The sequence below is a fragment of the Mobula birostris genome, chromosome 4 (assembly GCF_030028105.1).
Source record: "Mobula birostris isolate sMobBir1 chromosome 4, sMobBir1.hap1, whole genome shotgun sequence".
NCBI classification, from domain to species: domain Eukaryota; kingdom Metazoa; phylum Chordata; class Chondrichthyes; order Myliobatiformes; family Myliobatidae; genus Mobula; species Mobula birostris.
The window spans coordinates 71800676-71944854 of NC_092373.1; the positions used below are offsets into that span (position 1 = coordinate 71800676).

A 144179-nucleotide genomic window follows, 5' to 3' on the forward strand; every position below is an offset into this window, starting at 1 on the left:
GCTCAAAAAAGTCTTGTTTCCCGCTGATGTTGTGGTATCACCCCTTATTTCCAGCACCACCTCAGATTCATAGGGTGGGAAACTTTGCCCCTGACTGCACCATACAGCTGGAACTTCTCAAAATCCCATTTCATGTCTGCTACTCTCCTGATTTGATCAAAAGTGAAATTTACTGAGGATCTGCAAACTTCTGGACAAACTTCATGAGTTGTCCGAATTGACCCAGGACTTCAGCCCACCAGCCCGGTGATTATGTGCATAATCAACCTTGGTCACCTGACTGTACATGCGCCATTTCCGGTCTGCCAACAGTTCTCAGCTCTCTGGGGAGGTTGTCTCACCTCTGCCAGTTGTCAGCAATGTCCTATCACCCATTTAGTTTCCTGTCCGAATGTCTTAACTTCCTTCTTGTTACAACTCGGCTGCTAGCCCTTGCAGGAGGCCCAGGAATAAAAAGACTCACTTAACCGCATAAAATTTGTGTAAATAGATGCATTCAAAGGCAGGTGGGGTGGATTAAAATCGTCCTCCACTCTCACACACGGAATTGGATGGCCAATACTACTGCGTCCAGGACATAATTGAAGGGGTCCCCGCTCCTGAAATCCAAATCAAAACAAATTGGTTTTAAATTCCACCTGAAAGATCTGGCGACAACTGCCTACTGCCCAATGGAGTGACACACATTTTGTGTGGCTGCGATTAATTCTTCCTTTCCCCAGTTTAAACTTTGAATTTTTAATTATTATTTGTCGGATCTTAGAGGGGAATAGTTGTTTTTATGTCACCAGCTTTAAGAAGTAGAAAGCAGCTTCCTGAATCCAGCAATGGAAAGGGGAAAACTTCGAGAGGAAAATCAGAGGATATGCCTGTTTGGGCTGAGCGTTTAGAACATTCACTGATGGCTCTTGACAGGAAAATAGACAACAACATGGTAAAACTTGATGCTACCTCTTCTGAGGTGAAGTCGTTATGAGAGAGTTTTCAATTTGTGCGGGAAAATATTATTTCCTTGAATTCTGATCTTAAAGAGACGAAACGTCAGACAGCGGATATTTCAGCCCACTTGGGAAGGTCTCAACATAAGATTATCGATTTGGAAGCAAGATCTTGTCGGAATAATATTCGAATTGTTGGACTGAAGGAAGGATCAGAGAGTGGGGATTTATTGGACTATTTTGCTTACTTGTTTCAATCTCTGTTTCTGGATATTTTACCTCAACCTCCCAATATTGAAAGAGCGCATAGAATTTTCACTTCGAAATCTCAGGATTTGAATAAACCAAGGTCAGTTTTGGTCTGCTTTCTTCGTTTCAGAGTTAAAGACCAAATCATGAAATATGCAAGTAAACACAGAGTTTTTAAATTCAAGGGTTCCGAGATTCGTTTTTATGAAGATTATCCATGGGAAGTTATGGACCTGTGGTCTAAATTCGCTCCAACCATGAAGTTAGCCTATGATAAGGGATTATTCCCATCACTTCGCTATCTAGCCCAACTAAAATTATTTCCCAAAGATTTGACTCCAGGTGTTTTTCTGGACCCCAAAGCGGCCTTGGACTATGTTAACTCTATTTCGGTTGCAGCTGAGGTTTAAATGGTTTTAGGTCTGCTGAATAATTGTTATTTTGGAAAGAAAACAAGCTTTGAAGATTTTTGATTTGCTTAAGTTGTCCTTTGATCGATGGACCATTTAAGGAACATGTTAACTTGTTGATGTGACTGATGAATGACTTTTCCGATATCTGTTTGATTTACTGAGCGAATTAACACAGCGGACAGATTGTTAACCGGTTTTACTATTTGTTTCTATACTCCTTTTTTTCCATTAATTAATTAAGTGATAGTTTTCATAGTTCATAAGGACTTTTTCTTATATATACATAGTTGGGAGTGCTCAGTCGATAGATATTTAGTTTCTTTTCTAAAAACAGTTTTTCATTGGGCGTGTAAGTTAAATGGAAAATGGCGCTGATTTTTCTTCGTTAGAGATTACATAGGCATTCTTCTCTTTGTTTAATTTTATTGTTTTGACATTTTTGGAGATTGTTTCTGCATTCCCCAGCTTATTTTTGAGGATTAGGTATAAACATTTTTTTTCCTCTGCAGGGCTTTCCTATTTTAGGGCCCTGTGTTTTTTTTTTGTAACTGGGGGGAGGAATTAAGGAAAGCTTTTAAGATCATCATTATAAAATGGGCAGCTCATGGAGTCTCTCTTTTTTACTTCTATGGGGATGCATTTCGGCTTTTTTTGCTGAATTTTGGGTTTTTCGGGGTGGTGGGAAGACTGGGGTTAGTTTTGAGTTATAAGATTAATTGTAGGATTCATTTTAGTTTTCTTTATTGTATTTTTTCCCATTACGGAGTTCTGGAGCATATGTGTTTTGTATATGTTTATACTTATCACCGCCAGTTTTGATTAGCCCGCGCTGGTATGCATGTATTTATGTGTTAAATAAAATGTAAAATTTTTATGGTGGAAAAACAGATAAACGTTATAAGTTGGAATGTACGTGGTTGGAATCATCCTATTAAGCGAAAGAAGACTTTTAAAATCATTAATCGATTCCAACTCGATATAATTTTTGTTCAAGAAACGCGTATCAAAACCTGCAATCAAAATAGATTTTTTTAAATGTGGAAGGACCTTCAATTTCACGCTACTTGTCAAAATAAAACAAAGGGAGTATCTATTTTTATTAAATCTAATATTTTATTTATCCAAGAAGACATTGTGTCAGATATTAATGGTAGATTTTTAATTGTTGTAAGGAACAATTTGTAATAGAAAAATTGTTCTGGTTAATTTATGTGGACCTAATGTAGATGATCCCTTTTAAAAAATATATATTTGCTTTATTGCCGGATTTAAATGAATATACGCTGTTAATGGATGGCGATTTCAACTGTTGTTTAAATCCTTTGATTGACAAGAGTTCAACCAATCAGCGGCTTCTGAGTTGTTCTGCATCACTTATTAACTCTTTTTTAATTGATTATGTCCTGGTTGAAGTTTGGAGACATTTACATCCTAATGACAGAGATTATTCTTTTTTTCACATGTTCACAAAAATATTCGAAAATCGATTATTTTACTGCCGATCTCTGATTTCTGTCCAAAGTCCAGAAATGTGAATATGATGCTATCGTTTTCTCGGATCATGCGCCTTTAAGCTTAGTTTTGAATTGAATGATGTCGGTATTGCAAATTTGCCTTGGTGTTTTCCAGAAAATTTATTACAAAGTTTGGACTTCGCCAAATTTATTGAGACTCAGATAAAAGATTTCTTTTCTTTTTTAATAATACGGGAGATGTGATGAAATTGATTATATGGGATACATTTAAAGCATATTTGCACGGTCAGATAATCTCCTATTTAGCTAAGCTTAAGATACAGACAAAAACAGAGTTAGATAAGATTTCAAAACAAATTAAAGACTTGTATAATATTTATGCAATCTCTCCTAATATTGATTTATTCAAACAAAGGGTTGAACTCCAATCACAATATAATTTATTATTAACTTAACTTATTGAAAGAAATTTGCTTAAATTGAAAAGTCAATTTTATGTGTTTGGAGATAAAAATAATAAGCTATTAGCATCTCAATTAAAGGCAGCTAGAGCCAAAAGACAAATTTTAAAAATTCGTAAAGGAGATGGTAGTTTAGCATGTAATTATGAAGACATTAAGAAAATTTTTCAAGACTTTTACATTGAACTTTATAAATCTCAGTTTCTAGTTCATTCTTCTAAAATGAATGCCGTTTTACAAAAGGTCCATTTTTCTCGAATTTCTGTTGAAGATCAACAAACTCTTGATGCTGCTATTACTGAAAACGAAATTCAGAAAGCTATTTTTTCAATGCAATCCGGTAAAGCTCCTGAACTGAATGGTTATTGTGTAGGATTTTATAAAAAATTTGAAAAATTGCTTTCTCCATTTATGTTGGAAATGCTTAAAGATTCTTTTTTGATAGGAGAGTTACCTCCCACATTTTATGAAGCTTCTACTTCTTTAATTCTTAAGAAAGATAAAGACCTTATTGACTGTGCCTCATATAGACCTATTTCATTATTAAATGTGGGTGCTAAAATTCTTTCAAAAATAATGGCTGATTGGCTGGAGAATATTCTAGCTGAAGTTATCTCTCAGGACCAAACAGATTTAGTAAAAGGCCGTTATTCCTCCTCTAATGTTCGGAGACTGTTAAATGTTATATGTTCATCCTTTTCTAAGGCTCCCCAATGTGTTGTCTCTCTCGATACTGAAAAGGCATTTGACAGAGTTGAATGGAAATACTTATTTAACGTTTTAGAGAAATTCGGCTTTGGTATTAATTTTAATAAATGGATCAGAATGATACATAGAAGCCCTATTGCTACTGTTATTACCAATAATTGCAGATCTCCTTTTTTTGGCTTTCGTGGGGTACAAAACAAGGATGTCCGTTAAGTCCCTTGTTATTTAACTTGGTGCTGGAACCCTCAGCTATTGCACTTCATGAAGCTAAAGATATCCATGGAATTTTCATAAATGGGACTATTCATAAGATCTCCCTTTATGCTGATGATCTCTAAGTTTATATTTCAAATCCTGAAGAATCCATTCCTAGTTTATTGAAACTATTAAACGAATTTCGAAAGTTTTCGGAATATAAACTAAACCTTCATAAAAGTGAATTGTTTCCCCTAAATGATTCTGCTTCTATATATGATGACATTCCTTTTAGAGTTACGGACTCTTTCAAATATTTAGGTATTATCATCACTAAAAATTATGGAGACCTTTATAAAGCTAATTTGGTTCCCTTAGTGGATTTTATGAAGCAATTATTTTGTAGATGGAATCCACTTACACTTTCATTAGCCGGTCGAATTCATGCTGTTAAAATGATGATTTTACCAAAATTTTTATATGTATTTCAAAATATCCCTTTTTTAACTAAGAAGTATTTTGATCAGGTTGACTCTACTATTTCATCTTTTGTTTGGAATAATAAAAGACCAAGAATTGCTAAATATCATTTACAAAAATTAAAAAAGGATGGAGGTCTTGCTCTGCCTAATTTAAGAATGTATTATTGGACTGTTAATATACGTTATATGTGTTTTTGGTTATATTATGCTGATGAAAATGAACGACCACCTTGGGCTGATTCGGATTGAAAGCTGTGAAACAGTTTCACTTAACCTCATTATTAGGAGCTTCTCTACCTGTACAACTGGCCAAAATTGCTAATTTAAATTTATATCCTGTGATTAAGCAGTCATTACAAATTTGGTTTCAGATCCGTAATTTTTTAAATCTCAAAACATTTAAACTTTTTAGTTTAATTTATCAAAATTATTTATTTAAACTTTCATTAAGTGATTGTACCTTTCTTCTTTGGAGGAATAAAGGATTTTATTCCTTCATGGATCTGTTCCAAGATGGCCAATTGATGTCTTTTGAGAAATTAGTAACTAACTACTCTCTGTTGTATTCACATTTCCTGCAACAGCTTCAGGTCAGACACTTCTTACAAGAAGATTTAAGTAATTTTCCATATATATATAGGATTCTGACCTGTTAGATGTTATTTTAAGAATGAACCCTACAGTGAAAGATTTTATTGGGAAAATTTATAATTTATTGTTACAACAGCACAATTACCCTTCACTTAAGATTAAGCAAGATTGGGAGAGAGAGCTTAACATGACCTTGATAACAGAGGATTGGTTGCGGATTTTGAAGTTGATTAACTCTTCTTCGATCTGTGCCAGTCACTCTTTAATTCAATTTAAAATTGTAAATTGATACTATTTGACAAAGGAGAGACTGTCTAAAATGTTTCCTAATGTTGATAGTCAGTGTGATAGATGTAAAACTGAGACAGCTACATTGACACACACGTTTTGGTCGTGTTCCGTATCTAAACGTTTTTGGAAATCTATTTTTTCTGCAATTTCTAAAGTTTTAAAAATTAATTTACAACCTAATAAATTGACAGTTTTGTTTGGTATAATCCCTGAATACATTCATCGTATTTCTCTATCAGACCAACATGTAATTGCATTTGTTACGTTATTGGCCAGAAGGGTTATTTTGTTGAAATGGAAGGATGCTTCTGCTCCTACTTTAATACAATGGTTCTCTCAGGTGATGCTATGTCTTAGTTTGGAGAAAATCAGAAGTCGAACTTTTGATCCTCTAAGTGATTTTGAGAAAAGGTGGGGTTCATTTGCCCACTACTATCATCTGATTTGAGTTAATTAATATGGTTTCCTTCTGATTTTTGTTTAAATGGATTTCAGTTGGTGGACTGATGTTTTTCTTTCATGGAAGCTTGTATGACGTATAGCTCTGGGGTTGTGCTCCCAATGGGTTTTTCCTTTTGTTTTTTTTAGTTAGTAGGGTTTTTTATTTTCTCTCAGTTAGTAGCAGATCTTTTTTTCTTTCTTTTTTTCTTTCAAAAAAATTCTTAACACTTTAAGATGGGTGGAGCTGAGAAACAGGAAAAGTATGGCCACATTAGTGGGATTGTATTACAGACCACCCAATAGTCAACGAGAATTGGAAGAGTAAATCTGCAGAGAGATAGCAGGTAACTGCAGAAAACATAAAGTTGTGGTGGTAGGGGATTTTATTTTTCCATATATTGATTGGGACTCCCATACTGTTAAGGGTCTAGGTGGTTTAGAGTTTGTAAAATGTGTTCAGGAAAGTTTTCTAAATCAATATATAGAGGGACCAACTAGAGGGGATGCAATATTGCATCTTCTGTTAGGAAACGAGTTAGGACAAGTGACGGAAGTCTGTGTAGGGGAGCACTTTGGTTCCAGTGATCATAACACCGTTAGTTTCAACTTGATCATGTACAAGGATAGATCTGGTCCTAGGGTCGAGGTTCTGAACTGGAAGAAGGCCAAATTTGAAGAAATGAGAAAGGATCTAAAAAACCTGGATTGGGACAGGTTGTTCTCTGGCAAAGGTGTGATCGGTAGGTGGGAAGCCTTCAAAGGAGAAATTTTGAGAGTGCAGAGCTTGTATGTTCCTCTCGGGATTAAAGGTAAAGTGAATAGGAATAACGAACCTTGGTTCTCAAGGGATATTGCAACTCTGATAACGAAGATGAGGGAGTTGTATGACATGTATAGGAAACAGGGAGTAAATAAGGTGCTTGAGGAGTATAAGAAGTGCAAGAAAATACTTAAGAAAGAAATCAGGAGGGCTAAAAGAAGACATGAGGTTGCCTTGGCAGTCCAAGTGAAGGATAATCCAAAGAGCTTTTACAGGTATATTAAGAGCAAAAGGATTGTAAGGGATAAAATTGGTCCTCTTGAAGATCAGAGTGGTCGGCTATGTGTGGAACCAAAGGAAATAGGGGAGATCTTAAATAGGTTTTTTGCATCTGTATTTACTAAGGAAACTGGCATGAAGTCTATGGAGTTAAGGGAAACAATTAGTGAGATCATGGAAACTGTACAGATTGAAAAGGAGGAGGTGCTTGCTGTCTTGAGGAAAATTAAAGTGGATAAATCCCCGGGACCTGACAGAGTGTTCCCTCGGACCTTGAAGGAGACTAGTGCTGAAATTGTAGGGGCACTGGCAGAAATATTTAAAATGTTGCTGTCTACAGGTGAGGTGCCGGAGGATTAGAGAGTGGCTCATGTTGTTCCGTTGTTTAAAAAAGGATCGAAAAGTAATCCGGGAAATTATAGGCCAGTAAGTTTAATGTCGGTAGCAGGTAAGTTATTGGAGGGAGTGCTAAGAGACAGACTCTACAAGCATTTGGAAAGACAGGGGCTTACTAAGGAGAGTCAACATGGCTTTGTGCGTGGTAGGTCATGTTTGACCAATCTATTGGAGTTTTTCGAGGAGGTTACCAGGAAAGTGGATGAAGGGAAGGCAGTGGATATTGTCTACATGGACTTCAGTAAATCCTTTGACAAGGTCCCGCATGGGAGGTTAGTTAGGAAAATTCAGTCACTAGGTATACATGGAGAGGTGGTAAATTGGATTAGACATTGGCTCAATGGAAGAAGCCAAAGAGTGGTAGTAGAGAATTGCTTCTCCGAGTGGAGGCCTGTGACTAGTAGTGTGCCACAGGGATCAGTGCTGGGTCCATTGTTATTTGTCATCTATATCAATGATCTGGATGATAATGTGGTAAATTGGATCAGCAAATTTGCTGATGATACAAAGATTGGAGGTGTAGTAGACTGTGAGGAAGGTTTTCAGAGCCTGTAGAGGGACTTGGACCAGCTGGAAAAATGGGCTAAAAAATGGCAGATGGAGTTTAATACTGACAAGTGTGAGGTATTGCACGTTGGAAGAACAAACCAAGGTAGAACATACAGGGTTAATGGTAAGGCACTGAGGAGTGCAGTAGAACAGAGGGATCTGGGAATACAGATACAAAATTCCTTAAAAGTAGCATCACAGGTAGATAGGGTCGTAAAGAGAGCTTTTGGTACATTGGCCTTTATTAATCAAAGTATTGAGTATAAGAGCTGGAATGTTATGATGAGGTTGTATAAGGCATTGGTGAGGCCGAATCTGGAGTATTGTGTTCAGTTTTGGTCACCAAATTACAGGAAGGATATAAATAAGGTTGAAAGAGTGCAGAGAAGGTTTACAAGGATGTTGCCGGGACTTGAGAAACTCAGTTACAGAGAAAGGTTGAATAGGTTAGGACTTTATTCCCTGGAGCGTAGAAGGAGGGGAGATTTGATAGAAGTATATAAAATTATGATGGGTATAGATAGAGTGAATGCAAGCAGACTTTTTCCACTGAGGCAAGAGGAGAAAAAAACCAGAGGACATGGGTTAAGGGTGAGGGGGGGAAAGTTTAAAGGGAACATTAGGGGGGGGCTTCTTCACACAAAGAGTGGTGGGAGTATGGAATGAGCTGCCAGAAGAGGTGGTAAATGCGGGTTCTTTTTTAATATTTAAGAATAAGTTGGACAGATACATGGATGGGAGGTGTATGGAGGGATATGGTCCGTATGCAGGTCAGTGGGACAAGGCAGAAAATGGTTCGGCACAGCCAAGAAGGGCCAAAAGGCCTGTTTCTGTGCTGTTTTTCTATGGTTTCTATGGTTTATTTTTTCTTATTATTATTGATATATTGCTTAGCTTTGTTAATCAGTTATTGTCATGGTCTGGTCCATGAAGACCGCATTCTGGTTCACGGTGCAGTCCGTGGACTCAGGACTCCGGGTCTTCCAGCTGTCCCTTGTTTGATTTAATCACTTGCACCTGATTCCCATCTTTGGGCTTGCAATATAAGTAGCCTTGGGACTGCATGTGGGCTGTTGGTTTGTCTTGTTTGACCAACTTGCTGATGAAGTCATTTGTGATCTCTAGGCCTGGTTGGAGGGCCACTGCTTCATGGAGCCTTGCTGCCACTTGTAGGAGTAGTCTTTGCAGTATGGATTTGGCTGTTTCCCAGGCCAGCTGAGTGGCTGCTAGCCACTCTGAGCTAAGTAGGGATCTGGCTGTTTCTGTAGCCAGCTGAGGTTGCTGGCTGAACTGAGACTTGGAGCTACCCCAGAGCAGAGATGGAACTGTCTGTTGTTCTTTGGTGTTTGTCTCTTCTTATCCTTGCCTCTGTGGGGTAAGTCAGGCTGTTTTGCTGTTGTCCTGTGGGGAGACATGTCTTGTCTTTGCCTCTATTGGGTAAGTCTGGCTGTCCTGCCATTACCCAACAGATGGACCTGCCCCACCTTGGTGTGGAGAAGTTGAGTCCTGGCTTGTCTTTGGATAAGTCCTGGCTCTGTCTATGTTCTGTCCTGTTTCATGTTAGTGTCATGTTAAAGATGAGTCCTGGCTTGTTGAAGGATAAGTCCTGGCTCTATGTTGATGTTTAGTTCCCAGTCTGTCTCTGAGCTGCAAGAGCCCAAGCCTCGAGGATCCTGCGGCCGAGCTGCAAGAGCCCAAGCCATGTCATGTCCTCGCCTGATTCTGGGGTCCAAGCCTGAGGCAAGACCCAGGTTCTGGGTCCTTGTCCAGTCTTGGGCTTGGAGTCCAAGCCTTGTCTTCTAGTCCATGTTTCCTTGTCCTGGCAAACAACAGGAATTCTGCAGATGCTGGAAATTCAAGCAACACACATCAAAATTGCTGGTGAATGCAGCAGGCCAGGCAGCACCTCTTCCTAGAGATGCTGCCTAGCCTGCTGCATTCACCAGCAACTTTGATGTGTGTTGCTTTCCTTGTCCTGGTCCCACTTTCCCTAGCCCAACTCTGTGTTCTTGTCCCTGCTCCTTGCCTGAATCCTGTCGCATCTCTACTCTAGTCAAGTCCTGTTCCTTGTACTTCAGTGTCTGTGTCTCGCATTTGGGTTCTGTTCCCAGCACCTCATTGTGACAGCTATTTGCTAATGTACTTCATTGTACATATTGAAATATTGACTTGATTACATTAATGTATTTTTTTAACTTTAATAATAAAAAAGATTTTATAAATTAAAATCATTAAAGACCCTCACCATCTGGAACATTCAATCTTCTCTTTATCAGCATCATGGAGGTACAGGAGACTGAAGACCCAGGCTTAATGTTTTAGGAACAGCTTCTTCCCCTCCACCATCGATTTATGGATGGTCTATGAACTGTACTTTATGACTCCTCTTTTGCACCATCCATCTACCTGTTTATCTTTATAGAACCAAGAACACAGAGTGGTACAGCCCTGGAGCAGACCTCTTGGTCCATAATTCAGAGCTGAACCAACTAAGTTAATTAGACAAATGGCTAAATAAATTAGTTCCTCCTGCCTGCACAATGTCCATATCCTTCTTTTTTCTCGCATTCATATGCCTTTCTAAATGTCTTTCAGAATTCTCTAATGTTTCTGTCTCTACCACCACACAAGGCAGCACAATTGAGGCACCCACCAGTATCTGTTTTTTTTAATAAAAAAAAATATTGCCCCTCATATCTACTTTGAAATTACCCCCTCTCCCCTTAAATGCATAACCTCTGGTATTAGACATTTCAAACCTGGGACAAAGTTACTGTCTGTCTACTCCATCTATGCCTCCCTCAATCTTGGAGATCTGTCAGATCTCACCTCATCCTCTGCCATGCCAGAGAAAACAACCCAAGTTTGTCCAACCTCTTGTGATAGCACATGCCCTCTAATCCAGGCAACATCCTGGTAAACCTCTTCCGCACTCTCTCCAAAGGCTCGACATCCTTCCTGTATATAAACCTGCCTGCATATCTGTTCCTCAATATCCCAGTGACTATTGTGAGTCTGCAGTACATTCCCATCAGTGTTTTCTATTTTTTTTAATTCTACCCATTCATACGAGCCCTCCAATACGTCTCCTCTGAGTGCAGCTGTGATACTTACCCTGAGTCGTCATTCAACTCCCTCTCCTCTTTATATCCCTATCTTTCCAAAAATATTGAAACCCTGGAATATTAGGCACCCATTCCTGTCCCTCTCTCAACCAAGTGTCTGTAATGGCCACAACACCACAGTTCCATGTACTGATCCATGCTAAAAGTTCATTCCCTTTATCCATAAATTTTAGTCCTAGCATTAAAATAGACACATTTCGCACTATCCATCCCATCTTATCTATTACTATGCTCCTGTCCATTTTCACTTGCCCAGACATCTACCTTCCTCTCCATCCCTCCACTTTCTGACCTGGTGCTCTGCTTCCCACATCCGGCTAAAGTAGTTTCAACCCTCCCAAGTAGCACTAGTGAACCTCCCAGCCAGGATATCGGTTCCCTTCTAGTTTACTTGCAAACTGTCCCTCTTTTACAGGTTACCCTTGCCCCAGAAATGGTTCCAATTATTCAAGAAGCTGAAACCCTGCCCCCTGAACTAGTTCCTCAGCCACTCATTAATCTGTTCCATTCGTCATCCTATTCCTGCCCTAACTAACACGTGGCACCGGCAGGAATCCAGAGATGACTACTTTGGACTACTTCAGCCTCTTCTCTAACTTCCTGTACTCACTGTGCGGGATCTCTTCAGTTATTGTGACTGTAGTGATTGTTTACATCTTGCACTATACTGCTGAAACAAAACAACAAATGCCATAACATATGTCAGTGAACATAAACCTGATTCTGGAGGGAGCAACAGAGGCAGATACAATCACAAAGCTTGAAAAATGATTTGGACAAGCTGCTTGAACAGAAGAGGCATTGAGGAATACAGACCTGAAGTGGACAAATAGAATTAACACGGATAGGCATCACAATCAACATGGATGACATGGGCAAGATGCCTGTAACTGAGCAATATGATTCCAAGAAATCTCATTTATCTGGGCTTCTCATTAAGTTACTTCAACAGCACCTTTTGAGCCAGTGAATTGTACCACCCAGTAGAATAAATACAACTCTTGGCACAAAAAAAGTCTTGTTTCCAGCTAATGTTGTGATATCACCCCTTATTTCCAGCACCACCTCAGATTCATAGGGTGGGAAACTTTGCCCCTGACTCCACCATACAGCTGGACCTTCTCAAAATCTCATTCCATGTCTGGAACTCTCCTGATTTGATCGAGAGTGAAATTTACTGAGCATCTGCAAACTTCTGAACAACCTTAATGAGCTGTCCGAATTGACCCAGGACTTCAGCCCCCCCCCCCCTCCCGGTGTTTATGTGCATAATCAACCTTGGTCGCCTGACTGTACATGCACCATTTGCGGTCTGCTAACAGTTCTCAGCTCTCTGGGGAGGGTGTCTCACCCCTGCCGGTTGTCAGCAATGTCTTATTGGCCAATTAGTTTCCTGTTCGAATGGCTTAACTTCCTTCTCGTTAGAACTCGGCTGCTAGCAATTGCAAGTGGCCCAGGAATAAAAAGACACGCGTAACCGCATAAAATTTGTGTTAATAGATGCATTCAAAGGCGAGTGGGGTGGATTAAGGTCGTCCTCCGCTCTCACACACGGAATTGGATGGCCAATACTACTGGGTCCAGAACATATTCGAAGGGCTCCCCGCTCCTGAAATCCAAATCAAAACAAATTGGTTTAAATCCCGCCTGAAAGATCCGGCGCCAATTGCAGATAAAGCAATATTTCTCTGCACAACATGCTTGTAACGAACGCAAGTGGGCGCCATAGTATACTAAACCTGTAACTGCCTTATTTTTTCCGCTCTGTGGAGACCGCCCCATCGTTCAGAGAAAGTGAACCAGGAAGTGTCATATATATGTAAGATGCTAACAAGTGACAAAAAGACATTAGTAGAGAAGTATATTAGGCGCCAAAATCCTGAATGACTGTTGCAGCTTTCAACTAGTAATTCGTGATGATGTTCTTGGTGATTCTTTGCAGAACTTTGCCGCGACGCCTGCATCCGTTCTACAGATGGATTTCCAGATGGATTTGCAGTTGGATATGCAGTTGGATTTGCAGTTGGATTTGCAGTTGGGTACGCAAATGGATACCTGCCGGGCACTATTTCCGAAAGTCTATCGGCTATCAACGTATGAAGCGTAAATCACCCTTAACCATCTATATGTTACTGTAAAGACAAACTTTCAGTTTTGAATTCTCTGGTTGAATTTAAGCATGATGCGTTGCAGAACAGCTCTATCTCACTTTCTTTTTCTCTCTCTCTGTCTGTCTGTTGTAGGTAGTATTGGTAATGTTTTGCAGACCGCACGAAAATGCTGGGCAACGAACCCGGTTAGCCGATGAAAGCAACGGCCCCGTGCGGAGTTGTGGGGGTGGGGAGAGACGAGGGTGAGAAGTCAATTCGAAGTGGAATGGCACTTCATAACTCAAGGATCAGCGTTCAGTGGTGGATGAAGACTTTAAAAGAACGCGATCAGTAGTTATACCACATTCATATTGTCGGTGTAGGGCGTCATTTTGAAAGTTCTCAAATGATTTCCCTCTGCCCTAGTCTTCCATGGAACATAGAACATAGAATAGTACTGCACAGTACAGGCCCTTCGGCCCACAATGTTGTGCCGACCCTCAAACCCTGCCTCCCATATAAGCCCCCACCTTAAGTTCCTCCATATACCTGTCTAGTAGTCTCTTAAACTTCACTAGTGTATCTGCCTCCACCACTGACTCAGGCAGTGCATTCCACGCACCAACCACTCGCTGAGTAAAAAACCTTCCTCTAATATCCCCCTTGAACTTCCCACCCCTGACCTTAAAGCCATGCTCTCTTATATTGAGCAGTGGTGCCCTGGGGAAGAGGCACTGGCTATCCACTCTATTAATTCCTCTTATTATCTTGTACACCTCTATCATGTCTCCTCTCATCCTCCTTCTCTCCAAAGAGTAAAGCCCTAGCTCCCTTAATCTCTGATCATAATGCAAACTTTCTAAACCAGACAGCATCCCGGTAAATCTCCTCTGTACCCTTTCCAATGCTTCCACATCCTTCCTATAGTGAGGTGACCAGAACTGGACACAGTACTCCAAGTGTGGCCTAACCAGAGTTTTATAGAGCTGCATCATTACATCGTGACTCTTAAACTCTACCTCTCGACTTATGAAAGCTAACACCCCATAAGCTTTCTTAACTACCCTATCCACCTGTGAGGCAACTTTCAGGGCTCTGTAGACATGTACCCCGAGATCCCTCTGCTCCTCCACACTAGCAAGTATCCTGCCATTTACTTTGTACTCTGCCTTGGAGTTTGTCCTTCCAAAGTGTACCACCTCACACTTCTCCGGGTTGAACTCCATCTGCCACTTCTCAGCCCACTCCTGCATCCTATCAATGTGTCTCTGCAATCTTTGACAATCCTCTACACTATCTACAACACCATCAACCTTTGTGTCATCTGCAAACTTGCCAACCCACCCTTCTACCCCCACATCCAGGTCGTTAATAAAAATCACAAGAAGTAGAGGTCCCAGAACAGATCCTTGTGGGACACCACTAGTCACAATCCTCCAATCTGAATGTACTCCCTCCATCACGACCCTCTGCCTTCTGCAGGCAAGCCAATTCTGAATCTACCTGGCCAAACTTCCCTGGATCCCATGCCTTCTAACTTTCTGAATAAGCCTACCGTGTGGAACCTTGTCAAATGCCTTTCTAAAATCCATATAGATCACATCCACTGCACTATCCTCATCTATATGCCTGGTCATCTCCTCAAAGAACTCTTATAAGGCTTGTTAGACACGATCTTCCCTTCACAACGCCATGCTGACTGTCCCCGATCAGACGATGATTCTCTAAATGCCTATAGATCCTATCTGTAAGAATCTTTTCCAACAGCTTTCCCACCACAGACGTAAGGCTCACTGGTCTATAATTATTCCTACTACCTTTTTTGAACAAGGGGACAACATTCGCCTCCCTCCAATCCTCCGGTACCATTCCCATGGACAATGAGGACATAAAGATCCGAACCAGAGGCTCAGCAATCTCTTCTCTTGCCTGTTCATGCTGTTCAAGAGTTTCTGTATTACTGTAACACTGAACCTGGAACTGCTCATTTCGCTGTTTTAACCTAGCAGTCATTTATTCAACCTTTGCACTCTTGGCTCTTGACATTCTCTGAATAATTCTCAAAAATGTTCCACCTTTCTGTTTCCAAACTCCTGTTTAAAATACTTTTCTATGTGTCTGATTCAGTTGCTGGTGGAACATCTCTAATATTCTCACACATCAGTTGGTAGGTTAATTGGTGATGGTAAATTGTCATCTGAATGGGTTAGGGTTAATTTGGGGGTTGCTGGGCTGAGCAGTTTGAAGGGTCGGCAAGGCCTACCCTGGGCTTTATCTCAAGCAATCTACAGTACACATATATATCATCTTCTTTTACCCAATTATACCTTGTCCTTTCACAAACAAGAGAAATAAGACCATAAGACCATAAGACAAAGGAGCAGAAGTTGGCCATTCGGCCTATTGTGTTTGCTTCACCATTTTATCATGAGCTGATCCATTTTCCCATTTAGTCCCATTCCCCCGCCTTCTCACCATAACCTTTGATGCCCTGGCTACTCAGATACCTATCAATCTCTGCCTTAAATACACCCAATAACTTGGCCTCCACTGCTGCCCGTGGCAACAAATTCCATAGATTCACCACCCTCTGACTAAAAAATTTCTTCGCATTTCTGTTCTGAATGGGCGCCCTTCAATCCTTAGGTCATGCCCTCTCGTACTAGACTCGCCCATCATGGGAAACAACTTTGCCACATCCACTCTGTCCATCCCTTTCAACATTCAAAATGTTTCTATGAGGTCTCCCCTCATTCTTCTAAACTCCAAAGAATATAGTCCAAGAGCGGACAAACGTTCCGCAAATGTTAACACTCTCATTCCCGGAATCATTCTAGTGAATCTTCTCTGTACTCTCTCCAGTGTCAGCACATCCTTTCTTAAATAAGGAGACCAAAACTGCCCACAGTACTCCAAGTGAGGTCTCACCAGCACCTTATAGAGCCTCAACATCACATCCCTGCTCCTATACTCTATTCCTCTAGAAGTGAATGCGAACATTGCATTCGCCTTCTTCACTACCAACTCAACCTGGAGGTTAACTTTGAGGGTATCCTGTACAAGGACTCCCAAGTCCCGTTGCATCTCAGAACTTTGAATTCTTTCCCCATTTAAATAATAGTCTGCCCATTTATTTCTTCTGCCAAAGTACATAACCATACACTTTCCAACATTGTATTTCATTTGCCACTTCTTTGCCCATTCTTCCAATCTATCCAAGTCTCTCTGCAGACTCTCCATTTCCTCAGCACTACCGGCCCCTCCACCTATCTTCGTATCATCAGCAAACTTAGCCACAAAGCCATTATTCCATAATCCAAATCGTTGATGTACAATGTAAAAAGAAGCGGCCCCAACACGGACCCCTGTGGAACACCACTGGTAACCGGCAACCAACCAGAATAGGATCCATTTATTCCCACTCTCTGTTTCCTGCCCATCAGCCAACGCTCTATCCTCGTATGTAACTTTCCCGTAATTTCATGGGCTCTTATCTTGTTAAGTAGCCTCATGTGTGCCACCTTGTCAAAGGCCTTCTGAAAATCCAAATATGCAATATCCACTGTATCTTCCTTGTCAAGTCTACTGGTAATTTTCTCAAAAGATTGTAATAGGTTTGTCAGGCAGGATTTTCCTTTAAGTAATCCATGCTGAGTTCTGCCTATCTTGTCATATGCCTCCAGGTACTCTGTAACCTCATCTTTGACAATCGACTCCAACAATGTCCCAACCACCAACGTCAATCTAACTGGTCTATAATTTCCTTTTTGCCTCCTTGCCCCCTTCTTAAATAGCGGAGTGACACTTGCAATCTTCCAGTCCTCCGGAACAATGCCAGAATCTACCGACTTTTGAAAGATCATTGCTAATGCCTCCACAATCTCCACAACTACTTCCTTCAGAACGCGCGGGTGCATTCCATCTGGTCCGGGAGATCTATCTACCTTTAGACTATTCAGCTTCCTGAGTACTTTCTCTGTCGTATTTGTGACTGCGCACACTTCTCTTCCCTGCCACCCTTGAGTGTCCGGTATACTGCTGATGTCTTCCTCAGTGAAGACTGATGCAAAATACTCATTCAGTTCCTCTGCCATCTCCTTATCTCCCATTACAATTTCTCCAGCATCATTTTCTATCAGTCCTATATCTACTCTCACCTGTCTTCTACTCTTTATATACTTGAAAAAGCTTTTAGTATCCTCTTTGATATTATTTTCTAGCTTCCTTTCATAGTTAGTCTTTTCCCTCTTAATGACCTTCTTAGTTTCCTTTTGTAAGGTTTTGCAAACTTCCCAATCCTCTGTCTTCCCACTAACTTTTGCTTCCTTGTATGCCCTCTCCTTTGCTTTAACTTTGGCTTTGACCTCTCTTGCCAACCACGGTTGCATCCTTTTTCCATTCGAAAATTTCTTCTTTTTTGGAATATACTTGTCTTGCACCTTCCTCAATTCTCGCATAAACTCCAGCTACTGCTGCTCTGTCGTCTTTCCCATTAGTATCCCTTTCCAGTCAACTTTGGCCAGTTCCTCTCTCATGCCACTGTAATCTCCTTTACTCCACTGAAATACCGACACATCAGATTTCGGCTTCTCTTTTTCAAATTTCACAGTGAACTCAATCATGTCTGCTAAGGAATCCTTCACCTCAATCTCTCTAATCAACTCCGGTTCATTACACAATACCCAATCCAGTACAGCCGATCCCCTCGTGGGCTCAACAACAAGCTGTTCTAGAAAGCCATCTTGCAGACATTCTACAAATTCTCTCTTGAGATCCAGTGCCGACCTGATTTTCCCAATCCACTCGCATGTTAAAATCCTCCACAATTATCATAACATTGCCCTTCTGTGTTGGAATGTGCAGATGTTGGAAATCTGAGCAATGATTTCGGGCCAAGACCCTTCAGCAGAACTCTTCCATAGATGCTGCCTGTCCTGCTGAGTTCCCCCAGCATTCTGCGTGTGCTGTTTTGAAATTTCCCTGTTTATCATAAAGCTTTTTGCTATACTTTCTTACATTGTGAGGATTGTTATAAGGAACCACCTGAAACTGAATTGATGTTATTTGGATATTAAACAACTTTTCCACTTTTTTCCTGGTTTTGTTACAGGTAAACATTTTGTTGGATTGAAAAATCAGGGAGCCACATGTTATCTGAACACATTACTTCAAACATGGTTCATGACCCAGGAAGTTAAAGAATGCATTACCAAGTAGGATTGTGGATTACGTTATGACTACTCTATTTGTCACATTTTTATATAGAAATACTGTGTATGAAGGTACTTCAGTAAGAGACATTTATAGGGATACTAACTGAACAAAGACAAATGGAACTAGCTTAGATGTAAGTCTTGGTCAACATCGACCAGTTATGCCAATGATGCCATTTCTACACTGGAGTTTTGGGAAAAATAAATATCCAGATTGATAAAAAGTTTAGAACTTAAAAGTTGGTGATGAATGTTTATTTAGAATGGGGAATGCAACCCAGATAACTGTAAGTAAGGGATTACCAGGGGAAGGAATGTAATGGGGATGACCGTGAGTTCAGTACTTTTATTCAAGAGTAAGACAAGTACAGAACATGTTGGAAATATTCAGCAGCTCAGGGTGGTCCTATGGGGGACAAATGGGAGTTCATGGTTTACAGCAGCAGTAGTTTCTATTGCTTATTGATTATATAGTCATGATTCACTAACTCAATTCTAAAAATAATAGGGGGCTTAAGAACGTAACATTTATTCTGTAGGTACAGGGCCATTTCAAAATTAAAATGTGCATCAAATTGATACTTGTGGTGGCCACATCATTGGGAAAAATTTCTGAGTTCAATAATTTTTTGGAAGACACTGGTAAAATCATCATCATGAATTTGTAAAGGGAAAACATTAAACTAATTGCTTATTTTTATCAAAGGGGTAACACATGGTGTGGGTCAAAGTAAATTTATTACCGAAGTACATATATATCACCAAACACAACCATGAGATTCAATTTCTTGCAGGCATACTCAATAAATTCAATAACCATCATACAATTAGGTAAAGACTGCACCCAATAGGGCAGACAACCAGTGTGCAAAAGGCACCAATCTTGTAAATACAAAAGAAAAATGTAAAAGAGAAAAAAGTCAATAAATACGGAGAACACGAGATGCAGAGTCCTTGAAAGTGAGTGCAGAGGTTGTGGGAACAGTTCAGTGATGGGCAAGTGAAGTTGAGTGAAGTTATCCTCTGGTTCAAGAGCTGATGGTGTCATAAGGTGGGGCACTGGGAGCAGACCCAAATGCAAGACACAGACACTGAGGTGTTAGGAACAGAACTTGACTAGAGAGCGGGTACAAGAACACAGACTTGGGCTAGGACATTGGCTAGGCAAGCGGGACTAGGACAAGGAACTGGGAACTAGGAGCCTGGGCTTGGACTCTGAGCTGGAGACTGGGCAAGTACCCAGAACCTGGGTCTTGACTGGGGCTTGGACCCCGGAATTAGGCGAGGACATGACGTGGCTACAGGACTGGACATGGCTTGAGTTCTTCATGGCTTGGGTTCTTCGAGGCGAGGACATGATGAGGCTTGGGTTCTTTGAGGCAAGAACATGATGAGGCTTGGGTTTGGACTCCGAGCCAGAGACTGGACAGGGACCCAGAACCTGGGACTTGATTCGGGCTCGGACTCCGGAATGAGGCGAAGACATGACATGGTCTTGGGAGACAAGACTGGGTGAGGCTACAGGACAGAATGAGAGACTCCTGGGCAGGATGAGGTAACTCCAATACAGGTCGAGAGAACTCCAGCACAGGATGAAGCACATGGACAGGACGAGAACACGAAACCTTGACTTGGTACTCAGGAACAGCCGAGCCTTGGACTTGGGATGACAGGAACCTTGAAACCTTGGACTCGGGACTTCATAATTTATACTTTATTGTCACCAAACAATGAATACTAGGGGGTACAATCATCACAGCGATATTTGATTCTGTGCTTCGCACTCCCTGGAGTACAAATCGATAGTAAATATTAAAAATTTAAATTATAAATTATAAATAAAAAATAGAAAAGGGAAAGTAAGGTAGTGCAAAAAAACCGAGAGACAGGTCTGGATATTTGGAGGGTACGGCCCAGATCCGGGTCAGGATCCATTCAGCAGTCTTATCACAGTTGGAAAGAAGCTGTTCCCAAATCTGGCCGTACGAGTCTTCAAGCTCCTGAGCCTTCTCCTGGAGGGAAGAGGGATGAAAGCTGTGTTGGTTGGGTGGGTCGTGTCCTTGATTATCCTGGCAGCACAGCTCCGACAGCGTGCGGTGTAAAGTGAGTCCAAGGACAGAAGATTGGTTTGTGTGATGTGCTGGGCTGTGTTCACGATCTTCTGCAGCTTCTTTCGGTCTTGGACAGGACAACTTCCATACCAGGTCGTGATGCACCCTAAAAGAATGCTTTCTACGGTGCATCTATAAAAATTAGTGAGGGTTTTAGGGGACAGGCCAAATTTCTTTAGTTTTCTCAGGAAGTAAAGGCGCCGGTGGGCCTGCTTGGTTGGACCAAGTCAGGTCATTTGTGATATTGACCCCAAGGAATTTAAAGCTTTTGACCTGTTCCACTTGCACACCACCGATGTAAATGGGGTCATGTGGTCCGCTACTCCTTCTGAAGTCAACAACCAATTCCTTCGTCTTGCTGACGTTGAGGGATAGGTTATTGTCTTTGCACCATGCCACCAGGTTCTTAATTTCCTCTCTGTACTCAAACTCATCATTACCTGAGATATGGCCTACAATTGTGGTGTCATCAGCAAACTTATATATTGGGGGGGGAGGGGAACATCAACTCACACCATGAGAGGCCTGCGTCGGGCAGATTGGAAGTCTGTGTGGGGCGTCATATTTTGAGTTCGATGGAAATTTGGCTACACAATCATGGGTGTACAGTGAGTACAGCAGGGGGCTGAGTACACAGCCTTGTGGGGCACCAGTGCTCAGAGTGATTGTAGAGGAGAGCTTGTCCCCTATTTTTACAGCCTGGGTCCTGTCTGTGAGGAAGTTGAAGATCCAGCTGCAGATCTGAGTGCTAAGGCCCAGGTTCCGGAGCTTAGGAATCAGTTTATTTGGAATGATGGTATTGAAGGCAGAGCTGTAGTCAATGAAAAGGAGCATTACATATGCGTTTTTATTCTCCAGGTGTTCTAAGGAGGAATGTAGGGCCAGAAAGATGCATCAGCCATTGACCTGTTGCTCTGGTAGGCGAACTGCAAAGCATCGAGGTTGACCGGTAGGCTGTGGTTGATGTGTGCCATAACCAATCGCTCGAAGCACTTCATAGCAGTTGATGTCAAAGCCACAGGTTGATAGTCATTCAGGCATGCCACCTTGCTCTTCTTTGGCACTGGGATTATCGTTGCCTTCCTAAAACACGAGGGGATCTTAGACTGAAGCAAGGAGCGGTTGAAGATGTCCACGAAGATGTCTCCAGCTAGCTCGCTTGCACAGGCCCAGAGAACCCGTCCTGGGACGCCATCTGGGCCCGTCGCCTTCATTGGATTTATCTTCAGGAAGGTCCTTCTAACAGCCTTCTCAGTGAGGATGAACCTCGATGCCACCAGATCCGGTTCATCCGGAGGGAGTGGGACTCTCCTCTTCTGTTCGAATCTTGCGTAGAATACGTTAAGTTCGTCATGAAGAGAAGTGCCACAGCTATTGATATTCCCAGCCTTTTCTTTGCACCCAGTGATCTCATTTAGACCCTGCCACTGCCTACCAGCATCCCTCTGATTAGCCTGGCCTTCCAAATTCACTAAATATTGCCTCTTGGTGCCGTTAATGGCTTTCCAGAGTTCACGCCTGGATTCCATTTAGCGACTGGTATCCCCGGACCTAAAAGCCTCAGCTCTAGCCTTCAAAAGGGATTTGACTTCATAATCATCCAAGGTTTCCGGTTTGGGAATACCCGGATCGTCGTGCAAGACACATGGTCCTCTGTGCATTTCCAGATAAAGTCCGTGACAGCTGAGGCATACTCATCGAGGTTAGCTGCTGAATCCTTGAATACTAACCAGTCCAGTGATTCAAAGGAATCATGGAGGACCTCATCCGTTTCCTCCATCCAATGCGACACTACTTTTGACACTGTGACCTCCTGCTTCAGTTTCTGTTTGTAAGCTGGGAGGAGGAGTACAACCTGATGGTACGATTTTCCGAAGTGAGGTCGTGGGATGGAACGGTAGGCATCCTTGACTGCTGTGTAGCAGTGGTCAAGTATATTCAGGTCTCTAGTGGGGCAGGAGACATGTTGATATTACTTTGGCAGCGCCTTTCTGAGGCTGGCCTGGTTAAAGTCCCTGGCTGTAATGTGCAAAGCCTCCCGATACCTGGTCTCAAGGAACGAACTTCTGGCTCAGGACACAGGTTGCGGGTGAGGCTCCAGACACGGGTTGCGGGCGAGGCTCCAGACACAGGTTGCAGGCGAGACTCCAGACACGGGTTGCAGGCAAGGCTCCAGACACGGGTTGCGGGCGAGGCTCCAGACACGGGTTGCAGGCGAAACTTCAGAAGGAAGGGGAAGGGAAGGGAACAGTCCAGCCTCAGGGTAACTGTGAAGGTAGCCTGGCTTACCCAATGGAGGCAAGGACAGGAAGGGACAGATCGAACTGCAGGGTAGTGGCGAAGACAGCCTGACTTACCCCACAGAGGCAAGGATGGGATACTGATGAGATGAACCAGCACCCACACTCGAACCCAGGGCCACTTATATTCCCAGCCCCAAGATGAGCATCAGGTGCCTATGATTAAGCCCAAATGAAACGAGCGACAGCCGGAAGACCCAGAAACCGGAGTCCATGGACTGGACAGTGAATTGGAACGCAGTCTTCACGGACCGAACCCTGACAGATGGTTGAAGGGTAATAACTGTTCCTGAACCTGGCTGTGTGAGTCCTTGCATTCCTGTATCTTCCTGATGGCAACAGGAGCAGAGAGCATGTCCTGGGTGGTGGGTGTTCCTGATGATGGATGCAGGTTCCCTGCGACAGAACTCCATGTAGATGTGCTCACTGGCAAGGAGGGCTTTACCTGTGATGGACTGGGCTGTATCCACTACTCTGTTATCGGATTCTCAGTGCAATGGCATTGGTGTTTCCGTACCAGACCATGATGCAGCCAGTCAATAAACTCGTCACTACACAGCTACAGAGGTTGGCTGGAGTTTGAGATGTCATCCTCAATCTTCGTGGAGGTGCTGCCGTGCTTTCTTCAGAATTGCTCTGAAATGCTGGGCCCAGGACAGGTCCTCGGAAATGATAGCACTGCGGAGTTTAAAGTTGCTGACCCTCTCAGAGGTTTTAAGCAATGTAAAATTTCACTGTTTCATATTATTGCAGCTGCAAAGAAGAAGATTCATTAATTTGTGAGTTGCGATGTCTGTTTGAACGATTATCAGATGGGAATGAACGGTCCTTGAGCACAGAACAGTTGACCTCCCAATTGAATTTGAATGGTAAGCAATAGACACATCCATGCTTTCATCAGTTAGCAGTATGCCAGTTTACTGATTTAAACAAAGTTTCTCAAATCCATACCATTCTGCTGCTTGATATATTTATGATTGAAATCTTCCATAGTTGGGGTCAGTTTTGTGACTCACAAAAGAAAGGCATTTCGATGAACTAAAAATAGTTTCAAACTCCATACGCTCAACAAATACATGTGTAAATTTGCTTGGAGTTCCCGTTATTTGTCAGGATTGAAATACAGCAATAGGATGGCACAGAGGTTAAGTTACCAGAGATCTCCAGAGAGCTGAGTTCAAATCCCATTGCAAAATTTATTTAAAAATTTAAACTGCGGAATTTCTTATGGTATTTATTGAGATTTGCAACTGTTAGCTGGCAGATTTGGGTATTAAGCAAAAGGTGAGATCAGTATAACATCCCCAGTCTGAGTGACAGAATTACCATTACTCCCGGAAGTTTCCTGCTGGGTTTCAGCAAGACCAGGCAGAAAGTGGTGGAAGGGATGAAGGGAGGAGGTGCATAAAGAGTCTGGCCAGGATGCCCATAAACCAGAAATTTACCAGTGATACGTAATGGAATAATTGTTCTCCAGTGACTCATAAAATAAAATGGGATTTGTGTAAATGGGTGGTTGGTGCAGACTTGATGTACTGAAAGGATTTCTGCAAATGCAAAGCAAAAAAACCAAATTGATGATTTTTCATCAAAATCTGATGGAAGGTTGTCAACCTGAAACATTGGCTCGACTCTTCTCTCTCCAGGGAGGCTGTTTGACCGGCTGAATGCCTCTATCATTTTCAGTTTATTACTTCAAATTCATACGTTTGATATTTATATTATAAAATTAATATTCACAGAACATTAATTGGGAAATGGATGCTAATATAAGCAACTGTATTATTTGAACTTGTATGCTTATTTTAACACTTTTTTAAAACCGTTTTGTGAAGTTTACATACAGAGAGATATAGAGGAATGTTTTCGCAGTCTGGTGAACAAGCTGAGTAGCAAAATGGATCAGGACCATAATATTCTGAAGGTAAAATTGATCTGTTATGATACTGATAATTGATTTGTTTTTAAAATGTGCCTCGGTTTACCTGTAATTTGATCTGTACTTTTCATTTTCATTTTCCTGTTTCCTTCTTTAGCATTATTTCTATACAAGTACCTGTCATTCTTTACAACCTGTTTCCTTGAATGTTCCTTCAACACTTTGCTCAATCTTCAGTTGATCACCCATTCTCCCTTGGTCTAGGACATAGAGTGAATCATTTTTGAATGTTTTTAAAATCCCGGGTAAGATGTGAAGCCAAGTGGTTGAGTCATCTACAGTAACAGCCTTGAAAAGATAGTGGGACAGGTACATGGGAAGGTTGAAAAAGATTTTTGCCAAATACTTGCAACTCGGTTTAGCTTGAATGGACATCTTGGTCAGCATGGATCGATTGGGCCAAAGGGCCTGTTTCTGTGCTTCTGTGCTGTATGACTCTGTGTCCAATGAATGATTTGTACTGTATTCATAAACTGATTTTTATTGATATATTTCTGCCATGGTTACAATTCATTCACTGATCTGGTCTTTCTCTGCCAGAGCCACTGGTTATGACTATTCATGCACTGACCTTCCAGAGAGTGACCCACCCTTACGGCCTCCTCCCCTTCAGTCAGCTCAAATTTCCATCTCAAGCACACACAATGGTCACAGAGTGTCTGACATTCCTCAAGGTTAACCACACCATCTTTGCACAGTGAAATGTCTTGTCACTGGCGAGTGCTGAGAAAGATGGAGGAAGGAAATAGGCAATCGATTGATAAATATCTATCACTATACCTTTATCACCTTTGATTACTTTTGTTGTCTTCCTGATGAAAAATTATACTCCGCTTCACCATATTAATTCAATGTCTTATGCTGTACTCCTGAAAAATACTGATATTGATCCCATCAGACATTTTTATAAGGCAGCTATACAATTCTCACATTAGTCAATGTTTCAAGTCTGTACGTATTGATAGGCCATGAATCCTTTAGAGAATAGGGTGTGACTTGACACAGCTCAATCACCATCTATAAATTCACTGATGACACACCTATTGTTGGCAGAATCTCAGACGGCAATAAGAAGATTATGGGAGTGAGATAGAGCCTAGTATAGGCTGGTTGAGTGGAGTAGCAACGACAATCTTGGACTTAATGTCAGCAAGGCCAGGAAATTTATTGTGGACTTCAGGAAGGGAAGTTAGGAGAACACACTCCAGTCCTCAGCGTCAGAAGTGAAAAGGGTGAGTGGTTTCAAGTTCCTGAACTTCAGCATCTCAGAGGATCTATACCGGGCCCAACACATTGATACAATCATGAAGAAGGCTGCAGAGTTTGAGGATATCTGTTATGTCACCAAAGCCTCTGACAAATTTCTACATATGTACTGGAGAAAGCATTCTGACTGGTTGCATTGCCACCTGGTGTGGAGGCTCCAATGTGCAAGGTGAAAAGGGGCTGCAGAGGGTTGTAAACTCATCCAGCTCCATCACAGGCACAGACCTCCCACCATCGTGGGCATCTTCAAAAGGTGGTGCTTCACGAAGGTGGCATCCATCATTAGGGACCCTCACCATCTGGGATATGGGAAGGAGGTACAAGAGCCTGAAGACTCACCCTCAGAGGTTTAGACACACCTTCTAGACAAACCGATCCTCAAGAGGGATTAGAAGTGGAGAGAGTGAGCAATTTCAAGTTCCTGGGTGTCAGTATCGCTGAGGACATAACCAGGACACAACATATTGATGCAGGTATACAGAAGGCAAGCAGCGGCTATATTTCCTTAGGAGTTTGAGGAGCCTTGGTTTGTCAGCTAAAACAGCGGAAAACTACAAATGCATTCAGGCGGGCTGCATCACCGTCTGTCGGATGGGGGGGTCGCTACTACACAAGATCACAATATGTTGCAGAAAGTTGGAAAATTAGTCAGATCCATCAAGAGTATCAGCCTCCGTAGTGTCCAAGACACCTTCGAGGAGTGGTGCCTTAGGAAGGTGGCATCCATCATTAACAATCCTCTCCACCCAGGACATGCCCTCTTCACTCTGTTACCATCGGAAAGGAGGTATATATATAGATAGATATGTACTGTAATTCAGATTGTTTTCACCATGTTTATTTGTCATGTATTTCATTGTACTGTTGCTGTAAAGTTAACAAAGTTCATGGCATATGCTGGTGATATTAAATCTGATTCTGATTCCCCTCTGCCATCAGATTTCTGAACGACCAGTAAACTTATGATCACAACCTCACAATTCCTCTTTTCTACAGTTCATTTATTTATTGTACATAGCAGGCAGTCGTCGATCCCAGGGGATCATGGGTTTGTGCCTCTGGTGGGCTGTGTCCTCTCCAGGGCGCAAGCCGGGGTGGGAAGATTTGAGGAACTCGCTGTTGTCCATGCAGTGGGCTCCCCCTCTCCACGTCACCGATGTAGACCAAGGGAAGGACAGGTACAGATACAGCTTGGCCACCAGTGTCATCGCAGAGGTTGCCAGAGTGAAGTTATAAACAACATCAAACTACCTTAGGGACCCCGGCTCCAGATTTCTTCCTCGGGGTTTACATCCAAAGCCTTTCCCGTGGGTGGGTATGGCCGCAAGGCAGCAGGGGTTTAAAATCAGAGTTTTCCTCTGCAAGGTGGGCTGCTGTCCAAGCCTGACAAGCCCCAGCTCTCCGAAGCAGGTGCCAGTGGCCTGCCTTGGCCCCTTCTCTTGTCAGTAGAAACAGTTCTGCCGGGTCTACGTGAAGGGCAAGAGTTGGACTTGGTTTTCAGAGGCTGTTGGAGTCGCTCGCCATTTGGAACAGTTTATAGATAGTGGGAACTTGTCCCCACTACCAGCCCTGCCATGACAACCTTAGGAATGTAGTTATTGTACATTATGGTAATTTTTACATCTGTTACTGTACTGCTGTCTAAAACAGCAAATTTCACAACACATATCAGTGATAATTAACCTGATTCTGGTTCAGGAGAGCAATGACTCCAGTGTCACAGGGAGAACAATGGCTGTGTAGTTCCACCTGGAGCTGAACAAGAGCAGCCATACAGTCTTGTTCACAAGGTATCATATTCATGTGGTGTTCATCCCTTAAGGATGTTTATTGTACACCTTAATCAAACAAATGAGGAATCTGTATTTTTGAGAGCAATTTATAAAGTATCAGTTTCCTTGTATAAAGTTCCAACTGATGGATCACAGGCTCAGTTCTCATTGGGTTATGTCTTGTAGGTTTATCAGGTCATCATGGTTAACTCATTGAAGTGTTTAAAATGCACACAATCCATGGATGAAGACACTTTTTTCCTGGATATACCTCTATCTGTTTGCTCAGCTGATGCTGCAGAAAAGTTTGAATCCATGGTAAGTAAAAAAATACGAGGAAAATAAGTCAAACTTTTTTTAAAACTAGAGCAATCGATTACTTTCCTGTGGTGAGTTTGACATCACATTTTATGTTGGTTTCATGAAGATGAGTCTGGACAATTTACAAATTAACTATCCATTGTTTCACAATGATAATTCACATAACTGATGTTTAAAACAGTGACAAATCTGTAGGCTTCTATTTTTGTAAATTCAAGAAGGATGGGATTGTTAACATGAGCAACCTTGGAGCCATGATAGAGTAGCGACTAGTGTGATGCTATTACAACACAGGACGTTCTCGTGTTTGGAGTTTATTTCCAGCGCCGTTCTGTGAGAGTTTATACGTTCTCCCCATGGATTGTGTGGGATTTCTCCTTTAGCTCCCATAGTCTCTAATGTATGGGGTCGTAGGTTACTTGGTCATTGTAAATTGTCCTGTGATTAGGTTGGGGTTAATTGGGGTTGTGGGTTTACTGGGGCAACGTGGCTGGAAGAGCCAGAGGGGCGGACTCCACACTGTATTGCTAATTAACTAACTGACTGACCACATGTATTGTTTCCTACCTCAAAACATTGAACACTTAATCCTAAAGGAAGAGAGTAAATGATCAAAAAATTTAGGGACACCTAATCTCTTTAGACCTCAGAAAGATCTTGCATATTCATTCTTTTTTAATTCAGTTTTGGCAAAGTGTTGAGAAATCAGTTGGGTAGTTTTGTCAACAATTTGGAAAGTTGATGGTATCACCTTGACTGCATTCCAGTATAGAACCTCTCCTGGAGAGTAGTGGCTAGATTGGAGTTTCCCCACCAGTTATGATGGAAAATCTGCTCACTGACCTGCACCAGTTGAGAGTTGGGACAAGCCTAAATAAATCGAGTTACATTTTAGTGAAGACGGACATCTCTGAGAGTTAGTATAAGTATGATTAATTGTCAACTTCAATATTTTTAAACATTTTAACTATTTTAATCACAGAATTAATTTCTAAAATAATTACTTCTCATAATAGAATTCCTTGTTGATTAATATTTTTTAACAGTAACTCTCTGTGAAATTCAAAGTATTTTCACACATTAGCAGCCTGGTACGTTAAGTTTTCAGGTAACAATTGTGCCTCACCTGGGCCTTGTATTGGTCACCTCTAACAAGAGAGACGAACCATCTCGTCTTAATATCCAGTGGTATTGCCATTTACAATTTGCCTATTATTAATATACTAGGTTTTAGCATTGAGTAGAGGGTCTATTTGTGCAGTAACTACCAGTTACAGCATGCATTGAAGCCAATACTACAGCTGACTAAGTGTTTTAGAATTGGGGCACCACGGTAGCGTAACGGTTAGCGCGACCCTACTACAGTTCGGGTGGCAGAATTTGGAGTTCGGTTCTGATTCCATCCGTAAGATATTTGTACATCCTTCCTGTGAGCATGTGGCTTTCCTCCGGGTGCTCCGGTTTCCTTCGCGTTCCAAAGACTTACTGGGTAGTAGGTTAACTGGTCATTGTGAATTGTCCTCTGATCAGGCGAGGGTTAAACAGGAGGGTTGCCTGGTGGGGCAGCTCATTGGGCCTGAAGGGCCTGTTTCACGCTGTATCTCTGAACAAAATAGACATCATCTGGTACCTTTTCACTATCCTGTTCCTTTCTTCTTCAAGGAAAAGGGTCTTGAACAGTTTTTGAAGGAGGAAAAAATGGAAGGTGACAACAAATGTTATTGTAACATCTGTGATATGAAGACTGAAACAACATCAGTAAGTATTCCAATCAGTCATCCTGGTATTTCTGTAATTCTTCATGCTGCAAATCAGAGGAACAGTAGAAGCAGCTGAATGGTAAAAATAATATTTGTTCATGGACAAGTCATCTCCTTGAGTCCTTTAGTACTGCCAGATGTCAGTGCAGTGTCTTCACTGGTAAGATCTGTCAAGTACATACAATGGGGAAGTCCATATGAAATGTATTCACATGAGGATTTACAACACAAAGAGTGGATGGCTGCAACGTTTGAAATGTATAGCAAAGAGATCTGCTAATTTTCAGCTTTGCATTCATGAAACAGGAAAAGTAAAACTCATCTCTACCTTACATTTTTCAGAGATACTATTTTAAGCACTTGCCACAAATTCTTACATTTCAACTGAAACGCTTTGAATTCGATTACAACGACACGGCATTTCAGAAAATTACAGATTGCATTACTTTTCCACCTGTTTTGGAATTTACAAGATCTCAGGTAACATTTTTGTCATTAGTAACAATACTTCAGTTTAAAATAATATTGAATTTTAAATTGTGGTGCATTCCAGAATGTTGTAACTTGCATCATTCATTTTTAGTATGATTAACTCAGGAAACCAAGGAGATTAAAAAGCTTTGTTCTGTCGGGGCTCCAGATTATGGTTGGCAGTTACTATCAGGTAGTTCTTTGTAATACTGTTTTTTTCCCCACATTTTTTCTTTGTTGACAGTAACTCAGCCAGTTGTTGTTGTTTCTTCCACTTAATGGCAGGATACTCTGTAGTGTGGAGGAGCAGAGGGATCTGGGGGTACATGTCCACAGATCCCTGAAAGTTGCCTCACAGGTGGATAGGGTAGTTAAGAAAGCCTATGGGGTGTTAGCTTTCATAAGTCGAGGGATAGAGTTTAAGAGTCACGATGTAATGATGCAGCTCTATAAAACTCAGGTTAGGCCACACTTGGAGTATTGTGTCCAGTTCTGGTCACCTCACTATAAGAAGGATGTGGAAGCATTGGAAAGGGTACAGAGGAGATTTACCAGGATGCTGCCTGGTTTAGAAAGTATGCATTATGATCAGAGATTAAGGGAGCTAGGGCTTTACTCTTTGGAGAGAAGGAGGATGAGAGGAGACATGATAGAGGTGTACAAGATAATAAGAGGAATAGATAGAGTGGATAGCCAGTGCCTCTTCCCCAGGGCACCACTGCTCAATACAAGAGGACATGGCTTTAAGGTAAGGGGTGGGAAGTTCAAGGGGGATATTAGAGGAAGGTTTTTGACTCAGAGAGTGGTTGGTGTGTGGAATGCACTGCCTGAGTCAGTGGTGGAGGCAGATACACTAGTGAAGTTTAAGAAACTACTAGACAGGTATATGGAGGAATTTAAGGTGGGGCTCATATGGGAGGCAGGGTTTGAGGGTTGGCACAACATTGTGGGCTAAAGGTCCTGTACTGTGCTGTACTATTCTATGTTCTATGTTCTATGTTCTTGCTATTTTCATTCTTCATTCTATTTAAAACCATGTGATCTCTATAAGAGGTGAGAAAGGACAGAACTGTGTTACCAATAGATTGTGTGGTTTCGATGTTTGAGCTCGACAGTCTCTCTTATGTTGTCAAGACTGTTACAAAACACATCTAACTGTGATTTCACAGCATTTGCCATGTGAGATCATTGGTTGCACCCGTCTAACCACTGAAGTCAGCAAAACAATACATCTGACACATGATGCTCTCACCTGAGGTTACCTTCAGTGACAAAGTTGCAACTATTCTCTGTTATTTACAATAACATTAATTTTATACCTTAATTGAAGTTTACTTTTATTTACAGGATGTTCGTAATGAATGGTGTCGAAAATTAACAGTGAAGAGGGTAAGACATGCATATAAATGTATTCATGTTATAGGAATCTGTGGCTCACTTGGAGAGTATTTTCTCAGTTAGATGGGGATTACATCCACATCTTCAGTTGCCACAGTGCCACGCGATGGCATAAATCCCTGTGCAAGAATGGGAGGAGAAAGAAGAGGGTAATCTTTTCCAAATAAAAACATCTATTGTTCAATATTTGGAAATGTAGACTCGGTTGTAGCATTCTGGGGGCAGCTATGCTTCAAGTGTTTGATCACAACAAGCTACAATGTGAACCAGTGTTTATACAGGGCTCAGCAAACAGGGATCCTTATAGTAGGTAGTCTTCACCATCACCACTGTCAGCAGCAGTAAGGTATCGTGTTGAAATTATTCATTTCAGCCGATCAGTTCATAGCAGAAACATACTGAGGTAGTTTTCACATTGAATGACAGTACATGACTACTGTCCATTGACCTACCAGCTCTCCCCTAAAAATTAGTCACAGAAAAGTAAAGCACAGAAAGAAGCCCTTTGACTAATCTAGTCCATCCTGAAATCCTTTAAACTGCCTATTGCCATCGACCTGCACCAGGACCATGGCCTTCCTATGCCCCTCCCCTACCCCTACCATCCATGTACCTATCCAAACTTCACTTAAGTGTTGAAATTGAGATCACCTGCACCACTTGTGCTGGCAGCTCATTCCACACGCTCATGGCCCTCTGAGTGAAGAAGGTTCACCTCGTGTTCCCCTTAAACTTTTCACCATTCACCCTAAACCCATGACCTCCAGTTCGAGTCCCACCCAGCCTCAGTGGAAAAAGCCTGCTTGCAGTTATTCTGTCGATACCCCTCATTAGCTTGTATGCCAGTATCAAATCTCCTCTCAGTCTTTGATATTCTAAGAAATAAATTCCTAACCTATTCAATCTTTCCTTATAACTCAGGTTCTCCAGACCAGTTAGCATCCTTGTAAATTTCCTCTGCACTCTGTCTACCTTACTTACTTCTTTCCTGTTGGTAGGTGACCAAAACTGCACAGAATACTCCAAATTAGGACTCACCAACATCTTATACAACTTCAACATGACATCCCATCTCCTGTACTCAATACTTTAACTTATGAAGGCCAATGTGCCGAAAGCTTTCTTTAAAATTGAAATGCCATGGGTGATTACTATTAATACTAATGTCACTGGAAATGAAAAACAGGAGGGATGTTTAAAGGATCAGGCAAAGTTAATGTCATTTACATGATTGCCAAAGTTAATATCATTCCTCACCTCCCACTTTCTGAAACACTTTTGAGTCGCTTCATCAGAAGCATAGATTGATAGATTAGATACTTAATGAGATGTTCTTTCGAATCCCAAAAGTGTTAGCTCTGTTTCAGGAAATAAATAACATTTAAAATGAAGGGAATCCCACATTCCTGATTTGCTGAGTTCCAACTTGATTCTGGGTTAATCTTTATTCACATTTTGATCCCTGTGTTAATATGAAATAAAACTGCTTTACTTAATGGGGTAATTAAGGTATATTTGATCATTAAACATACAAAGCACAGAAAGACTTGCAGGAAATTTTAAGCATGCCCTCACTTTTAGATTGCGACAAGCCAACAGGAAATGAAACAGTGTCGTTGGGCAATTATGGCATGGTTTTTGTGGTTTGGAATCTGCAGAACGTTGATTTGAATTACTGTATGTGTTGGAACTTAGAATGTACAGTATTAGAATGTGGACACAGGCAGATCAAATTACCCAAAATGAGCAGCCGATGCTGTTCAGAAACTCAATGTCCCAGTTGGACAACTGATATTCTGCCCTTTTATAGGAGAATAATGCCCCGAGTAATGACTGTTCAAGGGCTTTGGAAGAAAGACAAAGTTCATTTTCATTCCTGGGAGTACAGAAAGGAACTTCTGTGGATTATGAAGGAAAACATCCTGAGCCAGTCAAAGGTGAGTTGGAACCATCGGGGACAAATCACCTGCTCCGAAGCAGCTATTTGAAGAAACTTGATTGATCTTATGATTATGAGACAGTCAAAAGCTGTTTTGACATGTTTGTTACTCTCTCCTTTAGATCAGCCAGAGGAAGTTTCTAAAGACGAGGAGGTAAGGTAGCAGAAAATATTGAAAGTGGGCTCACGTCCCATCTATCTTTTCTTTCACAAACACTTGTAGTTCTTTCTCCCATTGTACAATACCAGTACAATGAAATCTACCCATGCTGAAATGATTCAATAAACCTTGTGGATTTGTACCCTAGAAGTGATGCTGTCAAGAAATGCTTGGTGGTACCAAACAAAAAGAACCTTCCTTGCCAGCATCTGTCAATCACCGAAGTGGAGAGGGAGTTCTATCAACCCCAGTCCCTTACAATTTGCTGATCTGCTTCTGCCTCCTACTAAATTCCACCACTTCTCTGATTCCAACTCCTCACTTCCCTCTGCCAGACCATATATCTGACATACAGTAACAACCTTTTCACAATTTCCTTCAGATAAACGTTCCTCCAAATTGGGCAATGTGATTTGTCAACTAAATAAATAGCTTTGCCATATTTCAATTCTGACTATACCATTAATATAAGAGTAACAGGATTAAGGCATTGAATGGACATCAGAAATTCAAGAAGCCAGGCTTAAAGTCTTTCAATTATTTATGAATGTTACCTTCTTTCCCAAGAAGTTAAATCACACAACTGCTGCAAGATATTTTGAGATAAATTTCATTAGATGCCATTTTACAACTTTAAAACCTGCCCGAAACTGTTTTGGGGTCAGTCAATGGCTTTTCTAAACTAAACTTCAGTACACTGCATAGTTGTGCTCAATTATGTTAACTGTGTCAATAGGGAGCTGAGAGTGCTGTTCTGTAACACAACACTGCATGTTATGGTGCTTAAGGCAATCGAGGACATAGAAACTCCAAAGAACAATTGACCAAGATTTTCTTCCATTAGAAATCTTGAGATTTTTAGCAGTTTTGTGATTGGATGGAAAATAATTCCTGCTAAAATTTTCTTTCAGGGAGATTTTTGATAAGCTTGGATGTGTCAGTCTTGTTCATGGGTTGGGTGGAGGAAGAGAACTATTTCACCTTCAATCAACTATCAATTTCCTCTATATTTTGTATTTGATGTGATGGTACTTGGGTCATTGTGGGTGCTACACACAGTTGAAGTCAGAAGTTTACATACACCTTAGCCAAATACAGTTAAACTCAGTTTTTCACAATTCCTGACAGTATATCCAAGAAAGCGTTCCCTGTCTTAGGTCAGTTAGGATCACTACTTTATTTTAAGAATGTGAAGTGTCGGAATAATGGTAGAGAGAATGATTTATTTCAGCTTTTATTTCTTTCATCACTTTCCAAGTGGGTCAGAAATTTACATACACTTTGTTAGTATTTGGTAGCATTGCCCTTAAGTTATTTAACATGGGTCAAACGTTTTGGGTAGCCTTCCACAAGCTTCTCAGAGTAAGTTGCTGGAATTTTGTTCCATTCCTCCAGACAGAACTGCTGTAACTGAGTCAGGTTTGTAGGCCTCCTTGCTCACACACACTTTTTCAGTTCTGTGCACAAATTTTATATCATATTGAGGTCAGGGCTTTGCGATGGCCACTCCAATACCTTGACTTTGTTGTCCTTAAGCAACTTTGCCACAACTTTGGAGGTATGCTTGGGGTCATTGTCCATTTGGAAGACCCATTTGCAACCGAGCTTTAACTTCCTGGCTGATGTCTTGAGATGTTGCTTCAATATATCCACATAATTTTCCTTCCTCGTGATGCCATCTATTTTGTGAAGTGCACCAGTCCCTCCTGCAGCAAAGCACCCCAACAACATGATGCTGCCACCCCCCCATGCTTCACGGTTGGAATGGTGTTCTTCGGCTTGCAAGCCTCACCCTTTTTCCTCCAAACATAACGATGGTCATCACGGCCAAACAGTTCAATTTTTGTTTCATCAGACCAGAGGACATTTCTCCAAAAAGTAAGATCTTTGTCCCCACATGCACTTGCAAACTGTATTCTGGCTTTTTCATGGCGGTTTTGGAGCAGTGGCTTCTTCCTTGCTGAGCAGCCTTTCAGGTTATGTCGATATAGGACTCGTTTTACTGTGGACATAGATACCCGTCTACCTGTTTCCTCCAGCACCTTCACAAGGTCCTTTGCTGTTCTTCTGGGAATGATTTGCACTTTTCGCGCCAAAGTACGTTCATCTCTAGGAGAGACTCCTTCCTGAGGGGTATGATGGCTGCGAGGTCCCATGGTGTTTATACTTGTGTACTATTGTTTGTATAGATGAACGTGGTACCTTCAGGCATTTGGAAATTGTTCCCAAAAATAAACCAGACATGACATCATTTTCTGACCTCAATCCGATAGAAAATTTGTGGGCTGAACTGAAAAAGCGTGTGCAAGCACGGAGGCCTACAAACCTGACTCAGTTACACCAGTTCTGTCTGGAGGAATGGAACAAAATTCCAGCAACTTACTGTGAGAAGCTTGTGGAAGGTTATCCAAAACTTTTGACCCAAGTTAAACAATTTAAAGGCAATGCTACCAAATACTAACAAAGTGTATGCAAACTTCTGACACACTGGAAAAGTGATGAAAGAAATAAAAGTTGAAATAAATCATTCTTTCTACTATTATTCTGACATTTCACATTCTTAAAATAAAGTAGTGATCCTAACTGACCTAAGGCATTTGATCTAGGATTAAATGTCAGGAATTGTGAAAAACTGAGTTTAAATGTATTTGGCTAAGGTGTATGTAAACTTCTGACTTCAACTGTACTTAAAAACCTGAGTATGTGATATGTTTTGTTCTCCAGTTAGATTTATACTTAATGTGCAATTAACATTTGAATAGAGTTTGTCGTGAATATTCTGTTTAAATTGCCAGTCCACTTTTCTGTATAAAGACTTGCATATTCTATACCTTGACTGGTATTTCCCAGAAGAAATGAGTTAGCAACAAAATTAATCTTGAAATGCACTCACACGACTATTTTGGTAATAGTGCAAAGTGGTTTGAATGAGTTAACTGGGCTAAACTTGTGGAGTGTAAATTAGGTATTAATGTTTGAAATGGTTTTCATATAGAATGATTATAACTTGATAATCTAAATCAGGTTGCATTCAGCGTTGTCAGTATGTTGAAAAAGTGATGAAAGTTGACACCCATAAAAACACCTGTAGAACCAAAGTTAGTGAATCACTGCTTCACATCTCTTCCACTTTAGTGCACTACATTCATGTCAGCAACAGGGCCCCCTTTATAAAAGTTTAACCAAATGCATAGAAGGTGATCACTTTATTGAGCATCAATGGTCAGGATGTTGAGGCAACTCTTCTGTGTTCCCACTTGATTTTTCCAGCCAAGTTTTGACACTGTCTTTTGATACCTGCTCTGTCTTTTGACACCTTCGCTGCTAAAATGAGGCCTCCTGCAAGGCTGAGGAATAGTTCCTCATCTTCTGTCTTTAATTGTCTCGTTTCTTTTCCTTCAATAAGCATAGACATGTCTGCTGACTATACACATCAGGCCTGGTAATTGGTTTACTAATTCACATGTACTGAGATGTAGTGATACACTTCTGTTTGCATGACATCCAGGCAGATTGAGCTATACATAGCAACACACTCAGTTCATAACTGTCTTACTGTGTCGTTCTCACCAACTGTCAGTGACAAATTCACTGCTTTATGAACACAAGTGCATGCAGCTGATGCTATTTTCAAAACAGTTCACTCGCAGTATGGTGTAGTGTCCAGTGGCCACACAAGTGCACACTTCTGACACTAGTTAGACACCGTTCAGCAACAGTCTCTTGCCCAAATTAAGCAGCATAATGACTCAAATAACCACAGAGGACTCATTGTGTTCACATTTAGGATCTTTAAGCTCTCAGTCTCCTCCATGACAGCATCATTGATGCCAACAGTGGCATGTTCCGAGCCCCACTTCCTGCAGTGAATGTTCACCTCCTTCGTTCCATTGACATTGATGTCTTGACTCAAGGCCACAATGCTCTCTATCTCCTCCCTGGAGAAGAGTAATCTCATTCTTAAAGCCACATTATTTCAGTTGGTTGCAATCTGTGCAAAATATTCTACAAGTTTTCTGCATTCTCCTGCCATATTTTTGCAGTTGGAAATGAATATGTTTGCTCCCTTTTCCAGTGCTGACTAAGGGTATCAGAGAAAAAATGTTAACAGTTAACCTTTCCTCAGGTGCAGCATGTATTATTGACACTTTTCAGTAATGCTGTTGCTACATTAGGCATTTAATTTAGTGATCGTTGAAATTTTGTGCATTTTACATTGGATTTCAACATCAGATTGCAGAAAAATAAGCTTTCCTCATATAAATCAGGATAATGCATTTGTGATCTTTTTCAACTAATTTTTAAGAGTTAGTGTTAATTCACATTTGAACCATAAAGATTCAAGATGGATGATTCTTTAATGTGACTTCCACAACACAAGTGCAATACTCCAGATCTGATACAGCACAAGATAAACACAATAAGGTAAAGAATATAATAAAAGGCACAATAAATATAAATACACAAGCGAGCTGATTTACATAAATTGATTGTATGTCCATCAAGTGACATGAGGCACAGGAGTGTCTGTACGTGAGGTGACTGACAGGAAATGATAAAGTAGTGGTGGTGGGAGGTGTGGAAGCACTGGTCAGTGGGTGGAGGTGTTGACCAGCCTTGCTTCATGGGGAAAGTAAAGGTTTTTGAGTCTGGTCCTGGCACGGATGTTATGTTGCCTTCACCCTGATGGGGAGAGGATGAGCAGTCCATGAGCAGGGTGTGTGGGAACACTTCTACCTCAATAGCTACAACATATTTTTGAGATGATAATGAAAAAATTTCTAGACTGGTAAAACACTAACCAACTAATATAGTAGAATATTGGGTAATTATTGACTTATGTTGAGAAGACCATAAGACATAGGAGCAGAATTAGGCCATCTGGCCCATCAAGTCTGCTCCGCCATTCAATCATGGCTGATGCTTTTTTCTTCTCCTCCTCAATCCCAGTTCCCGGCCTTCTCCCCATAACCTTTGTCCAATGAAAAACCTATCAATCTCTGTCTTAAATAGACCCAACAACCTGGCCTCCACAGCTGCATGCTGGCAACAAATTTCACAAATTCACCACCCTTTGGCTAAAGAAATTTCTCAGCATCTCTGTTTTGAAAGGGTGCCCCTCTATCCTGTGTCCTCTTGTCCTAGACTATCCCACCATGAGAAATATCCTTTCCACATGTAGTCCTTCCAAGCTTTTCAACATTCGAAAGGTTTAAATGAGATCCCCCTTCATCCTTCTGAATTCCAGTGAGTACAGAACCAGGGACATCAAAAGTTCCCCACATGATAACCCTTTCATTCCTGAAATCATCCTTATCAACCTTCTCTGGATTCTCTCCAATGCCAGCACATCTTTTCTAAGATGACGGGCCCAAAACTCTTCACAACACTCAAGGTGAGGCCTCACCAGTGCCTTAAAAAGCCTCAGTATCACATCCTTGCTCTTGTATTCTAGACTTCTTGAAATGAATACTAACATGGCATTTGCCTTCCTCCCCACTGACTCAACCTGAAAGCTAACCTTCAGGATGTTCTGCACAAGGACTCCCACGTCCCTCTGCATCTCAGATCCCTGGATTTTCTCCCCATTTACAAAATAGTCGGCACATCTATATCTACTACCAATGTGCGTGACCATACATTTTCCAATATTGTATTTCATTTGCCACTTTCTTGCCCATTCTCCTAATCTGTCTGAGTCCTTCTGCATCCTACCTGTTTCCTCAACACTGCCTGCCCCTCCACCAATCTTTGTATCATCTGCAAACTTGGCAACAAAGCCATCTATTCCATCACCTAAATCATTTACATACAGCATGAAAAGTAGTGGTCCCAACATCGACCCCTGCGGAACACCACTCGTCACTGGCTGCCAACCAAAAATGGATCCTTTTATTCTCACTCACTGCCTCCTGCCAATCAACCAATGCTCTAACCATGTTAGTAACTTTCTTGTAATATCATGGGCTCTTAACTTGGTAAGCACCCTCATGTGTGGCACCTTGACAAAGGCCTTCTGAAAGTACAAATATACAACATCCACTACAACCCCTTTATCCATCCTACTTGTAATCTCCTCACAGAATACCAAAAGGTTCATCAGGCAGGATTTTCCCTGAAGGAAACCATGTTGACTTTGTACAATCTTGTCCTGTGTCACCAAGTACTCCATCACTTCATCCTTAACAATTGACTCCAACATCTTCCCAATCACTGAGGTCCAGCTAACTGGTCTATAATTTCCTTTCTGCTGCCTTCCTCCTTAAAGTGTGGAGGAACGTTTACAATTTTCCAGTCCCATGGCACCATGCCAGAGTCCAATGATTTCTGAACGATCATTTCTAATGCCATCACAATCTCTAATGCTGCCTCTTTCAGAACCCGAGGATGCAGTTACTCTGGTCCGGGTGACTTCAGCACCTTTAGGTCTTTCAGCTTTTTGAACACCTTTTCCCTTGTAACAGTAACAGTAACTGCACTCACTTCTCTACATTCACACGGTACAACATCAGGCATACTGCTAGTGTCTTCCACAGTGAAGCCTGATATAGAATGCTCATTTAGTTCATCAGCCATCTCCTTGTCCCCCGTTATTATTTCTCCTGCCTCATTTTCTAGCAGTCCTATATCCACTCTCTTTTATTTTTAACACAAACTTTTACGATCCACTTTGATATGATTTGCTAGCTTGCTTTTATATTTCATCTTTTCTTTTCTAGTATTATTTCTAGTTGCTCTCTGTAAGTTTTAAATACTTTCCAAGAGTCTATCTTCCCACTAATTTTTTTCTTTGTTGTATGCCCTTTCATTTACTTTTACAATAGCTTTGATTTACTTTGTCAGCCATGGTTGTACAATTTTACCATTTGAGTATTTCTTCATTTTTGGAGAGCATATGACCTGCGGCTTCCACATTTTTCCAAGAAATGCGCGTCATCAGCTCCTTCCAATTTACTTTGGCCAACTCCTGTCATAGCACTGTAATTTCACTCACTCCACGGAAATACTGCTACGTCAGACTTTACTTTCTCCCTATCAAACTTCAAGTTGAACTCAATTATATTGTGACCACTGGTTCCGATGGGTTCTTTCACCTTAAGCTCTCTAATCGCCTCTGGTTCATTATATAACACAGAATCCGGTATAGCTGATCCCCCAGTAGGGTTAACGACAAATTGCTCTGAAAAGCCATTCCGTAGACATTCAACAGTTTCGCTCTCTTGAGATCCATTACCAACCTGATTTTCCCCAATCGACCTCCATGTTGAAATCTCCCATGACTACCATAACATTGCCCTTTTGACTTGCCCTTTCCTATTTCCTGTTGTAACCTATGGTCCACCTGCCAGCCACTGTAGGATGGTCTGTATATAACTGCTATGAACGTTTTTTCACCATTGACGTTTCTTAACTCAACCCACAAGGCTTCAACATCTTCCAATCCTATGTCACATCTTTCTCCTGATTTTATGCCATTCTTTACCAGTAGAGACACACTGCCCCCTCTGCCTACCTTCCTATCCCTCTGATGTAACGTGTAACTTAGGACATTCAGCTCCCAACTACAACCATCCTTCAGCAATGATCTAGTGATGGCTGCAACATCATACCTGGTTGTTTGTAATAGTGCAATAAGGGCATTCACTTTGTACTATGTGCATTTAGATACAACTCCTTGAGTGCTGTGTTTGCTATCCTTTCTGATTCTGCATCCCTAATGATTTGATGCTCAGCCAGTTGGCTGCAACTAAGTCCCATCTCCTGCCTGCCCTTCCTGATCGTCGGACTGCATGCCACTGGATGTCTACTTCCCTGTAGCGTTGATCAATTTTCTCTTCACTCACCCATACAAGCCGAAGCTTCAAGGAGCTGTAACCGGATGCACTTCACGCAGATATAGTTCCCCGGGAGACTCTGGGTTTCCCAGTTCCCTAACATCCGGCACCAAGAACACACCACAGCATTTAATCGGTACAATAAGAGAGAATAAAAACAGAAAGGAAACTGAACAGACGCTTCACACAGAGCCAAAGCCTATTCAGCGGAAGCCTCTTTTGAGCCAAAGCCAGATGTTTCTACTCTTGCCGCTGGCCTACTCCTGCCAGTGGCCATTCTGCTTATCCCTTCTGTACCTCTCTATATTTCGTAGAGCTCTGTTGATGCCGCTGATAGGCCCCGTACATGTGAGAACCTTGTGTTGGTCAGAGTAAACAATGTACTGAGTGCATTGGAACATAGAATATGTCAGAATCCTGGAGCACTACACACAGGCACATGAACTTCCCTGAGATAAACTGTGAGTGAGCAGGACATCCCTGTTAAGGAACTCTGTCCAATTATTGAAAAATTAATATCCTGCTTTCTTTCTTTCATGCTCTCACACAGGTTAAAAATGTGGATGTTGTAAAAGGCAAAGAAACACTTGTTCAGCCACCAGAAGAGAAGCAGGAAGATCCTGAGGACATTACAGGAGGAAATCCTGAGACCCCTCAAGGTACGTTGTAAGCTGCGGGCACAAAGCATCAGCATGGCTGGTGGCTTCAGCACCTGCTGCAAGATATACGACTGACCACGTGGGAATATTCGTAAACTCTTCTGATGTGCTTAATTCCTTCTCTCCTTTAGATCACTCACAGCAGGTTTCAACAGGACAAAAGGTAAGAAAACAGCAAATATTGGACATGAACAAGTCCTCTTCTACCTTTTATTTAATAAACCGCTCACAGTTCCGGCTACAATTGATCATTTCTCCCATTGTCCCCAAATCACTGCAATCCATCCAGGCTGGATCAATTAAAAAAATTGCACACTTTTACTCTTGATATTGGCCATGCTCTCTTTCACCTTTAATAATTGTGTGAAATGTTTTATTGTTTCTCAGGAACTCCACAACTATTTTACCATTTGAGTATTTCTTCATTTTTGGAGAACATATGACCTGGGCCTTCCACAATTTTCCAAGAAATGCGCGTCAGCAGCTCCTTCCAATTTACTTTGGCCAACTCCTCTCATACCAATGTAATTTCACTCACTCCACGGAAATACTGCTACATCAGACTTTACTTTCTCCCTATCAAATTTCAAGTTGAACTCAATTATATTGTTACCACTGGTTCAGATGGGTTCTTTCACCTTAAGCTCTCTAGTCGCCTCTGGTTCATTACATAACAGAGAATCCAGTATAGCTGATCCCATAGTTGGGTTAACGACAAATTGATCTAAAAAGCCATTTCGTAGGCTTTCAACAGATTCGCTCTTTTGAGGTCCATTGCCATCCTGATTTTTTCCAATCGACCTGCATGTTAAAATCTCCCATGACTACCATAACATTGCCCTTTTGACTCACCTTTTTCTATTTCCTGTTGTAACCTATGGTCCACCTCCCAGACACTGTAGGGAGGCCTGTACAGAACTACTATTAACGTTATTTTACCTTCTGATGTTTCTTAACTCAACCCACAAGGATTCAACATCTTCCGGTCCTATGTCACATCTGTCTACTGATTTTATGCCATTCTTTACCAGTAGAACCGCACCACCCACTCTGCCTACCTTCCTATCCCTCTGATGTAACGTGTAACTTAGGACATTCAGCTCCCAACTACAACCATCCTTCAGCCACGATTCAGTGATGGCTACAACATCATATCTGGTCATCTGTAACAGTACAACAAGGTTATCCACTTTGTACTATGTGCATTGAGATACAACACCTTGAGTACCGTGTCTGCTATCCTCTCTGATTCTGCATCCTTAAAGTTTTGATACTCAGCCTGTTGGCTGCAACAAATCCCATCTCCTGCCTGCCCTTCCTGACAATCGGACTGCATGCTTATCTTTACTTTTTTACCATCTGTCCCTTTCCCCCTGCAAACAGCGCTAACAGCTCTAACAAACCTGCCCACAAGAATATTGGTCCCTTTTGGGTTCAGGTCAGTTTTGAACTGGTCATACCTCCTCCGGAAGAGATCCCAATGATCCAAGAACCAGAAGTCCTGCCCCATGCACCAGCTTCTCAGCCACACATTTCTCTTCCAAATTGTCCTGTTCTGCCCTCACTGGCCTGTGGCAAAGGCAGCAATCCAGAATTTACTACCCAGGAGGTCCTGCTTCTCAGCTTTCTAACTAGCTCTCTAAATTCTCTTTTCAGGACCTCTTTGCTTTTACTTTCTATGTCATTCGTAACAATATGTACCAAGACATTTGGCTCATCCCCAAAATGTTGTGGACTTGATCTGAGACATACCTAACCCTGGCATCTGGGAGGCAACATACTATCCGGGTGTCCCGTTCACGTCTACATATTCTCCTGTCTGTCCCCTTCACCTCTGAGTCCTCTATCACTACCACTCTCTTCTTTTCTTCTGCTGCACTGACCCATGAGCAGTGCCTGTAACCCGGTCGCTGTGGCATTCTCCCAGGAAGTCATCCCCCTAATACGTATCCAATGCGGTCTACATATATCTGAGGGTGATGGCTGCAGGTGTGTTCTGCTCAAACTGCCTATTTCCATTTTTCCTGACAGTCCCCAAGCTACTCGCCTCCTTCGGGATGTCCACTTCCCTGTAACGTTGATCAATTATTTCTTCACTCTCCAGTACAAGCCAAAGGTAATCTAGTTGCTGCTCCAGATCCCTAACACGGTCTTCAAGGAGCTGCAGCCGGATGCACTTCACGCAGATGTAGTTCCCCGGGAGACTCTGGGTCTCCCAGTTCTCTAACACCTTGCACCAAGAACACACCACAGCATTTAATTGGTACAATAAGAGAGAATAAAAACAGAAAGGAAACTGAACAGACGCTTCACACAGAGCCAACGCCTCTTCAGCCGAAGCCGCTTTTGAGCCAAAGCCAGATGTTTCTACTCTTGCCGCTGGCCTACTCCTACCAGTGGCCATTCTGCTTATCCCTTCTGTACTTCTCTATAGTTCGTAGAGCTCTGTTGATGCTGCTGTTAGGCCCCGTACATGTGAGAACCTTGTGTTGGTCAGAGTGAACAATGTACTGAGTGCATTGGAACATGGAATATATCAGAATCCTGGAGCACTGCACACAGGCACATGAACTTCCCTGAGATAAACTGTGAGTGAGCAGGACATTCATGTTAAGGGACTCTGTCCAGTTATTGAAAAATTAATATCCTGCTTTCTTTCTTTCATGCTCTCACACAGGTGAAAAATGTGGATGTTGTAAAAGGCGAAGAAACACCTGCTCAGCCACAAGAAGGGAAGCAGGAAGATTCTGAGGACATTACAGGAGGAAATCCTGAGACCCCTCAAGGTAGGTTGGAAGCTGCGGGCACAAAGCATCAGCATGGCTGGTGGGCTCGAGCACCTGCTGCAAGAAACATGACTGACCACGAGGGAATATTCATTAACTCTTCTGATGTGCTTAATTCCTTCTCTCCTTCAGATCACTCACAGCAAGTTTCAACAGGACAAGAGGTAAGGAAACAGCAAATATTAGACATGAACAAGTCCTCTTCTATCTTTTCTTTAATAAACCGCTCACAGTTCCTGCTACAATTGATCATTTCTCCCATTATCCCCAAGTCACTGCAATCCATCCAGGCTGGATCAATTTAAAAAAATTGCACACTTTTACTCTTGACATTGGCCATGCTCTCTTTCACCTTTAACAACTGTGCGAAATGTTTTATTGTTTCTCAGGAACTCCACAACTATTTTACCATTTGGAGAACACATGACCTGTGCCTTCCACTATTTTCAAAGAAATGCGCGTCAGCAGCTCCTTCCAAGTTACTTTGGCCAACTCCTCTCATACCACTGTAATTTCACTCACTCCACGGAAATACTGCTACGTCAGACTTTACTTTCTCCCTATCAAATTTCAAGTTGAACTCAATTATATTGTGACCACTGGTTCGGATGGGTTCTTTCACCTTAAGCTCTCTAGTTGCCTCTGGTTCATTACATAACAGAGAATCCAGTATAGCTGATCCCATAGTTAGGTTAATGACAAATTGATCTAAAAAGCCATTTTGTAGGCATTCAACAGATTTGCTCTTTTGAGGTCCATTGCCATCCTAATTTTTCCCAATCGACCTGCATGTTAAACTCTCCCATGACTACCATAACATTGCCCTTTTGACTCACCTTTTTCTATTCCCTGTTGTAACCTATGGTCCACCTCCCAGACTCTGTAGGGAGGCCTGTACAGAACTACTATTAAGGTTTTTGACCTTTTGATGTTTCTTAACTCTACCCACAAGGATACTACATCTTCCGATCCTATGTCACATCTGTCTATTGATTTTATGCCATTCTTTACCAGTAGAGCCACACCACCTCCTCTGCCTACCTTCCTATCCCTCTGATGTAACGTGTAACTTAGGACATTCAGCTCCCAACTACAACCATCCTTCAGCCACGATTCAGTGATGGCGACAACGTCATATCTGGTAATCTGTAACAGTAGAACAAGGTCATCCACTTTGTACTATGTGCATTGAGATACAGCACCTTGAGTACCGTGTTTGCTATCCTTTCTGATTCTGCATCCCTAATGTTTTGATACTCATCCTGTTGGCTGCAACTAAATCCCATCTCCTGCCTGCCCTTCCTGACCGTCAGACTGCATGCTTATCTTTACTTTTTTACCATCTGTCCCTTCCCCTCTGCAAAATTATTTTAAATCCTCCCCAACAGTTCAAACAAACCTGCCCACAAGAATATTGGTCTCCCTTTGGTTCAGGTCAGTTTTGAACTGGTCATACCTCCTCCAGAAGAGATGCCAATGGTTCAAGAACCAGAAGTCCTGCCCCATGCACCAGCTTCTCAGCCACACATTTATCTCCCAAATCGTCCTGTTCTACACTCACTGGCCTGTGGCAAAGGCAGCAATCCAGAAATTACTACCCAGGAGGTCCTGCTTCTCAGCTTTCTACCTAGCTCTCTAAATTCTCTTTTCAGGACCTCTTTGCTTTTACTTTCTATGTCATTCGTAACAATATGTACCAAGACATTTGGCTCATCCCCAAAATGTTGTGGACTTGATCTGAGACATAACTAACCCTGGCATCTGGGAGGCAACATACTATCCGGGTGTCCTGTTCACATCTATATAATCTCCTGTCTGTCCTCTTCACCACTGAGTCTATTATAACTACTGCTCTCTTCTTCTCTCTTTTTCCCTTCTGCACCCTAGACCGATGCACAGTGCCTGTAACCCGGTTGCTGTGGCATTCTCCCAGGAAGTCATCCCCCACGTAAGATTCCAAAGTGGTATACTTATATTTGAGGGGAATGGCTGCAGGTGTGCTCTGCTCTAACTGCCTATTTCCACTTTTCCTGACAGTCACCAAGCTACTCGCCTCCTGCAACCTCGGGGTGACTACTTCCCTGCAGCGTTGATCAATTATCTCCTCACTCTCCCGTACAAGCCGAAGGTCATCCATTTGCTGCTCCAGATCCCCAACACGGTCTTCAAGGAGCTGCAGCTGGGTGCACTTCACGTAGATGTAGTTCCCTGGGAGACTCTGGGTCTCCCAGTTCTCTAACATCTGGCACCAAGAGCACACAGCAGCATTTATTTGATACAATAAGAGGGAAAAAAAAACAAAAAGGAAAATTAACAGACGTTTTACACAGAGCCAATGCCTTCTCCGAGCCGAAGCTGCTTTTAAGCCAAAGCCTGATGTTTCTACTCTTGCCACTGGCCTACTCCTGTCTGTGGCCATTCCGCTTATCCCTTCTGTACTTCTCTATAGTTCGTACAGCTCTGTTGATGCTGCTGATACGCCCTGTACATGTGAGGACCATTTGTTGGTCAGAGTAAACAATGTACTGTATGCATTGGAACATGGAATATATCAGAATCCTGGAGCACTGCACACAGGCAAATGAACTTCCCTGAGATAAACTGTGAGTGAGCAGGACATCCCTCTTCAGGGACTCTGTCTCATTATTGAAAAACTAATCTCCTGCTTTCTTTCTTTCATGCTCTTAAAACAGCTGAATAATGTAGATGTTGCGAAACACGAAGAAACACAAGAAGTGAAGCAGGATCATTCTGTGGACATTACAGGAGGAAATCTTGAGACCCCTCAAGGTAGGTTGGAAGCTGTGGACCCAAAGTATTGGCGTGGCTGGTGGGCTTGAGCACAAGCTGGAAGAAACATGACTGACCACATGGGAATATTCATTAACTCTTCTGATATGCTTCTCTCCTTTAGATCACTCACTGCAAGTTTCAACAGGACAAGAGGTAAGGAAACAGCAAATATTGAACATGAACAAGTCCTCTTCTACCTTTTCTTTAATAAACCGCTCACAGTTCCTGCTACAACTGATCATTTCTCCCGCTGTCACCAAGTCACTGCAATCCATCCAGGCTGGATCAATTAAAAAAAATTGCACACTTTTACTCTTGACATTGGCCATGCTCTCTTTCACGTTTAACAACAGTGTGAAATGTTTTATTGTTTCTCACTAACTCCACAACTATTTTACCATTTGAGTATTTCTTCATTTTTGGAGAGCATATGACCTGCATCTCACAATTTTTCCAAGAAATGCGCGTCATCAGCTCCTTCCAATTTACTTTGGCCAACTCCTCGCATACCACTGTAATTTCACGCACTGCATGGAAATACTGCTACATCAGACTTTACTTTCTCCCTATCAAATTTCAAGTTGAACTCAATTATATTGTGACCACTGGTTCGGATGGGTTCTTTCACCTTAAGCTCTCTAATCGCCTCTGGTTCATTACATAACAGAGAATCCAGTATAGCTGATCCCCTAGTTGGGTTAACGACAAATTGCTCTAAAAAGCCATTTTGTAGGCATTCAACAGATTCGCTGTCTTGAGATTCATTGCCATCCTGATTTTTCCCAATCGACCTGCATGTTAAAATCTCCCATGACTACCATAACATTGCCCTTTTGACTCACCTTTTTCTATTTCCTGTTGTAACCTATGGTCCACCTCCCAGACACTGTAGGGAGGCCTGTACAGAACTACTATTAAGGTTTTTTTACCTTTTGATATTTCTTAACTCAACCCACAAGGATTCAACATCTTCCGATCCTATGTCACATCTGTCTATTGATTTTATGCCATTCTTTACCAGTAGAGCCACACCACCCCCTCTGCCTACCTTCCTATCCTTCTGATGTAAAATGTAACTCAGGACATTCAGCTCCCAACTTCAACCATCCTTCAGCCACGATTCAGTGATGGCTACAACATCATATCTGGTAATCTGTAATAGTACAACAAGGTCATCCATTTTGTTCTATGTGCATTGAGATACAACACCTTGAGTACCGTGTTTGCTATCCTTTCTGATTCTGCATCCCTAAAGTTCTGATACTCAGCCTGTTGGCTGCAACAAATCCCATCTCCTGCCTGCCCTTCCTGACAATCGGACTGCATGCTTATCTTTACTTTTTTACCATCCGTCCTTTTCCCCCTGCAACTAACAGCTCTAACAACCTGCCCACAAGAATATTGGTCCCTTTTGGGTTCAGGTCAGTTTTGAACTGGTCATACCTCCTCCGGAAGAGATCCCAATGATTCAAGAACCAGAAGTCCTGCCCCATGCACCAGCTTCTCAGCCACACATTTCTCTTCCAAATTGTCCTGTTCTGCCCTCACTGGCCTGTGGCAAAGGCAGCAATCCAGAATTTACTACCCAGGAGGTCCTGCTTCTCAGCTTTCTAACTAGCTCTATAAATTCTCTTTTCAGGACCCCTTTGCTTTTACTTTCTATGTCATTCGTACCAATATGTACCAAGACATTTGGCTCATCCCCAAAATACTGTGGACTTGATCTGAGACATAACTAACCCTGGCATCTGGGAGGCAACATACTATCTGGGTGTCCCATTCCCGGCTACATATTCTCCTGTCTGTCCTCTTCACCTCTGAGTCCTCTATCACTACCACTCTATTTTTCTCTTCTGCTGCACTGACCCATGAGCAGTGCCTGTAACCCGGTCGCTGTGGCATTCTCCCAGGAAGCCATCCCCCTAATACGTATCCAATGCGGTCTACATATATCTGAGGGTGATGGCCGCAGGTGTGCTCTGCTCAAACTGCCTATTTCCATTTTTCCTGACAGTCCCCAAGCTACTCGCCTCCTTCGGGATGTCCACTTCCCTGTAACGTTGATCAATTATCTCTTCACTCTCCAGTACAAGCCAAAGGTAATCCAGTTGCTGCTCCAGATCCCTAACACGGTCTTCAAGGAGCTGTACCCGGATGCATGTCACGCAGATGTAGTTCCCCTAGAGACTCTGGGTCTCCCAGTTCTCTAACACCTTGCACCAAGAACACACCACAGCATTTAATTGGTGCAATAAGAGAGAATAAAAACAAAAAGGAAACTTAACAGAGGATTTACACAGAGCCAACGCCTCTTCCGAGCCAAAGTCTCTTTTGAGCCGAAGCCTGATGTTTCTACTCATGCCGCTGACCACTCCTACCAGTGGCCATTCCGCTTAACCCTTCTGTACTTCTATGTAGTTTGTAGAGCTCTGTTGACGCCGCTGATAGGCCCCGTACATGTGAGAAGCATGTGTTGGTCAGAGTAAACAATGTACTGAGTGCATTGGAACATGGAATATATCAGAATCTTGGAGCACTGCACACAGGCAAATGAACTTCCCTGAGATAAAATGCCAGTGAGCCCGGACATCCCTGTTAAGTGACTCTGTCCAATTATTGAAAAATTAATATCCTGCTGTCCTTCTTTCATGCTCTCACACAGGTGAATAATGTGGATGCGGTAAAAGATGAAGAAACACCTGCTCAGGCACAAGAAGTGAAGCAAGATAATTCTGAGGACACTACAGGAGGAAATCCTGAGACCCCTCAAGGTACGTTGTAAGCTGCGGGCACAAAGCATCAGCATGGCTGGTGGGCTCGAGCACCTGCTGCAAGAAACATGACTGACCACGTGGGGATATCAAAAACTCTTCTGATGTGGTTAATTCCTTCTCTCCTTTAGACCAATCACAGCAAGTTTCAACAGGACAAGAGGTAAGGAAACAGCAAATATTGAATATGAACAAGTCCTCTTCTACCTTTTCTTTAATAAACTGCTCACAGTTCCTGCTACAGTTGATCATTTCCCCACTGTCACCAAGTCACTGCAATCCATCCAGGCTGGATCAATTTAAAAAAATTGCATAGTTTTACTCGTGATATTGGCCGTACTCTCTTTCACCTTTAACAACAGAGTGAAATGTTTTATTGTTTCTCATTAACTCCACAACCATTTTACCATTTGAGTATTTCTTCAGTTTTGGAGGACATATGACCTGTGCCTTCCACATTTTTCCAAGAAATGCGCGTCTGCAGCTCCTTCCAATTTAATTTGGCCAACTCTTCTCATACAACTGTAATTTCACTCACTCCACGGAAATACTGCTACATCAGACTTTACTTTCTCCCTATCAAATTTCAAGTTGAACTCAATTATATTGTGACCACTGGTTCGGATGGGTTCTTTCACCTTAAGCTCTCTAATCGCCTCTGGTTCATTACATAACAGAGAATCCAGTATAGCTGATCCCCTAGTTGGGTTAACGACAAATTGCTCTAAAAAGCCATTTTGTAGGCATTCAACAGATTCGCTGTCTTGAGATTCATTGCCATCCTGATTTTTCCCAATCGACCTGCATGTTAGAATCTCCCATAACTACCATAACATTGCCCTTTTGACTCACCTTTTTCTATTTCCAGTTGTAACCTATGGTCCACCTCCCAGACACTGTAGGGAGGCCTGTACAGAACTACTATTAAGGTTTTTGACCTTTTGATGTTTCTTAACTCTACCCACAAGGATTCTACATCTTCCGATCCTATGTCACATCTGTCTATTGATTTATGCCATTCTTTACCAGTAGAGCCACACCACCCACTCTGCCTACCTTCCTATCCTTCTGATGTAACGTGTAACTTAGGACATTCAGCTCCCAACTACAACCATCCTTCAGCCACGATTCAGTGATGGCGACAACGTCATATCTGGTAATCTGTAATAGTACAACAAGGTCATCCATTTTGTTCTATGTGCATTGAGATACAACACTTTGAGTACCGTGTTTGCTATCCTTTCTGATTCTGCATCCCTAAGGTGTTGATACTCAGCCTGTTGGCTGCAACAAATCTCATCTCCTGCCTGCCCTTCCTGACCATCGGACCTAATGCTTATCTTTATTTTTTTACCATCCGTTCCTTACCCCCTGCAAAATTAGTTTAAACCCTCCCCAACAGCTCTAACAAACCTGCCCACAAGAATATTGGTCCCTCTTGGATTCAGGTCACTTTTGAACTGGTCATACCTCCTCCAGAAGAGATGCCAATGATCCAAGAACCTGAAGTTCTGCCCCATGCACCAGCTTCTCAGCCACAAATTTATCTCCCAAATCGTCCTGTTCTACACTCACTGGCATGTTGCACAGGCAGCAATCCAGAAATTGCTTCTCAGCTTTCTACCTAGCTTTCTAAATTCTCTTTTCAGGACCTCTTTGCTTTTCCTTTCTATGTCATTGGTACCAATACGTACCAAGATAATTGGCTGATCTCCAAAATGTTATGGACGCGATCTGAGACATCCCTGACCCTGGCATCTGGGAGGCAACATACTATCCGGGTGTCCCGTTCACGTCCACATAATCTCCTGTCTGTCCCCTTCACCACTGAGTCCTCTATCACTACCGCTCTCTTCTTCTCTCTTTTTCTCTTCTGCAGCACAGACCCATGCGCAGTGCCTGTAACCCGGTTGCTGTGGCATTCTCCCAGGAATTCATCCCCCTAATGCATATCCAATGCGGTCTACATATATCTGAGGGTGATGGCTGCAGGTGTGCTCTGCTCAAACTGCCTATTTCCATTTTTCCTGACAGTCCCCAAGCTACTCGCCTCCTTTGGGATGTCCACTTCCCTGTAACGTTGATCAATTATTTCTTCACTCTCCAGTACAAGCCAAAGGTAATCCAGTTGCTGCTCCAGATCCCTAACACGGTCTTCAAGGAGCTGCAGCCGGATGCACTTCACGCAGATGTAGTTCCCCGGGAGACTCTGGGTCTCCCAGTTCTCTAACACCTTGCACCAAGAACACACCACAGCATTTAATTGGTACAATAAGAGAGAATAAAAACAAAAAGGAAGCTTAACAGACGCTTTACACAGAGCCAACGCCTCGTCTGAGCCGAAGCCTCCTTTGAGCCGAAGCCTGATGTTTCTGCTCTTGCCGCTGACCACTCCTACCAGTGGCCATTCCACTTATCACTTCTGTACTTCTATGTGGTTTGTAGAGCTCTGTTGTCGCCGCTGATAGACCCCGTACGTGTGAGAACTATGTGTTGGTCAGAGTAAACAATGTACTGAGTGCATTGGAACATGGAATATATCAGAATCCTGGAGCACTGCACACAGGCAAATGAACTTCCCTGAGATAAACTGTAAGTGAGCAGGACATCCCTGTTAAGGGACTCTGCCCAATTATTGAAAAATTAATATCCTGCTTTCTTTCTTTCATGCTCTCACACAGGTGAAGAATGTGGATGTTGTAAAAGGCGAAGAAACTCTTGCTCAGCCACAAGAAGAGAAGCAGGAAGATTCTGAGGACATTACAGGAGGAAATCCTGAGACCCCTCAAGGTACGTTGGAAGCTGCGGGCCCAAAGCATCAGCATGGCTGGTGGCTTCAGCACCTGCTGCAAGAAATATGACTGACCACGTGGCAATATTCAGAAACTCTTCTGATGTGCTTAATTCCTTCTCTCCTTTAGATCACTCACTGCAAGTTTCAACAGGACAAGAGGTAAGAAAAGAGCCAATATTAGACATGAACAAGTCCTACCTTTTCTTTAATAAACCACTCGCAGTTCCTGCTACAATTGATCATTTCTCCCATTGTTCCCAAGTGACTGCAATCCATCCAGGCTGGATCTATTAAAAAAAATTGCACACTTTTACTCTTGACATTGGCCATGCTCTCTTTCACGTTTAACAACTGTGTGAAATGTTTTATTGTTTCTCACTAACTCCACAACTATTTTACCATTTGAGTATTTCTTCATTTTTGGAGAGCATATGATCTGTATCTTACAAAGTTTTCCGAGAAATGCGCCTCATCAGCTCCTTCCAATTTACTTTGGCCAACTCCTCGATACCACTGTAATTTCACGCACTGCATGGAAATACTGCTACATCAGATTTTACTTTCTCCCTATCAAATTTCAAGTTGAACTCAATTATATTGTGACCACTGGTTCCGATGGGTTCTTTCACCTTAAGCTCTCTAGTCGCCTCTGGTTTATTACATAACATAGAATCCAGTATAGCTGATCCCCTAGTTGGGTTAATGACAAATTGATCTAAAAAGCAAATTCATAGGCTTTCAACAGATTCGCTCTCTTGAGGTCCATTGCCAACCTGATTTTTCCCAATCGACCTGCATGTTAAAATCTCCCATGACTACCATAACATTGCCCATTTGACTCACCTTTTTCTATTTCCTGTTGTAACCTATGGTCCACCTCCCAGACTCTGTAGGGAGGCCTGTACAGAACTACTATTAAGGTTTTTGACCTTTTGATGTTTCTTAACTCTACCCACAAGGTTTCTACATCTTCCGATCCTATGTCACATCTGTCTGTTGATTTTATGCCATTCTTTACCAGTAGAGCCACACCACCCCCTCTGCCTACCTTCCTATCCCTCTGATGTAACATGTAACTTAGGACATTCAGCTCCCAACTACAACCATCCTTCAGCCACGATTCAGTGATGGCTACAACATCATATCTGGTAATCTGTAATAGTAGAACAAGGTCATCCACTTTGTTCTATGTGCATGAGATACAACACCTTGAGTACCGTGTTTGATATCCTTTCTGATTCTGCATCCCTAAAGTTTTGATACTCAGCCAGTTGGCTGCAACAAATCCCATCTCCTGCCTGCCCTTCCTGACAATCGGACTGCATGCTTATCTTTACTTTTATACCACCCGTCCCTTTCCCCCTGCAAACAGCGCTAACAGCTCTAACAAACCTGCCCACAAGAATATTGGTCCCTTTTGGGTTCACGTCAGTTTTGAACTGGTCATCCCTCCTCCGGAAGAGATCCCAATGATCCAAGAACCAGAAGTCCTGCCCCATGCACCAGCTTCTCAGCCACACATTTCTCTTCCAAATTGTCCTGTTCTGCCCTCACTGGCCTGTGGCAAAGGCAGCAATCCAGAATTTACTACCCAGGAGGTCCTGCTTCTCAGCTTTCTAACTAGCTCTATAAATTCTCTTTTCAGGACCTCTTTGCTTTTACTTTCTATGTCATTCGTACCAATATGTACCAAGACATTTGGCTCATCCCCAAAATACTGTGGACTTGATCTGAGACATAACTAACCCTGGCATCTGGGAGGCAACATACTATCTGGGTGTCCCATTCCCGGCTACATATTCTCCTGTCTGTCCTCTTCACCTCTGAGTCCTCTATCACTACCACTCTATTTTTCTCTTCTGCTGCACTGACCCATGAGCAGTGCCTGTAACCCGGTCGCTGTGGCATTCTCCCAGGAAGTCATCCCCCTAATACGTATCCAATGCGGTCTACATATATCTGAGGGTGATGGCTGCAGGTGTGCTCTGCTCAAACTGCCTATTTCCATTTTTCCTGACAGTCCCCAAGCTACTCGCCTCCTTTGGGATGTCCACTTCCCTGTAACGTTGATCAATTATCTCTTCACTCTCCAGTACCAGCCAAAGGTAATCTAGTTGCTGCTCCAGATCCCTAACACGGTCTTCAAGGAGCTGCAGCCGGATGCACTTCATGCAGATGTAGTTCCCCGGCAGACTCTGGGTCTCCCAGTTCTCTAACACCTTGCACCAAGAACACACCACAGCATTTAATTGGTACAATAAGAGAGAATAAGAACAAAAAGGAAGCTTAACAGACGCTTTACACAGAGCCAACGCCTCGTCTGAGCCGAAGCCTCTTTTGAGCTGAAGCCTGATGTTTCTGCTCTTGCCGCTGACCACTCCTACCAGTGGCCATTCCACTTATCACTTCTGTACTTCTATGTGGTTTGTAGAGCTCTGTTGTCGCCGCTGATAGACCCCGTACATGTGAGAACTATGTGTTGGTCAGAGTAAACAATGTACTGAGTGCATTGGAACATGGAATATATCAGAATCCTGGAGCACTGCACACAGGCAAATGAACTTCCCTGAGATAAACTGTGAGTGAGCAGGACATCGCTGTTAAGTGACTCTGTCCAATTATTGAAAAATTAATATCCTGCTTTCTTTCTTTCATGCTCTCACACAGGTGAAGAATGTGGATGTTGTAAAAGGCGAAGAGACTCTTGCTCAGCCACAAGAAGAGAAGCAGGAAGATTCTGTGGACATTACAGGAGGAAATCCTGAGACCCCTCAAGGTACGTTGGAATCTGCGGGCACAAAGCATCAGCATGGCTGGTGGCTTCAGCACCTGCTGCAAGAAACATGACTGACCACGTGGGAATATTCATAAACTCTTCTGATGTGCTTAATTCCTTCTCTCCTTTAGATCACTCACTGCAAGTTTCAATAAGACAAGAGGTAAGAAAAGAGCCAATATTAGACATGAACAAGTCCTCTTCTACCTTTTCTTTAATAAACCACTCGCAGTTCCTGCTACAATTGATCATTTCTCCCATTGTCCCCAAATCACTGCAATCCATCCAGGCTGGATCAATTAAAAAAAATTGCACACTTTTACTCTTGACATTGGCCATGCTCTCTTTCACGTTTAACAACAGTGTGAAATGTTTTATTGTTTCTCACTAACTCCACAACTATTTTACCATTTGAGTATTTCTTCATTTTTGGAGAGCATATGATCTGTATCTTACAAAGTTTTCCGAGAAATGCGCGTCATCAGCTCCTTCCAATTTACTTTGGCCAACTCCTCGCATACCACTGTAATTTCACGCACTGCATGGAAATACGCTACATCAGACTTTACTTTCTCCCTGTCAAATTTCAAGTTGAACTCAATTATATTGTGACCACTGGTCCGGATGGGTTCTTTCACCTTAAGCTCTCTAGTCGCCTCTGGTTCATTACATAACATAGAATCCAGTATAGCTGATCCCCTAGTTGGGTTAATGACAAATTGCTCTACAAAGCCATTTCATAGGCTTTCAACAGATTCGCTCTATTGAGGTCCATTGCCAACCTGATTTTTCCCAATCGACCTGAATGTTAAACTCTCCCATGACTACCATAACATTACCCTTTTGACTCACCTTTTTCTATTTCCTGTTGTAACCTATGGTCCACCTCCCAGACACTGTAGGGAGGCCTGTACAGAACTACTATTAAGGTTTTTGACCTTTTGATGTTTCTTAACTCTACCCACAAGGATACTACATCTTCCGATCCTATGTCACATCTGTCTATTGATTTTATGCCATTCTTTACCAGTAGAGCCACACCACCCCCTCTGCCTACCTTCCTATCCTTCTGATGTAAAATGTAACTCAGGACATTCAGCTCCCAACTACAACCATCCTTCAGCCACGATTCAGTGATGGCTACAACATCATATCTGGTAATCTGTAACAGTACAACAAGGTCATCCACTTTGTACTATGTGCATGAGAGACAACACCTTGAGTACCGTGTTTGCTATCCTTTCTGATTCTGCATCCTTAAAGTTTTGATACTCAGCCTGTTGGCTGCAACAAATCCCATCTCCTGCCTGCCCTTCCTGACAATCGGACTGCATGCTTATCTTTACTTTTTTACCATCTGTCCCTTTCCCCCTGCAAACAGCGCTAACAGCTCTAACAAACCTGCCCACAAGAATATTGGTCCCTTTTGGGTTCAGGTCAGTTTTGAACTGGTCATCCCTCCTCCGGAAGAGACCCCAATGATCCAAGAACCAGAAGTCCTGCCCCATGCACCAGCTTCTCAGCCACACATTTATCTTCCAAATTGTCCTGTTCTGCCCTCACTGGCCTGTGGCAAAGGCAGCAATCCAGAATTTACTACCCAGGAAGTCCTGCTTCTCAGCTTTCTAACTAGCTCTCTAAATTCTCTTTTCAGGACCTCTTTGCTTTTACTTTCTATGTCATTCGTAACAATATGTACCAAGACATTTGGCTCATCCCCAAAATGTTGTGGACTTGATCTGAGACATACCTAACCCTGGCATTTGGGAGGCAACATACTATCCGGGTGTCCCGTTCACGTCTACATATTCTCCTGTCTGTCCCCTTCACCTCTGAGTCCTCTATCACTACCACTCTCTTCTTTTCTTCTGCTGCACTGACCCATGAGCAGTGCCTGTAACCCGGTCGCTGTGGCATTCTCCCAGGAAGTCATCCCCCTAATACGTATCCAATGCGGTCTACATATATCTGAGGGTGATGGCTGCAGGTGTGTTCTGCTCAAACTGCCTATTTCCATTTTTCCTGACAGTCCCCAAGCTACTCGCCTCCTTCGGGATGTCCACTTCCCTGTAACGTTGATCAATTATTTCTTCACTCTCCAGTACAAGCCAAAGGTAATCCAGTTGCTGCTCCAGATCCCTAACACGGTCTTCAAGGAGCTGCAGCCGGATGCACTTCACGCAGATGTAGTTCCCCGGGAGACTCTGGGTCTCCCAGTTCTCTAACATCTGGCACCAAGAACACACCACAGCATTTAATTGGTACAATAAGAGAGAATAAAAACAGAAAGGAAACTGAACAGACGCTTCACACAGAGCCAACGCCTCTTCAGCCGAAGCCGCTTTTGAGCCAAAGCCAGATGTTTCTACTCTTGCCGCTGGCCTACTCCTACCAGTGGCCATTCTGCTTATCCCTTCTGTACTTCTCTATAGTTCGTAGAGCTCTGTTGATGCAGCTGTTAGGCCCCGTACATGTGAGAACCTTGTGTTGGTCAGAGTGAACAATGTACTGAGTGCATTGGAACATGGAATATATCAGAATCCTGGAGCACTGCACACAGGCACATGAACTTCCCTGAGATAAACTGTGAGTGAGCAGGACATTCATGTTAAGGGACTCTGTCCAGTTATTGAAAAATTAATATCCTGCTTTCTTTCTTTCATGCTCTCACACAGGTGAAAAATGTGGATGTTGTAAAAGGCGAAGAAACACCTGCTCAGCCACAAGAAGGGAAGCAGGAAGATTCTGAGGACATTACAGGAGGAAATCCTGAGACCCCTCAAGGTAGGTTGGAAGCTGCGGGCACAAAGCATCAGCATGGCTGGTGGGCTCGAGCACCTGCTGCAAGAAACATGACTGACCACGAGGGAATATTCATAAACTCTTCTGATGTGCTTAATTCCTTCTCTCCTTCAGATCACTCACAGCAAGTTTCAACAGGACAAGAGGTAAGGAAACAGCAAATATTAGACATGAACAAGTCCTCTTCTATCTTTTCTTTAATAAACCGCTCACAGTTCCTGCTACAATTGATCATTTCTCCCATTATCCCCAAGTCACTGCAATCCATCCAGGCTGGATCAATTTAAAAAAATTGCACACTTTTACTCTTGACATTGGCCATGCTCTCTTTCACCTTTAACAACTGTGCGAAATGTTTTATTGTTTCTCAGGAACTCCACAACTATTTTACCATTTGGAGAACACATGACCTGTGCCTTCCACAATTTTCAAAGAAATGCGCGTCAGCAGCTCCTTCCAAGTTACTTTGGCCAACTCCTCTCATACCACTGTAATTTCACTCACTCCACGGAAATACTGCTACGTCAGACTTTACTTTCTCCCTATCAAATTTCAAGTTGAACTCAATTATATTGTGACCACTGGTTCAGATGGGTTCTTTCACCTTAAGCTCTCTAGTTGCCTCTGGTTCATTACATAACAGAGAATCCAGTATAGCTGATCCCATAGTTAGGTTAATGACAAATTGATCTAAAAAGCCATTTTGTAGGCATTCAACAGATTTGCTCTTTTGAGGTCCATTGCCATCCTAATTTTTCCCAATCGACCTGCATGTTAAACTCTCCCATGACTACCATAACATTGCCCTTTTGACTCACCTTTTTCTATTCCCTGTTGTAACCTATGGTCCACCTCCCAGACTCTGTAGGGAGGCCTGTACAGAACTACTATTAAGGTTTTTGACCTTTTGATGTTTCTTAACTCTACCCACAAGGATACTACATCTTCCGATCCTATGTCACATCTGTCTATTGATTTTATGCCATTCTTTACCAGTAGAGCCACACCACCCCCTCTGCCTACCTTCCTATCCTTCTGATGTAAAATGTAACTCAGGACATTCAGCTCCCAACTACAACCATCCTTCAGCCACGATTCAGTGATGGCGACAACGTCATATCTGGTAATCTGTAACAGTAGAACAAGGTCATCCACTTTGTACTATGTGCATTGAGATACAGCACCTTGAGTACCGTGTTTGCTATCCTTTCTGATTCTGCATCCCTAATGTTTTGATACTCATCCTGTTGGCTGCAACTAAATCCCATCTCCTGCCTGCCCTTCCTGACCGTCAGACTGCATGCTTATCTTTACTTTTTTACCATCTGTCCCTTCCCCTCTGCAAAATTATTTTAAATCCTCCCCAACAGTTCAAACAAACCTGCCCACAAGAATATTGGTCTCCCTTTGGTTCAGGTCAGTTTTGAACTGGTCATACCTCCTCCAGAAGAGATGCCAATGGTTCAAGAACCAGAAGTCCTGCCCCATGCACCAGCTTCTCAGCCACACATTTATCTCCCAAATCGTCCTGTTCTACACTCACTGGCCTGTGGCAAAGGCAGCAATCCAGAAATTACTACCCAGGAGGTCCTGCTTCTCAGCTTTCTACCTAGCTCTCTAAATTCTCTTTTCAGGACCTCTTTGCTTTTACTTTCTATGTCATTCGTAACAATATGTACCAAGACATTTGGCTCATCCCCAAAATGTTGTGGACTTGATCTGAGACATAACTAACCCTGGCATCTGGGAGGCAACATACTATCCGGGTGTCCTGTTCACATCTATATAATCTCCTGTCTGTCCTCTTCACCACTGAGTCTATTATAACTACTGCTCTCTTCTTCTCTCTTTTTCCCTTCTGCACCCTAGACCGATGCACAGTGCCTGTAACCCGGTTGCTGTGGCATTCTCCCAGGAAGTCATCCCCCACGTAAGATTCCAAAGTGGTATACTTATATTTGAGGGGAATGGCTGCAGGTGTGCTCTGCTCTAACTGCCTATTTCCACTTTTCCTGACAGTCACCAAGCTACTCGCCTCCTGCAACCTCGGGGTGACTACTTCCCTGCAGCGTTGATCAATTATCTCCTCACTCTCCCGTACAAGCCGAAGGTCATCCATTTGCTGCTCCAGATCCCCAACACGGTCTTCAAGGAGCTGCAGCTGGGTGCACTTCACGTAGATGTAGTTCCCTGGGAGACTCTGGGTCTCCCAGTTCTCTAACATCTGGCACCAAGAGCACACAGCAGCATTTATTTGATACAATAAGAGGGAAAAAAAAACAAAAAGGAAAATTAACAGACGTTTTACACAGAGCCAATGCCTTCTCCGAGCCGAAGCTGCTTTTAAGCCAAAGCCTGATGTTTCTACTCTTGCCACTGGCCTACTCCTGTCTGTGGCCATTCCGCTTATCCCTTCTGTACTTCTCTATAGTTCGTACAGCTCTGTTGATGCTGCTGATACGCCCTGTACATGTGAGAACCATTTGTTGGTCAGAGTAAACAATGTACTGTATGCATTGGAACATGGAATATATCAGAATCCTGGAGCACTGCACACAGGCAAATGAACTTCCCTGAGATAAACTGTGAGTGAGCAGGACATCCCTCTTCAGGGACTCTGTCTCATTATTGAAAAACTAATCTCCTGCTTTCTTTCTTTCATGCTCTTAAAACAGCTGAATAATGTAGATGTTGCGAAACACGAAGAAACACAAGAAGTGAAGCAGGATCATTCTGTGGACATTACAGGAGGAAATCTTGAGACCCCTCAAGGTAGGTTGGAAGCTGTGGACCCAAAGTATTGGCGTGGCTGGTGGGCTTGAGCACAAGCTGGAAGAAACATGACTGACCACATGGGAATATTCATTAACTCTTCTGATATGCTTCTCTCCTTTAGATCACTCACTGCAAGTTTCAACAGGACAAGAGGTAAGGAAACAGCAAATATTGAACATGAACAAGTCCTCTTCTACCTTTTCTTTAATAAACCGCTCACAGTTCCTGCTACAACTGATCATTTCTCCCGCTGTCACCAAGTCACTGCAATCCATCCAGGCTGGATCAATTAAAAAAAATTGCACACTTTTACTCTTGACATTGGCCATGCTCTCTTTCACGTTTAACAACAGTGTGAAATGTTTTATTGTTTCTCACTAACTCCACAACTATTTTACCATTTGAGTATTTCTTCATTTTTGGAGAGCATATGACCTGCATCTCACAATTTTTCCAAGAAATGCGCGTCATCAGCTCCTTCCAATTTACTTTGGCCAACTCCTCGCATACCACTGTAATTTCACGCACTGCATGGAAATACTGCTACATCAGACTTTACTTTCTCCCTATCAAATTTCAAGTTGAACTCAATTATATTGTGACCACTGGTTCGGATGGGTTCTTTCACCTTAAGCTCTCTAATCGCCTCTGGTTCATTACATAACAGAGAATCCAGTATAGCTGATCCCCTAGTTGGGTTAACGACAAATTGCTCTAAAAAGCCATTTTGTAGGCATTCAACAGATTCGCTGTCTTGAGATTCATTGCCATCCTGATTTTTCCCAATCGACCTGCATGTTAAAATCTCCCATGACTACCATAACATTGCCCTTTTGACTCACCTTTTTCTATTTCCTGTTGTAACCTATGGTCCACCTCCCAGACACTGTAGGGAGGCCTGTACAGAACTACTATTAAGGTTTTTTTACCTTTTGATATTTCTTAACTCAACCCACAAGGATTCAACATCTTCCGATCCTATGTCACATCTGTCTATTGATTTTATGCCATTCTTTACCAGTAGAGCCACACCACCCCCTCTGCCTACCTTCCTATCCTTCTGATGTAAAATGTAACTCAGGACATTCAGCTCCCAACTTCAACCATCCTTCAGCCACGATTCAGTGATGGCTACAACATCATATCTGGTAATCTGTAATAGTACAACAAGGTCATCCATTTTTTTCTATGTGCATTGAGATACAACACCTTGAGTACCGTGTTTGCTATCCTTTCTGATTCTGCATCCCTAAAGTTCTGATACTCAGCCTGTAGGCTGCAACAAATCCCATCTCCTGCCTGCCCTTCCTGACAATCGGACTGCATGCTTATCTTTACTTTTTTACCATCCGTCCTTTTCCCCCTGCAACTAACAGCTCTAACAACCTGCCCACAAGAATATTGGTCCCTTTTGGGTTCAGGTCAGTTTTGAACTGGTCATACCTCCTCCGGAAGAGATCCCAATGATTCAAGAACCAGAAGTCCTGCCCCATGCACCAGCTTCTCAGCCACACATTTCTCTTCCAAATTGTCCTGTTCTGCCCTCACTGGCCTGTGGCAAAGGCAGCAATCCAGAATTTACTACCCAGGAGGTCCTGCTTCTCAGCTTTCTAACTAGCTCTATAAATTCTCTTTTCAGGACCCCTTTGCTTTTACTTTCTATGTCATTCGTACCAATATGTACCAAGACATTTGGCTCATCCCCAAAATACTGTGGACTTGATCTGAGACATAACTAACCCTGGCATCTGGGAGGCAACATACTATCTGGGTGTCCCATTCCCGGCTACATATTCTCCTGTCTGTCCTCTTCACCTCTGAGTCCTCTATCACTACCACTCTATTTTTCTCTTCTGCTGCACTGACCCATGAGCAGTGCCTGTAACCCGGTCGCTGTGGCATTCTCCCAGGAAGCCATCCCCCTAATACGTATCCAATGCGGTCTACATATATCTGAGGGTGATGGCCGCAGGTGTGCTCTGCTCAAACTGCCTATTTCCATTTTTCCTGACAGTCCCCAAGCTACTCGCCTCCTTCGGGATGTCCACTTCCCTGTAACGTTGATCAATTATCTCTTCACTCTCCAGTACAAGCCAAAGGTAATCCAGTTGCTGCTCCAGATCCCTAACACGGTCTTCAAGGAGCTGTACCCGGATGCATGTCACGCAGATGTAGTTCCCCTAGAGACTCTGGGTCTCCCAGTTCTCTAACACCTTGCACCAAGAACACACCACAGCATTTAATTGGTGCAATAAGAGAGAATAAAAACAAAAAGGAAACTTAACAGAGGATTTACACAGAGCCAACGCCTCTTCCGAGCCAAAGTCTCTTTTGAGCCGAAGCCTGATGTTTCTACTCATGCCGCTGACCACTCCTACCAGTGGCCATTCCGCTTAACCCTTCTGTACTTCTATGTAGTTTGTAGAGCTCTGTTGACGCCGCTGATAGGCCCCGTACATGTGAGAAGCATGTGTTGGTCAGAGTAAACAATGTACTGAGTGCATTGGAACATGGAATATATCAGAATCTTGGAGCACTGCACACAGGCAAATGAACTTCCCTGAGATAAAATGCCAGTGAGCCCGGACATCCCTGTTAAGTGACTCTGTCCAATTATTGAAAAATTAATATCCTGCTGTCCTTCTTTCATGCTCTCACACAGGTGAATAATGTGGATGCGGTAAAAGATGAAGAAACACCTGCTCAGGCACAAGAAGTGAAGCAAGATAATTCTGAGGACACTACAGGAGGAAATCCTGAGACCCCTCAAGGTACGTTGTAAGCTGCGGGCACAAAGCATCAGCATGGCTGGTGGGCTCGAGCACCTGCTGCAAGAAACATGACTGACCACGTGGGGATATCAAAAACTCTTCTGATGTGGTTAATTCCTTCTCTCCTTTAGACCAATCACAGCAAGTTTCAACAGGACAAGAGGTAAGGAAACAGCAAATATTGAATATGAACAAGTCCTCTTCTACCTTTTCTTTAATAAACTGCTCACAGTTCCTGCTACAGTTGATCATTTCCCCACTGTCACCAAGTCACTGCAATCCATCCAGGCTGGATCAATTTAAAAAAATTGCATAGTTTTACTCGTGATATTGGCCGTACTCTCTTTCACCTTTAACAACAGAGTGAAATGTTTTATTGTTTCTCATTAACTCCACAACCATTTTACCATTTGAGTATTTCTTCAGTTTTGGAGGACATATGACCTGTGCCTTCCACATTTTTCCAAGAAATGCGCGTCTGCAGCTCCTTCCAATTTAATTTGGCCAACTCTTCTCATACAACTGTAATTTCACTCACTCCACGGAAATACTGCTACATCAGACTTTACTTTCTCCCTATCAAATTTCAAGTTGAACTCAATTATATTGTGACCACTGGTTCGGATGGGTTCTTTCACCTTAAGCTCTCTAATCGCCTCTGGTTCATTACATAACAGAGAATCCAGTATAGCTGATCCCCTAGTTGGGTTAACGACAAATTGCTCTAAAAAGCCATTTTGTAGGCATTCAACAGATTCGCTGTCTTGAGATTCATTGCCATCCTGATTTTTCCCAATCGACCTGCATGTTAGAATCTCCCATAACTACCATAACATTGCCCTTTTGACTCACCTTTTTCTATTTCCAGTTGTAACCTATGGTCCACCTCCCAGACACTGTAGGGAGGCCTGTACAGAACTACTATTAAGGTTTTTGACCTTTTGATGTTTCTTAACTCTACCCACAAGGATTCTACATCTTCCGATCCTATGTCACATCTGTCTATTGATTTATGCCATTCTTTACCAGTAGAGCCACACCACCCACTCTGACTACCTTCCTATCCCTCTGATGTAACGTGTAACTTAGGACATTCAGCTCCCACTACAACCATCCTTCAGCCACGATTCAGTGATGGCTACAACATCATATCTGGTAATCTGTAATAGTACAACAAGGTCATCCATTTTGTTCTATGTGCATTGAGATACAACACCTTGAGTACCGTGTTTGCTATCCTCTCTGATTCTGCATCCCTAAAGTTCTGATACTCAGCCTGTTGGCTGCAACAAATCTCATCTCCTGCCTGCCCTTCCTGACCATCGGACCTAATGCTTATCTTTATTTTTTTACCATCCGTTCCTTACCCCCTGCAAAATTAGTTTAAACCCTCCCCAACAGCTCTAACAAACCTGCCCACAAGAATATTGGTCCCTCTTGGATTCAGGTCACTTTTGAACTGGTCATACCTCCTCCAGAAGAGATGCCAATGATCCAAGAACCTGAAGTTCTGCCCCATGCACCAGCTTCTCAGCCACACATTTATCTCCCAAATCGTCCTGTTCTACACTCACTGGCATGTTGCACAGGCAGCAATCCAGAAATTGCTTCTCAGCTTTCTACCTAGCTTTCTAAATTCTCTTTTCAGGACCTCTTTGCTTTTCCTTTCTATGTCATTGGTACCAATACGTACCAAGATAATTGGCTGATCTCCAAAATGTTATGGACGCGATCTGAGACATCCCTGACCCTGGCATCTGGGAGGCAACATACTATCCGGGTGTCCCGTTCACGTCCACATAATCTCCTGTCTGTCCCCTTCACCACTGAGTCCTCTATCACTACTGCTCTCTTCTTCTCTCTTTTTCTCTTCTGCAGCACAGACCCATGCGCAGTGCCTGTAACCCGGTTGCTGTGGCATTCTCCCAGGAATTCATCCCCCTAATGCATATCCAATGCGGTCTACATATATCTGAGGGTGATGGCTGCAGGTGTGCTCTGCTCAAACTGCCTATTTCCATTTTTCCTGACAGTCCCCAAGCTACTCGCCTCCTTTGGGATGTCCACTTCCCTGTAACGTTGATCAATTATTTCTTCACTCTCCAGTACAAGCCAAAGGTAATCCAGTTGCTGCTCCAGATCCCTAACACGGTCTTCAAGGAGCTGCAGCCGGATGCACTTCACGCAGATGTAGTTCCCCGGGAGACTCTGGGTCTCCCAGTTCTCTAACACCTTGCACCAAGAACACACCACAGCATTTAATTGGTACAATAAGAGAGAATAAAAACAAAAAGGAAGCTTAACAGACGCTTTACACAGAGCCAACGCCTCGTCTGAGCAGAAGCCTCCTTTGAGCCGAAGCCTGATGTTTCTGCTCTTGCCGCTGACCACTCCTACCAGTGGCCATTCCACTTATCACTTCTGTACTTCTATGTGGTTTGTAGAGCTCTGTTGTCGCCGCTGATAGACCCCGTACGTGTGAGAACTATGTGTTGGTCAGAGTAAACAATGTACTGAGTGCATTGGAACATGGAATATATCAGAATCCTGGAGCACTGCACACAGGCAAATGAACTTCCCTGAGATAAACTGTAAGTGAGCAGGACATCCCTGTTAAGGGACTCTGCCCAATTATTGAAAAATTAATATCCTGCTTTCTTTCTTTCATGCTCTCACACAGGTGAAGAATGTGGATGTTGTAAAAGGCGAAGAAACTCTTGCTCAGCCACAAGAAGAGAAGCAGGAAGATTCTGCGGACATTACAGGAGGAAATCCTGAGACCCCTCAAGGTATGTTGGAATCTGCGGGCACAAAGCATCAGCATGGCTGGTGGCTTCAGCACCTGCTGCAAGAAACATGACTGACCACGTGGGAATATTCATAAACTCGACTGATGTACTTAATTCCTTCTCTCCTTTAGATCACTCACTGCAAGTTTCAATAGGACAAGAGGTAAGAAAAGAGCCAATATTAGACATGAACAAGTCCTCTTCTACCTTTTCTTTAATAAACCACTCGCAGTTCCTGCTACAATTGATCATTTCTCCCATTGTCCCCAAGTGACTACAATCCATCCAGGCAGGATGAATTAAAAAAAATTGCACACTTTTACTCTTGACATTGGCCATGCTCTCTTTCACGTTTAACAACAGTGTGAAATGTTTTATTGTTTCTCACTAACTCCACAACTATTTTACCATTTGAGTATTTCTTCATCTTTGGAGAGCATATGATCTGCATCTTACAAAGTTTTCCAAGAAATGCGCGTCATCAGCTCCTTCCAATTTACTTTGGCCAACTCCTCGCATACCACTGTAATTTCACGCACTGCATGGAAATACTGCTACATCAGACTTTACTTTCTCCCTATCAAATTTCAAGTTGAACTCAATTATATTGTGACCACTGGTTCGGATGGGTTCTTTCACCTTAAGCTCTCTAATCGCCTCTGGTTCATTACATAACAGAGAATCCAGTATAGCTGATCCCCTAGTTGGGTTAACGACAAATTGCTCTAAAAAGCCATTTTGTAGGCATTCAACAGATTCGCTGTCTTGAGATTCATTGCCATCCTGATTTTTCCCAATCGACCTGCATGTTAAACTCTCCCATAACTACCATAACATTGCCCTTTTGACTCACCTTTTTCTATTTCCTGTTGTAACCTATGGTCCACCTCCCAGACACTGTAGGGAGGCCTGTACAGAACTACTATTAAGGTTTTTGACCTTTTGATGTTTCTTAACTCTACCCACAAGGATTCAACATCTTCCGATCCTATGTCACATCTGTCTATAGATTTATGTCATTCTTTACCAGTAGAAACACACCACCCACTCTGCCTCCCTTCCTATCCCTCTGATGTAACATGTAACTTAGGACATTCAGCTCCCACTACAATCATCCTTCAGCCACGATTCAGTGATGGCTACAACATCATATCTGGTAATCTGTAATAGTACAACAAGGTCATCCATTTTGTTCTATGTGCATTGAGATACAACACCTTGAGTACCGTGTTTGCTATCCTTTCTGATTCTGCATCCCTAAGGTGTTGATACTCAGCCTGTTGGCTGCAACAAATCTCATCTCCTGCCTGCCCTTCCTGACCATCGGACCTAATGCTTATCTTTATTTTTTTACCATCCGTTCCTTACCCCCTGCAAAATTAGTTTAAACACTCCCCAACAGCTCTAACAAACCAGCTCACAAGAATATTGGTCCCTCTTGGATTCAGGTCACTTTTGAACTGGTCATACCTCCTCCAGAAGAGATGCCAATGATCCAAGAACCTGAAGTTCTGCCCCATGCACCAGCTTCTCAGCCACACATTTATCTCCCAAATCGTCCTGTTCTACACTCACTGGCCTGTGGCACAGGCAGCAATCCAGAAATTGCTTCTCAGCTTTCTACCTAGCTTTCTAAATTCTCTTTTCAGGACCTCTTTGCTTTTCCTTTCTATGTCATTGGTACCAATACGTACCAAGATAATTGGCTGATCTCCAAAATGTTGTGGACGCGATCTGAGACATCCCTGACCCTGGCATCTGGGAGGCAACATACTATCCGGGTGTTCTGTTCACGTCCACATAATCTCCTGTCTGTTCCCTTCACCACTGAGTCCTCTATCACTACCGCTCTCTTCTTCTCTCTTTTTCTCTTCTGCAGCACAGACCCATGCGCAGTGCCTGTAACCCGGTCGCTGTGGATTTCTCCCAGGAAGTCATCCCCCTAATACGTATCCAATGCGGTCTACATATATCTGAGGGTGATGGCTGCAGGTGTGCTCTGCTCAAACTGCCTATTTCCATTTTTTCTGACAGTCCCCAAGCTACTCGCCTCCTTTGGGATGTCCACTTCCCTGTAACGTTGATCAATTATCTCTTCACTCTCCAGTACCAGCCAAAGGTAATCTAGTTGCTGCTCCAGATCCCTAACACGGTCTTCAAGGAGCTGCAGCCGGATGCACTTCACGCAGATGTAGTTCCCCGGGAGACTCTGGGTCTCCCAGTTCTCTAACACCTTGCACCAAGAACACACCACAGCATTTAATTGGTACAATAAGAGAGAATAAAAACAAAAAGGAAGCTTAACAGACGCTTTACACAGAGCCAATGCCTCGTCTGAGCCGAAGCCTCTTTTGAGCCGAAGCCTGATGTTTCTGCTCTTGCCGCTGACCACTCCTACCAGTGGCCATGCCACTTATCACTTCTGTACTTCTATGTGGTTTGTAGAGCTCTGTTGTCGCCGCTGATAGACCCCGTACATGTGAGAACTATGTGTTGGTCAGAGTAAACAATGTACTGAGTGCATTGGAACATGGAATATATCAGAATCCTGGAGCACTGCACACAGGCAAATGAACTTCCCTGAGATAAACTGTGAGTGAGCAGGACATTCATGTTAAGTGCCTCTGTCCAATTATTGAAAAATTAATATCCTGTTTTCTTTCTTTCATGCTCTCACACAGGTGAAGAATGTGGATGTTGTAAAAGGCGAAGAAACTCTTGCTCAGCCACAAGAAGAGAAGCAGGAAGATTCTGCGGACATTACAGGAGGAAATCCTGAGACCCCTCAAGGTAGGTTGGAAGCTGCGGGCCCAAAGCATCAGCATGGCTGGTGGGCTCGAGCACCTGCTGCAAGAAACATGACTGACCACGTGGGAATATTCAGAAACTCTTCTGATGTGCTTAATTCCTTCTCTCCTTTAGATCACTCACTGCAAGTTTCAACAGGACAAGAGGTAAGAAAACAGCCAATATTAGACATGAACAAGTCCTCTTCTACCTTTTCTTTAATAAACCACTCGCAGTTCCTGCTACAATTGATCATTTCTCCCATTGTTCCCAAATCACTGCAATCCATCCAGGCTGGATCTATTAAAAAAAATTGCACACTTTTACTCTTGACATTGGCCATGCTCTCTTTCACGTTTAACAACTGTGTGAAATGTTTTATTGTTTCTCACTAACTCCACAACTATTTTACCATTTGAGTATTTCTTCATTTTTGGAGAGCATATGATCTGTATCTTACAAAGTTTTCCGAGAAATGCGCCTCATCAGCTCCTTCCAATTTACTTTGGCCAACTCCTCGATACCACTGTAATTTCACGCACTGCATGGAAATACTGCTACATCAGATTTTACTTTCTACCTATCAAATTTCAAGTTGAACTCAATTATATTGTGACCACTGGTTCCGATGGGTTCTTTCACCTTAAGCTCTCTAGTCGCCTCTGGTTTATTACATAACATAGAATCCAGTATAACCTAGTTGGGTTAATGACAAATTGATCTAAAAAGCAATTTCATAGGCTTTCAACAGATTCGCTCTCTTGAGGTCCATTGCCAACCTGATTTTTCCCAATCGACCTGCATGTTAAAATCTCCCATGACTACCATAACATTGCCCATTTGACTCACCTTTTTCTATTTCCTGTTGTAACCTATGGTCCACCTCCCAGACTCAGTAGGGAGGCCTGTACAGAACTACTATTAAGGTTTTTGACCTTTTGATGTTTCTTAACTCTACCCACAAGGTTTCTACATCTTCCGATCCTATGTCACATCTGTCTATTGATTTTATGCCATTCTTTACCAGTAGAACCACACCACCCACTCTGCCTACCTTCCTATCCCTCTGATATAACATGTAACTTAGGACATTCAGCTCCCAACTACAACCATCCTTCAGCCACGATTCAGTGATGGCTACAACATCATACGTGGTAATCTGTAATAGTACAACAAGGTCATCCACTTTGTACTATGTGCATGAGATACAACACCTTGAGTACCGTGTTTGCTATCCTTTCTGATTCTGCATCCCTAAAGTTTTGATACTCAGCCAGTTGGCTGCAACAAATCCCATCTCCTGCCTGCCCTTCCTGACAATCGGACTGCATGCTTATCTTTACTTTTTTACCATCCGTCCCTTTCCCCCTGCAACTAACAGCTCTAACAACCTGCCCACAAGAATATTGGTCCCTTTTGGGTTCAGGTCAGTTTTGAACTTGTCATACCTCCTCCGGAAGAGATCCCAATGATCCAAGAACCAGAAGTCCTGCCCCATGCACCAGCTTCTCAGCCACACATTTCTCTTCCAAATTGTCCTGTTCTGCCCTCACTGGCCTGTGGCAAAGGCAGCAATCCAGAATTTACTACCCAGGAGGTCCTGCTTCTCAGCTTTCTAACTAGCTCTATAAATTCTCTTTTCAGGACCTCTTTGCTTTTACTTTCTATGTCATTCGTACCAATATGTACCAAGACATTTGGGTCATCCCCAAAATACTGTGGACTTGATCTGAGACATAACTAACCCTGGCATCTGGGAGGCAACATACTATCTGGGTGTCCCATTCCCGCCTACATATTCTCCTGTCTGTCCTCTTCACCTCTGAGTCCTCTATCACTACCACTCTATTTTTCTCTTCTGCTGCACTGACCCATGAGCAGTGCCTGTAACCCGGTCGCTGTGGCATTCTCCCAGGAAGTCATCCCCCTAATACGTATCCAATGCGGTCTACATATATCTGAGGGTGATGGCTGCAGGTGTGCTCTGCTCAAACTGCCTATTTCCATTTTTCCTGACAGTCCCCAAGCTACTCGCCTCCTTTGGGATGTCCACTTCCCTGTAACGTTGATCAATTATCTCTTCACTCTCCAGTACCAGCCAAAGGTAATCAAGTTGCTGCTCCAGATCCCTAACACGGTCTTCAAGGAGCTGCAGCCGGATGCACTTCACGCAGATGTAGTTCCCCGGGAGACTCTGGGTCTCCCAGTTCTCTAACACCTTGCACCAAGAACACACCACAGCATTTAATTGGTACAATAAGAGAGAATAAAAACAAAAAGGAAGCTTAACAGACGCTTTACACAGAGCCAACGCCTCGTCTGAGCCGAAGCCTCTTTTGAGCCGAAGCCTGATGTTTCTGCTCTTGCCGCTGACCACTCCTACCAGTGGCCATTCCACTTATCACTTCTGTACTTCTATGTGGTTTGTAGAGCTCTGTTGTCGCCGCTGATAGACCCCGTACATGTGAGAACTATGTGTTGGTCAGAGTAAACAATGTACTGAGTGCATTGGAGCATGGAATATATCAGAATCCTGGAGCACTGCACACAGGCAAATGAACTTCCCTGAGATAAACTGTGAGTGAGCAGGACATCGCTGTTAAGTGACTCTGTCCAATTATTGAAAAATTAATATCCTGCTTTCTTTCTTTCATGCTCTCACACAGGTGAAGAATGTGGATGTTGTAAAAGGCGAAGAAACTCTTGCTCAGCCACAAGAAGAGAAGCAGGAAGATTCTGTGGACATTACAGGAGGAAATCCTGAGACCCCTCAAGGTACGTTGGAAGCTGCGGGCCCAAAGCATCAGCATGGCTGGTGGCTTCAGCACCTGCTGCAAGAAATATGACTGACCACGTGGGAATATTCAGAAACTCTTCTGATGTGCTTAATTCCTTCTCTCCTTTAGATCACTCACTGCAAGTTTCAACAGGACAAGAGGTAAGAAAAGAGCCAATATTAGACATGAACAAGTCCTCTTCTACCTTTTCTTTAATAAACCACTCGCAGTTCCTGCTACAATTGATCATTTCTCCCATTGTTCCCAAGTGACTGCAATCCATCCAGGCTGGATCTATTAAAAAAAATTGCACACTTTTACTCTTGACATTGGCCATGCTCTCTTTCACGTTTAACAACTATGTGAAATGTTTTATTGTTTCTCACTAACTCCACAACTATTTTACCATTTGAGTATTTCTTCATTTTTGGAGAGCATATGATCTGTATCTTACAAAGTTTTCTGAGAAATGCGCCTCATCAGCTCCTTCCAATTTACTTTGGCCAACTCCTCGATACCACTGTAATTTCACGCACTGCATGGAAATACTGCTACATCAGATTTTACTTTCTCCCTATCAAATTTCAAGTTGAACTCAATTATATTGTGACCACTGGTTCCGATGGGTTCTTTCACCTTAAGCTCTCTAGTCGCCTCTGGTTTATTACATAACATAGAATCCAGTATAGCTGATCCCCTAGTTGGGTTAATGACAAATTGATCTAAAAAGCAATTTCATAGGCTTTCAACAGATTCGCTCTCTTGAGGTCCATTGCCAACCTGATTTTTCCCAATCGACCTGCATGTTAAAATCTCCCATGACTACCATAACATTGCCCATTTGACTCACCTTTTTCTATTTCCTGTTGTAACCTATGGTCCACCTCCCAGACTCTGTAGGGAGGCCTGTACAGAACTACTATTAAGGTTTTTGACCTTTTGATGTTTCTTAACTCTACCCACAAGGTTTCTACATCTTCCGATCCTATGTCACATCTGTCTATTGATTTTATGCCATTCTTTACCAGTAGAACCACACCACCCACTCTGCCTACCTTCCTATCCCTCTGATGTAACATGTAACTTAGGACATTCAGCTCCCAACTACAACCATCCTTCAGCCACGATTCAGTGATGGCTAAAACATCATACGTGGTAATCTGTAATAGTACAACAAGGTCATCCACTTTGTACTATGTGCATGAGATACAACACCTTGAGTACCGTGTTTGCTATCCTTTCTGATTCTGCATCCCTAAAGTTTTGATACTCAGCCAGTTGGCTGCAACAAATCCCATCTCCTGCCTGCCCTTCCTGACAATCGGACTGCATGCTTATCTTTACTTTTTTACCATCCGTCCCTTTCCCCCTGCAACTAACAGCTCTAACAACCTGCCCACAAGAATATTGGTCCCTTTTGGGTTCAGGTCAGTTTTGAACTGGTCATACCTCCTCCGGAAGAGTTCCCAATGATCCAAGAACCAGAAGTCCTGCCCCATGCACCAGCTTCTCAGCCACACATTTATCTTCCAAATTGTCCTGTTCTGCCCTCACTGGCCTGTGGCAAAGGCAGCAATCCAGAATTTACTACCCAGGAGGTCCTGCTTCTCAGCTTTCTAACTAGCTCTATAAATTCTCTTTTCAGGACCTCTTTGCTTTTACTTTCTATGTCATTCGTACCAATATGTACCAAGACATTTGGCTCATCCCCAAAATACTGTGGACTTGATCTGAGACATAACTAACCCTGGCATCTGGGAGGCAACATACTATCTGGGTGTCCCATTCCCGCCTACATATTCTCCTGTCTGTCCTCTTCACCTCTGAGTCCTCTATCACTACCACTCTATTTTTCTCTTCTGCTGCACTGACCCATGAGCAGTGCCTGTAACCCGGTCGCTGTGGCATTCTCCCAGGAAGTCATCCCCCTAATACGTATCCAATGCGGTCTACATATATCTGAGGGTGATGGCTGCAGGTGTGCTCTGCTCAAACTGCCTATTTCCATTTTTCCTGACAGTCCCCAAGCTACTCGCCTCCTTTGGGATGTCCACTTCCCTGTAACGTTGATCAATTATCTCTTCACTCTCCAGTACCAGCCAAAGGTAATCTAGTTGCTGCTCCAGATCCCTAACACGGTCTTCAAGGAGCTGCAGCCGGATGCACTTCACGCAGATGTAGTTCCCCGGGAGACTCTGGGTCTCCCAGTTCTCTAACACCTTGCACCAAGAACACACCACAGCATTTAATTGGTACAATAAGAGAGAATAAAAACAAAAAGGAAGCTTAACAGACGCTTTACACAGAGCCAACGCCTCGTCTGAGCCGAAGCCTCTTTTGAGCTGAAGCCTGATGTTTCTGCTCTTGCCGCTGACCACTCCTACCAGTGGCCATTCCACTTATCACTTCTGTACTTCTATGTGGTTTGTAGAGCTCTGTTGTCGCCGCTGATAGACCCCGTACATGTGAGAACTATGTGTTGGTCAGAGTAAACAACGTACTGAGTGCATTGGAACATGGAATATATCAGAATCCTGGAGCACTGCACACAGGCAAATGAACTTCCCTGAGATAAACTGTGAGTGAGCAGGACATCCCTGTTAAGTGACTCTGTCCAATTATTGAAAAATTAATATCCTGCTTTCTTTCTTTCATGCTCTCACACAGGTGAAGAATGTGGATGTTGTAAAAGGCGAAGAAACTCTTGCTCAGCCACAAGAAGAGAAGCAGGAAGATTCTGAGGACATTACAGGAGGAAATCCTGAGACCCCTCAAGGTACGTTGGAAGCTGCGGGCCCAAAGCATCAGCATGGCTGGTGGCTTCAGCACCTGCTGCAAGAAATATGACTGACCACGTGGGAATATTCAGAAACTCTTCTGATGTGCTTAATTCCTTCTCTCCTTTAGATCACTCACTGCAAGTTTCAACAGGACAAGAGGTAAGAAAACAGCCAATATTAGACATGAACAAGTCCTCTTCTACCTTTTCTTTAATAAACCACTCGCAGTTCCTGCTACAATTGATCATTTCTCCCATTGTTCCCAAGTGACTGCAATCCATCCAGGCTGGATCTATTAAAAAAAATTGCACACTTTTACTCTTGACATTGGCCATGCTCTCTTTCACGTTTAACAACTATGTGAAATGTTTTATTGTTTCTCACTAACTCCACAACTATTTTACCATTTGAGTATTTCTTCATTTTTGGAGAGCATATGATCTGTATCTTACAAAGTTTTCTGAGAAATGCGCCTCATCAGCTCCTTCCAATTTACTTTGGCCAACTCCTCGATACCACTGTAATTTCACGCACTGCATGGAAATACTGCTACATCAGATTTTACTTTCTCCCTATCAAATTTCAAGTTGAACTCAATTATATTGTGACCACTGGTTCCGATGGGTTCTTTCACCTTAAGCTCTCTAGTCGCCTCTGGTTTATTACATAACATAGAATCCAGTATAGCTGATCCCCTAGTTGGGTTAATGACAAATTGATCTAAAAAGCAATTTCATAGGCTTTCAACAGATTCGCTCTCTTGAGGTCCATTGCCAACCTGATTTTTCCCAATCGACCTGCATGTTAAAATCTCCCATGACTACCATAACATTGCCCATTTGACTCACCTTTTTCTATTTCCTGTTGTAACCTATGGTCCACCTCCCAGACTCTGTAGGGAGGCCTGTACAGAACTACTATTAAGGTTTTTGACCTTTTGATGCTTCTTAACTCTACCCACAAGGTTTCTACATCTTCCGATCCTATGTCACATCTGTCTATTGATTTTATGCCATTCTTTACCAGTAGAACCACACCACCCACTCTGCCTACCTTCCTATCCCTCTGATGTAACATGTAACTTAGGACATTCAGCTCCCAACTACAACCATCCTTCAGCCACGATTCAGTGATGGCTAAAACATCATACGTGGTAATCTGTAATAGTACAACAAGGTCATCCACTTTGTACTATGTGCATGAGATACAACACCTTGAGTACCGTGTTTGCTATCCTTTCTGATTCTGCATCCCTAAAGTTTTGATACTCAGCCAGTTGGCTGCAACAAATCCCATCTCCTGCCTGCCCTTCCTGACAATCGGACTGCATGCTTATCTTTACTTTTTTACCATCCGTCCCTTTCCCCCTGCAACTAACAGCTCTAACAACCTGCCCACAAGAATATTGGTCCCTTTTGGGTTCAGGTCAGTTTTGAACTGGTCATACCTCCTCCGGAAGAGTTCCCAATGATCCAAGAACCAGAAGTCCTGCCCCATGCACCAGCTTCTCAGCCACACATTTCTCTTCCAAATTGTCCTGTTCTGCCCTCACTGGCCTGTGGCAAAGGCAGCAATCCAGAATTTACTACCCAGGAGGTCCTGCTTCTCAGCTTTCTAACTAGCTCTATAAATTCTCTTTTCAGGACCTCTTTGCTTTTACTTTCTATGTCATTCGTACCAATATGTACCAAGACATTTGGCTCATCCCCAAAATACTGTGGACTTGATCTGAGACATAACTAACCCTGGCATCTGGGAGGCAACATACTATCTGGGTGTCCCATTCCCGCCTACATATTCTCCTGTCTGTCCTCTTCACCTCTGAGTCCTCTATCACTACCACTCTATTTTTCTCTTCTGCTGCACTGACCCATGAGCAGTGCCTGTAACCCGGTCGCTGTGGCATTCTCCCAGGAAGTCATCCCCCTAATACGTATCCAATGCGGTCTACATATATCTGAGGGTGATGGCTGCAGGTGTGCTCTGCTCAAACTGCCTATTTCCATTTTTCCTGACAGTCCCCAAGCTACTCGCCTCCTTTGGGATGTCCACTTCCCTGTAACGTTGATCAATTATCTCTTCACTCTCCAGTACCAGCCAAAGGTAATCTAGTTGCTGCTCCAGATCCCTAACACGGTCTTCAAGGAGCTGCAGCCGGATGCACTTCACGCAGATGTAGTTCCCCGGGAGACTCTGGGTCTCCCAGTTCTCTAACACCTTGCACCAAGAACACACCACAGCATTTAATTGGTACAATAAGAGAGAATAAAAACAAAAAGGAAGCTTAACAGACGCTTTACACAGAGCCAACGCCTCGTCTGAGCCGAAGCCTCTTTTGAGCTGAAGCCTGATGTTTCTGCTCTTGCCACTGACCACTCCTACCAGTGGCCATTCCACTTATCACTTCTGTACTTCTATGTGGTTTGTAGAGCTCTGTTGTCGCCGCTGATAGACCCCGTACATGTGAGAACTATGTGTTGGTCAGAGTAAACAACGTACTGAGTGCATTGGAACATGGAATATATCAGAATCCTGGAGCACTGCACACAGGCAAATGAACTTCCCTGAGATAAACTGTGAGTGAGCAGGACATCCCTGTTAAGTGACTCTGTCCAATTATTGAAAAATTAATATCCTGCTTTCTTTCTTTCATGCTCTCACACAGGTGAAGAATGTGGATGTTGTAAAAGGCGAAGAAACTCTTGCTCAGCCACAAGAAGAGAAGCAGGAAGATTCTGAGGACATTACAGGAGGAAATCCTGAGACCCCTCAAGGTACGTTGGAAGCTGCGGGCCCAAAGCATCAGCATGGCTGGTGGCTTCAGCACCTGCTGCAAGAAATATGACTGACCACGTGGGAATATTCAGAAACTCTTCTGATGTGCTTAATTCCTTCTCTCCTTTAGATCACTCACTGCAAGTTTCAACAGGACAAGAGGTAAGAAAACAGCCAATATTAGACATGAACAAGTCCTCTTCTACCTTTTCTTTAATAAACCACTCGCAGTTCCTGCTACAATTGATCATTTCTCCCATTGTTCCCAAGTGACTGCAATCCATCCAGGCTGGATCTATTAAAAAAAATTGCACACTTTTACTCTTGACATTGGCCATGCTCTCTTTCACGTTTAACAACTGTGTGAAATGTTTTATTGTTTCTCACTAACTCCACAACTATTTTACCATTTGAGTATTTCTTCATTTTTGGAGAGCATATGATCTGTATCTTACAAAGTTTTCCGAGAAATGCGCCTCATCAGCTCCTTCCAATTTACTTTGGCCAACTCCTCGATACCACTGTAATTTCACGCACTGCATGGAAATACTGCTACATCAGATTTTACTTTCTCCCTATCAAATTTCAAGTTGAACTCAATTATATTGTGACCACTGGTTCCGATGGGTTCTTTCACCTTAAGCTCTCTAGTCGCCTCTGGTTTATTACATAACATAGAATCCAGTATAGCTGATCCCCTAGTTGGGTTAATGACAAATTGATCTAAAAAGCAAATTCATAGGCTTTCAACAGATTCGCTCTCTTGAGGTCCATTGCCAACCTGATTTTTCCCAATCGACCTGCATGTTAAAATCTCCCATGACTACCATAACATTGCCCATTTGACTCACCTTTTTCTATTTCCTGTTGTAACCTATGGTCCACCTCCCAGACTCTGTAGGGAGGCCTGTACAGAACTACTATTAAGGTTTTTGACCTTTTGATGTTTCTTAACTCTACCCACAAGGTTTCTACATCTTCCGATCCTATGTCACATCTGTCTATTGATTTTATGCCATTCTTTACCAGTAGAGCCACACCACCCCCTCTGCCTACCTTCCTATCCCTCTGATGTAACATGTAACTTAGGACATTCAGCTCCCAACTACAACCATCCTTCAGCCACGATTCAGTGATGGCTACAACATCATATCTGGTAATCTGTAATAGTAGAACAAGGTCATCCACTTTGTTCTATGTGCATGAGATACAACACCTTGAGCACCGTGTTTGCTATCCTTTCTGATTCTGCATCCCTAAAGTTTTGATACTCAGCCAGTTGGCTGCAACAAATCCCATCTCCTGCCTGCCCTTCCTGACAATCGGACTGCATGCTTATCTTTACTTTTATACCACCCGTCCCTTTCCCCCTGCAAACAGCGCTAACAGCTCTAACAAACCTGCCCACAAGAATATTGGTCCCTTTTGGGTTCACGTCAGTTTTGAACTGGTCATACCTCCTCCGGAAGAGATCCCAATGATCCAAGAACCAGAAGTCCTGCCCCATGCACCAGCTTCTCAGCCACACATTTCTCTTCCAAATTGTCCTGTTCTGCCCTCACTGGCCTGTGGCAAAGGCAGCAATCCAGAATTTACTACCCAGGAGGTCCTGCTTCTCAGCTTTCTAACTAGCTCTATAAATTCTCTTTTCAGGACCTCTTTGCTTTTACTTTCTATGTCATTCGTACCAATATGTACCAAGACATTTGGCTCATCCCCAAAATACTGTGGACTTGATCTGAGACATAACTAACCCTGGCATCTGGGAGGCAACATACTATCTGGGTGTCCCATTCCCGGCTACATATTCTCCTGTCTGTCCTCTTCACCTCTGAGTCCTCTATCACTACCACTCTATTTTTCTCTTCTGCTGCACTGACCCATGAGCAGTGCCTGTAACCCGGTCGCTGTGGCATTCTCCCAGGAAGTCATCCCCCTAATACATATCCAATGCGGTCTACATATATCTGAGGGTGATGGCTGCAGGTGTGCTCTGCTCAAACTGCCTATTTCCATTTTTCCTGACAGTCCCCAAGCTACTCGCCTCCTTTGGGATGTCCACTTCCCTGTAACGTTGATCAATTATCTCTTCACTCTCCAGTACCAGCCAAAGGTAATCTAGTTGCTGCTCCAGATCCCTAACACGGTCTTCAAGGAGCTGCAGCCGGATGCACTTCATGCAGATGTAGTTCCCCGGCAGACTCTGGGTCTCCCAGTTCTCTAACACCTTGCACCAAGAACACACCACAGCATTTAATTGGTACAATAAGAGAGAATAAGAACAAAAAGGAAGCTTAACAGACGCTTTACACAGAGCCAACGCCTCGTCTGAGCCGAAGCCTCTTTTGAGCCGAAGCCTGATGTTTCTGCTCTTGCCGCTGACCACTCCTACCAGTGGCCATTCCACTTATCACTTCTGTACTTCTATGTGGTTTGTAGAGCTCTGTTGTCGCCGCTGATAGACCCCGTACATGTGAGAACTATGTGTTGGTCAGAGTAAACAATGTACTGAGTGCATTGGAACATGGAATATATCAGAATCCTGGAGCACTGCACACAGGCAAATGAACTTCCCTGAGATAAACTGTGAGTGAGCAGGACATCGCTGTTAAGTGACTCTGTCCAATTATTGAAAAATTAATATCCTGCTTTCTTTCTTTCATGCTCTCACACAGGTGAAGAATGTGGATGTTGTAAAAGGCGAAGAAACTCTTGCTCAGCCACAAGAAGAGAAGCAGGAAGATTCTGTGGACATTACAGGAGGAAATCCTGAGACCCCTCAAGGTATGTTGGAATCTGCGGGCACAAAGCATCAGCATGGCTGGTGGCTTCAGCACCTGCTGCAAGAAACATGACTGACCACGTGGGAATATTCATAAACTCTTCTGATGTGCTTAATTCCTTCTCTCCTTTAGATCACTCACTGCAAGTTTCAATAAGACAAGAGGTAAGAAAAGAGCCAATATTAGACATGAACAAGTCCTCTTCTACCTTTTCTTTAATAAACCACTCGCAGTTCCTGCTACAATTGATCATTTCTCCCATTGTCCCCAAATCACTGCAATCCATCCAGGCTGGATCAATTAAAAAAAAATGCACACTTTTACTCTTGACATTGGCCATGCTCTCTTTCACGTTTAACAACAGTGTGAAATGTTTTATTGTTTCTCACTAACTCCACAACTATTTTACCATTTGAGTATTTCTTCATTTTTGGAGAGCATATGATCTGTATCTTACAAAGTTTTCCGAGAAATGCGCGTCATCAGCTCCTTCCAATTTACTTTGGCCAACTCCTCGCATACCACTGTAATTTCACGCACTGCATGGAAATACGCTACATCAGACTTTACTTTCTCCCTGTCAAATTTCAAGTTGAACTCAATTATATTGTGACCACTGGTCCGGATGGGTTCTTTCACCTTAAGCTCTCTAGTCGCCTCTGGTTCATTACATAACATAGAATCCAGTATAGCTGATCCCCTAGTTGGGTTAATGACAAATTGCTCTACAAAGCCATTTCATTGGCTTTCAACAGATTCGCTCTATTGAGGTCCATTGCCAACCTGATTTTTCCCAATCGACCTGAATGTTAAACTCTCCCATGACTACCATAACATTACCCTCTTGACTCACCTTTTTCTATTTCCTGTTGTAACCTATGGTCCACCTCCCAGACACTGTAGGGAGGCCTGTACAGAACTACTATTAAGGTTTTTGACCTTTTGATGTTTCTTAACTCTACCCACAAGGATACTACATCTTCCGATCCTATGTCACATCTGTCTATTGATTTTATGCCATTCTTTACCAGTAGAGCCACACCACCCCCTCTGCCTACCTTCCTATCCTTCTGATGTAAAATGTAACTCAGGACATTCAGCTCCCAACTACAACCATCCTTCAGCCACGATTCAGTGATGGCTACAACATCATATCTGGTCATCTGTAACAGTACAACAAGGTCATCCACTTTGTACTATGTGCATGAGAGACAACACCTTGAGTACCGTGTTTGCTATCCTTTCTGATTCTGCATCCTTAAAGTTTTGCTACTCAGCCTGTTGGCTGCAACAAATCCCATCTCCTGCCTGCCCTTCCTGACAATCGGACTACATGCTTATCTTTACTTTTTTACCATCTGTCCCTTTCCCCCTGCAAACAGCGCTAACAGCTCTAACAAACCTGCCCACAAGAATATTGGTCCCTTTTGGGTTCAGGTCAGTTTTGAACTGGTCATCCCTCCTCCGGAAGAGACCCCAATGATCCAAGAACCAGAAGTCCTGCCCCATGCACCAGCTTCTCAGCCACACATTTATCTTCCAAATTGTCCTGTTCTACCCTCACTGGCCTGTGGCAAAGGCAACAATCCAGAATTTACTACCCAGGAAGTCCTGCTTCTCAGCTTTCTAACTAGCTCTCTAAATTCTCTTTTCAGGACCTCTTTGCTTTTACTTTCTATGTCATTCGTAACAATATGTACCAAGACATTTGGCTCATCCCCAAAATGTTGTGGACTTGATCTGAGACATACCTAACCCTGGCATTTGGGAGGCAACATACTATCCGGGTGTCCCGTTCACGTCTACATATTCTCCTGTCTGTCCCCTTCACCTCTGAGTCCTCTATCACTACCACTCTCTTCTTTTCTTCTGCTGCACTGACCCATGAGCAGTGCCTGTAACCCGGTCGCTGTGGCATTCTCCCAGGAAGTCATCCCCCTAATACGTATCCAATGCGGTCTACATATATCTGAGGGTGATGGCTGCAGGTGTGTTCTGCTCAAACTGCCTATTTCCATTTTTCCTGACAGTCCCCAAGCTACTCGCCTCCTTCGGGATGTCCACTTCCCTGTAACGTTGATCAATTATTTCTTCACTCTCCAGTACAAGCCAAAGGTAATCCAGTTGCTGCTCTAGATCCCTAACACGGTCTTCAAGGAGCTGCAGCCGGATGCACTTCACGCAGATGTAGTTCCCCGGGAGACTCTGGGTCTCCCAGTTCTCTAACATCTGGCACCAAGAACACACCACAGCATTTAATTGGTACAATAAGAGAGAATAAAAACAGAAAGGAAACTGAACAGACGCTTCACACAGAGCCAACGCCTCTTCAGCCGAAGCCGCTTTTGAGCCAAAGCCAGATGTTTCTACTCTTGCCGCTGGCCTACTCCTACCAGTGGCCATTCTGCTTATCCCTTCTGTACTTCTCTATAGTTCGTAGAGCTCTGTTGATGCAGCTGTTAGGCCCCGTACATGTGAGAACCTTGTGTTGGTCAGAGTGAACAATGTACTGAGTGCATTGGAACATGGAATATATCAGAATCCTGGAGCACTACACACAGGAAAATGAACTTCGCTGAGATAAACTGTGAGTGAGCAGGACATTCATGTTAAGGGACTCTGTCCAGTTATTGAAAAATTAATATCCTGCTTTCTTTCTTTCATGCTCTCACACAGGTGAAAAATGTGGATGTTGTAAAAGGCGAAGAAACACCTGCTCAGCCACAAGAAGGGAAGCAGGAAGATTCTGAGGACATTACAGGAGGAAATCCTGAGACCCCTCAAGGTAGGTTGGAAGCTGCGGGCACAAAGCATCAGCATGGCTGGTGGGCTCGAGCACCTGCTGCAAGAAACATGACTGACCACGAGGGAATATTCATAAACTCTTCTGATGTGCTTAATTCCTTCTCTCCTTCAGATCACTCACAGCAAGTTTCAACAGGACAAGAGGTAAGGAAACAGCAAATATTAGACATGAACAAGTCCTCTTCTATCTTTTCTTTAATAAACCGCTCACAGTTCCTGCTACAATTGATCATTTCTCCCATTATCCCCAAGTCACTGCAATCCATCCAGGCTGGATCAATTTAAAAAAATTGCACACTTTTACTCTTGACATTGGCCATGCTCTCTTTCACCTTTAACAACTGTGCGAAATGTTTTATTGTTTCTCAGGAACTCCACAACTATTTTACCATTTGGAGAACACATGACCTGTGCCTTCCACAATTTTCAAAGAAATGCGCGTCAGCAGCTCCTTCCAAGTTACTTTGGCCAACTCCTCTCATACCACTGTAATTTCACTCACTCCACGGAAATACTGCTACGTCAGACTTTACTTTCTCCCTATCAAATTTCAAGTTGAACTCAATTATATTGTGACCACTGGTTTGGATGGATTCTTTCACCTTAAGCTCTCTAGTCGCCTCTGGTTCATTACATAACACAGAATCCAGTATAACTGATCCCCTAGTAGGGTTAATGACAAATTGCTCTAAAAAGCCATTTCATAGGCATTCAACAGATTCGCTCTCTTGTGATCCATTACCAACCTGATTTTTCCCAATCGACCTGCATGTTAAAATCTCCCATCACTACCAGAACATTTTTTTACCTTTTAACGTTTCTTAACTCAACCCACAGGGATTCAACATCTTCCAATCCTATGTCACATCTGTCTACTGATTTTATGCCATTCTTTACCAGTAGAGCCACACCACCCCCTCTGCCTACCTTCCTATCCCTCTGATGTAACGTGTAACTTAGGACATTCAGCTCCCAACTACAACCATCCTTCAGCCACGATTCAGTGATGGCGACAACGTCATATCTGGTAATCTGTAACAGTAGAACAAGGTCATCCACTTTGTACTATGTGCATTGAGATACAACAAATTGAGTACCGTGTTTGCTATCCTTTCTGATTCTGCATCCCTAAAGTTTTGATACTCATCCTGTTGGCTGCAACTAAATCCCATCTCCTGCCTGCCCTTCCTGACCGTCAGACTGCATGCTTATCTTTACTTTTTTACCATCTGTCCCTTCCCCTCTGCAAAATTATTTTAAATCCTCCCCAACAGTTCAAACAAACCTGCGCACAAGAATATTGGTCTCCCTTGGGTTCAGGTCACTTTTGAACTGGTCATACCTCCTCCAGAAGAGATCCCAATGATCCAAGAACCAGAAGTCCTGCCCCATGCACCAGCTTCTCAGCCACACATTTATCTCCCAAATCGTCCTGTTCTACCCTCGCTTGCATGTGGCAAAGGCAGCAGTCCAGAAATTACTACCCAGGAGGTCCTGCTTCTCAGCTTTCTATCTAGCTCTCTAAATTCTCTTTTCAGGACCTCTTTGCTTTTACTTTCTATGTCATTCGTAACAATATGTACCAAGACATTTGGCTCATCCCCAAAATGTTGTGGACTTGATCTGAGACATACCTAACCCTGGCATCTGGGAGGCAACATACTATCCGGGTGTCCTGTTCACATCTATATAATCTCCTGTCTGTCCTCTTCACCACTGAGTCTATTATAACTACTGCTCTCTTCTTCTCTCTTTTTCCCTTCTGCACCCTAGACCGATGCACAGTGCCTGTAACCCGGTTGCTGTGGCATTCTCCCAGGAAGTCATCCCCCACGTAAGATTCCAAAGTGGTATACTTATATTTGAGGGGAATGGCTGCAGGTGTGCTCTGCTCTAACTGCCTATTTCCACTTTTCCTGACAGTCACCAAGCTACTCGCCTCCTGCAACCTCAGGGTGACTACTTCCCTGCAGCGTTGATCAATTATCTCCTCACTCTCCCGTACAAGCCGAAGGTCATCCATTTGCTGCTCCAGATCCCCAACACGGTCTTCAAGGAGCTGCAGCTGGGTGCACTTCACGTAGATGTAGTTCCCTGGGAGACTCTGGGTCTCCCAGTTCTCTAACATCTGGCACCAAGAGCACACAGCAGCATTTATTTGATACAATAAGAGGGAAAAAAAAACAAAAAGGAAAATTAACAGACGTTTTACACAGAGCCAATGCCTTCTCCGAGCCGAAGCTGCTTTTAAGCCAAAGCCTGATGTTTCTACTCTTGCCACTGGCCTACTCCTGTCTGTGGCCATTCCGCTTATCCCTTCTGTACTTCTCTATAGTTCGTACAGCTCTGTTGATGCTGCTGATACGCCCTGTACATGTGAGAACCATTTGTTGGTCAGAGTAAACAATGTACTGTATGCATTGGAACATGGAATATATCAGAATCCTGGAGCACTGCACACAGGCAAATGAACTTCCCTGAGATAAACTGTGAGTGAGCAGGACATCCCTCTTCAGGGACTCTGTCTCATTATTGAAAAACTAATCTCCTGCTTTCTTTCTTTCATGCTCTTAAAACAGCTGAATAATGTAGATGTTGCGAAACACGAAGAAACACAAGAAGTGAAGCAGGATCATTCTGTGGACATTACAGGAGGAAATCTTGAGACCCCGCAAGGTAGGTTGGAAGCTGTGGACCCAAAGTATTGGCGTGGCTGGTGGGCTTGAGCACCAGCTGGAAGAAACATGACTGACCACATGGGAATATTCATTAACTCTTCTGATATGCTTCTCTCCTTTAGATCACTCACTGCAAGTTTCAACAGGACAAGAGGTAAGGAAACAGCAAATATTGAACATGAACAAGTCCTCTTCTACCTTTTCTTTAATAAACCGCTCACAGTTCCTGCTACAACTGATCATTTCTCCCGCTGTCACCAAGTCACTGCAATCCATCCAGGCTGGATCAATTAAAAAAAATTGCACACTTTTACTCTTGACATTGGCCATGCTCTCTTTCACGTTTAACAACAGTGTGAAATGTTTTATTGTTTCTCACTAACTCCACAACTATTTTACCATTTGAGTATTTCTTCATTTTTGGAGAGCATATGACCTGCATCTCACAATTTTTCCAAGAAGTGCGCGTCATCAGCTCCTTCCAATTTACTTTGGCCAACTCCTCGCATACCACTGTAATTTCACGCACTGCATGGAAATACTGCTACATCAGACTTTACTTTCTCCCTATCAAATTTCAAGTTGAACTCAATTATATTTTGACCACTGGTTCCGATGGGTTCTTTCACCTTAAGCTCTCTAATTGCCTCTGGTTCATTACATAACAGAGAATCCAGTATAGCTGATCCCCTAGTTGGGTTAACGACAAATTGCTCTAAAAAGCCATTTTGTAGGCATTCAACAGATTCGCTGTCTTGAGATTCATTGCCATCCTGATTTTTCCCAATCGACCTGCATGTTAAAATCTCCCATGACTACCATAACATTGCCCTTTTGACTCACCTTTTTCTATTTTCTGTTGTAACCTATGGTCCACCTCCCAGACACTGTAGGGAGGCCTGTACAGAACTACTATTAAGGTTTTTTTACCTTTTGATATTTCTTAACTCAACCCACAAGGATTCAACATCTTCCGATCCTATGTCACATCTGTCTATTGATTTTATGCCATTCTTTACCAGTAGAGCCACACCACCCCCTCTGCCTACCTTCCTATCCTTCTGATGTAAAATGTAACTCAGGACATTCAGCTCCCAACTTCAACCATCCTTCAGCCACGATTCAGTGATGGCTACAACATCATATCTGGTAATCTGTAATAGTACAACAAGGTCATCCATTTTGTTCTATGTGCATTGAGATACAACACCTTGAGTACCGTGTTTGCTATCCTTTCTGATTCTGCATCCCTAAAGTTCTGATACTCAGCCTGTTGGCTGCAACAAATCCCATCTCCTGCCTGCCCTTCCTGACAATCGGACTGCATGCTTATCTTTACTTTTATACCACCCGTCCCTTTCCCCCTGCAAACAGCGCTAACAGCTCTAACAAACCTGCCCACAAGAATATTGGTCCCTTTTGGGTTCAGGTCAGTTTTGAACTGGTCATACCTCCTCCGGAAGAGATCCCAATGATCCAAGAACCAGAAGTCCTGCCCCATGCACCAGCTTCTCAGCCACACATTTATCTTCCAAATTGTCCTGTTCTGCCCTCACTGGCCTGTGGCAAAGGCAGCAATCCAGAATTTACTACCCAGGAGGTCCTGCTTCTCAGCTTTCTAACTAGCTCTATAAATTCTCTTTTCAGGACCTCTTTGCTTTTACTTTCTATGTCATTCGTACCAATAGGTACCAAGACATTTGGGTCATCCCCAAAATACTGTGGACTTGATCTGAGACATAACTAACCCTGGCATCTGGGAGGCAACATACTATCTGGGTGTCCCATTCCCGCCTACATATTCTCCTGTCTGTCCTCTTCACCTCTGAGTCCTCTATCACTACCACTCTATTTTTCTCTTCTGCTGCACTGACCCATGAGCAGTGCCTGTAACCCGGTCGCTGTGGCATTCTCCCAGGAAGTCATCCCCCTAATATGTATCCAATGCGGTCTACATATATCTGAGGGTGATGGCTGCAGGTGTGCTCTGCTCAAACTGCCTATTTCCATTTTTCCTGACAGTCCCCAAGCTACTCGCCTCCTTTGGGATGTCCACTTCCCTGTAACGTTGATCAATTATCTCTTCACTCTCCAGTACCAGCCAAAGGTAATCTAGTTGCTGCTCCAGATCTCTAACACGGTCTTCAAGGAGCTGCAGCCGGATGCACTTCACGCAGATGTAGTTCCCCGGGAGACTCTGGGTCTCCCAGTTCTCTAACACCTTGCACCAAGAACACACCACAGCATTTAATTGGTACAATAAGAGAGAATAAAAACAAAAAGGAAGCTTAACAGACGCTTTACACAGAGCCAACGCCTCGTCTGAGCCGAAGCCTCTTTTGAGCTGAAGCCTGATGTTTCTGCTCTTGCCGCTGACCACTCCTACCAGTGGCCATTCCACTTATCACTTCTGTACTTCTATGTGGTTTGTAGAGCTCTGTTGTCGCCGCTGATAGACCCCGTACATGTGAGAACTATGTGTTGGTCAGAGTAAACAATGTACTGAGTGCATTGGAACATGGAATATATCAGAATCCTGGAGCACTGCACACAGGCAAATGAACTTCCCTGAGATAAACTGTGAGTGAGCAGGACATCGCTGTTAAGTGACTCTGTCCAATTATTGAAAAATTAATATCCTGCTTTCTTTCTTTCATGCTCTCACACAGGTGAAGAATGTGGATGTTGTAAAAGGCGAAGAAACTCTTGCTCAGCCACAAGAAGAGAAGCAGGAAGATTCTGTGGACATTACAGGAGGAAATCCTGAGACCCCTCAAGGTATGTTGGAATCTGCGGGCACAAAGCATCAGCATGGCTGGTGGCTTCAGCACCTGCTGCAAGAAACATGACTGACCACGTGGGAATATTCATAAACTCTTCTGATGTGCTTAATACCGTCTCTCCTTTAGATCACTCACTGCAAGTTTCAACAGGACAAGAGGTAAGAAAACAGCCAATATTAGACATGAACAAGTCCTCTTCTACCTTTTCTTTAATAAACCGCTCACAGTTCCTGCTACAGTTGATCATTTCTCCCATTGTTCCCAAGTCACTGCAATCCATCCAGGCTGGATCTATTAAAAAAAATTGAATAGTTTTACTCTTGATATTGGCTATGCTCTCTTTCACGTTTAACAACAGTGTGAAATGTTTTATTGTTTCTCACTAACTCCACAACTATTTTACCACTTGAGTATTTCTTCATTTTTGGAGAGCATATGTCCTGCATCTTACAAATCTTTCCAAGAAATGCGCCTCATCAGCTCCTTCCAATTTACTTTGGCCAACTCCTCAATACCACTGTAATTTCACGCACTGCATGGAAATACTGCTACATCAGATTTTACTTTCTCCCTATCAAATTTCAAGTTGAACTCAATTATATTGTGACCACTGGTTCGGATGGGTTCTTTCACCTTAAGCTCTCTAGTTGCCTCTGGTTCATTACATAACAGAGAATCCAGTATAGCTGATCCCATAGTTAGGTTAATGACAAATTGATCTAAAAAGCCATTTTGTAGGCATTCAACAGATTTGCTCTTTTGAGGTCCATTGCCATCCTAATTTTTCCCAATCGACCTGCATGTTAAACTCTCCCATGACTACCATAACATTGCCCTTTTGACTCACCTTTTTCTATTTCCTGTTGTAACCTATGGTCCACCTCCGAGACACTGTAGGGAGGCCTGTACAGAACTACTATTAAGGTTTTTGACCTTTTGATGTTTCTTAACTCAACCCACAAGGATTCAACATCTTCCGATCCTATGTCACATCTGTCTATTGATTTTATGCCATTCTTAACCAGTAGAACCACACCACCCACTCTGCCTACCTTCCTATCCCTCTGATGTAACATGTAACTGAGGACATTCAGCTCCCAACTACAACCATCCTTCAGCCACGATTCAGTGATGGCTACAACATCATATCTGGTAATCTGTAATAGTACAACAAGGTCATCCATTTTGTTCTACGTGCATTGAGATACAACACTTTGAGTACCGTGTTTGCTATCCTTTCTGATTCTGCATCCCTAAAGTTTTGATACTCAGCCTGTTGGCTGCAACAAACCTCATCTCCTGCCTGCCCTTCCTGACCATCGGACCTAATGCTTATCTTTACTTTTTTACCATCCGTTCCTTACCCCCTGCAAAATTAGTTTAAACCCTCCCCAACAGCTCTAACAAACCTGCCCACAAGAATATTGGTCCCTCTTGGGTTTAGGTCAGTTTTGAACTGGTCATACCTCCTCCAGAAGAGATGCCAATGATCCAAGAACCAGAAGTACTGCCCCATGCACCAGCTTCTCAGCCACAAATTTATCTGCCAAATCGTCCTGTTCTACACTCACTGGCATGTTGCACAGGCAGCAATCCAGAAATTGCTTCTCAGCTTTCTACCTAGCTTTCTAAATTTTCTTTTCAGGACCTCTTTGCTTATCCTTTCTATGTCATTCGTACCAACATGTACCAAGACATTTGGCTGAACTCCAAAATGTTGTGGACGCGATCTGAGACATCCCTGACCCTGGCATCTGGGAGGCAACATACTATCCGGGTGTCCTGTTCACATCTATATAATCTCCTGTCTGTCCCCTTCACCTCTGAGTCCTCTATCACTACCACTCTCTTTTTCTCTTCTGCAGCAGGGAGCCATGTGCAGTGCCTGTAACCTGGTCGCTGTGGCATTCTCCCAGAAGTAGTCATACCCCAATTACTTATCCAATGCAGTCTATATATATAAGAAGATAAGACAAAGGAGCAGAAGTAAGCCATTTGGCCCATCGAGTCTGCTCCGCCATTTTATCATGAGCTGATCCATTTTATCCTATTTAGTCCCACTGCCCCGCCTTCTCACCATAACCTTTGATGCCCTGGCTACTCAGACACCTATCAATCTCTGCCTTAAATACACCCAATGACTTGGCCTCCACTGCTGCCCGTGGCAACAAATTCTATAGATTCACCACCCTCTGACTAAAAAAATTTTTTTGCATTTCTGTTCTGAAAGGGCGCCCTTCAATCCTGAAGTCATGCCCTCTCGTACTAGACTCCCCCATCATGGGAAACAACTTTGCCACATCCACTCTGTCCATGCCTTTTAACATTCGAAATGTTTCTATGAGGTCTCCCCTCATTCTTCTAAACTCCAAGGAATACAGTCCAAGAGCGGACAAACATTCCTCATATGTTAACCCTCTCATTCCCGGAATCATTCTAGTGAATCTTCTCTGTACCCTCTCCAACGTCAGCACATCCTTTCTTAAATAAAGAGACCAAAACTGCCTACAGTACTCCAAGTGAGGTCTCACCAGCGCCTTATACAGCCTCAACATCACATCCCTGCTCCTATACTCTATTCCTCTAGAAATGAATGCCAACATTGCATTCACCTTCTTCACCACCGACTCAGCCTGGAGGTTAACCTTAAGGGTATCCTGTACGAGGACTCCCAAGTCCCGTTGCATCTCAGAACTTTGAATTCTTTCCCAATTTAAATAATAGTCTGCCCGTTTATTTTTTCTGCCAAAGTGCATAACCATACACTTTCCAACATTGTACTTCATTTGCCACTTCTCTGCCCATTCTTCCAATCTATCCAAGTCTCTCTGCAGACTCTCCGTTTCCTCAGCACTGCCGGCCCCTCCACCTATCTTCGTATGGTCAGCAAACTTAGCCACAAAGCCATCTATTCCATAATCCAAATCGTTGATGTACAATGTAAAAAGAAGTGGCCCCAACACTGATCCCTGTGGAACACCACTGGTAACCGGCAGCCAACCAGAATAGGATCCCTTTATTCCCACTCTCTGTTTCCTGCCAATCAGCCAACACTCTATCCACGTATGTAACTTTCCTGCAATTCCATGGGCTCTTATCTTGTTAAGCAGCCTCATGTGTGGCACCTTGTCAAAGGCCTTCTGAAAATCCAAATATACAACATCCACTGCATCTCCCTTGTCTAGCCTACTGGTAATTTCCTCAAAAAATTGTAATAGGTTTGTCAGGCAGGATTTTCCTTTAAGGAATCCATGCTGAGTCTTGCCTATCTTGTCATATGCCTCCAGGTACTCTGTAACCTCATCCTTGACGATCGACTCCAACAACTTCCCAACCATCGACGTCAAGCTAACAGGTGTATAATTTCCTTTTTGCTTCCTTGCCCCCTTCTTAAATAGCGGAGTGACATTTGCAATCTTCCAGTCTTCCGGATCCATGCCAGAATCTATCAACTTTTGAAAGATCATCGCTAATGCCTCCGCAATCTCCACAGCTACTTCCTTCAGAACACGAGGGTGCATTCCATCTGGTCCAGGAGATTTATCTACCTTTAGCCTATTCAGCTTCCTGAGTACTTTCTCTGTCGTAATTGTGACTGCGCACACTTCTCTTCCCTGCCACCCTTGAGTGTCCAGTACCCTGCTGTCTTCCTCAGTGAAGACTGATGCAAAATACTTGTTCAGTTCCTCTGCCATCTCATCTCCCATTACAATTTCTCCAGTATCATTTTCTATCGTTCCTATATCTACTCTCATCTGTCTTTTACTCTTTATATACTTGAAAAAGCTTTTAGTATCCTCTTTGATATTATTTGCTAGTTTCCTTTCATGGTTAATCTTTTCTCTCCTAATGACCTTCTTGGTTTCCTTTTGTAAGGTTTTAAAGACTTCCCAATCCTCTGTCTTCCCACTAATTTTTGCTTCCTTGTATGCCCTCTCCTTAGCTTTAACTTTGGCTTTGACTTCTCTTGTCAACCACGGTTGCATCCTTTTTCCACTCGAAAATTTCTTCTTGTTTGGAATATACCTGTCTTACACATTCCTCATTTCTCGCATAAACTCCAGTCACTGCTGCTTTGCCGTCTTTCCCACCAGTGTCTCTTTCCAGTCAACTTTGGCCAGTTCCTCTCTCATGCCACTGTAGTTTCCTTTACTCCACTGAAACACCAACACATCAGGTTTCGGCTTCTCTTTTTCTAATTTCACAGTGAACTCAATCATGTTATGATCACTGCTTCCTAAGGGTTCCTTCACCTCAATCTCTCCAATCACCTCCGGTTCATTACACAATACCCAATCCAGTACTGCTGATCCCCTAGTGGGCTCAACAACAAGCTGTTCTAAAAAGCCATCTCGCAGACTTTCTACAAATTCTCTCTTGAGATCCAGAGCCGACCTGATTTTTCCAATCTACTCGCATGTTAAAATCCCCCACAATTATCATAACACTGCCTTTCTGACAAGCCTTTTCTACTTCCAGTTGTAATTTGTAGTCCACAACCCTGCAGCTGTTTGGAGGCCTATAAATAACTGCCATCAGGGTCCTTTTACCCCTGCTATTCCTAGGCTCAACCCATAAAGATTCTGCACCTTCCGATCCTGTATCACCTCTTTCTAATGATTTAATATCATTTCTTACCAATAAAGCCACACCTCCCCCTCTGCCTACCTTCCTATCCTTCCGGTACACCGTGTATCCTTGGACGTTCAGCTCCCAGAGACATGCATCCTTTAGCCACGTCTCAGTGATGGCCACAATATCATACCTGCCAATCTGTAGCTGTACAACAAGATCATCCACCTTATTCCTTATGCTGCGTGCATTTAAGTACAACACCTTAAGACCAGTATTTGATACTTTTTCCTTTGATTTCACTGCAACTTTATTGCACTGCAACTCATCCCAATGGCTACACATTTGCCCCATCACCTGCCTGTATTTCCTGACATCTTTACTGCTCACTATCTTAGATTTATTTCTGTTTTCCCCTTCCTCTGCTCTATCATTCCGGTTCCCATCCCCCTGCCAAATTAGTTTAAACCCTCCCTAACAACTCTATTAAACTTTCCCGCCAGGATATTGGTCCCCTTCGGGTTCAGGTGTAACCTGTCCTTTTTGAACAGGTCATACTTCCCCCAGAAGAGATCCCAATGATCCAAGAATCTGAAGCCCTGCCCCCTACACCAGTCTCTCAGCCAGGCATTCATCTGCCTGATCCGACTACTCTTGCCCTCGCTAGCACGTGACACAGGTAGCAATCCCGAGATTACTACCCTGGAGGTCCTGCTTCTCAGCTTCCTTCCTAACTCCTGGAAATCTCTCTTCAGGACCTCCTCCTTTGTCCTATCTATGTCATTGGTACCAACATGTACCAAGACAACTGGCTGCTCACCCTCCCCCTTCAGAATATTCAGGACCCGATCTGAGCCATTATCTGAGGGTGATGGCTGCAGGTGTGCTCTGCTCGAACTGCCTATTTCCATTTTTCCTGACAGTCCTCAAGCTACTCGCCTCCTTTGGGATTTCTACTTGCCTGTAACGTTGATCAATTATCTCTTCACTCTCCAGTACAAGCCAAAGGTAATCCAGTTGCTGCTCCAGATCCCTAACACAGTCTTCAAGGAGCTGCAGCCGGATGCTCTTCACGCAGATGTAGTTCCCCGGGAGACTCTGGGTCTCCCAGTTCTCTAACACCTTGCACCAAGAACACACCACAGCATTTAATTGGTACAATAAGAGAGAATAAAAACAAAAAGGAAGCTTAATAGACGCTTTACACAGAGCCAACGCCTCTTCCGAGCCAAAGCCTCTTTTGAGCCGAAGCCTGATGTTTCTGCTCTTGCCACAGGCCTACTCCTGCCAGTGGCCATTCCACTTATCCCTTCTGTACTTCTATGTAGTTCATAGAGTTCTGTTGATGCTTCTGATAGGCCCCGTACATGTGAGAACCATGTGTTGGTCACAGTAAACAATGTACTGAGTGCGTTGGAACATGGAATATATCAGAATCCTGGAGCACTGCACACAGGCAAATGAACTTCCCTGAGATAAACTGTGAGTGAGCAGGACATCCCTGTTAAGGGACTCTGTCTAAATTTTGAAAAATTAATATCCTGCTTTCTTTCTTTCATGCTCTCACACAGGTGAAGAATGTGGATGTTGTAAAAGATGAAGAAACACCTGCTCAGCCACAAGAAGTGAAGCTGGATCATTCTGTGGACATTACAGGAGGAAATCCTGAGACCCCTCAAGGTAGGTTGGAAGCTGCGGGCCCAAAGCATCAGCATGGCTGGTGGGCTCGAGCACCTGCTGCAAGATATACGACTGACTGGGAATATTCATAAACTCTTCTGATGTGCTTAATTCATTTTCTCCTTTAGATCACTCACAGCAAGTTTCAACAGGACAAGAGGTAAGGAAACAGCAAATATTGAACATGAACAAATCCTAATCTACTTTTTCTTTAATAAACCGCTCACAGTTCCTGCTGCAACTGATCATTTCTCCCGCTGTCACCAAGTCAATGCAATCCATCCAGGCTGGATCAATAAAAAAAATTGCATAGTTTTACTCTTGATATTGGCCATGCTCTCTTTCACCTTTAACAATTGTGTGAAATGTTTTATTGTTTCTCACTGACTCCACAACTATTTTACCATTTGAGTATTTCTTCATTTTTGGAGAACATATGACCTGCATCTTACACATTTTTCCAAGAAATGCGTGTCAGCAGCTCCTTCCAATTTATTTTGATCCGTGGGGAGGGACATGTGGACCAGGGATCACATCTTTCCCTCTAACAGGTCCCTACCACTAAGCACATCTTTCCCTCTCCACCCCTCTCCGCTTTCCGCTGTGATCGGTCCCTCCGTGACTCCCTGGTCCACACGTCCCTCCCCTCGGATCTCCCACCCGGCACTTATCCCTGTAAGCGCAAGTGCTACACCTGTCCTCCCTACACCTCCTCTCTTGCCACTATTCAGGGCCCCAAACAGTCCTTCCAAGAGAGACAACACTTCACTTGTGAGTCTGTTGGGGTTATCTATCACATCCGGTGCTCCCGGTGCGGCCTCCTCTACATTGGTGAAACCCGACGCAGATTGGGGGACTGCTTCGTCGAGCACCTCCGCTCCATCCGCCACAACGGACAAGATCTCTCTGTAGCCACTCACCTCAACTCTGCTTCCCACTCCCATTCAGGTATGTCCATACATGGCCTCCTCTACTGCCATGATGAGGCTAAACTCAGGTTGGAGGAGCAACACCTCATATACCGTCTAGGTAATCTCCAGCCCCTTGGTATGAACATAGAATTCTCCAACTTCCGGTAATTCCCTCCCCATCCCTTCCGCTATCCCTATGTCACTCTGCCCCCTCCCCCAGCTGCCTACCACCTCCCTCATGGTTCCGCCTCCTTCTACTACCCATTGTGTTTCCTATTCCTTCTCACCTTTCCTGCCTATCACCTCCCTGCTTCCCCTCCCCCACTCCTTTATCTTTCCCCTCACTGGTTTTTCACCTGGAACCTACCAGCCTTCTCCTTCCCACCCTCCCCCCACCTTCTTTATAGGGCCTCTGCCCCTTCCCCCTACAGTCCTGACGAAGGGTTCCCGCCCGAAACGTCGACTCATCGTTTCCACGGATGCTGCCTGACCCGCTGATTTCCTCCTGTGTGTTGAGAGTGCACCAGGCTACTCGCCTCCTGCAACTTCGGGATGACTGCTTCCCTGTAGCATTGATCAATTATTTCTTCACTCTCCCGTACAAGCCGAAGGTCATCCATTTGCTGCTCCAGATCCCTAACACGGTCTTCAAGGAGCTGCAGCCGGATGCTCTTCACGCAGATGTAGTTCCCCGGGAGACTCTGGGTCTCCCAGTTCTCTAACATCTGGCACCAAGAACACACCACAGCATTTAATTGGTACAATAAGAGAGAATAAAAACAAAAAGGAAACTTAACAGACGCTTTACACAGAGCCAACGCCTCTTCCGAGCTGAAGCCTGACGTTTTCACTCTTGCCATTGGCCTACTCCTGCCAGTGGCCATTCTGCTTATCCATTCTGTACTTCTATATATTTCATTGAGCTCTGTTGACGCCGCTGATAGGCCCCGTACATGTGAGAACCAAGTGTTGGTCAGAGTAAACAATGTACTGAGTGCATTGGAACATGGAATATATCAGAATCCTGGAGCACTGCACACAGGCAAATGAACTTCCCTGAGATAAACTGTGAGTGAGCAGGACATCGCTGTTAAAGGACTCTGTCTAAATATTGAAAAATTAATATCCTGCTTTCCTTCTTTCATGCTCTGACACAGGTGAATAATGTGGATGTTGTAAAAGTCGAAGAAACACCTGCTCAGCCACAAGAAGTGAAGCAGGATCATTCTGAGGACATTACAGATGGAAATCCTGAGACCTCTCAAGGTACGTTGGAAGCTGCGGGCCCAAAGCATCAGCATGGCTGGTGGGCTCGAGCACCTGCAGCAAGAAATATGACTGACCACGTGGGAATATTCAGAAACTCTTCTGATGTGCTTAATTCCTTCTCTCCTTTAGATCACTCACTGCAAGTTTCAACAGGACAAGAGGTAAGGGAACAGCAAATATTGAACATGAACAAGTCCTCTTCTACCTTTTCTTTAATAAATTGCTCACAGTTCCTGCTACAGTTGATCATTTCTCCCACTGTCACCAAGTCAACGGAATCTATCCAGGCTGGATCAATTTTAAAAATTTGCATAATTTTACTCTTGATATTGGCCATGGACTCTTTCACCTTCAACAACTGTGTGAAATGTTTTATTCTTTCTGACTAAGTCCACAACTCGGAGAAATATTACCTGCTCCCTTCATTGCTTCTTAAAAATTTTTAGTGTGTTTTCTCAGAGAAAGGCGCTGTTAGTCGAGAAAATCTGCAGATGTTGGAAATCCACGCAACACAAATTCTGGAGGGACTCATCAGGCCAGGCCGCATCCATGGAAAAATAGTCCAGTCCTGCTGAAGGGTCTCAGCCCGAAATTTTGAATGTGCTTTGTCCTGACAGAGGGTGCCAGAGCACAAATGTTAACAGTGAACCTTTCCTCAGATATGGCATGTATTGTTGACTCTTTTCAGCAGTGCGGTTGCTACATTAAGCATTTAATTTAGAGAGCATTCAAACTTTGTGCATTTTACATTGCTTTTCAAGATGAGAGTGCACCTTCCTATTTTAGACCGTGGCATTGCAATTGTGTTAAGTGTTCTTTTCCAAATATATTTTGGAGTTAGTGTTAATCACATTTGAGCCATAAAGATTCAGTATTGTTTAGTATTATTTCCAATGAAAAGGTGTAAAGCAGAACAAATAATTGTTACTGTGGATCCGATACGACACAAAATAAACAGATTGAGATAAAGGATATAATAATAAAAAGCACAATAAATATAAATACCCAAGACAGCTTATATAGATTGATTGTTTGTCCATAAAGTGATCCTAGGCACAGGAGTGTCTGTACATAAGGGGTCCTGACAGGAAACGATAACGTAGGGTGGTGGGAGGTGTGGAAGCATTGGTTCGTGGGTGGAGGTGTTGATCAGCCTTGCTGCTCGGGGAAAGTAAATGTTTTTTGAGTCTGGTGGTTCTGGAGTGGATGATAAGTCGCCTCATCCTGATGGGAATAGAACAAGCAATCCATGAGGAGGGTCAGTGGGATCCCATTCCACACCTTTCTCTATATATATATCCTTGATCCGTTGTAGAGCCTTCCTATCTGCCTTGTAGTAGCTTGCTTACCGTGCAGTGTTGCAACATGTTAGGAAGCAATCTTCTGTGGATCTGTAGAATGAAGTGAGTGTAGATGTACATAGTCCAGCTGTCTACCACATCCTCAGAAAGTTAAGGCATTGGTGAGCTTTCATAATTGTGTAGGGTGTGTTATGGGACTATGAGAGTTTGTGCAAGATCTGAACTCCCAGGAGTTTAAAACTGCTCACAGTTCCACTGCTATGCTGTCACTGTAAAGAGGGGTGTGAGTTCTCCTGAAGTAAATAACTATCTCCTTTGTCTTGTTGACATCGAAGATTCTACCTCTTGTCTTTAGGCCGTCTTATTGTTGTTGGTGATGAGCCCCACCACTGTCATGTCATCAGTGAACGTGACTATGTGATGACATAGGGGTCTGGCTTTGTAGTCATGTGTGAAATCCAGAAACAGTATTCTGACATCAGTGTCCTTGTTTTCTAGAAGTATCTCCCACAACCACAAATTCGACCCCACAGTAGATACGCCAACTGTGCTTGTGAATATGAATGTGTCAGCTAATTATTATTTCATTGTGATAGTATTTAACTCTATTCATTCTGTCATAGTATTTATTGAGACTTGGACACAGCACAGCAACACTTTGCCGCCTGCTTGCATTCAGCCTTGCCTGAGAAATTGGACTGTCGAGTCAACTGACTCTGAAAACTGGCGGTTTTCGTTCTATATTTAGTTGTTCTTTTCAGCAGCAGTGTAGGCTTTGTTTTCCATTTGAGAGTTTCAGTTAACTGCTCTGTTTGGCCTCGTGTTTATTGTTTTCTCTTCCCTTTAATGCTGTTTGCATTAAAGTCTGTGAAATATCGACCTGCTTCAGTGTTTCTCACTCCGCTCTTGGGTCATATCTGAACCTGGTGGACAAATGAGCGGCTCAAGCAAGCTTCAACAAATCCTCATTCTATTCAATAGTGTAAATTCTGGAACAGCCCTACTCCAAAAGCTGAATCCTGGCGGGAGTGTGTGAATACACAAGTAAAGTAACCCTATCAAGGGTATTTTTAACCTCTTGATGAAAGTCATGGTACAGACCAGGAAAGTTGAACTTTCATGTAACAAATTAAACAGATCTACAGAGAACCAGCCAGCTTAGTGATGAAAGAAACCTGACTATGATGTCTTGATCTGTAAAACTGAGAGTATATCCTAATTGCCTCTGGAAAAAAGTGTTAACTGTAAAATAGTGAGCAAGATTTGAAAAGGTTCCTTCTCTAGGTTTCAAGTTTCATGTTTTCAAAGTTTCCCAAGGACTTTTCTCTATGTTCCCAAGGTTTTTATATTTCCACTTGTTTCCAGGGCTTATTCAACATGTTTAGGGCTTTTGAATGTCCTCCCCATCTTGGACTCCCAAGCCTCCCTCTGGGTCCCACCCGAGTTTTCTTGATCTCAGTCTGTTGGATTTCCCAGGTCTCTTTGGATCTCCAGTCTCTCAGTTTGTTGGTGTTCCCAGGCCTCTCTGGATCCCCGGTCTCTCAGCCTGTTGGGGTTCCCAGGTCTCTCTGGATACCCGGTCTCTCAGTCTGTTGGGGTTCCCAGGTCTCTCTGGATCTCTGTTCTCTCAGCCTGTTGGGGTTTCCAGGTCTCTCTGGGTCTCCGGTCTCTCAGTCTATTAGTGTTCTCAGGTCTCTCTGGATCTCCGGTCTCTCAGTCTATTGGGGTTCCCAGGTCTCTCTGGATCTTCGGTTTCACAGTCTGTTGGGGTTCCCCAGGCCTCCCTCTTAAATTCCCCATTTCTCTTGAGTCAACCCTGAATCTCGAGTTTTCAGGTCTTCCTGGGCCATCAAGTGCCAGCTATGGGGAGGGTGGTCCTGTAGTGCCTTCTTCAGGCCTGCGCAGAGCATCAGACAGCATTGGTCTCTGAGGTGTTTAGAGCACCTGAATTAGTTAATTGGTGCTTAACAACAGTTATTAATGGTTGAAGAATTCCGTGTTTTTCTCAAGCGACTCGCTCTTTGTAATGTGGTTTCCTGGTGCCTTCTATTTAAGTTTATTTTGATAGGCTCACTGGATTCTGTGTTAGTTTATTGTTGAAACAGGTGCCCGATAAGCTCCAATTGGAGGGTCCTCATTGAGAATGATCCGTCTTCCAGTGTCACTTGGTTGAGCTACCTCTGTATAAGCTCTTGTTTCTGTCTCTACATGGAAGTCTTTGGCTCCAGTATTTGCAGTTCACATCATGGCACTTATCTACCAGCATCACTGAAGGACATCTTGGACAAGTCCCTCATCCGGGACTTCCAGCGGACACAGGTCTGTGGCGCCTCAGGGTCTGTGCCTCGAGAGGAGTGCCCTGTCACAACCACGGATTCGGCAGATCAGTAGATACGGCAATTATGCTTGTGAATATGCATGTGTCAGCTAATTATTATTTCATTGTGATTGTATTTAACTGCATTCATTCCGTCATGGTATTTCTTGAGACTTGGACACAGCACTGCAACACTTCGCTGCCTGCTTGCATTCAGCCTTGCCTGAGAACTTGGACTATTAAGTCAACTGACTCTGAAGACTAGCATTTATTGTTTTCTCCTCCCTTTAACACTGAACTAATATGAGGGGTGATTGATAAGTTTGTGGCCTAAGGTAGAAGGAATCAATTTTAGAAAACCTAGCATATTTATTTTTCAACATAGTCCCCTCCTACATTTACACACTTAGTCCAGCAGTCGTGGAGCATACAGATCTTGGACCTCCAGAAAGTGCCCACTTTCACTTAAGAAAAAATATTTTCAGGCTAAGACAATTACTTGGTCTTGTACTTGGATAAAGCCAAAGATACATAAAATTCATGTTGAACTCTGAGTCAAGAGTTGTGGAAATCTTGTGTAAATGACATCACCTGTAAAGAAAACTTTACATTCTTTCAAATATTCTTCAGCAAAAATCCTAAAACAAAGTAGCACAAATCCGAAATAAATATTGAAAAAACTGAAAATATTGAACAGGTTAGGAAACAGCTATGGTAAGAGAAACAGGGTTAGCATTTCAGGTCAATGAAATACCTTGATCTGAAACATAGAAAACCTACAGCACAATACAGGCCCTTCAGCCCACAATGCTGTGCCGAACATGTACTTACTTTAGAAATTACCTAGGGTTACACATAGCCCTCTATTTTTCTAAGCTCCACGTACCTATCCAGGAGTCTCTTAAAAGGCCCTATCGTATCTGCCTCCACCACCATTGCTGGCAGCCCATTCTAATACATCACCACACTCTGCGTAAAAAAAAGCTTGCACCCGACATCTCCTCTGTACCTACTTCCAAGCACCTTAAAATTGTGCCCTCTCAGGGCACAGACTCTGAGACATTCACTCTTTCTCTTTCTTCAGATACTGCCTGACCTGCTGAGTATTCACAACATTTTCTGTATTCAGTTTCATCTTTCAGCAGAATTTTGGCCAGTACTTCGAAGAAAACTAGCCCATTTTCCAAAATGCTTACAGATATTGGTCATCCTTGTATCGTGGTAAAGAAGTCACGTTCTTGACAGGAAAATGTTGAATATGTCTTGTCTGCTTGATTGCATCAATATTAACTCAGTTTGATCAATTTATCAGTGGTGTAAATGCAAAAGTGTGACCAGTGCAAAGAAAAGTGATATTAATGATACCTTTCTTTTGCATTTCTTTGCTTTAGGAGAAAAGGTATGAATTGTTTGCAATATGGCACCACAGTGGAAGCTGTGGAAGTGGCCACTACTATGCTGAAATCAAATCAGACTCTGGTGACTGGTACAATTTTAATGATGAAGATGTTAAAAAGGTAAAAATTAAGAACAGAATGAAAAGTTTTCTAAAGCAGCATTATACCTCACACAAAAGAATCTGATTATGTTGTTGGAGGTTAATCATCCCATTCATACAGTACAAGATCACTGTAGGAGCTGAATCTGAAATTAGCTTTTGATAACTCCATGCCAGCTTGTTTTGGAGATGAAGTGTAAACATTTATAATATGACAGGATTAACACTAAACACATCAGACTGATCATGTGAGCTACCAGACAGTGGCTTTATCTTTATTCATTTGTAGAATGGTATTGTCATTGTCCCCGAGAGAGTGCTGAGTCACCTGTTTCATCTCTGCACTCTAAGTGTTCCTGGTCCTACAATGCTGTGAGGTGGAGGGTTCCCAGAATTAGACCCAGAAATAATGTCAAAATGATTATATATCTTGACTGAGAGAGTGTGCAATTTTGGAGGGAGAAATATAAAAAATTGGCAATTTTAGTGTCTTTCCCTCTAATAAAGAGTGTATAGGATTGAGAAAAGCTGACAAATAAGCTTCCTCAGAACTGAGGTCGGCCATTATTTCACTGAATTTATTGTTAATTATTTCTGAATAATCATCACATTTATTGTGTTAGTGCTTTTAGTTTTGAACTCGTGTCATACAATTTCCTGACAGTAACATTTTGATGTTTTCTTTGCATGTTACCAATGAATATTTATTCATCACGACATTTCATTAAGGAAATGAGTTTCTGTCTAAGGTAATGATCAAATTTATTCAATGCATAATCTATTGTGCAAGAAATTTTAATGCTAACAAGCATTATTACATTATTTTTGTAAGACACTACACTTGAAAGTCATCACCCAAAGGACTTGCAGTATAGTATTCTGCATTAGATATATTCATTAGGTGATCACGTGTTTGGTGAAGTAGAAATCTTAAAATGTATTTAAATTGATCTACAAACCAGATAGAAGGGTCCAAAACTGGGAAATAAAAGAAGTTGGCAGGAACAATGTACATATTGATCCATATTGGTAAAGACATTATGTATGCTCTCATCTCTTTTAAAACCTAAATTATTTAATATTTTCCAGTTCCAAAACTGCTTACGTGCTTATGTACAGACTGATCGATACAAACTACAAAGCAGGTATGATGATTTGTAGAATTCACTGGTAATTATTTTATCATTGAGTTACATAATAACATGCAATGGGTTGATAAACTTTGTTAATTATAGTATTGTAACATCAATTTTTTTCTTGCTTTTTCAGGTATTTTGATGAACCATGAGTCTTCCACCTTAAGATAAACCTAAAAAATGCTAACTTTTTATTTCTTAATTGGATAGAACAGTATACATAATACTGGAGGACCTCAGCAGGTCAGGCAGCATCTATGGAGGGGAATGACCAGTCAACAATTTGGGCCAAGACTGTTTCTTCCCCTCCATGGATTGTGTCTAACCGGCTGAATTCCACCAACATTTTGTGTGTTGCTCTGGTTTTCCAGCATCCGCAGAATCTCTCATGTTAATGAGACAATGTTTGTTTCCCTGGTTCTCTTTTACTGCTTATGTGGACACAGAATAAGGTAATGTTGTCCTTACTTTGTACAGTAATGCTACTTTCCATTCTATTAATGTATCGTATTGGTGATGCTGCTGACAAATGGCTTTTAGCGTTGTCAAATATCAAGATAATAGAATTTTCTTAGTTCATGCTACTTGTGATGCATAATACAGAATATTAAATAAATTTTGGGCATCTTGATGTTTTCAAGCACTGAGGTGCTGATTTTCCCCAGGTACTTTGATGCTAATGAATTCCACAGATTCACCACTCTCTGGCTAAAGAAATTCCCACTCATCTCCGTTCTAAAAGGATGCCCCTCTATTCTGAGGCTGTGTCCTCTGGACTTAGACTCTCCCACCAGAGGAAATATCCTCTCCACATCTACTCTACCAAGGCCTTTCACCATTATATAAGTTTCAATTAGGTCATCCCTCATTTTTCTGAATTCCAGAGAATACAGGCCCAAAGCCATCAAGCGCTCTTCATATAACAAGCCATTCAGTCCTGTAATTATTTTGGTGAACCTCCTTTCAACCCTCTCCAGTTTAGCACATCCTTTCTAAGATAAGTGGCCCAAACCTGCTCATAATACTCCAAGTGATGCCTCACCAGTGCTTTATAAATTCTCATCATTACATCTTTGCTTTCATATTTTAGTCCACTTGAAATGAATGCTAACATTGCATTTGCCTTTCTCACCGCAGACTCAACCTGCAAATTAACCTTTAGGGAATCCTGCACAAGGACTCTAAAGTCCTTTGCACCTCAGGTTTTTTGTGTTTATTCTCCGTTTACAAAATAGTCAACCCTTTCATTTCTTCTACCAAATTTGGAGGAGGAGAAGATGGCGGTGTGACACCAAGCGCACAGCCTCTCCAGTGATGAATATCTGTAATCTGTCAAGTAGGAGGCCGTGCACAATTCTGATTTGATGGAGGCAGATGTGAGAGCACGGAGGAACATCTGGTGAAACTTCTGAAATGCCTTCTTCACTGCTGTTGCTACTGTGTGATCCAAAATCTCCAGAGGGGAAGGCCCCAAATCCTCGGCTTTGCCTGTTGCTTGGCAGCCGGGGCCGGGGTCAAAGCGCTCTGCAGGGATGGTGCTCGGTGCTCGGTTTCGGAGAGCTGGTCGGAGGCTCGAAGTTTTCGGACGGACTTACTGTCGGACTATGGTTGGGTGTTTCCAGAATGCTGCATCGGCAAGTTTGCGGTGCTGGAAGTTCATGGCAGGGAGAGTTTTCTTCCTTCTACCGTCTGCGTGAGATGATGGGCTATCGGGACTTTGAGGAAACCATGCTGACTACAGCCTATTTTATCATGCATGAGAATTAACCTGGGAACTCATCCTTATTAATTGACTCCAACATCTTCCCAACTACTGATGCCAGACTAACTATTCTATAGTTTCCTTTCTTCTGCCTGTCTCCGTTCTTGGACAGTGATATTTGCAATTTTCCAGTTTTCCAGAACCATTCCAGAATCTAGTGATTCTTGAAAGATCATTACTAATGCCCCATGATCTCTTCAGCCATCTCTTTCAGTACACTGAGGTGTCCAAAATCTGGTCCAGGTGACTTATCAATCTTCAGACCTTTCAGTTTCCCCAGAACCTTATGTCTAGATATGGTAACTTTACACACGTCATGCCCCCTGACACCTGGAACCTCTACAATACTACTCGTGTCTTCACAGTGCAGACCGATATACGTCCACCATTTTGTTGTCCCCCATCTATTATATGCCATCTCTTTAGCTTTTCTATTGGCTTTGACTTGTTAGCCATGATTGTGTCATCCTTGCATTAGAATACTTATTCTTCTTTGGGATATATTTATATATAGAAACATAGAAACATAGAAAATAGGTGCAGGAGTAGGCCATTCGGCCCTTCGAGCCTGCACCGCCATTTATTATGATCATGGCTGATCATCCAACTCAGAACACCGCCCCAGCCTTCCCTCCATACCCCCTGACCCCCGTAGCCACAAGGGCCATATCTAACTCCCTCTTAAATATAGCCAATGAACTGGCCTCAACTGTTTCCTGTGGCAGAGAATTCCACAGATTCACCACTCTCTGTGTGAAGAAGTTTTTCCTAATCTCGGTCCTAAAAGGCTTCCCCTCTATCCTCAAACTGTGACCCCTCGTTCTGGACTTCCCCAACATCGGGAACAATCTTCCTGCATCTAGCCTGTCCAATCCCTTTAGGATCTTATACGTTTCAATCAGATCCCCCCTCAATCTTCTAAATTCCAACGAGTACAAGCCCAGTTCATCCAGTCTTTCTTCATATGAAAGTCCTGCCATCCCAGGAATCAATCTGGTGAACCTTCTCTGTACTCCCTTTATGGCAAGGATGTCTTTCCTCAGATTAGGGGACCAAAACTGCACACAATACTCCAGGTGTGGTCTCACCAAGGCCTTGTACAACTGCAGTAGTACCTCCCTGCTCCTGTACTCAAATCCTCTCGCTATAAATGCCAGCATACCATTCGCCTTTTTCACCGCCTGCTGTACCTGCATGCCCACTTTCAATGACTGGTGTATAATGACACTCAGGTCTCGTTGCACCTCCCCTTTTCCTAATCGGCCACCACTCAGATAATAATCTGTTTTCCTATTTTTGCCACCAAAGTGGATAACTTCACATTTATCCACATTAAATTGCATCTGCCATGAATTTGCCCACTCACCCAACCTATCCAAGTCACCCTGCATCCTCTTAGCATCCTCCTCACAGCTAACACTGCCACCCAGCTTCGTGTCATCCGCAAACTTGGAGATGCTGCATTTAATTCCCTCATCCAAGTCATTAATATATGTCATGTGATCGGCAACAATCAATATTTTGAGTCAGGATTTATAAACAAACAAACATTTATTAAACCCTGATAAACAATGGAAAAAAAATGAAAACCCTAACCAGAAGTAAACAGCTATGCGGCCATTCCGTAAACTGTTACTCAGTACTAGTTCTTAAAGCGATAATGCGAAACCAGTTCTTAAAGCGATAAATTCAAACACAGTTCTCCGAGTGGTAAATTTTAAAGTCCATGAGATTTATATAGTCAATTAGGACAGACTTTCATGAAGTAACGAATTCCTTGAAGACACGATGTCACTGCCACTCCGAGTCGGATGCTGCCTCGTCCACAGGATTCACGACGATGGAAATAAAACAGTTTTACAGGCACTGACATTCCTCCTCCGTAGAATAGATCCTGCACAGCCTTTCTGACACTTTTAGCAGAGGCTATCTCATGCAGATCACTCTTTCTTGAACAAATTCAATAATGGTCGATCCTTTCCAAACATGCCGAATGTCTCCTTCAGCGTCCCATCTTCACTCTCCAGAAAAGATACATTAACAAACCAGGCAGCGATTGGTCAAGCTGCTGGGTCAGACTTCTGTACCTTACAATAGAACATAAAACTCCGTTTAAAATCAAGCCTGCATCATAATGCAAATAAGCAGCGGAGTGGAGTATCTCATTGACGTTCTAACTGGAAAGCTAACTGCATCACCAGGGGTCTTCCCTTTTATACCTGTGGTGAACATGACATCACGTGACCTTACATCTGTGGGAAAATTTCATCAGGTGACCTCCAAAAGACCATTACATCATTCTGACAAGAAAGTCACAAGATCTCCTTGAGGTACGTAACATATATATCCTGTGCTTTCTGAATTGCTTCCTGAAATTCCAGCTATTCCTGCTCTAATATCATCCCTGCCAGTGCTCTCTTCCAATCAATTCTGGTCAACTCGTCTCTCTTGCCTCTGAAATTTCTTTTACTCCACTGCATTACTGACACATCTGACTTTAGCTTCTCATTTTCAAATTTCAGGTTGAATTTGATCATATTATGATCACTTGCCCCAAGGGTTTTTCACCTTAAGCTCTCTAATCAATTCTGGTTCATTGCAGAAACCACAACTCAGCATAGCTGATTCTCTAATGGGCACAACTACAAGCTGATCTAAAAAGCCATCTTGCAGGCCCTCTAGAAATTCTCCCTCTTATAATCCAGCACCAACCTGATTTTCCCAATCTACCTGCATATTGAAGTTCCCCATGAACATGGTAAACATAGAAACCATAGAAACTACAGCACAGAAACAGGCCTTTTGGCCCTTCTTGGCTGTGCCGAACCATTTTCTGCCCAGTCCCACTGACCTGCACACGGACCATATCCCTCCATACACCTCCCATCCATGTATCTGTCCAATTTATTCTTAAATGTTAAAAAAGAACCCGCATTTACCACCTCGTCTGGCAGCTCATTCCGTACTCCCACCACTCTTTGTGTGAAGAAGCCCCCACTAATGTTCCCTTTAAACTTTTCCCCCCTCACCCTTAACCCATGTCCTCTGGTTTTTTTCTCCCCTTGCCTCAGTGGAAAAAGCCTGCTTGCATTCACTCTATCTATATCCATCATAATTTTATATACCTCTATCAAATCTCCCCTCATTCTTCTACGCTCCAGGGAATAAAGTCCTAACCTATTCAACCTTTCTCTGTAACTGAGTTTCTCAAGTCCCGGCAACATCCTTGTAAACCTTCTCTGCACTCTTTCAACCTTATTTATATCCTTCCTGTAATTTGGTGACCAAAACTGAACACAATACTCCAGATTTGGCCTCACCAATGCCTTATACAACCTCATCATAACATTCCAGCTCTTATACTCAATACTTCGATTAATAAAGGCCAATGTACCAAAAGCTCTCTTTACGACACTATCTACCTGTGACGACATTTTTAGGGAATTTTGTATCTGTATTCCCAGATCCCTCTGTTCCACTGCACTCCTCAGTGCCTTACCATTAACCCTGTATGTTCTATGTTGGTTTGTCCTTCCAACGTGCAATACCTCACACTTGTCAGTATTAAACTCCATCTGCCATTTTTCAGCCCATTTTTCCAGCTGGTCCAAGTCCCTCTGCAGGCTCTGAAAACCTTCCTCACTGTCTACTACACCTCCAATCTTTGTATCATCAGCAAACTTGCTGATCCAATTTACCACATTATCATCCAGATCATTGATATAGATGACAAATAACAATGGACCCAGCACTGATCCCTGTGGCACACCACTAGTCACAGGCCTCCACTCAGAGAAGCAATTCTCTACCACCACTCTCTGGCTTCTTCCATCGAGCCAATGTCTAATCCAATTTACCACCTCTCCATGTATACCTAGCGACTGAATTTTCCTAACTAACCTCCCATGCGGGACCTTGTCAAAGGCCTTACTGAAGTCCATGTAGACAATATCCACTGCCTTCCCTTCATCCACTTTCCTGGTAACCTCCTCAAAAAACTCCAAAAGATTGGTCAAACATGACCTACCACGCACAAAGCCATGTTGACTCTCCCTAATAAGCCCCTGTCTATCCAAATGCTTGTAGATTCTGTCTCTTAGTACTCCCTCCAATAACTTACCTACTACTGATGTTAAAGTCACCGGCCTATAATTTCCCGGATTACTTTTCGATCCTTTTTTAAACAACGGAACAACATGAGCCACTCTCCAATCCTCCAGCACTTCACCCGTAGAAAGCGACATTTTAAATATTTCTGCCAGGGTCCCCACAATTTTAACACTAGTCTCCTTCAAGGTCCGAGGGAACACTCTGTCAGGTCCCAGGGATTTATCCACTTTAATTTTCCTCAAGGCAGCAAGCACCTCCTCCTTTTTAATCTGTACAGTTTCCATGGTCTCACTACTTGATTCCCTCAATTCCATAGGTTTCATGCCAGCTTCCTTAGTCAATACAGACGCAAAAAATCTATTTAAGATCTCCCCCATTTCCTTTGGTTCCGCACAAAGCCGACCACTCTGATCTTCAAGAGGACCAATTTTATCCCTTACAATCCTTTTGCTCTTAATATACTTGTAAAAGCTCTTTGGATTATCCTTCACTTTGACTGCCAAGGCAACCTCATGTCTTCTTTTAGCCCTCCTGATTTCTTTCTTAAGTATTTTCTTGCACTTCTTATACTCCTCAGGCACCTGATTTACCCCATTTCCTATACATTTCATACAACTCCCTCTTCTTCTTTATCAGAGTTGCAATATCCCTTGAGAACCAAGGTTCCTTATTCCTATTCAATTTGCCTTTAATCCTGACAGGAACATACAAACTCTGCACTCTCAAAATTTCCCCTTTGAAGGCTTCCCACCTACCAATCACATCTTTGCCAGAGAACAACCTGTCCCAATCCACGCTTTTTAGATCCTTTCTCATTTCTTCAAATTTGGCCTTCTTCCAGTTCAGAACCTCAACCCTAGGACCAGATCTATCCTTGTCCATGATCAAATTGAAACCAAAGTGCTCCCCTACACAGACTTCTGTCACTTGCCCTAATTCGTTACCTAACAGGAGATCCAATATTGCATCCCCTCTAGTTGGTTCCTCTATATATTGATTTAGAAAACTTTCCTGAGCACATTTTACAAACTCTAAACCATCTAGACCCCTAACAGTATGGGAGTCCCAATCAATGTATGGAAAATTAAAATCCCCTACCATTACAACTTCATGTTTCCTGCAGTTGCCTGCTATCTCTCTGCAGATTTACTCTTCCAAGTCTCGTTGACTCTTGGGTGGTCTGTAATACAATCCCACTAATGTGGCCATACCTTTCCTGTTTCTCAGCTCCACCCATAAGGACTCAGTAGACAAGCCCTCTAATCTGTCCTGCCTGAGCACTGCTGTAATATTTTCCCTAACAAGCAATGCTACTCCCCCACCTTTCATTCCTCTGCCTCGATCACATCTGAAACATCGGAACCCTGGAATATTAAGCTGCCAGTCCTGCCCCTCCTGTAGCCAAGTTTCACTAATTGCTACAACATCATAATTCCACGTGTCAATCCACGCCCTCAACTCATCCGCCTTCCCCGCAATACTCCTAGCATTGAAATATATACACCTCAGAAGATTTTTACCACCACTCACAACTTTCTATCAGCGGATTTGCTTCAACCTTCAACATCATTTATTTTCACCCCAGCCACACTGTCAGCTCTGGGACGCTGGTTCCCATCCCCCTGCAAATCTAGTTTAAAGCCTCCCTAATAGCACTAACAAACCTCCCTGAAAGGATATTGGTCCCCCTGTGGTTCAAGTGTAACCCGTCTCTCTTGTACAGGTCCCACCTGCCCCAGAAGAGGTCCCAATGATCCTGAAATCTGAAACCCTGCCCCCTACACCAGTTCCTCAGCCACTTGTTCCTCCTCCAGAGCATCCTATTCCTACCCTCACTGGCACCTAGCACAGGTAGCAATCCTGAGATTACTACCCTTGAGGTCCTGCTTTTCAACTTCCTACCAAGCTCTCTATACTCACTGTCCAGGACCTCTTTACTCTTCCTTGCTATGTCATTGGTACCGATGTGCACCACGACATCTGGCTGGTCACCCTCCCACTTCAGAATGTCATGCAATCGATCAGAGACGTCCTTGACCCTGGCACCTGGGAGGCAACAAACCATCCTGGATTCTCTGTCACGACCACAGAACCTCCTATCCGCACCTCTAACTATCGAGTCCCCTATCACTACCGCTGTCCTTTTTTCCCCCCTCCCTTCTGCACTGCAGAGCCAGACTCAGTGCCAGAGATCCGGCTACTGCAGCTAGTCCCAGGTAAGTCATCCCCCCCAACAGTATCCAATGCGGTATACTTGTTGCTGAGGGGAATGGCCACAGGGGAACCCTGCTCTGCCTGCCCTTTCCCCTTCCCTCGCCTGACAGTGACCCAATGTCCTGTCCTCTGCTCCTTTGGAGTAACTACCACCCTGTAGCTACGATCTATAATCTCCTCATTCTCCCGAATGATCCGCAGGTCCTCCAGCTCCTGCTCCAGTTCCCTAACGTGGTTTGTTAGGAGCTGCAGCTGGATGCACTTCCTGCAGGTGTTGTTGTCAGGGACACCGGAGGGCTCCCTGACTTCCCACATCCTGCAAGAGGAGCATTCCAACATCCTGCCTGGCATTCTCTCTATGCTAGACAATCTGAACAAAAAACTTACCAGAACCTACCCTGGCCTCGCCGAAGCCTGTCTGAGCCAAAACCGCCCCACTCTGACTCAGTCCACTCCGACGATGGCCGCTACAATGATGGCCGCTGTATATGGTGGTCTGCTTTTTAAACCTTGGCGCGCTACGTCACGTGCCTGCACAGTGCAGACCCTTCTCCCCGAGCAGTGTTTAAAAAAAAAACATTGCCCTTTTGGCATGCATTTTCTATCTCCCATTGTAATTTGTAGGCCACATCGTTACAGTTGTTTTGGTTTTCTCTACAACTCACATTTGGGACTTTTTACACTCACAGTTCCTTATGAACCCCCTTTTCACTGGGCATCTCTAGAGACACGACTTGTTCGCCCCTTGCTGACAACCACTGGACTCAGTGGTGAGAAAACCACCTTTTTTTTTCAAACTCCGTGCATCTAGGGTCAATATGACTTGGGTCCCACCAAAACTGGGAATGTGGGATGTCTCAACCACCCGAACCCCGATCTGTGTGAATACTGTGTAAATACTGTCCCATGCAATTAGCAGTTGGCAGGAAATTACAGATCACACACTGCATACAAATATAAAGAAAGTATATTTACAAATTTCAGCATTATCAAACAGTTAATAGGAAAAAGGGAAAAAAAGAAAAGGCCCATTACAGTTAACCCAGTCCAGACGTGCACATATGTTGGAGCACATCTTGAAGTTGTCTTTAACTCACACCCCAGACCCACGGTCCGCATGAAAGTACACACCACCTTCTGAATGTCACTTGAAATCCACCTTGAACAGACGGGCTCCCCGACGGGAGTCTTGGTCCTTCCTGCTTGAAGCCATTCATCTGCACAAAGCAACTTGTACAACAGGGACAGCATCCTCAGACATCTTCTCTCTTGTCTTCCCCCAGCTTCCGCCAAAAACACCTTGACCCGTACCTGTGTCAATCAAGGAACTTCTCTACCCAGTTTTCTCTAGAACCTTCTCCCATTTTCACTATCCAGATTGGCTGACACAACATTCCTAAGTTCAACTCAAACCTAAACATGCTAAAAGCTGAACAGACTGCTCCTACAGAACTGCTAAAATGAAATACATTTGTTCTGGCACTCTGGTTCCCATCCCCCTGCAACTCTAGTTTAAACTACACCTTGCAGCATTAACAAACCTTCGCACTAGGATATCAGTCCCCTCCATTTCAGGGGCAAGCCGTTCCTTCTGTACAGGTCCCATCTTCCTTGGAACAGAGCCCATTGATCCAAAAAGCTTATGCCCTCCCTCCTACACCAACTCCTTAGCCACATACTAAACTGAATAATCTTGCTAGTTCTAACCTCACTAGCATGAGACACAGGTAGCAATCCTGAGATCACAACCCTGGAGGTCCTGCCCTTTAAGGTTAGCACCTAACTCCCTGAACTCCCTTTGCAGAATCTCATCACTCATCCAACCCATGTTATTGGTACCTAATTGACCACGATTTCTGGCTGTTCACCCTCTCACTTTAGAAAGCTGAGGACTCTCCCATCAGTGCTGCCCTCCAGTGTTCGACCAGCGGAATGACAGACTGGATTGCCGGGAGCTGTACCATCAATCTGAATGTCGCTCAGGGACTTGGAGTATACATGCGTTTCCTTGTGTAACGATGTGTGTGTTTTTTTTCTCTCTCTCGTTATTTTGAATGTATGTTATGCACTTGCGTCCCAGAGGAAAGCTGTCTCATTCAACTGTATCTATGTGTGGTCTGAATGATAATTAAACTTGATCTGATTTGAAATGCACCTTCTGTTCACCGGAAAGGGCTGTTTTGGCTCTGGGGCGTTGGTGAGGGAGGAGAAGGTAAAGGGAGATGTTACACCTCTGCCAGATAAAGGGAAACGTGCCAGTGGACTCAGAAGACTGAGTGGGATGTGATGGGATAGGTAGATGAGGGAGTCATAAAGAGCAGGAGCTTGTGATCCCTTTCAATAACCACATAGGTGAAAGTGTAGCAAGTGAGCTCACAGGAACACATGCAAACATTTTGGCCCCTGCGGTGGGGGAGGGGGAAATCATTGCCTTGCTGTTGCTTGTGCGTGGGAGGGGGAAGCTGGGGGCAGTTTGAGGTTCTAACTTTTAACTGTCATTCATTCTTTGGGGCTCTTTCTGTTTTCATGTGTGTTTGCGAAGAAATAGAATTGCAGGATGAATATTGTATACATTTCTCTGACATTAAATGTACCTATTGAACCCTGTATGTTAAGACAAGTGTTTATTGCTCCAAACGGCAAGTGGAAAGATTAAAATAATGTGCAAGGCCCTTTAAAAGTGTAGCAGATGAAGGCACAATGTGTAGTAGATGGGCACAATGTGGAGTGATTATAATCACTGGTGAAGATTAGCAGAGGGACATGTTTATTGAGATCAGTGTATCTCACACTTCATGATTTCTTAAAAAGGCAATGATTTATGACAAGTGTTACTGCTTTCTCTGACACTCATCTTATTTTGATCTTGTGCAGAAGCCCACCATTTCCCCACCCCCATATCAGATGGTGATGCAGCCAGTCAGAATGCTCTGCATGGTACATTTGTGGAAGTTTGAGTATTTTAGTTGACAAACCAAATCTCCTCAAACTCCGAAGGGAATAGAGCCGCTGGCTATATAGCTGTATCAATATGTTGTGTCCTGGTTAGGTCCTCAGAGATACTGACACCCAGAAACTTGAAACTGCTCACTTTCTCTACTTCTGATCCTTCCATGAGGATTGTCTAGAAGGTGCATCTAAAACTCTGAGTGTGGTCTTCAGGCTCTTGTACCTCCTCCCCGATGGTAGCAATGAGAAGAGGGGAAGCCCTAGATGGTGAAGGTCCCTAATGATGGATGCCGCCTTCGTGAAGCACCACCTTTTGAAGATGCCTACGATGGTGGGAGGCCTGTGCCTGTGATGGAGCTGGATGAGTTTACAACCCTCTGCAGCCCCTTTTCACCCTGCACATTGGCGCCTCCACACCAGGTGGCAATGCAACCAGTCAGAATGCTTTCTCCAGTACATATGTAGAAATTTGCCAGAGGCTTTGGTGACATAACAGATATCCTCAAACTCTGCAGCCTTCTTCATGATTGTATCAATGTGTAGATCCTCTGAGATGCTGAAGTTCAGGAACTGGAAGCTGCTCACCCTTTTCACTTCTGACACTGAAGACTGATAAGAAACATAGAAAACCTATCGCACAATACAGGCCCTTCAGTCCACAAAGTTGTGCCAAACATGTCCCTACCTGAGAAATTACTTGAGTTACCTGTAGCCCTCTATTTTCCTAAGCTCCATGTATCTATCCAAAAGTCTCTTAAACGTCCCTATCGTGTCCGCCTCCACCACCATTGCTGGCAGCCCATTCTATGCACTCACCACTCTCTGCATAAAAAACTTACCCTTGACATTTCCTCTGTACCAACTCCTCAGCACCTTAAACCTGTGTCCCCTTAGGGCAACCATTTCAGCCCTGGGAAAAACCCTCTGACTATCCACACAAACAATGCCTCTCATCATCTTATACACCTCTATCAGGTCACCTCTCATCCTCCGACACTCCAAAGAGAAAAGACCGAGTTCACTCAACCTGTTTTCATAAGACATGCTCCCCAATCCGGCAGCATCCTTGTAAATTTCCTCTGCACTCTTTCTATGGTTTCCATATCCTTCCTGTAGTGAGGCAACTGGAACTGAGCACAGTACTCCAAGTGGGGTCTCACCAGGGTCCTAAAGAGCTGCAACATTACCTCTCGGCTCCTAAATTCAATTCCACAATTGATGAAGGCCAATACACCGTATGCCTTCTGTCATGGTCCGGTCCGTGAAGTCCACATTCCGGTTCATGGACCAGTCCATCGATCCTTATTCCAGGTTTTCCGGTTTTCCCTTGATCTGTTGGTGCGTTAATTGAGACACATGATTCTCATTTTGGGCTGGCTACATATACAGCTCCTGGATTCAGCTTCAGTTGCTGGAGTGTTCCCTTCCCCATCCCCCTTCCCCCTGTAGCCCTTGGCTGGGCTACTTTTTGCCTAAAACCTGGCCTGCGACCTTGGCTATTCTTGCCGTCAAGTTCTACCGCCAGAGCAAGACCGGAGCATTGCTGTGTCTAGATAAGGAACTGTCTTTAGTTGTTTGAAACTGTCCCTTGTGTCCACGCCTTCGCTTGGTAGGTCCAGCTGTTTGCCACTACCTTGTGTTATGAACCGATTCCGTGTCCATGCCTTCGCTAGGTAGGTCTGGCTGTTTGCCACTACCTAGTGTTGGAAACCGTCTGTGTCCACGCCTTCGCTAGGTAGGTCCGCCCGTTTGCCACTACCTTGTGTTAGGAACCGTCTCTTCATGTTCAGCATTCTGTGTATGAGTCCCAGCCCTACGTCCTGTTCCCAAGGAGGGGTCCCGGCTCTGTGTTCTGCATTCCTGTCTCCCAAGATTCCCAAGGTTCTGTGTTCTGCGTTCCTGTTTCTCAAGATTACCGAGGCTCTGTGTTCTGCGTTCCTCTCTCCCAAGATTACCAAGGCTCTTTGTTCTGCGTTCCTCTCTCCCAAGATTACCAAGGCTCTTTGTTCTGCGTTCCTCTCTCCCAAGATTACCAAGGCTCTGTGTTCAGCATTCCTGTCTACCAAGTCCAAATCTTAGCTTCGTGTCCTCATCCAGTTCTGGTCCCGCGTCCTGCCACCACATCCAGTTCTGTAGCCTTGCCATATCTTGTCCTCGCCTAGATCAGCAGTCTGAGCCCGGGTCAACACCCAGGTTCTGGGTTCCTGTCCAGTCGCTGGCTCAGAGTCCTTGTCCAGGTTCCAAGTTCTCTGTTCCTCGTCCAGGTCCTGCATTCGTAGTCTAGTCCTAGACCAGGCCCTGTATCCTAGTCTCGTCCAGGGCCTGTGTCTTGTCCAGCGTCATTTCTTCCCCACTTCCCTTGCTTTCTTGACAAAACTAGTCCTGTTCCTAGTACTTCAGTGTCTGTGTCTTACATTTGGGTCCGCTTCCAGCGCCCCCCACCCCCATGACACTTCTTAGTCACGGCGTCAACCTGCGCAGCTGCTTTGAGCGTCCTATGGACTCGGACCCTCAGATCCCTCTGATCCTCCACACTGCCAAGAGTCTTACCATTAATCCTATATTCTGCCTTCAAATTTGACCTAACAAAATGAACCACTTCACACTTATCTGAGTTGAACTCCATCTGCCACTTCTCAGCCCAGTTTTGCATCCTGTCAATGTCCTGCTGTAACTTCTGACAGCCCTCCACACTACCCACAACACCACCAACCTTTGTGTCATCAGCAAACTTACTAACCCATCACTCCAGTTCTTCATTCAGGTCATTGATAAAAATCACACAGAGTAAGGGTCCCAGAACAGCTCCTTGAGGCATACAGCTGGTCACTGACCTCCATGCAGAATATGACCCGTCTACAACCACACTTTGCCTTCTGTGGGCAATTAAGTTCTAGATCCACAAAACAATGTCCCCTTGGGTCTCATGCCTCCTTACTTTCTCAATAAGCCTTGCATGGGGTACCTTATCAAATGCCTTGCTGAAATCTATATACACTACATCTACTGCTCTTCCTTCATCAATGCGTTTAGTCACATTCTCAAAAAATTCAATGAGGCTCATAAGGCATGACCTCCCCTTGACAAAGCCATGCTGACTATTCCTAATCATATTATACCTTTCCAAATGTTCATAAATCCTGCCTCTCCGGATCTTCTCCTTCAACTTAACAAACACTGAAGTAAGACTCACTGGTCTATAATTTCCTGGGCTCTCTACTCCTTTTCTTGAATAATGGAGCAACATCCACAACCCTCCAATCCTCCAGAACCTCTCCCGTCCCCATTGATGATGCAAAGATCATCACCAGAGGCTCAGCAATCTCCTCCCTCGCCTCCCACAGTAGCCTGGGATACATCTCATCTGGTCCCAGCGACTTATCCAACTTGATGCTTTCCAAAAGTTCCAGCACATCCTCTTTCTTAATATCTACATGCTCAAGCTTTTCAGTCCATTGCAAGTCATCACTACAATCACCAAGATCTTTTCCATCGTAAATACTGAAGTAAAGTAGTCATTAAGTACCTCTGCTATTTCCTCTGGTTCCATATACACTTTCCCACTGTCACACTTGATAGGTCCTATTCTTTCACATCTTATCCTCTTGCTCTTCACATACTTGTAGAATACCTTGGGGTTTTTCTTAATCCTGCCTGTCAAGACCTACTCATGGGCACGACTGGTCTCCTAATTTCTTTCTTAAGCTCCTTCCCGTTAGCCTTATAATCTTCTAGATCTCTAACATTACCTAGCTCCCTGATCCTTTTATAAGCTTTTCTTTTCTTCTTGACTAGATTTATTACAGCCTTTATACACCATGGTTCCTGTACCCTAACATAATTTCCCTGTCTCATTGGATTGTACCTATGCAGAACTCTACTCAAATATCTCCTGAACATTTGCCACATTTCTTCCGTACTTTTCCCTGAGAACATCTGTTCCCAATTTAAGCTTCCAATTTCCTGCCTGATAGCCTCATAAATCCCCTTCCTCCAATTAAACGCTTTTCTAACTTGTCTGTTCCTATCTCTCTCCAATGCTATTGTAAACGGGATAGAATTATGATCACTATCTCCAAAATGCTCTCCGACTGAGAGATCTGACACCTGAGCAAGTTCATTTCCCAATACCAAATCAAGCAGTCTCTCCTCTTGACGGCTTATCTACATATTGTGTCAAGAAACCTTCCTGAGCACACCTAACAAACTCCACCCCATCTGAACCCTTTGTTCTAGGGAGATGCCAATCGATAATTGGGAAATTAAAATCTCCCATCAGGACAACTCTGTTATTATTACACCTTTCCAGGATCTGTTCCCCTATCTGCTTTTTGATATACCTGTTACTATTGGGCGGCCTATAAAAAGCACCAGTAAAGCTATTGAACCCTTCCTGTTCGTAATGTGTGTTCTCCTAACTTCCCCTACCTGAAGTCCACAATAAATGTCCTGGTCTTTAACACAGAAACATAGAAATATAGACAATCTACAGCACCATACAGTATCTTTGACCCACAGTGCTGTGCTGAACATGTACTTACTTTGGAAATTACCTAGAGTTACCCATAGCCCTCTATTTTACTGAGCTTCATGTACTTATCCAGGGGTCTCTTAAAAGACCCTATTGTATCCACCTCCACCACAATTGCCAGCAACCTATTCCACACACTCACACTCTCTGCATAAAAATCTTACCCCTGATATGCCCATCCAAGCACCTCAAATCTGTGCCCTCTCATGTTAGCCATTTCAGCTGGGGAAAAAGCCTCTGACTATCAATACCTCTCATCATTTTATGCATCTGGATAAAAGCAGTGGTCCCAACATCGTCCCCTGTAGAACTCCGTTGGTAACCGGCAGCTAGCCAGAATATAATCCTTTTATTCCCACTCTCTGTTTTCTGCCTGCCAGCCAATGGTCTACCCACTCTAATAACTTCCCTGTAATTCCATGGGCTGTTATCTTAGTAAGCAGCCTCATGCGTGGTACCTTGTAAAAGGCCTTCTGAAAATCCAAGTTGACCACGTCTCTTTTGTCTACTCTGCTTGTAATTTCCTCAAAAAAAGGCAGGATTTTCCTTTCAGGAAACCATGCTGGCTTTGACCTATCTTGTCATGTGCCTTCAGGTACTCCATAATCTCATCCCTAACAATCGATTTCAACAACTTCCCAACCACTGATGTTAGGCTAATAGATCTATAGTTTCCTTTCTGCTGCCTCCCACCTTTCTTAAATAGCAGAGTAACATTTGTAATTTTCCATTCATCCAGTACAATGCCAGAATCTATTGATTCTTGAAAGATCATTATTAATGCCTCTGCAATCTCTCCAGCTACTTCCTTCAGAATCTCAGGGTGCATTCCATCAGGTCCAGGAGATTTATCCACCCTCAGACCATTAAGCTTCTGGAGCACTTTCTCAGTTTATTTTCACTGCCCATACTTCATTTCCCTAACACTCTTGAATGTCCAGCATACTGCAGATGTCTTCCACTGTGACTGATGCAAAATACGCATTCAGTTCCTCTGCCATCTCTGCATCTCTCATTGCAGTATCTCCAGCATCATTTTGTATTGGCCCTATATCTACTGGCGACTCTCTTTTACCTTTTAAATACTTAAAAGTTTTTTAGTATCTTCTTTGATATTAGTCGCCAGCTTCCTCTCATAATTCATCTTTTCCTTCCGAATTACCTTCTTAGTTTCCTTCTACAAGATTTTAAAAGCTCCCCGATTCTGTATCTTCCCACTAGCTCTAGCTTCCTTGTATGTTCTCTCTTTTGCTTTTACTTTGGCTTTGACTTCACTTATCAGCCATGGTAGTGTCCTTCTTCCCTTTGGAAACTTCGTCTTATTTGGAATATATCTGTCTTGTACTTCTGTCATTTTTTGCAGAAACTCCAGGCATTGCTGCTCTGCTGTCTTTCCTCCAAATGCCCCTTCCTAGTCAACTTTGGCCAGTTCCCCCCTCATCCCATTGTAATTTCCTTTATTCCACTGAAATACTGACACATTAGATTTTATTTTTTCCCTCTCAAATTTCAATGTGAAGTTGTTCATATTTCCCAAGGGTTCCTTAACCTTCATCTTTAGCTCTTTTATCATCTCCAGATCATTGCACAACACCCAATCCAGCACAGCCGATCCCCTAGTGGGCTCAACAACAAGCTCATCTAAAAGGCCATCCCTTAGTCATTCTACAAATTCTCTTTCGAGGTCCAGTACAGACCTGGTTTTTCCCAATCCACTTTCATGTTAAAATCCCCAACGATTATCATGACATTGCCTTTCTGACATGCCTGTTTTATCTCTAGCTGTAATTTGTAATCCACACCCTGGCTGCTGTTTGGAGGCCTGTATACAACTGCCATTAGGGTCCTTTTACCCTTGTCATTTCTTAACTCAACCCAGAGAGACTCTACACCTTCCAATCCTATGTCCTCTCTTTCTAATGATTTAATGTTATTTATTATACACTGAGCCAAACCACCCCCACTGCCTTCTAACCTATCTTTCCAATACACCGTCTATCCTTGGATGTTCAGCTCCCAATGGCAGCCATCCTTTAGCCAAGTTTCGGGGATGGTCACAACGTCATATTTGCCAATTTGTAGCTGAATGTCAAGATCGTACATTTTATTCCTTTTGTTGCATGCATTCAAATACAGCACTCTCAGTCCAGTATCTGTTGCTTTCTGTTTTAACTGCACTATGCCTCTATTGCCCTGTATCTCATACCACTGGCTTTGATTAAGCCTCATCTCCTGCCTGTTCTTTCTATAATCACTTTTGCACTTTATTTTTGTTTTCCCCTTCCTTAGCCCTATCGCTCCGGTTCCCATCCCCCTGTCAAATTAGTTTAAACCCTCCCTAACAGCACTAGTAAATATGCCCGCTAGGATATTGGACCCCTTTGGGGCCGTACCTCCCCCAGAAGTGGCCCCAGTTATCTAGGAACCTGAATCCCTGACTCCTCACCAGTCTCTCAGCCACACATTAATATGTCTGATCATGCTACTTCTGCACTCGCTAGCACGTGGCACAGGCAGCAATCCTGAGATTACTACCCTAGAGGTCCTGCCTTTCAGCTTCCAACCTAACTCCCTGGACTGTCCCTTCAGGATTGGGCGCCAGTCTTGTTGGATTTTTCTCAACCATTCACATCTGAAAAGTGCTGGCTCTCCACTTTTCAATACATAAGTTTCTAACTGCTGTGTTTGGCCTCCATATGTCACATTCATCTTCAGCTTGCCTTTGGAAGATAAATGTGAGGTCAGTGTAGAACAGGCTGATATGCCAGTATATATTAACATTAAAATAGAGGATGTTCTGGAATTTTTGAACAACATTGGTTTACATTTTGGTTATATTACATTAATCGTGAGGATTGCGTGATGTGGGTTTCTTTAGATTATTTATTATTTCTCTTCTTGGATCCTCACTTCTTTTATCCCTGAGTAAGTTAACTGACAATTTGGTAGTTAAACATACTATGAGAATTTGGGTACAATCCCAAAATACTTTGGCTTATTGAAATTTTCTCTTTCAAGTCCCATTTTTTCTAACTGTTTTTTTAAAATCTTCTATGATATATGTGGCTTTTAAGAAATGGGATAGATTAGGTATTAAATGCTTCCAGGATTTGTTTGTGGAGAGAAGTCTCCTTTCGTTTGAGCAATTGTCAGCTAAGTATAGCTTACCAAAAACTCACTTTTTTCGATACCTACAAATAAGAGACTTTTTACGGTCTCAAATATGTACACTTCCTAAAAGTCCTGATAAGAATCTACTACATGTAATTTTTAATTTGAAATCTTTTTATAATGGATCTATATCTAATATTTATAATATGTTGCTGGGAATAAGAAGTGAAATTTTTAAATTGGTTAACAATTCATCGTTATGCACTCACCACTCTCTCCTACAATTAAAGTGGTCCATAGGGCCCACATGACCAAGGGTAAGTTGTTTCACTTTTATTTGGATGTATCTCCTTATTGTGATAGATGTCATAATGGAGCAGCTTCACTCATTCATATGTTTTGGACCTTCCCGAGTCTTGGAAAATATTGGAAAGAAGTATTTCAAATCTTCTTGGTACTTTTAAAAATAAATTTTAAGCCTAATCCTTTGACTGCTCTATTTGGTATTGTTTGAGGAAAGGATATTATTTTGGAGAAATCTGATTGGCACATTTTGGCTTTTATTTCTCTTATGGCTAGGAGGGCACTCTTGCTTAGATGGAAAGATGTGGTTCCGCCCACTCACGTTCAATGGCTGCGGGCTGTGATGTCATGTTTAAATTTAGTGAAGATTCGGTGTTCAATTTGTGAATCTAATCAAGACTTTCAAACATTGTAGTTTTTTTGAACTATTTTCAAAACCTTTGATTTGCCATTGAAGCACAGATGGTGGCTAATAATATACTTTTTTCCTCTTTTTCTTCTTTACTAATCAGCTTCAGTCTTGGTAGTGGGTTAGTTTTTTTTTCCACAGAACAAATTTACTATATTTCAATATTATTAATTAATCAATTTGTATGAATATAGAGTAAGGAGTTTGTATGTGCGATTCAGTATAATGCATTTGATATATTTCTTTCTTCTTGAACTCTGTATTTTCCTATGTAGAAAATTAATAAAAATATTGAAAAAGGAAAGAACAACATTGGGATAGATGTCCCTATGGCTGGATGGGATAAATCACACATTACTACAGGAAGTGAGGAAAGAGATTGCTGCGTCTTGGTGATTTTTGCATCTTCATTGGTAACAGGAAGATTACCAAAAGACTGGAGGATAGCAAATGCTATTCCTTTGTCATCACCCTGGGAATTATACGTAGACCAGTGTGAGCTACATCTTCAGTGGGCAAAGTATCGGAAAGAATTCTTAGAGACAGAATTTACAAGCATTTGGAGAAGCATCATCTGGTTAGGGATGGTTAGCATGGCTTTGATGGACAGGTCACACCTCATAAAACTGATTGAATTCATTGAGGAAGTGCAAAGCAAACTGACAAAGGAACATCAGTCGATGTGGTGTATATGGATTCTCTACCCTCACTGTAGACGTCCTCCTGTTTTTCACATACATTTGAAATGCTTTGGCATTTTTCTTAAACCTACTCATCAAGGCCTTCTCTCGTTCTCTTCAAGCTCTTCTAAAGTCCATTCCTGAGCTCCTTCCTGACAATATTCAAAAATTGTTTCCCTGATAACAAAGTCAAGAATAAAAAAGTCTCTCTGCACTTAACAGAGAATAGGGTAGCACTTTCAGTGGTTGAGTCTTGGCACCGAGATCTCAAAGGTGCTGACAACTTTAGATCCTAGAATTGACAATAATTTACCAGGACTGGACTGTCACTGCAGCAGATGAAACATAATCAACAGTAGGCAATATTTGACCATTACATAATTCTAGACAAGAAGCATTTCACAACCCAAACTTTGGGAAGAAATCAATTATTTACCCTTTCCAGCTAATGAGGGCACTTTTGAACTTTTTAGGCACAATTACACAAATAACACAATTACAAGATTCAGGTCATATGAAGGAAATTGATCACTCAATTAAAGTCTTCCAATGTCATTCCATTTGTGGGTTGTTGTTTGTTCCAAATACACAAAATCTGTAAGCTATAATTTCTTCTTCTTTAAAACAGTCCAGAGTTGGCTGTAATTTGGAGAAAAATCAAATCTAGACAGAGACTTTTTTTTACCTCAGTGGCCACTTTATTAGGTACTATCTGTAAACCACCCCATCTAGCATCGACAAGCATTCCACTGTCAAAGTAACGGATCATATTTCTTCCCATTCTGATGTTTAGTCTGAACAACAACTGCTCCCCTTGGCCAGATCTGCCTGCTTTTATACATTGAGCTGCTGCCATGCATTAACGAGCAGGCACACAGGTGTACCTATTAAACTGGCCACTGAGTGTGTGATAAAATCATTTACATGTTTTGTAATTCCAATATGTCAAAGCATGCAACTTTACTTGTTAATAAAATATGATTAAAAATTGAAAGGTATTTACAATTTTTTGCTCTAGAAATTGCTCAATGTTGTGATGGCATAAACCCTCCTAAACTGAAAGTGAAACTTAATTACATTTGTTTCAAGAAGCTCGGAGGATTACGGAGAACTAAAACTTGAAACATTCTTGCAAGAGCAAAATGGGGAAAATCTATCAGATATTTGTGAAGGGGCTCAAAGGAGAAACGACCACCATTGATATTTCACATTCAGAAAAAGAATTCAATGAGATGAAGGTTCTGATGTTCAAACAGAAACTGCTGGAAAAATTGCCACCCAGAAAAGGTATGTAAGCAGGAAGTTAGATATTTATTCACACTCTTTAAAAGAAGTATTAAAAATCAGCTAATCTTGGATTAGAACAATTTTGTGCTATTTTCTGCATGTCAGCACCAGTATCTTCATTCCTTAGCAGGTTTGTAACATGATTTTTCTTGTAAAATTCCTGATCATGTGAACAATAATACTAGATACGAAGTCCGCTGCAGAAAGTTCAGCATTGTAAAAACATGACAGATTCTATTTGTCACTGAAGTAACCGGGTTTCCCTGAAACCATACTCTATAAATTGCTGGCTCTCTCACTGCATTCTTTGTTCTCATTTACTCGTATGGTTTACTCCAGTCACAAAAACAACCTCAAATGCTCTGTTATTGTATTGTACTCTCTTCAGAAACATTCCAAAAATGGTACTGCTGCAGCGAGCAACAGAATCTTGGGTGAATTGAAGGGAATACAGAAAGAATATCATGGATGAGGGTAGGGTGAGTGTAAAAATAGGTGTTGGATATGTAGTACAGACTCAGTGAGTCAAGCAACCTGCTATACTGTGCTGTATCTCAATTGCTCCTGAATTTTTCTTGCGGTTTCCAGTTTGCTGGTGAGGGAAGGTTGTTTGTCAATCTTCGTTATTTATAGTTTTTTTTTCTATAAATTCTATTGTATATCTTTTTTTTCTGGTAAATACTTGAAAGAAAATATATCTCAAGATAGTACATGGTGACATATCTGTACTTTGAGAATATATTTACTTTGAACTTTGAACACTCAAACTCCAATCTCAAGAACAGAAGGCTTTATCAGCTCTACCTACAACATCTAATTGCAGACACAGGGTCATAGAGCTACTTTCTTTGTATGTTAGTGGTGAGCACAGTTAAACAAAGAAATGCTGAGAGAGATAATTGTCCTTTCAGATACCTAAGGAGATAGTGTAACAAGACCAAAGCATGAACTTTTGAAAATAATAGGATGAAAATAGGTTAGACTACATTGACTGAAATTTGCACTCTGGTTTCCCCTAGATGTCATAAATCAGCGCTTGAGTGTATTACATCAGAACTGGATCAGAGTGTTACTGAACACTTTAGACTTTGTTTAACTTTGGGAATTCAGCATTCTAGAAATGAACTATTTAATTTTAAAATAAAAAAATGCTGGATGATTGTATTTAAGATGGATGGAGTTGTGGAGGAACTCAATGAGCCAAGCAGCATCCATGGAGAGAAATAGATAGTTGACATTTTGGGATGAAATTCCAACATCTGCAGTCTCTTGTATCTTCCTGAATGGAGTTATGTTTGTTTTCCTCTTTTCTTTTTTGTTTAGTTCAAGTGGATGACCTCCGTCTTCTCTTTGCAAATGATCAACTGGAGGATAATAAAACGTTCTCTGATTACAAGCTGAAGGATAAATCCACAATAATGATGGTGCTGCGTCTGCCTGGAGGAGAGAGATAATGCCAAGAATGCGTAGAATGCTGAAGCCATCACCAGATCTGCCGTCCCTCAATCAATGGGAATATTTACCTCGATGCTATGATGACAGAATGAAAATCCAGTAATAGGCTGCATATCCTTACCAGCTTTGTCTTTTAAAAATACTTTAAATTGACTCTGTTTGTACTTTATGTTCAGGTTAATTACAAGGTTTGCATTATCCATCAATTTTATTTAGTTTCCTTATTTGAAAACTGTACAAGAACTGGCTCTTTCAGTCTACGGTCTATTGGTGCAACATAGTACTGTAGTGGTTAGCGCAATGCTTTACAGTACAAGACACACAGGTTCAATTCCTGCTGCTGCCTCTAAGAATTTTGTTTTGCATTCTCCTCATGATCGCATGGGTTTCCTCCCACCTATCAAAGATGTACGTGTTGGTAGGTTGGTCATTGTAAATTGACCTGTGATTAAACTCAGAATAAATCTGGGAATTGCTGGGCACTGTGGCTTGAAGGGACTATTCTGCGCTGTAGCTCAATAAATAAATAAATAAATGAATGAATGAATGAATGATATTTGCTTTCTTGGGAAAGTCTACAGAAAGTAGTAAACACAAATTTATGTTATTGCAAGAAAATTCCTGATGATGTTCCAACAGTTGTTTCTTTGGTTTCAAAATAAATGTATCTTTATAACGCTTTCCATTATTGAAAATGATAACTTAAAGTTTACATAATGTGCCTTTGCAAATTGATGCCATGTTTTTATCTCATTGCTAATAAATATGCCTAATACTCTCACACGTACATGTAGCACATGTAAATTGCTTCTCAATATATCCTTCCATAATTATTATAGATAATATTTAATTGGACAGCAGCTAGTGAAATTAATGGATTTAGGTGTTGAATAATATGATAGAAATCATTAAAGATTTCTTTCAGGTTCAAAATACATTAATCAACATAAGACAGTGGCAACATAAAACACAATCATTTTACCTTCTAAAAGTGCAGATCATTTCACCATGACATTCAGGAAATGAATTTGATCAAATCTAATAGACAGACAGATAACTTCAGTAATAGATAAATAATTCACTATAGAACTATAAAAGGGCTCCATCAGAGGAAAGTGTATATGCAAAAAAACACACACACACACACACACAGGCAATCCAGGCAAAATATAATATTTGATTTAAGTGTGCAATTCCCATGGAGTTCAGCAATCCTTGATGTAATGTTCCAGTCAAGTTGAGTGGCATTTAAAAGACAGTGCTGGGCTCAGTGGTGTACAGGAAACACTATAAAACTGATCTCTGTATGTGTTGATGGCATGGGATTTACATGCATCTTCCCCAATCTATTCAGCTCTGAGGGTTGAATCCGTGATTGAAATTTATCAGGTTTGAGCCACTGTAGCGAATGGAGTGATGATTTCTGGTATTTGCTTGCCATTTGCAGCATGTACATCCAGGGTCAAGGCCTCAGAAAATCCACCCTGTAGTGCAGCAGTTAGTATAATGCTATTACAGTGCGGGTGACCCAGGTTCAGTTTCCGCTGTGGTCTGTAAGGAATTTATATGTTCTCCCCGTGACCACGTGGGTTTACTTCGGGTGCTCACACATCCCAAAGATGTACGGGTTAGTAGGTTAATTGGTCACATTGGTTTAATTGGTCAGCACTGGCTCGATGGGTTAGAATGGCCTGCCACCATGCCATATCTCAAAATAAAAAAAAATAAAAATAATTCCCCACAGGAAGGATGCAAAAGTAATAATTTTGGATGCCTTTTGTACCTGTGGTGAGCAAACTGATTTCCGTTGCATATTTTCCACTGTCACTGATCTGAATGTTATCTAATGTCAGTGAACTGTTAACATAGAACGTAGAACATAGACATCTACAGGTCATTACAGGTCCTCCAGCCCACCATGTTGTGCCGACCATGTAACCTACTCCAGAAACAGCCTAGAATTTCCCTACTGCATAGCCCTCTATTTTTCTAAGCTCCATGTACCTATCTAAGAGTCTGTTAAAAGACCCAATTGATCTGCCTCTGCCACCATCACCGGCAGTGCATTCCACACACCCACCACTCTCTGTGTGAAAAATCTACCCCTGACATCTCCTCTGTAACTACTTACAAGCAGCTTAAAACTATGCCCCCTCATGTTCGCCATTTCAGCCCTGTGAAAAAGCCTCTGACTATCCACACGTTCTATGCCCTTCATCATCTTATGCACCTCTATCAGGTCACCTCTGATCTCCTGTCACTCCAACGGAAAAGGCCAAGTTCACTCAACCTATTTTCATAAGGCATGCTCTCCAATCCAGACAACATCCTTGAAAATCTCTTCTGCACTCTTTCTACAGTACCTACATCCTTCCTGTAGTGATGTGACCAGAATTGAACACGATACTCCAAGTGGGGTCTGACCAAGGTCTTATATAACTGTAACATTACGTCATGGCTGCTGAACTCAATACCATGGTTGATGAATGACAACACATCAGACATCTTCTTAACAACACTGTCAACCTGTGCAGTAGCTATGGACACAGACCCCAGGATCTTTCTGATACCCCACACTACCAAGAGTCTTACCATTATTATTATATTCTGCCTTCAAATTTGACCTTCCAAAATGAAAATCTTCACACTTATCTGGGTTGAATTCCATCTGCCACTTCTCAGCCCAGTTCTGCATGCTATTGAAGTCCCGTTGTAATCACTAACACCCCCCCCCAGACTATTCACAACAGCCCTAACTCTTGTGTCATCTGCAAACTTACTAACCCACCCTTCTACTTCTTCATCCAGGTCATTTATAAAAATCACAAAGAGAAGGGGTCCCAGAACAGATCCCTGTGGAACACCACTGATCACCGACCTCCATGCAGAATACGGATCATCTACAACCACCCTTTGCCTTCTGTGGGCAAGCTGAGTCTGGATCCACAAAGGAAGGTCTCCTTTGATCCCTACCTCCTGACTTTCTGAATGAGCTTTGCATGGGGAGCCTTATCAAATGGCTTATTGAAATCAGATACACTACATCCACTGCTCCATCTTCCTCAATGTGTTTTGTCATATCCTCAAAGAATTCCATCAGGCTCATAAGGCATGACCTTCTCTTGACAAAATCATGCTGACTTTCCCTAATCAGATTATATCACTCCAAATGTTCATAAATCCTGCCTCCCTGGATCTTCTCCAACAACTTGCCCACAACTGAAGTAGGACTCACTGGTCTATAACTTACTGGGTTAGCCTTACTCCCTTTCTTGAACAAGGGAGCAACATGTGCAACCCTCCCATCCTCTGGTACTTCTCCCACCCTTATCGATGATGCAAAGATCATCGCCAGAGGCTCAGCAACTGTTTTTGTTCCATTGCACTCTGTCTTCATACACATAGGGTGTGTATTCTCTGGAACCACTGAATTGTTGCTTGTCTATCCTACAGTAAAAAAATGCAAAGAGTTCAGTTGCATTGTTATCTTTGTTACGGGCATTTATATAGAACAGGTTCTGCCATCCCACTGCAAATTAAACTGTATTGGATGAGGCCAGTGATACTGCTCCACAAGCATTAAACAGCTGGATTACTGAAAAAAGGAACAAAATATCCCAGCGTTGAATTGTTCCTCAAAATCTGGTAATTAAATTATGAATTTTCATGATCTTGTGATCTTGAAGAATGATCTTGTTGTTTGCGTGGTATCAGAATCAGGTTTACTATCACTGACATATATTATGAAATTTTGTTAACTTAGCGGCTACCATACAATGCAATACATGATAATATAGAAAAAAATAAATAAATCAATTACAGTAAGTATATATGTATATTAAATAGTTAAATTAGAAATAGTCTTGTTTAAATTTAGAAAAAATATCAGAGGTGTCACTTTTGATCCTTCGATTATATTTGAAGAGACTTAGAGGGCATTTATTCAACACTTTCATATGAGGTATCTTGATCTTTTCCGAATCCTTTTTATTAAACTAAAATATATGGACAGAGGAGCGGAGTTAATGACATTAAAGATTGTATTCGGTGTAATATAATAGGCCGGCTTTGTTTCGTTTTGTTTAGTTTTTGCCCAGTTTAGTTTAGTTTTTTTTCTAATTGGGATTTCTTTTCTTGATAACTTTTCATGTTTTTTCTTATCATGTTTAATTATATTAAGAGTTTGGGAGCCTTAATATACCCGCATTATCTGCAGTTTTTATTCACATACGTTAAATACCAATAATATAATCCCAATCTCTTTGTACTAGTATTGTTGCTCTGTTTATGCATTTCAAAATTAATAAAAGGATTAAAAAAGAAAGAAAGAAAAATAGTGCAAAAACAGAAATAGTAGAATACTGAGGTAGTGTTCATGGGTACTGGTATATGTTTCTTTATGTGTTTCAGGTAACTGATTTGCACTTTTGGTGCTTAAAAATGTGTCTGTCTTTTTGTAATAATAAAAACAAATTCTCAGTGTCACAGAAATATAAACTTCAGCCAAGCATTCTGAATTCCTGAACTGGTTGGAAATTTGACATAGCAGATTCAATTTGAAAAGGGCCAATTTATGGTCTATCCCTTCCGTAATCTGTATCTGGTTTAATTGTTAGGTATAAAAGAAAACAACAAATGAATAAAAATCAAGAAGTTCCTGTCGATGATTTTTAATTTAGACCTACTCGGTTAGGTGTGTTGGGTTCTGAAAAATATTTACTGGTTGTTAGAATCTGAAACAGACTTCTGTCAGAACTCACTGTTGTCCTAAATATCTGTTTGCGGTGTAAGTGGATTAGGGAACAGATCTGACAAAAATGCCTTTACTTTGCCAATTTCCAAAGCCACTGATTTATTGTTTATATACAGTAAAGAGAATTAATGCATATGCTCCCTGTAAGATACCTAAAGGACTTTGCAAACACTTGAATTTAATCCTAACATTATAAGGTGGACACCAATTGTCAAGAATTACAGTGTAAATACTATGCAGAGTTATAGCAAGTTTCCTTGTTCTACTGTGTCTAAGATAACATAATGAGAACTAAGATCAAGATAATAAATTACTGTACGTTGTATTAATGATACCCAGGCTGCCTTTAAGTTTTACATTTTGTTTGCATGAACTATAACTTAAACACTTATAAAACTTGATCCTATGTATTGAAGAACAGTGGAGCATGTATCAAGCTTCAAATTCCTTGGTGTCCACATTTCCGATTATCTCACCTGGTCCCTGAAATCCTCCATCCTGATCAAAAGGGCACAACAGGGCCTTTATTTCCTGTAGAGCATCAAGAAAGCTCACCTTTGTCCTAGGATAATGACAGACTTTTACTGCTGTACCATTGAGAGCATACTCACCGACTGCATCTCAGTGTGGTATGGCAATTGTCCTGTATCAGTCTGCAAAGCAACCTAGCGGGTGGTGAAAACTGCCCAGCGGATTATCAGCACTCAATTGTCCACCATTGAGAACATCTACCATAAATGCTGCCTGGGCAGGGTGAAAAGCATTATCAAGGATGCATCTCACCCCAACCACGGACTTTTTACTCTGCTTCCATCTGGTAGGCGCTACAGGAGCCTCTGCTCCCACCCCAGCAGGCTCAGGAAGAGCTTCTTCCCTGAGGCTGTGACACTGCTGAACTTCTCATCACAATCCTAAGCAATATTGCACCCATATTGTACTGTCTCAGTACTTTTATATTTGTATGCTGCAGCACTTACTTTTTATTCGCCGTTATTTTGTAAATAACATTATTCTTTTGAACTTCTGGTTAGATACTAATTACATTTCATTGGCTTTGTATCTGTACTCGGCCCAATGACAATAAAGTTGAATCTAATGTAATCTAATTTATCCTGTGCTACAGAAAAATAAATGTAATAGTGACACCGTGTCAGTAAATGCAAACCAGAAAGGCGGTTTTATTTTGACCCATTTCTTGACCATTTCACCATTGATGACTGATGTGTATTGTTTTTCAATCTACTTTTGCTCCGAGTTCATTGGTAGCATTTTGTTTTTTTTTTCATATTGTGTCATTACTTACAACTCTGCTAAACAGATTTAATAAAAACATCACTGCTCGTACCATATTTTAATGTAGTAGTGTGTTTTATCAATCGATTTATGTCAAACATTATTCTGATGTCTAAGCATATCTGTTTTTAGGCTGAATAATCATTTAAAGATAACAAAGTTTCTTGTAAATAAAACATCTGATGGTGAATGGAAATTGATTATCAACGCAGAAAGTTTGTCTTTTGGTAAGAGTTCATGACTTTCAGTGTCCAGAACAGTTAAAAATATCAACTGACAGTTATAGTCCTAGATTTTTCTGTATTTTGCCATGTTGAAATATGATAAACTAAAAGCTAATGCTTACTTAGTTGTGTATAATCTTGTCTAACTTTCAAAGGGTAAATTATTGCTGCTTTGAGCTTTAAACAAATGCAAAAGGACTCTGTATTTACCACTGTGTCAATATTAAAATCAGGTTCATTATCAATGTCTATTATGATGTGTAATTTATTGTTTTGCACAGCAGTGCAGTGTAAAAACATGGAATTACTATAAATTACAAAATAAGTAGAAAGTGCAAAAAATGAATAAAATATAACGTTCATAGACTGTTCAGAAATATGATGGTGGAGAGGAAGATTCTGAATCGTGAGAGCTAAGTGAGTTGCAAGTTAATGAGAGTTCAAAATTTAATGATGCTTGTGGTAAGAGCTTCACATAATATCAACTTATATCAGATATACAACCCCCATTGCATGGATAATGTCTACACTTCTCACAGACAATATGTGTCAGTACCTCCAGTAGAACTTTCTCTTTTGATGTGTTTTTCCCCTAGCCGTCAGTCTGTGGTTTTGTATTGCCATGTGCTCTTGTTTGTTTTCATGCCCCATGCGCTCCCGTCCAAGCTCCTGCTCTACTCCAGCCCTGTATTACTGAATACTCCGCCTCTCACCTGTTTCTCATTATTACCTGTTTAGCTGCCACTTCTGTCTCTTCTTCTTCTTCATTGGGTTTTTACGGCAGTTGGCAACCATGCGGTTGTATTACTGCCATCTTCAGGATTTATTGTCCTTCATTGTCCATTCACTTTAAAGCCGTCTTTCCAGTCCCATCGCCCTTAAATAACTAAACAACCATTTCCTCCCCTGATCACTCTCCTCACATTCCAATAAACCTTTAACACTGTTCTCTACCAGTCCTATTTTGTGTAATTGTTGTAACCTTTGTTGCCTTTCCTGTGCAAATTTCCGGCATGAAATAAGGATATGCTCTACTCTTTCAGTCTTCTGACACAGACCACAAAAACCTGTTGGATGCTTATTTATGATGGCCAGAGTGCCATTAAGGTTGCTGTGCCCAATTCTCAGTCTACTTATAATTACTTACTCCTTCCGCTTTACTCCCCTACTTCTTCCCATATCTACTCTGTTCTGAATTGAATGTAAATGTCTTCCTTTTATTGTTCTATCCCAATGCTGCTGCCTCTGTTGATTTATCCTTCTCCACACTATGCTCTTCCCCTCTGATTTTGATAGTTTAATATTGACCTCTATAGATCCTTTTCTGACTGCTGCTTTTGCCCGCCTATCTGCTATCTCATTTCCCATAATACCCGAATGTGCTGGAACCCACATGAATGCGATATTTTTGCCTTGTGTAGCCAGTCTTGAATTTGCAAACAGGATTTCATAAAGCAGATCCTGGTGACCTCTAGCTGTTTCCGCCTCAATGCTTGCAAGGGCCGATACAGAATCGCTACATATCACAATACTATTACAATCGACCTGCTCACTCCATTCTAGTGCTAACAATATGGCAAACATTACAACTGCTTATACACTCAAGCAATCAGGTGTTCTCTTGCTAATCTCCACTTGATAACTTGGTACAGCAATTGCAGACCCTGTTGCACCTATTTCTGGATCCTTTGATCCATCAGTAAAAATCTGTATGCCTTTAAATTTACATTCCCTATAACTATGATATTCACCGAGTATATCAGCCGTCTTATTACTGTGCTTAATCTTAAGCAATTCCAAATCTACAGAGGGATTTTCTAATACCCAGAAAGGTCTGACAGGCCACACCACACTTGGACAAAACTCTTTATCATATACACCCGTATCTTTTGTTGTTTGCTCTCCTGTCCAGACAAACTTTCTTTTTGTGACCTCTCCTTCTCCCAGCATGTCTGCAACACCCTTTTTGTAGGATGGCTATCACCATGCCCCCTTGAATTAATCCAGTAACTGGCCTCCAGCTGTTTACGTCGCAGCCCCAATGGCACTTCATTTGCTTCAACTTGGAGTGCACACACTGGGGAAGTTCTAACCGCTCCCAAGCACACCCTTAGAGCCCGAGCTTGCACGATATCCAGTTCTGCCAGCACAGATTTTGCTGCTGACCCGTATACAATACTTCCATAGTCTAATCTTGATCTTATTAATGCTACATAAATATACTTCAGTGATGCAAAATCAGCACCCCATTCCAATCCAGCAAGACACCTCATGACATTTATCACATTTACTAACTACATATCTAACATGTTCTCTCCATGTTAATCTCAAGTCAAAGTGCACTCCCAAAAACCAAAAACTTTCAACTCTCTCCAGGTTACTCCCATACAGATTCAAATTAAGTCCCCTGAACTTTTTCCTTGTAAAGAACATGGCTTTTGTCTTCTCCACTGAAAATTTAACACCCCACTTTGTCCCCCACTCTTCAACTTGATTAATTCCATCTTGCATTTTTGTGACTACATGTTCAATATTTCTCCCTCTTTTCCACAAAGCCCCGTATTCTGCAAACAATGACCTTCCCACTTCCGTTGGAATATTTACGAATATATCATTTATCAAAATGGAGAATAAAGTTGGACTCACTACACTCCCCTGAGGCGTCTCATTTTCTACAACATACTGGCTTGATAGCTCTGATCCTACCTTCACCTGAATAGTTCTCCCGTTTAAAAAGTCCTTAACCTAATTGAACATCGCCCTCCCCCAATTCCCATTAAATGTAGCTTGATTAGGAGCCCCTCTTTCCATAACATATCATAAGCTTTCTCAACATCAAAAAAAACTGCAACCACTGTCTCTTTATTTACTTGAGCTTTTCTTATTTCATCCTCTAGACACAACACCGGATCCATAGTATTCCTTCCTTTCCTGAACCCGCTTTGATACGTAGCCACCATACCTCTACTTTCCAAGAAGTACACTAACGTCTCATTTATCATACGTTCCATAAGTTTACATACATGTGACTTCAAGGCAATTGGCCTGTAGTTTTCTGGCCTGCTGGCATCTTTCCCAGGTTTCCTTATTGGAATAATTATTGCCTCTTTCCAGCTCCCTGGTATTCTCCCTTCATCCCAGACTTTGTTATACAGAAGCATTAGTTTCTCCAGACTTCCTTCACTCAAGTGTTTTATCATACTGTAACATATTTCATCTTTACCTGGCGCAGTCTTTCCTGTTTTATCTAGTGCCTTTCTTAATTCTCCCATGCTGAAAGGGACATCTTGCACACCGTCAAGGTTAGTTTTCCTACATAAAGCCTCCATATTTTCAGCTTTTGTTCTCCCTCTACCTCTTCTTCCCTTCTCAGATAAATTATCGGAACTATGTACCATAACAAGTGTGTTTGCCAACAACTCTGCCTTTTCCTTACTTGTTACTGCAGTCACATTTCCATCAACCAGAACTGGGTACCACCACTCTCTCCTGTCCCCTCCCATCCTTTTCATCATCCCCCACACCTCTCCTACCTGAGTTGTGTTTCCGATTGAATCACAATACTTTCTCCAGTGCATTCTTTTAGCATGTCTTATTGTCTGCCTTACTACTGCCTGAGCTTGTTTGTACTGAATCATTTGTTGGAAGTTATGAGTTCTTTTAACCAGTTTAAATGCCTTATTTCTATTTCTCACTGCTTCCTTACAATTATCATCCCACCATGGTATTATTCTCTTCTTTACTCTTCCTTTACTTTTAGAAATGGATTCTAATGCAGCTGATATTATACCTTGTTTTAATATGCTGCCAAGTGTTTCTACGTCCATTCCATCACTGACCTGACTTAGATATCTATCACGTTTTTTCCAGAAATTTCTCCCAATTGGCTTTCTCAAGGATCCATTTCCCACCTGTATTCTCTGTGACCAATGAAGCAGAAATATTTACCTTGCACCAGATTGGGTGATGATCACTCCCTACAGTTCCTTCTTGGTACACTAACCAATCACGCACTGATGCAATGGAGTTTGATACTAATGTAAGATCAAACACAGATTCTTTACCTGTATTAACATCAATTCTAGTACTACCATTACCCGACCATTGATGTCTGTTCTGTCACTCCCCCATAATACATTATGTCCATTGAAATCACCACACCAAACAACGTTACTACTAATCTGCCCTTCTATCTCCTCAAGCTTGTTTAACTCTAGTCTTTTGCTTGGATTATAATAATTCACAATCATCAACTCTTCCCTTTCAGCCCATACTTTTACTACCACATACTCTTGTTCACTTCCTACACCTAGTATTCTATAAGAAATACCTTGCTTTACATAAGTTGCACATCCTCCTCCTCCACCCTCTCTCCTGTCTCGCCTTACTGCCTCATAACCATATAAAACAAAATCTAAATTAGGTTTTAACCAGGTTTCCTGGATACACACAACATCTGGCTTTTCTCTCCTACTTGCTATAAACTGCTTGAAATCTTGTCCATTAGCAATCAGGCTTCTTGCATTCCATTGAAGAAATAGCATTATCAGTAATATCAACCCACACATACTGTCTCTTGACTTGACTGTACCCTGAGTTCATCATTTACTTCTTCCCATTTTAATCCTATCATACCCAAATAGTGCTCTGCAGCTTTCACAATAATCTGAATCCTTTCAGTTTTAGATTTGATCTCATACGTTGCGTTTACCACTCCTGCTATAAGGATCACCAACTTCTTTTTCTCTATCCATGCATTCTTCTTATCTTGCCTTCCTTTAGCTGCCGCTTGTTCTTTGCTACACCCTCCCTCATTCATTTTCTTCTGTCCTGCCAACTTGACTGCCTCAGCATATGAGACTTTTTCCTTCACCCTTATCTGCTGCACCTCCACCTCTTTTTTCAACACTTCACATCCCCAGTACGCTACTCTATGGTTACCTCCACAATTACAGCACTTTGGTCTCACTCCCTCTCCACATTTTCCGTATTCATGTTCCCCACCACACTTTGCACATTTTCTCTTTCCTTTGCACACTTTGGCCACATGCCCAAACTCCTGGCAATTGAAACACCTCATAGGTTTTGATATATATTCGCTTACATTGTATCTTAGAAATCCAAAATATAACTCCTTTGGAAGCAACTTATCCTCAAATTCTACCAGAACGGTTTCAGTCTCCCTTTTCTCTGCTCCCCTTGTCATTCTTTTCACTCTCTTCACTGAACTATTCCTCACCCTCAAGTTCTCCACTAGCTCCTTCATATTAACACTGAGGGGATTCCCAGATATCACCCCCTTGCAACCATTGACCATTTGTGCTCCAACTCTTACAACCCTGGACACTTTGACTTTCCCAACATTAGTCACCTTCATTGCCTTCTCCATCTGCTCTTCAGTTTTACATCCTATCAGCAGGTTTCCATCTCCTAAAATTCTCGCATGGTTCACTTCCCCTACTTGTCCTCTAATGATTTTTTTAGCTTAAGTGGATCGATTTACTTTACTCCCCCTTCCCCCTCAAATCTTACAACTACATTTAGCAATTTTACCCTCAGGCCCTTCTCCTCAACTTCTCTTCCCTCACTTTCTGATCCACCTACACTAGACCCACCTCCATTTTTTCTCTTCCTACCCATCATCTTCCTGTTCTTAGTCCCTCTCCCTACCTCTTCCCACTCATACTCCGTGCTATTGCTGTCACCATCAGTCTCCCTCCCTGCCATCCTATCAGAGTTTGCAAGGGACCATGAACGAATATCGGTCCGGACCTATACAGGCCGTCGGTCAATATTCCCACAGAATGTCCCCCACAATACCCCACAGCCAGCAGCTAACTCGTAACTCTGGCCCAGCAGTTGGAGCTTCAGCAGTCGCAATATCAGCCACAAACTCCAGCCAGCCCCGCTTCACTTCTGTCTCATTGTGCTCCACCTATCATCTGCCTCTCTGTTTATTGCTCAGTGTGTTTTAGTCCTGTGTTTTCACCTGTTTTTTGCCAAGTTGTAGCAGTGAATCTTCCTGAGCCTTTCCAGCATTCGTATCTGTACTCTGTCTGTCTGGATATTGACTCTGCCTGTTTCCCGATTCTGGTTTTTGGATTTCTCTGGACGTTTTGATCTCTGCCTGAACTTTGACGATGACATTGTTTGTACCTCAGGATTTGTTACTCAACTAATATCACTGTGTGCACAGTACTGGGTCTGTGATTGGATCCCTGCTTCAGCACCCTGACAGTTTGATTGTAAACTAGGAAACACCCATTCAACTGAGATGTCTGCATGTGCATGACTGCAGCTAGAGAGACAGAGTTCTCAGGGGAATTAACATTCATTTTGGGTGTATGGAGTGTTGGTGTGAAGTTCCAGGTGTTTGAAGTTTACATGTATTTCAAAGGAAACACTGTAGATACATTGTAACTATAGAATGGTCCTGCTCTTCTCTTTAGCATATAAAAATGTCATGTAATATTAGACCACAAGACCATACGACAAAGAAGCAGAAGTAGGCCATTCGGCCCATCGAGTCTGCTCCGCCATTTTATCATGAGCTGATTCATTCTCCCATTTAGTCCCACTCCCCTGCCTTCTCACCATAACCATTGATGCCCTGGCTACTCAGATACCTATCAATCTCTGCCTTAAATACACCCAATGACTTGGCCTCCATTGCTGCCTGTGCAACAAATTCCATAGATTCACCACCCTCTGACTAAAAAAATTTCTTCGCATTTCTGTTCTGAAAGGGCGCCCTTCAATCCTTAAGTCATGCCCTCTCGTACTAGACTCCCCTATCATGGGAAACAACTTTGCCACATCCACTCTGTCCATGCATTTTAACATTCGAAATGTTTCTATGAGGTCTCCCCTCATTCTTCTAAACTCCAAGGAATACAGTCCAAGAGCGGACAAACGTTCCTCATATGTTAACCCTCTCATTCCCAGAATCATTCTAGTGAATCTTCTCTGTACCCTCTCCAAATTCAGCACATCCTTTCTTAAATAAAGAAACCAAAACTTCCCACAGTACTCCAAGTGAGGTCTCACCAGCGCCTTATACAGCCTCAACATCACATCCCTGCTCCTATACTCTATTCCTCTGAAATGAATGCCAACATTGCATTCGCTTTCTTCACTACTGACCCAACCTGGAGGTTAACTTTAAGGGTATCCTGTACGAGGACTCTCAAGTCCCGTTGCATCTCAGAACTTTGAATTCTTTCCCCATTTAAATAATAGTCTGCCCATTTATTTTTTCTGCCAAAGTGCATAACCATACACTTTCCAACATTGTACTTCATTTGCCACTTCTCTGCCCATTCTTCCAATCTATCCAAGTCTCTCTGCAGACTCTCCATTTCCTCAGCACTACCGGCCCCTCCACCTATCTTGGTATTGTCAGCAAACTTAGCCACAAAGCCATCTGTTCCATAATCTAAATCGTTGATGTACAATGTAAAAAGAAGCGGCCCCAACACTGATCCCTGCGGAAAACCACTGGTAACCGGCAGCCAACCAGAATAGATTCCCTTTATTCCCACTCTCTGTTTCCTGCCAATCAGCCAACGCTCTATCCACGTATGTAACTTTCCCATAATTCCATGGGCTCTTATCTTGTTAAGTAGCCTCATGTGTGGCACCTTGTCAAAGGCCTTCTGAAAATCCAAATATACAACATCCACTGCATCTCCTTCGTCTAGCCTACTGGTAATTTCCTCAGGAAATTGTAATAGGTTTGTCAGGCAGGATTTTCCTTTAAGGAATCCATGCTGAGTTCTGCCTATCTTGTCATATGCCTCCAGGTACTCTGTAACCTCATCCTTGACAATCGACTCCAACAACTTCCCAACCACCGATGTCAAGCTAACAGGTCTATAATTTCCTTTTTGCTTCCTTGCCCCCTTCTTAAATAGCGGAGTGACATTTGCAATCTTCCAGTCCTCCAGAACCATGCCAGAATCTATCGACTTTTGAAAGATCATCGCTAATGCCTCCGCAATTTCCACAGCTACTTCCTTCAGAACACGAGGGTGCATTCCATCTGGTCCAGGAGATTTATCGATCTTTAGCCTATTCAGCTTCCTGAGTACTTTCTCTGTCGTAATTGTGACTGCGCACACTTCTCTTCCCTGCCACCCTTGAGTGTCCGGTATATTGCTGTCTTCCTCAGTGAAGACTGATGCAAGATACTTGTTCAGTTCCTCTGCCATCTCCTCATCTCCCATTACAATTTCTCCAGCATCATTTTCTATCGGTCCTATATCTACTCTCATCTGTCTTTTACTCTTTATATACTTGAAAAAGCTTTTAGTATCCTCTTCGATATTATTTGCTAGCTTCCTTTCATAGTTAATCTTTTCTCTCTTAATGACCTTCTTGGTTTCCTTTTGTAAGGTTTTAAAAACTTCCCAATCCTCTCTCTTCCCACTAATATTGGGTCAGGCAGGTCTCTTCTCCCAAGAGTGTCTCACGTATGATGGCTGCTTGTTTGGCTGAATAAAGGATTCTCCATGCATAGCTTCAGTGACTCTCCGGTGACTTTGATCACAGTCACAAAAGGCACAATCAGGTGGCAAACATCATTCACCAAAATCTTGCTTTAAAATACAAACTCATAAAAGACACCATACCTTATTATAAATACAAGGCTGATCCACTTTTAGAGTCAGGGTCTTACAAATTACATTACAGTCAATCCATTATTACAGATAGGATAATAACTGTCCTCATATGATATTACAGGATAAACAAGAAAGAACAACTAACTTAATAGCTATGGCCATTCCAAACACATATAACATACAACAATCAAACACTTCTTGACTTCTGGTCAAGATGACACTTGTGTACAACACCCCTTCAGTCAACATCATCTGGATAGATAATGAATCCATATATTTCACTTCTTTCAGGTCTCTTACTTTTGCTTTTCATCTTGGGTGTGATTCTGGAACTGTTGGAGTCTGTGATTTACTGTTTGGAAACCGTTTGTCTGTTCCAGCACTCTGCAGTCTCTGAGAAGATCCTGGGAGGCAGAAACAATGTGTGTAATCTTCTTGGTGAGAAGGCTGTGGGATGGGATACAAGCCTTGATCGACTCTATTTCACCGATTAAATTTTCCATTGTTCACCGATTAAACTGACGAGGGAGATTGAAGAACGAGGCGAGTGCGGGAGGGTGAGTGCCAGCTGCCTGTCTTTTGATTGCTCTGCCACGGAGAGGGAAAGGTCTGCCGCTGGGCCCGGAGAGCGTTGGCCAAGTTTTCTGTGGACTTGCATTACAGACTGTTTTTCAATCTTACGTTTTTTATATTCTGTGCTTTTCACCTGATCTTTCCTGTTTTTTTTTTTGTGTGGGAAGGGGTTTTGGGGCTGATGTGCTGTTCTGTTTGGTTGATTTTTTTGTGCGTGGAGTGGGGTTTGAGGTTGATGAGGGTTTTCTTTCTTGGTTTCATGGCTACGCAGAGACAAAGAATTTCAAGTTGTATAATTTGATAATAAATGAAACTTTGAACCTATGAAGTGAAAAGCAGCAGAAATATTCTGAATTAAAAGAGGACATTGAAATACCATAGAAAGTGAACAGGGTATACATTGCCTCAATAGTAATATCTACTAATTGGTATTATCGCAAAGTCACTTCACAATAGCATTAAACAATTAGGTCTACACAGCAATATCTAAGTAAATCTTCAGACAGCCACAATACTAAGCACCACTGGAATAGTCCAAAAGTTCCTAGCAATTGGGAAATGAATGTGCTTGGCGATACCCTTACCTCAGGTTCTGTCACAGCCTGAGCTGTGAGAAAATTATAGTAATAATACAGGGTTTATTTATTGTTGTTATTCATTAATTATTATCATAATAGTTATTAATAATAATTTTGGCAAGTACTGAAGAACTGTGCTAATCAATTGGCTGGAGTGTTTATGGACACCTTTAACTCCGCATTTTGGAAGTCTGAGGTACCTAACTTCAAGCAGGCTTCAATCATACCAGTGCCCAAGAGAACGTGGTCTCCTGCCTCAGTACTTATCATCCAATTGCACTTACATACACTAGGATGAATTGTTTTTGAGAGGTTGATCATGAAACATATCAACTCCTACTTCAGAAGCAAAAGTTCTGAACTTAAAGAAGGGTAACTTTGAAGGTATGAGACGTGAATTAGCTAAGATAGACTGGCAAATGACACTTAAAGGGTTGACGGTGGATATGCAATGGCAAGCATTTAAAGATCGCATGGATGAACTACAACAATTGTTCATCCCAGTTTGGCAAAAGAATAAACCAAGAAAGGTAGTGCACCCGTGGCTGACAAGGGAAATTAGGGATAATATCAATTCCAAAGAGGAAACTTACAAATATGCCAGAAGAAACGGTACACCTGAGGACTGGGAGAAATTCAGTCCAGCAGAGGAGGACAAAGGGCTTAATTAGGAAAGGGAAAAAAGATTATGTGAGAAAGCTGGCAGGGAACATAAAAACTGATTGCAAAAGCTTTTATACATACGTGAAAAGAAAAAGATTGGTTAAGACAAATGTAGGTCCTTACAGTCAGAAACAGGTGAATTGATCATGGGGAACAAGGACATGGCA

The 144179-nt window shown here is 42.6% G+C and overlaps 2 protein-coding genes across 13 annotated transcripts; both read left to right on the forward strand.

Moving 5' to 3' along the window:
• The first annotated feature begins 12819 nt into the window (after positions 1-12819).
• LOC140196399 (uncharacterized) lies at positions 12820-106957 on the forward strand. 12 transcript variants are annotated; one of them, XM_072255534.1, is made up of 55 exons: positions 12820-13172; positions 13296-13392; positions 18554-18656; positions 23821-23936; positions 24903-24991; positions 28231-28362; positions 30028-30123; positions 30468-30605; positions 31944-31985; positions 33805-33931; positions 34056-34087; positions 42479-42587; positions 42719-42750; positions 45265-45373; positions 45506-45537; positions 48067-48163; positions 48288-48319; positions 50829-50937; positions 51069-51100; positions 53619-53727; positions 53859-53890; positions 56399-56507; positions 56639-56670; positions 59183-59291; positions 59424-59455; positions 61985-62081; positions 62206-62237; positions 64747-64855; positions 64987-65018; positions 67536-67644; positions 67776-67807; positions 70326-70434; positions 70567-70598; positions 73098-73206; positions 73338-73369; positions 75876-75984; positions 76116-76147; positions 78654-78762; positions 78894-78925; positions 81439-81547; positions 81679-81710; positions 84223-84331; positions 84464-84495; positions 86931-87027; positions 87152-87183; positions 89699-89807; positions 89939-89970; positions 95956-96064; positions 96193-96224; positions 98133-98241; positions 98374-98405; positions 103254-103379; positions 104090-104109; positions 104450-104505; positions 104630-105828. In XM_072255534.1, exons 2-55 carry the CDS (start codon positions 13329-13331, stop codon positions 104665-104667), a joined length of 3963 nt encoding a protein of 1320 aa, XP_072111635.1. In that variant the 5' UTR covers positions 12820-13172; positions 13296-13328; the 3' UTR covers positions 104668-105828. The 12 variants fall into 12 exon arrangements, with proteins under 12 accessions (XP_072111635.1, XP_072111634.1, XP_072111632.1 ...); XM_072255533.1 differs by lacking the exons at positions 12820-13172; positions 104630-105828 and adding an exon at positions 105837-106957 and having other exon boundaries at positions 13181-13456; XM_072255531.1 differs by lacking the exon at positions 12820-13172 and having other exon boundaries at positions 13181-13456.
• Positions 106958-125623: 18666 nt separating this feature from the next.
• On the forward strand, positions 125624-128088 carry LOC140196401 (uncharacterized). Its single transcript, XM_072255544.1, has 2 exons — positions 125624-125852; positions 127176-128088. The coding sequence occupies exons 1-2, from the start codon at positions 125708-125710 to the stop codon at positions 127304-127306; spliced, it is 276 nt and encodes a 91-aa protein (XP_072111645.1). The 5' UTR covers positions 125624-125707; the 3' UTR covers positions 127307-128088.
• The last annotated feature ends 16091 nt before the right edge of the window (positions 128089-144179 follow it).

Bases quoted from the DNA above. Each gene is read 5' to 3' on its own strand.
- LOC140196399 (XM_072255531.1), top strand. From the start codon at position 13,270: ATGATGTTCTTGGTGATTCTTTGCAGAACTTTGCCGCGACGCCTGCAT. The intron at 33,932-34,055 runs GTGAGTTGGAAC...TCTCTCCTTTAG, and splicing joins ACATCCTGAGCCAGTCAAAG to ATCAGCCAGAGGAAGTTTCT. The intron at 65,019-67,535 runs GTAAGGAAACAG...GCTCTCACACAG, and splicing joins AAGTTTCAACAGGACAAGAG to GTGAAGAATGTGGATGTTGT.
- LOC140196401 (XM_072255544.1), top strand. From the start codon at position 125,708: ATGGGGAAAATCTATCAGATATTTGTGAAGGGGCTCAAAGGAGAAACG. The intron at 125,853-127,175 runs GTATGTAAGCAG...TTTTTTGTTTAG, and splicing joins AAAATTGCCACCCAGAAAAG to TTCAAGTGGATGACCTCCGT.